This window comes from Acromyrmex echinatior, chromosome 1, assembly GCF_024713525.1.
Source record: "Acromyrmex echinatior isolate Ae372 chromosome 1, ASM2471352v2, whole genome shotgun sequence".
Lineage (NCBI taxonomy): Eukaryota > Metazoa > Arthropoda > Insecta > Hymenoptera > Formicidae > Acromyrmex > Acromyrmex echinatior.
Genome location: NC_141852.1, coordinates 27,578,846 through 27,723,024, shown reverse-complemented (window position 1 = coordinate 27,723,024; position 144,179 = coordinate 27,578,846). Strand labels below are relative to the sequence as shown.

The 144,179-nt window shown below is 31.7% G+C and overlaps 15 protein-coding genes, 2 long non-coding RNA genes and 3 other non-coding genes across 26 annotated transcripts in view; 7 read left to right on the top strand and 13 right to left on the bottom strand.

Moving 5' to 3' along the window:
• The window catches only part of LOC105148175 (major facilitator superfamily domain-containing protein 6), a 4,795-nt gene extending 2,724 nt beyond the window's left edge, over positions 1-2,071 (bottom strand). The window contains exons 1-3 of the mRNA XM_011059734.2: positions 1,872-2,071; positions 1,276-1,428; positions 129-430 (exon numbers count right to left, since the gene is read on the bottom strand). Coding sequence (XP_011058036.1) covers positions 129-430; positions 1,276-1,333 — 360 coding nt within the window. The 5' untranslated portion in view covers positions 1,334-1,428; positions 1,872-2,071. The remainder of the gene's footprint in view (positions 1-128; positions 431-1,275; positions 1,429-1,871) is intronic.
• LOC147911129 (uncharacterized) lies at positions 1,798-2,760 on the top strand. The gene is made up of 2 exons (XR_015545238.1): positions 1,798-1,935; positions 1,990-2,760. It is a non-coding gene; the product is annotated as an uncharacterized LOC147911129 (long non-coding RNA).
• Positions 2,761-3,022: 262 nt separating this feature from the next.
• On the bottom strand, positions 3,023-8,771 carry LOC105148252 (major facilitator superfamily domain-containing protein 6-like). The gene is made up of 9 exons (XM_011059880.2): positions 8,605-8,771; positions 8,009-8,310; positions 7,392-7,731; positions 6,366-6,556; positions 6,136-6,269; positions 5,913-6,025; positions 5,568-5,813; positions 5,201-5,344; positions 3,023-5,120 (listed from the first exon to the last, which is right to left on the bottom strand). Exons 1-9 carry the CDS (start codon positions 8,660-8,662, stop codon positions 5,005-5,007), a joined length of 1,644 nt encoding a protein of 547 aa, XP_011058182.2. The 5' UTR covers positions 8,663-8,771; the 3' UTR covers positions 3,023-5,004.
• A 6,242-nt stretch (positions 8,772-15,013) lies between these two features.
• LOC147911128 (major facilitator superfamily domain-containing protein 6-B-like) lies at positions 15,014-16,157 on the bottom strand. The gene is made up of 2 exons (XM_087404338.1): positions 15,455-16,157; positions 15,014-15,330 (listed from the first exon to the last, which is right to left on the bottom strand). Exons 1-2 carry the CDS (start codon positions 15,534-15,536, stop codon positions 15,014-15,016), a joined length of 399 nt encoding a protein of 132 aa, XP_087260464.1. The 5' UTR covers positions 15,537-16,157.
• Positions 16,158-30,424: 14,267 nt separating this feature from the next.
• On the bottom strand, positions 30,425-42,741 carry LOC105148253 (major facilitator superfamily domain-containing protein 6-like). The gene is given in 10 exon segments (XM_087407646.1): positions 30,425-30,883; positions 30,974-31,126; positions 31,292-31,537; positions 31,699-31,814; positions 31,883-32,019; positions 32,097-32,287; positions 32,431-32,770; positions 33,072-33,373; positions 41,702-41,871; positions 42,033-42,741. Coding segments are annotated over 9 exon segments (1,602 nt in total). The 5' UTR covers positions 41,766-41,871; positions 42,033-42,741; the 3' UTR covers positions 30,425-30,830.
• Positions 36,849-38,826, bottom strand: LOC147911127 (histone-lysine N-methyltransferase SETMAR-like). Its single transcript, XM_087407639.1, has one exon. The coding sequence runs from the start codon at positions 37,730-37,732 to the stop codon at positions 37,106-37,108; it is 627 nt and encodes a 208-aa protein (XP_087263765.1). The 5' UTR covers positions 37,733-38,826; the 3' UTR covers positions 36,849-37,105.
• An 11,760-nt stretch (positions 42,742-54,501) lies between the features above and the next one.
• Tsf3 (Transferrin 3) lies at positions 54,502-66,741 on the top strand. Its single transcript, XM_011059739.2, has 15 exons — positions 54,502-56,230; positions 56,815-56,917; positions 58,044-58,177; positions 58,407-58,534; positions 58,605-58,749; positions 58,937-59,094; positions 59,253-59,374; positions 59,545-59,696; positions 60,133-60,379; positions 60,462-60,610; positions 60,710-60,877; positions 61,109-61,216; positions 61,291-61,421; positions 61,506-61,661; positions 65,235-66,741. The coding sequence occupies exons 1-15, from the start codon at positions 56,119-56,121 to the stop codon at positions 65,418-65,420; spliced, it is 2,199 nt and encodes a 732-aa protein (XP_011058041.1). The 5' UTR covers positions 54,502-56,118; the 3' UTR covers positions 65,421-66,741.
• LOC105148177 (isoaspartyl peptidase/L-asparaginase) lies at positions 61,694-63,740 on the bottom strand. Its single transcript, XM_011059738.2, has 3 exons — positions 63,569-63,740; positions 63,342-63,472; positions 61,694-62,619 (listed from the first exon to the last, which is right to left on the bottom strand). Exons 1-3 carry the CDS (start codon positions 63,738-63,740, stop codon positions 62,125-62,127), a joined length of 798 nt encoding a protein of 265 aa, XP_011058040.2. The 3' UTR covers positions 61,694-62,124.
• On the bottom strand, positions 63,907-72,974 carry LOC105148176 (cytoplasmic dynein 2 intermediate chain 1). Of its 2 annotated transcripts, XM_087404538.1 has the most exons (17): positions 72,810-72,974; positions 71,205-71,960; positions 71,013-71,132; positions 70,760-70,926; positions 70,410-70,560; positions 70,204-70,344; positions 69,988-70,128; positions 69,542-69,853; positions 69,291-69,463; positions 68,987-69,200; positions 68,751-68,902; positions 68,529-68,668; positions 68,383-68,441; positions 68,165-68,319; positions 67,953-68,085; positions 67,720-67,865; positions 63,907-64,043 (listed from the first exon to the last, which is right to left on the bottom strand). In XM_087404538.1, exons 1-16 carry the CDS (start codon positions 72,819-72,821, stop codon positions 67,743-67,745), a joined length of 2,949 nt encoding a protein of 982 aa, XP_087260664.1. In that variant the 5' UTR covers positions 72,822-72,974; the 3' UTR covers positions 63,907-64,043; positions 67,720-67,742. The 2 variants fall into 2 exon arrangements, with proteins under 2 accessions (XP_087260664.1, XP_011058037.2); XM_011059735.2 differs by lacking the exon at positions 63,907-64,043 and having other exon boundaries at positions 66,499-67,865.
• Positions 72,975-75,600: 2,626 nt separating this feature from the next.
• LOC147911126 (uncharacterized) lies at positions 75,601-77,721 on the top strand. The gene is made up of 3 exons (XM_087404209.1): positions 75,601-76,452; positions 76,635-77,006; positions 77,528-77,721. The coding sequence occupies exons 1-3, from the start codon at positions 76,368-76,370 to the stop codon at positions 77,719-77,721; spliced, it is 651 nt and encodes a 216-aa protein (XP_087260335.1). The 5' UTR covers positions 75,601-76,367.
• A 364-nt stretch (positions 77,722-78,085) lies between these two features.
• LOC105148254 (hypothetical protein) lies at positions 78,086-78,875 on the bottom strand. The gene has a single exon (XM_011059882.2). It carries the CDS (start codon positions 78,799-78,801, stop codon positions 78,202-78,204), a length of 600 nt encoding a protein of 199 aa, XP_011058184.2. The 5' UTR covers positions 78,802-78,875; the 3' UTR covers positions 78,086-78,201.
• A 9,796-nt stretch (positions 78,876-88,671) lies between these two features.
• LOC105148179 (uncharacterized) lies at positions 88,672-96,993 on the top strand. 2 transcript variants are annotated; one of them, XM_087415301.1, is made up of 4 exons: positions 88,672-89,796; positions 93,020-93,250; positions 93,592-93,770; positions 95,707-96,993. In XM_087415301.1, exons 1-4 carry the CDS (start codon positions 89,688-89,690, stop codon positions 95,905-95,907), a joined length of 720 nt encoding a protein of 239 aa, XP_087271427.1. In that variant the 5' UTR covers positions 88,672-89,687; the 3' UTR covers positions 95,908-96,993. The 2 variants fall into 2 exon arrangements, with proteins under 2 accessions (XP_087271427.1, XP_011058042.2); XM_011059740.2 differs by having other exon boundaries at positions 88,676-89,796; positions 93,023-93,250.
• Positions 91,173-91,244, top strand: TRNAH-GUG (transfer RNA histidin (anticodon GUG)). The gene has a single exon. It is a non-coding gene; the product is annotated as a tRNA-His (tRNA).
• Positions 92,796-92,868, bottom strand: TRNAR-CCU (transfer RNA arginine (anticodon CCU)). The gene has a single exon. It is a non-coding gene; the product is annotated as a tRNA-Arg (tRNA).
• TRNAM-CAU (transfer RNA methionine (anticodon CAU)) lies at positions 93,386-93,458 on the top strand. The gene has a single exon. It is a non-coding gene; the product is annotated as a tRNA-Met (tRNA).
• Positions 96,994-97,050: 57 nt separating the features above from the next.
• Positions 97,051-108,413, bottom strand: LOC105148255 (uncharacterized). Of its 4 annotated transcripts, none has more exons than XM_011059883.2 (18): positions 107,887-108,413; positions 106,951-107,150; positions 106,697-106,867; positions 106,480-106,616; positions 106,216-106,397; positions 106,004-106,134; positions 105,775-105,894; positions 105,389-105,688; positions 105,205-105,301; positions 104,833-104,905; positions 104,501-104,761; positions 104,246-104,422; positions 103,966-104,115; positions 103,733-103,869; positions 103,300-103,641; positions 101,512-103,222; positions 100,217-100,999; positions 97,051-98,186 (listed from the first exon to the last, which is right to left on the bottom strand). In XM_011059883.2, the coding sequence occupies exons 1-18, from the start codon at positions 108,166-108,168 to the stop codon at positions 97,930-97,932; spliced, it is 5,511 nt and encodes a 1,836-aa protein (XP_011058185.2). In that variant the 5' UTR covers positions 108,169-108,413; the 3' UTR covers positions 97,051-97,929. The 4 variants fall into 4 exon arrangements, with proteins under 4 accessions (XP_011058185.2, XP_087271099.1, XP_087271145.1 ...); XM_087414973.1 differs by having other exon boundaries at positions 103,966-104,085; XM_087415058.1 differs by lacking the exon at positions 97,051-98,186 and adding an exon at positions 98,788-98,960.
• Positions 108,414-111,073: 2,660 nt separating this feature from the next.
• Positions 111,074-118,287, top strand: mor (SWI/SNF- related protein mor). Of its 2 annotated transcripts, none has more exons than XM_087415159.1 (11): positions 111,074-111,843; positions 112,444-112,563; positions 112,671-112,784; positions 112,941-113,305; positions 113,493-113,717; positions 113,800-114,089; positions 114,241-114,550; positions 114,666-115,423; positions 115,536-115,843; positions 115,953-116,430; positions 117,356-118,287. In XM_087415159.1, exons 1-10 carry the CDS (start codon positions 111,727-111,729, stop codon positions 116,421-116,423), a joined length of 3,078 nt encoding a protein of 1,025 aa, XP_087271285.1. In that variant the 5' UTR covers positions 111,074-111,726; the 3' UTR covers positions 116,424-116,430; positions 117,356-118,287. The 2 variants fall into 2 exon arrangements, with proteins under 2 accessions (XP_087271285.1, XP_087271257.1); XM_087415131.1 differs by having other exon boundaries at positions 111,377-111,843; positions 113,797-114,089.
• Positions 116,843-119,604, bottom strand: LOC105148180 (hypothetical protein). Its single transcript, XM_011059741.2, has 4 exons — positions 118,819-119,604; positions 118,281-118,611; positions 117,340-117,545; positions 116,843-117,128 (listed from the first exon to the last, which is right to left on the bottom strand). Exons 1-4 carry the CDS (start codon positions 119,346-119,348, stop codon positions 116,897-116,899), a joined length of 1,299 nt encoding a protein of 432 aa, XP_011058043.1. The 5' UTR covers positions 119,349-119,604; the 3' UTR covers positions 116,843-116,896.
• A 144-nt stretch (positions 119,605-119,748) lies between these two features.
• Positions 119,749-124,036, bottom strand: LOC105148182 (small ribosomal subunit protein mS39). Its single transcript, XM_011059743.2, has 10 exons — positions 123,875-124,036; positions 123,286-123,400; positions 122,996-123,193; positions 122,632-122,879; positions 122,423-122,531; positions 121,611-121,944; positions 121,331-121,536; positions 120,594-120,932; positions 120,046-120,270; positions 119,749-119,964 (listed from the first exon to the last, which is right to left on the bottom strand). Exons 1-10 carry the CDS (start codon positions 123,901-123,903, stop codon positions 119,806-119,808), a joined length of 1,962 nt encoding a protein of 653 aa, XP_011058045.2. The 5' UTR covers positions 123,904-124,036; the 3' UTR covers positions 119,749-119,805.
• Positions 124,037-131,725: 7,689 nt separating this feature from the next.
• On the bottom strand, positions 131,726-137,983 carry LOC147911122 (uncharacterized). The gene is made up of 2 exons (XR_015546374.1): positions 134,627-137,983; positions 131,726-132,701 (listed from the first exon to the last, which is right to left on the bottom strand). It is a non-coding gene; the product is annotated as an uncharacterized LOC147911122 (long non-coding RNA).
• Between the last annotated feature and the right edge of the window lie 6,196 nt (positions 137,984-144,179).

Sequence of the window (144,179 nt, the reverse complement as noted above, 5' to 3'; positions counted from 1 at the left end):
AGCACATTATACAAATATTTTTAAAGATTTAATAAGTACTAACTCACAAATTCTTGTAAGACTCAGTTTTTAAACAATTGTTTTAGAAATTTTATTATTCGAAAAATGTGCAAAAAATTAAAAATTACATAGTCCATATCGCAAGACGGTAAAGATGCGCAGGAAACATTTTGAAACTGATGACCTGATAAGAATGGACCGGGTAAAGCCGGTAAAAAGTACATCAAAATATAGCAACTACTCGTTATGGCAAGTAGCGCTATAAATATTAATTTCCTTTTAGTGCGGAAATAGTCCACAATGAAGCCAAATGTTGGTTTTGCGATAAGAAATAAAATAGGTAAAATTGCTGTGATGCTACCCATAATTAATGGTGAAACTCCGAGTTGCTTGCCGTAAACTGGCAGAAATGGCAAAATAGGACCCATAGCTAAAATAAAAGTAATAATTGTAATGACATTTATGAATTGTACTTACACAGAAAATTTGTGTTAAATTTAATATATTTCATGTATATCCAAAGATTCATTCAAATTTTTGTATTAATTTAGTACAAGATGAATATGTTAGAAAGTATCACAAATGTTATATAAAAAATCTAACATTGGCACAATTTGTAAACATTATGAAAACATTTTTTTTTTTTAAATTAACATTTATGGTATGTTAAATTAACAAGTATTTTATTTATTTATCTTATAATTTTTGCATTTAAAAATACATTAATTTTCTATTATTTGTTCACTTATACAATTACATTATTTTGATAGAGAAATGTTGAATATCAGTTTAACTTGAAATATAGGTATAAATAACATAATTACATTATGTAAAATTAAAACTTGAATATGTTAAAAATTCAATAGAAAAATTTAACAAAGTTTTAAGTGGATCGTCTCTAACAAAAATACAAAATGTTTTTCACTGTGTAATAATACATATTTTTTATTATAAATTGTTAACAATCTATTTTCGTATAGTTAATACTTTCGTATAGTTATTGTAATATATAACTATTGTTTTTTACGTGATAAAGATATAATGTTTCTAGAGAGTACACTTATATAACTGTTTTCTTAAATATAAACCAAGAATATTTTTATTACTTTTTAAATAAGAACCAAAATATATTTTTATCACTTTTAATGACAGTATGTTACAATTATTTTTGTTTATATATTTTTCATAAAATGTATAAAAAATAAACGAGGATCTTAAAAGTGAATAAATTTTTAAAATATGAGATATCTAAGATATTATATATTTTCTACTTACCGGCCATAAAAAAAAAATAATGCGTCTTTATAGGCAATTGTGTATAATTAATTTTCATGATTTATGTTTATAAATATAGGCAGGTATTGATAATCTCAGCAAATTTCGTATTTCACTGCTTTGGCATTTTCGTATGTTCAAATTGGTCACATGCTGCAAATTAATAATGTTAAATTTAATAATAGACTTAAAAATAACACGTAAAAAATATTTTCCAAATGTATACATTACACAATCATGATATACATTCATATAAAACATTATATTTAATATTTTCTCATAAAAGCTATCGTTAGTGCTATACACGCATTTGAATATAAATTATCTCGATCGACTACAATATATCGATAATCTCGAAATATTACTTGCCAAAAATACATTCAAAGTACGAACTTCAAGTATATGATTCCAAAATGGCTACGTCAAGAGTATCATTCGCAAGCTATATTAAAAGTCAATATATGTTTCAAGCAAATTCAAAGGTTTTTAAGAAATTAAGGTACCCGCGACAAGAGTTCTCACTCGTTCACCGTTCATTTCATGGGATTTCGTCACTTATCATTCTCTCGAGCAAGAGAAACCATCGATAAACTCACCGTATATTTAGGCTATCTATAATTTGATGTTAGGTTCTTACTCCAACAATGTTTCGTTTGTAAAGTAAGTCTCTTAATCGTTTGATAGGCTGCATACTCAATGCAGATATGGTTTCAGTGTCGGAGCGACAACACGCGCAACTATGTGTGTATATGTGTGCCGAATTGATGTGTCAGTTTTAGATGTGCAGCTACACTTTCTACACTTACGAGATGAGATACATAAGAATAAGTAGATATTCAGGTTTCGACGGAACAGAAACAAGAAGCTGGAAGACACACGAGGAGAAAGTAGCGAATGCAACTAAAAAGCTGCTGAATATGCTGACCGTACACTGAGGAAAAAATTGTTCATTAGATTAAATTAATTTAATTTATTTTTATTACTTTCAGTGGAATGTATGTATTTAAATATATTATATTTATATAGTTAAACATTTCTCCAATGAAAAAAATAAAGACAAACTAAATTAATTTCATGTGAACATTTTTTTCTCAGTGTACTGCTGTTAACATTAATATATTTTAGCCATTTTTAAATTACCAGCAGATTTTGGCATAGCCTTTAGAATTGAAAGAATATAAAGAATATGTTGGAGCCGAGAGTAAAGTTAATCTTGCATTCATGAAACCGAATCACACTGATTGTTACGCAAAACATTATTTTGATAAAACACTCACAGCTCCAATGTATATGTGACACGCATATGAATCTAATAAATCATTCAATTACCGCATTGTACTTCATCGCAGGGGCGAATTCAGAAATTTCTCAAAATATTTTAGGGGATATTGTCGGATTTGTATGCTATTAAGTTGCAAAGTTTCTCCAATTCATGTATCAACAAAATTAAAAATTACAACATTTAAAAAAATAAAAAAAAGAAAATATCCACAGTTCCCATATCTTTCCATTCTTATTTTTAATTTACAAGAGAAAACGGAAAATAAGAGCCGCAGCATAGACTGTTGCATAACGCTGCATAATACGATCTATAATAGAGCAGTAAATCTTATAAGTCGTAAGAATCTAGGAGTTTATTAAATTAAAAAATATTTATAGCAAAATGTCATGTTACTTTTAATATTTCTGAAATACTTAATCACAATTTTGATATTCCAAAAATATTTTTTAATTTAATAAATATTTTTGGAATATCAAAATTGTGATTAAGTATTTCAGAAATATTAAAAGTAACATGACATTTTGCTATAAATATTTTTAAGAAAGAAGACATCCAAAATGGGGGCCATGGCTCTCATCGTGAATCCGCCCCTGATTTATCGCAAGGAAAATTGATAAGACGAATATTTCACCAAATGTGATGTCTACAATAAAGCAATAAGTTAAGCTGTAAGAATCTAGGAGTTTCTTAAATTAAAAAATATTTTTGGAATATTAAAAGTAATATAACATTTTGCTATAAATATTTTTAAAAAAAGAAAGGCTCTCATGGCCTTCATCGTCCATCCCTGACTTATCGCGAAGAAAATTGATAAGACGAATATTTTACCATTCGTTTCCATACAGCACAGACCTCCAAGGGACATCCCTATGTTTTTTAAACATTTTAAGAATGTTCTTAGGAGTTTCTCGGATAAAGTGTGCTGTAGGGGAACGAATAATAAGATATTTATTATTAACCTTGGATTCATTTGATTTTTGTAGTGTATTGCTTACTAATAAAAATGAAGAAAAATTATCATAAAAAATTACATTGTAATAAAATCAATTTTAACTGTGAATTGATAAAAAAGACCTGAGATTACGAAATCCTGAGATTATATCTGACGATAATATAACATCTTGTACATTGCAGCCTTAGATAATGATGATAACGATAAAATTGTATAAAAATTACATTTCTCGTACTAATTTGACTTGGCGTTATATTCGTTATGAAAAATCATAAATTTACGAATTCTGTATATTAAGCACTACAATACTCCAACCAGAATGATGTTAAAAGACAATATTATATATCATTTTTTTTTTTGGTCTATTAGACATTAATCATTAAAGAAAACGTGACCGTTACCTAAAATTACATATATCATTACCTATATTATTTACTGTTATCTCGATCATTATATAAATAATGCACTTTTATGCCTTGTAAATTCTTTGAGGACACATATATATAGTGTGACACATTTTTAATTCTTAAACCTTTATAATAAAGTTTGATAAAATGTAAATAATAATTTGCCTGTATTGTCAGTTTACCGTTTATCGTTTAGAATTGTCAAATAATTTTAAATTATTATAATAATATCAATAATTCAACTCTCTATATTTTATTCTAAAAGTTGCAACTACAGCTATATGTGATGACATTGACAAAGAATAATTTTACATTAAAAATAATTTTACATTTAAAACGATACCGTTGATAAGAATAAGATAACAATGCACTCCAGAAGTGATGACATTTCCATTAGTCTAGCTTCTATAATTTATATTGAATTGTGCTATGTTTTATATATTATTCTTTATATTATATATTATAATTATGATAAAAAGACTAAAAATCTATATCATTATCAATGATTATCTAATCTAATAGATTATTTGCAATATCAATTTAATATTGTTATCCTTTAAAAGGATCCTATCAAAATGTAATACAAATCATATTTTAATAAAAGTTTGTTTATACAATTGTTTAAAAAATTATCATTAAAAATTTAGTTAAAATAGATCTAAATTTAGATTTAATCCTTTTTTATTCTTCTGTTAATTTAATATATTGAAAATATTGTTCCATTCATCCTTTTATTAATATATATAAGATAAAAATGTTCAGCAATATTTTTTCTTACTATTTATAAAAAAAATAGATTTTTTTTCTTTATATCCCGTTTCATGTAAGACATAAAACAAGCAATGTATGCGTGTGTATATGTGTGTGTGTGTGTGTGTGTGTGTGTGTGTGTGTGTTTATCCTTAATAAATCTTAAATAACCTTCACTACATAAATTGAGTAAAGATTAATATTTATAATATTATGTATAACATGTATATTTTCATATTATTCATATATTTGTAATGTGTGATTTGCATCAAGTTCTTATATCATAACATAATATAGGTACATAAATTATAAAAATTTTTATAATATATTATTATTTATTAAGAAGGTACATATGAAACATGTTTATAAGAAGATACATGTACACACTTTTCATCTATAATATATTCTCTATGCGCATCATCATGTTTCTTCCATTCAACTTTATTTCGTGTATCTGTAACAAAAGGGAAGTTTTCATACTTTCATAGTCAGAAAAAATTACAGTTCAGCAAATCGAATTACTTGATTCCTTACCTGATGTACGTTTTATGTATAAAGTATATAATATAATATAAACTAATGCAGAAAGTATTGCAAGTCCTGAATATACTCTTAGAGTTCTTTGGCCACCAATTTTTCTGAATAAGAAGCCACCTAAGAAACTACCAATCGCATATCCTAAGGATATTGCAACATTATACATAATAAATAGTTAAATTTATAAAAAAATGTATAGATACAGCAAAATCGTAAATATAATTGTTATATAACAAATGTGAAACGATATATATTTATGTATATGTTGGATAGCATTTATATCTGTACTGGAATTCATATTACTTATCCAAACTTTTTTCATTGTGAAATGATTCTTGATATCTATTTACATAACAGAGCGTACCAAGACCATCCTTTGTGCCAGTCGCAATTGCTTGAACAGTAGCTGATGTACCAGGTGGTGATATTATGCTTGCATATGTTACTATTGTTGCATAAAGAAGCGCCAGTGATGGCCCTTGCAAAATAACTTCTATCAAAAGTACGTGCCATGGCGTTGGCACTAGAGATAGCAATGCCATCCTCAACGCATAGCATAAAAAGCAAAATGTAAGTGTGTAATCATATCCAAACTTTTCCAATATTTTGCCTTGAATTCAAAATATTTTGTAGAACAAAATATTTCAATTATATAATAATTGTATAATTTTATGTAATAATATATGAAAGAAAAAAAATTTAACATTACCAGACATAAAGTAGGATATTACTTTGCCGAGCAAACCTGAGGATAATGTTAGACCCTCTATTAATTTAACTTTTTTCATATAACCGGTTGCCATAGCAAGATCTTCTATATACCTAAAAATTAATTACTAAAATATAATGAATCCGATATATAGTTCTATGTTTAATTATATAAAAACTTAACGAATATACAATTATATATTGATAAAAAAAAAAGAATTTACCAAAATAAAAAGTTAACCATGAGACTTTCAAAAATGCCAGCAAACATAGCAGTACATAGAAATATAATAATTGGTACTAATTTTAAAATTGCATATACATTTTTTAATATACTCGGCGATTTTGACAGTGGTAACTGCAAAGAAGATATTACATGATAATCAAAAACATAAAATTAAAAATATTATACTATTGTACTATTATCTTTTTTTCTTCTAAATATATAATATACCTTTAATTTTCTACAACATATTAAATCGATAATAATAAATACGAGCACTAAAATAAACGCTGGTGTATAAGTTTTGTAAACTTTCTGTTGCGACCATAAATCTATTGTTAAACCAGACAGAAGTGACAAAAGAGAAGAACCGATTGTACCCCATAATCGCTGTCTGCCATACCTCATTTGTCCATCTTCACCTGAGAGATTAAACTTTATTGAAACATGTTTTTCTTCTATACATTAGATTATTTATATTAATATATATTATAGAATGTTTGTGATCTGATAGGCAGATACAACGAAATAGAAATTCTACATAAAAAAATAAGTCGAAAATATAAAATAATAATTTTTCATCTCAAGTTTTGTTTTCGAGAAAATCAATATTTAATATTTGCCTGCTGTGATTCTGGCGGAAAAATTTTATGAAAAACTACATAGATTGAGACAAATTCTTAGAAATTCTTAGTTTTTTATAGATATTCGTAGTGGAACGTGAAATGACGTTGTTTGATTGAAAAACCGAGAAATCCTTCGCCCTCAAACAACATATTCTATGTGTCCTATTACGAATATCTATGAAAAACTACGAATTTCTAACTATAAGACAAACAAACCTCACTCTACATCCTATTACAAATATTTAGGAAAAATTAAGAATTTCTAAAATCTTGTCTTAATCTATGTAGGTTTTTGTATTTTTTTGTAAACATTTTTTTTTCGCCAGGGGTGTACACTTAATTTCCGACTTAATGGATCTCGCTGTAGACTATATCTACTTATGTTTGTGTTATTATGTTGAATAATCGAGATTACGATAAAAATAATATATTTACGCACGATAAATTTTATAAATTAATCGAAATGTTGCCCATTCTGTCGAATATACAATTCCGCTCTTTGAAATAAATTTCTATAAAATTTCAAAATATTCTGGTGCTTTAATTTATTAATTTAATTTAATTTATTATGGAATTATTCTTTTAAATTTTAATACATGGAAATATACTATAGACTTATGAAATTATTTACCTAATATGTCGAAGCAAATAACATCACTTGCACTGAGGGATATATGATAACCAATTTCACCCAAAAGCATTAAGATAACAAAACCCCAGAAAGTAGTAGATGTATATAAACATTGATCATCTTCAAAATTATCACAGGTAACGTTGCAATTATAATTCGTTGTTACATTTCTTTGATACAACGATGCTTTATTAACATTTAATAAGCATGTAGTGTCTGATGAAATAATTGCTTCTTTGTTGGGTGCATGAAAAGATAATCGCATGGAAAAATTCATATCCTTGCATATCCAATGACACGTTGTATCTTTCACACCGTTACACAATAATATTGTTGCACGCTTAAAATTAAAGAATAAATAATATTCTTAAATACAGAGTTAAAAATACGTTTTGTGCTAACAGTAATAATTATGTATTATTAAAATTTCAAAACTTCTAACAAGTTAGAAATTTTTTGCTAGAAGTTTTGAAATTTTGAGACACCTTTATATGAAACACCTTTTGATATGTAATAAAAAATTGAATTTTGCAAAAATGAGATTTTTTGTTTTACAAAAAATTAATTTTGTATTTTTTATCAAGAAAACTTACGATTACAAGAAAGTAAAAACTTACATGGTTTGTGTCACAAGGCAGTAAGGAGTTCCAGGAGACATTTTGAAACTCATGATCCGGTAGTATTGGACCGGGTAGAGGCGGTAAAAAATACATTAAAAAGTAACTTGCACCTGTCATGGCGAACAATGCCATAAAAATCGCTTTTCTCCATTCAAGATAATAATCCGCGGTATAGCCGAGTATTAGTTTACCGATAAAGCTTGCAATAGGCACAATCGCGATAATGCTACCCATAATTAATGGTGAAATGCCGAGTTGTTTACCGTAAACAGGCAGGTACCTCGAAATGGCACCTGTAGCTAAAATTTAAAATTTGTAATTATATTCACAGGGGTATTTGATAATGTAATCTATTAAATTAATATGTGTAGGATTTATTTTTGTAGTTATATTAAATACTATAATTATAGTTATTTATATTTTTTTTAACCATAAGATAAATATTTATAATTCTTCTTACAATTTTTTTAAATATGATAAACACATTTATAACTATATATATATCTTCTTTTCTAATTTGTTTCTTAAAAATGATATACAAATATTTTAGAAAATATATTGTATGAGATGTTACATATTTAATGATTACTCACCCGCCATAAAAAAGAAAAAATGCACTTTTATAGGCAATTCAGTGTAATTAATTTTCATTGCTTATATACAAATTTAATCGATCAATAAATTTTATATTTAACGTTCTCTCATAAAAAAATGCACTAAGTTAACACTGCGTTCTGAACTGCAAGTGAAGTGTAACAAGACAATTGTTTTAAGTAATAACGTGCAACAATTTTGTATTATGCAATAATACATTGTAAATAATTATTCTAAAGTAAAGTTTATTACTTCGAAAAATACTACTTTGGAATGCGATAAAAGATATAAAAAGTAATAATTTGCATTATATGGACTCTATAAGTGAAAGCAGTAACATTGATGTATGTATACAAACATATATGTGTACATATGTATATATTAGATCAGGGAAAAAGTTTCTTCATATTTTTTAACTCAAAATTGTATATACAATATTTTTGTTAAAAATGAACGAAATTTAAATTTAAAAAAAGAATTTTAAAGCTTGAAATCTCTACTTTCGAAAGATTACTATATTTTTTGAGTTTCTGTGAGTTTGGTAATTTTTACATTTTAAAAAATTACGAGCTGAAAAAGATGAAAAATTTTTTTTCACTTTGGGGTCTCTTACGTGCTCAAAAAAAAATTACGAAAATTTTCAACTATCTATCGTGAAAACTTGAAGCTTTCCCTACAAAATCATTTTTTTTAACGTTCTTATGATTTTTTGTTCCTAAGTTATTCGCGAGTTAAATAAAGGAGCATTCTGACTTTGATTGCTCATAATTCCAATAAAAATCATCATACCGCAATTTAAAAAACAGATTTTTAAAGTTGAAACTTTGCTCTAGCGAATAATATAATTGTAACGAAAATGTCGCAACAAATGAAAAACTTTTGCAAAAAAATTTTTTTAAATACGTAGAAACTCTTTCCTCGACCTAATATATAAACATTTTTGTTCTTGTTCTTTTTACTAAATTAATATATATCTTTTAATCATATATCTAAGTACTGACACAAGTTGTCAAAATTCGTTGCATTAACAAAGAGAAGAATGAATATAAGCTGCACTTTCTGTAAAGCATAGTACAGGGTTGGCCATATTCGACGGAAAGATGTTTTTTTTTTCAATCATGGGAAACGTCGTTACTCGATCTAACATTTCTGTTAAAAGTTACAGTTGTTGCCAGATCTTTCCGTCGAATATGGCCAACCCTGTACTTATATTTAAAATTTATTAGTTTTTCATATTAAATGTAATAATCCTTATATACCTAAAACTACCATCTAGAATATTATCTAGAATATTAACTATTATCTAAATTATTATTACGTGATGCATTTTTTAGCCTTGTAAACTCTTCTAGGACGCATATACATCATATGACACTATATCATGTACACACACTTTATATTGTCAAACAAAGTTTATGATAAAGTTTGGTGAAATTACATATATATATATATATATATATATATATATATATATATATATTAGGTGTTGGAATTAATTCGTAGCGTTTTTAATGAAAGAATGTTATTTATTTCACATGAGCATTAAAAAATACATTAATGAAAGTACTTCCCATCACTTGTAAAACGCTACGAATTAATTCCAACACCTAATAGATTTATTTTCATATTATCATAAATATATGTATATGTATAGAGATTTGTTTTTATATTATATTAGACTTTATCACATTATTTACAGTTTATTTGTCAAATATTTTAAAATTATTATTATATTAGTAATCAGCTCCAAAATTTATTATAAAAAGTTGTAATTACGGGATATATAATGACATCGACTTTGAATAATTTTACATTCAAAGCGATTCTGTAAGAATAAGATAACGATGCAGAAATAATGATTTTCATTTAGTTTGCACAATTTATTTTAAATTTGTAGTATATATTCTGGTATATTTTTGTATATTTATTAACATTAATTAGATCAGAATCATTGTAATGTATCGATAAAGTGGTTAAAATCGAGATTATTATTACTAATAATTGTTAACATATGAGTTACTAACAGTATCAGTTTAATATTTATATATTATTATTTATAAAAGTATTAAAGGACCCGCCCAAATCTTATGGAAATTAAATTTCGGTCGAATTGCCTGAAAATTTGATATGTTGTAGATCTTATCGTCCTGAAAAATCTCCACGGGCATTATAATGAATCATTTGACCTCTACGAGGCGTTATTTTTCCAAATGGGTTAATATTACAATATCTTATTTTCAATAATGATGCATTTCTACGTTATTATTTGTTCTTTCTGTGTATATTTTTAAGTAAAAAAATTACAAGGATAATATTGACTCAATTGTTTCTCACAAAAAAGCTATAAGGATATCGAGATCGATAACATGAAGAGATTTAAGTCACACTGTGTTGCTTCACGTCTAGGGCGTGAAATTTTTGGCACGATTATGTGACGCATACGAAGAACCGCTGCACGTTTTGTTTATATTGAGTAAACCGTATGCCAGTCGAATTATTGCTATCTCATTTTAATGAACATCCGACTTGTCACGCAGCGAATCTTTGTATGCATCGAGATCGTGGTTGAACTCCTGCGACCTATTCTTCTCAGAGCTACTCTTTAAATCAGTTGTTTTTATAACTATTTATACTATTAGTTCTTATCAGTTAAATACTTCTTTCTTGTAAGAAAATTATATTTTTTTAATAATAAAAATTCATTTTTCTATTGAATCTTGTAATACAAAATTTACAATAATCAAGCATTGTGAGAAGTGAGGAGACTCACAATAATCAAAAGCACTCCGATTTGTGAAAAACAATCAGGTGAATATTATCCTTACAACTTCTTACTTAAAAATATAATAGAAAACATAGAAAGTGCAAATAATGTAGGAATGCACCGTACACGTTGAAAATAAGAAATTGTAGTATTAATCCATTTCGAAAAGTTACGCCTCGTCATCGTTTAAAAGTCAAAACGATTCATTACAGGAATTGTGCCTGTGAAAACTTTTTATCAGGATGACAAGATCTAGAACGTATTAAATTTTCAAGCAATTCGACCGAAATTCCATAAAATTTGTGCGGGGTCCTTTGAAATATAAATATCATATTTTGAAAGTTAGTAGACATAATTGTTAAGTAAAGTTCAATTTTAATGCTATTTTATTCTTCTAAATGATAATATTTAAAAAAGTTCTCAACTAGTTCTTTTTTAAAATATAAGATTAAAATATTTAACAATATATTTTTTCTCATTACAAGAAAAAGTAAGATGATTTATATAAAAATCTGTTTTTACTTAGTGTTTCTGGAAATCGTTGCATATTATGGTTTTTTTAATTAAATACTACTATGTCTAGAATATAAAAAAGCTTTTCATTTTTTTACAATACATTAAAAAGCATTCGAGCTGAAGGAAATCGTGCATATATGGAAAAACTCTTAAAAAACTATCGCGTTACATATTTGCATCTTGCAGAACAGCATAAAGTAAATATGCATATAATTCATTAAAAATATAAATTTATAAAAGTTATAAATTATAAGAAATAAAAAGATTCTTGAAAAATCTTATATATATTTATACTTGTAGCTGAGTATTAATTTACCGATTAAGGTTGTAATAAGTAAAATTGCGATAATGTTATCCATGATTAATGGTGACACCAAGTTTCTTGCAGGTACATATATTGAAATGGCATCCATAGTTAGTAATAAAAGCTACAATTGAATTCACGAAGATATTTAATAATATAATTTATTAAATTATTAATATATTTATATACCTATGACTTATTTTTAATGTTTTTGTAATTATCTTAATCTATATTTTTTGACCGTAATATATATATTGTATTATTTGTAATATAGTTTTTCTTGATAATATGCTTTTGAGACTTTCATGAATATTTTCCCTTCATAGCTTTTTTCTATTATAATTTTTTAAATATTATAAATGTCATTTACAATTATAAATACCGTATATGCATCTTCTTTTTTCTACAATAACGTGTTTTTTAAAAACTACGCTTATTGACATTTTGAAATTAGATATAAGAAATAATATGACATGCCTTGTATTTGATGATTACTCACTTGCCGTAAATAAAAAGTAATGTACCCTTATAAGCAATTCAGTGTAATAAATTTTTATTACATATATGCAAATTTAATAAGTTTAATAAATTTTGTATTTAGTATCCTCTCGTAAAAATGCACTAAGTTAATGATAAGTAGCTCCTTGAGCTACAAATCAAATGTAAAAATGAAATTGTTTGAAGTATTCAAGCAGAAAAATTTGTTTTAACAATTTTGTATTACGCAATGATATATTATTTTAAATTAATATTTCAAAATAAAGTACGTCAGTACTTTACGTGATAAATATTACTTTGAAAGGCGATAAGAGATAAAGAAAGTATCTTATTTAATTTGCAGTTATTATGTATAGATTCTATGTACAAGTAAGAGCAGCAAAACAACAAAGTTGCTCATACACAATTATGCATAAATTTATACATAATTATAAAAACAAAGGTTGTCCAAAAAAATTAAAGCCACTGCTGCCAACTTTTGAGAAACAATTTCCGTATCCCCGAAAAACAATAAAGGTCTTTAATTTTTTTGGACAATCCTCGTATAATTATTGTATATATAAAATTATGCATAATTATGTATGAGCAACTTTTTTTTACATTTTTCCAAATTTGTTTTTCGATAAAATGAACAATGCGAAAATAATCTCTTTATTTATTTTTTATATTTTCACATTACTATTATTATTTCCATTACACTAAAAAATAACTTTACAAAAGATAGAGGTATGAACATGTATGGAAATATTTTATATATTAGGTGTTGGAATTAATTCGTAGCGTTTTTAATGAAAGAATGTTATTTATTTCACATGAGCATTAAAAAATACATTAATGAAAGTACTTCCCATCACTTGTAAAACGCTACGAATTAATTCCAACACCTAATATAATTATACACATTTTTAAATATTTATGTATGTTTATACATATTTATACATATTCATGCATGAAAAATTTGTTATCGGGTATGTAATGGAAATTGTTTAAAATTTTCTTTTAAGTTATGCATATCAAACATGCTAATCGCTACGTAAAGTATGAATTATGATGGAGAAGTTTGTAATAAAGCTTGATAAAATCGCTAATATATATATATATATATATATATATATATATATATATATATATATACATATATATATATATATTTATATATATATATTTATATATATATAAAGGTGATTTGCTTACCAAATGATTTTAAAATATTATTATAATAATAATTTCAGAGTATTCCAAAAAGTTGCGACTACAAAATATACATAGTGACAATGATATTGAATAATTTTAGATTTAAAGCGATATCATCAATAAGAGTTTAATCATCATAAGAGAATAAAATAATGATGTACACTCCATTTTTTATTAATTTAGTTTATATAATTTATTCACATCATATTCAATACATATAAGATATTATGATGATATCAATAAAACAGCAAGCAATCTAACTCACTGTTATCAATTATCATTACGCTTATGAAGTCATAATAAAATAATTATAATGTTAATTTAATTTATCCTATTATTTACGAAAAACATCAAACAATAAAAATCACATTTTAATAAAAACGGTATATAATTGTTAAAAAAGCTGCTATTAGAAGTTGATAATAAAAAATTTAAATTCAATGTTATATTATTCTTCTAAATGTATTATTAGGTGTTGGAATTAATTCGTAGCGTTTTTTAATGAAAGAATGTTATTTATTTCACATGAGCATTAAAAAATACATTAATGAAAGTACTTCCCATCACTTGTAAAACGCTACGAATTAATTCCAACACCTAATAATATATAATGCACAAATTATTTTTTGTCCATTTTTTCTTGATATATAAGATAAAAATGTTTAATAATATTTTTTTTTATACTTTACAAGAAGATTCAAAAAGATTTATATCAAATATCTGCTATATTAGTGCTTCTGTGCATCGTCAAGTTCTCTCCATTTAATATTATTTCGTGTATCTACAATAAAGACAATCTTTTATTCTCTTACATATGTTAATAAGGTATGTTATATATTTTATAAAATATTAAATTATTTAATTCTTTACCTGTTTTATGCTTAAACTGCTTAAAGTAAAACAGATGAAAAACAAAATATATTAACGCAGAAAATGCTGCAAATACTGAAATTATTCTTAGAGTCATTACACCTCCAAATTTTTTAAACAAGACACCACCTATCAAACTGAGAATCCTGGTAACATTTTATACTAATAATAACAACAATAATAATAATTAATGTTAAAATATATATATATATACATATATTATTCTTACAAATTATTTATATATTTAATATTATTTATATATTTATATATTCTTGTAGATAAAATAATACTTGATGAATATAAATCCGTATAATACTGAATAAGAAATTTTACCTAAACCTTCATTCACGCCTTGAACCAGTCCTTGAACAGTACTTGAAGCACCAGGAGGTGTTATTACATTCGCGTACGATGTTCTTGCTGTATAACTGAGTGCATACGATGGTCCCTGCATGAAAAATTCTATAAGAAGAACCCACCACGGTGTTGACGCTAAAGATATTAAGCCCAACCGAAGTGCGTAACATATGAAACAAAATGTAAAGGTATAACCATAACCAAGCTTTTTTAATATTTTTCCTGAAAAATAAAATAATTTCAATATTATATTTATTAAAGAAAAACAATTGAAAATAATTTTATTTCTGCAATAAACATCATATATTTATGAAATTGTAATATAAAAATAAATAATGTGTGTTACCAGATAAAAAGAAGAATATTACTTCACCACTGAAAGCCTGTGCTGCTAAAATAAAACTTTCTATCAATTTCATTCTGTCCATATAATCAGTCGCAATAAAGAGGTCCTCTACATACCTATAAAATTAAGCTACACTATATACAAGCGAAAATCTAATATCGCCGATCAAGATATAAAAGTTTACCACAACAAAAAATTACGCAAGATAGTACTAAGGATGCCGAAAATTCCAGAAAAACACAAAAACATAACGATAGACTTTGATTTCAAAAGTGTAAACACATCCTTCAATATAGTTGTCGATTGTGATTGAAATGGCAGCTATTATAAAAATCTATGATGAGACACAAGAACAAAATTATTGATTGATTTTTTACTTTAAATATACATAAAATTACCTTCAGTTTTATACAACAAATAAAATCGATGCAAGTAAATATGATCATAAGAAGCATTGATGGTATATAATTTTTATAGACTTTATCGTGCGAAAAAAAGTCTATCATATATCCAGATAAACATACAAGAATACCATAACTCACTGCACCATAATCGCTGCTTACCGTATTCCAACCGTTTATCTTGTCCTGAGAAGGGAAACATTATTAAAAATAGTATTGTTTTATATAATATTATTACATAAAAAATATTACGAAAGTTGATTTGTATGATAAATTTTGAGAATTAGATCTAAAGATGTTTATAAAAGTCACGTACCTAATATGGCAAAACAAAATGCATCGCTTATACTGAAGAAAATAAAACTAGTACTTTCGCTAATACACATTAAGACAACAAAACTCCAAAAAATTGCAGATGTGTACAGACATTGATCATCTTTGAAATTGTCACAGATAACGTTACAATTATAATTCGTTAGATTTGCTTCACACAATGATGTCTTATTTATATTTAATAAGCATGTAGTATCTGGTGAAATAGTTGCTTTGTTTTGGTTTGCATGAAAAGACAATTGCGTGGAAAAATTCGTATTCTCACATATCCAATGACACATAGTATCTTTCGTACCATTACACGATGCAATTGCTGATGCATGCTTTAATAAAGAACAAATTATAAATATACGCATATTTTTATAAAACACTAATAAATATAAAGATGAAATTCATTTCATATTTTAGAACATTTAAAAAAATTTTAAAGTTACAAATATTTGCAATATATTTTAAATTTTATGTATAATATGTTTTATAACCCTTAACACTTAGAAATTTTTGGATTATATAAAATAATATAAAAATGAATGCTTAAGATAAAGTTCAAATAATTCTTTATCAAATAATCTCATAAAATTTTTATAAAACTTATCAAAAAAATTACGAAATATATAAAACTTACGTATTTCATATTGCAAAGCGGTAAAGTTGCACAAGATACATTTTGAAAGTGATGGTCTGATAAAATTGGACCCGGCAATGGTGGTAAAAGGAATATTATAATGTAACAGATATTTGTTATGGCAAGCAATGTTGGAAAGATCACTTTTCTCCAAGTTTGAAAATAATCCATGATGAAACCAAATATTGGTTTTACTATTAGAAGTAATATAGGAAAAATTGCATTGATGCTACCAATAATTAATGGTGAAATACCAAGCTGCTTTCCGTAAACTGATAGAAATGGATAAACAGGGGCCGCACCTAAAATAAGAGGAATAATAATTGAATTTATTAACTTAATAGTATAATTTTTAACTGATGAAAATTTATTTTTAATATCTTTTTATTGTAATGCTGTAATTTTATTGTATGTGTTTGTTAGCTAAGCTGAAACTTTGAAGATGAATATCTCCATTTCGGGATCGCTAGGATGTTTTTTTTAACAATATATAGATAAAATTATTTTAAACATAAATCCACTCAAATTTTAAACAAATCTGTAGAAACTCAATTTCTTGGAGAAATATCTTAATACTAAAATTAATAAACGAATAATAAAATTCATACATAATAACAAACGGCTAGATCAAGTCATTGTCAATGTTATTCAAAATGAAAATTACTGTTAGCCGTATATAATATAAAAGTCACACACACCCACACACACCCACACAAACACCCATACACACACCTACACACACATACGCGCGCGCGCGCGCACACACACAACGGTAATCATAGATATATCATTTAAACATCAGTAAAGATTAAAAAAAATTAAAACAATAAAACGCTCTTACTGGCTGCGTTTGAAAATAGGTTTGTTTGAAAATTGACTGGTATTGAGACAAAAGATGAAGCTAGCAGTACTAGAAATTACTAATGCTGCGTTTCGTTTCTCTCGCTGGGAGACCAAAGTAATACTACATAAAATATATCGATTTCAAATAATTTTCTTCTTTGCTATCAGAGTTTAAAGTATTAAGAATTAAAAGAAAACTGTTTTAAAATTAATTTTAGAAGTAATAAAAAAAAGACTTTGATGATTTTATAACATATAAAGTCCGATCTATAATTACATAAACGTAGTTGTAAATGATTGTGAATTAGTGTAAAGCCCGATCTACAATTGCGTTGTAGTTGTAAGAATTGACCACGCTTGAATATGAGGAGAATATCCGACTATTGATGAATTGTTATATTACGGACATTAGTGAATAAAGAAATAACATTAAACGAAACAAGGATCGAATCATCCGATAAATGTAATTGTGATAAGTCTTTGGCTAATTGAAAACTATTTTTAACGTATTCCATTGATTTCTAAAAACACGAATCCAAATTTTTGTGTAAAAAAATTATGTAAGGGACTTCCTATAGATGAAACAATGATGCGTAATGGATTGCCAATTTTGTGTATTTAAGCAATCCGTATGCCTTTGGTAATATAGCATTAATAGAATTAAGGAAATTATACGCACGATCAGTCACAAATTCATGTTGTTTCCAAGTTTTTAACGTGGATTTCAAATCCTTCATAATATTATTTATTGGATTACGCATTTCAACAGTTTATATATATGTATCAGATAATAAAACTGACATTTTATCAATATAGTCAAATTTGTTCATAGCGATAACTACATTGCCTTTATCCGCTCGCGTTAACAATACTTGTGAATTTTTTTGAGAAATTGTTTAGTAGTGTCAAAAGATTCTAAAACCACGTCATCTGTCAGATCTATGTCCTGTGACATTTTTAATATTTTATAAATGTGGGAACACAATCTATTTCTGAATCCATCAGTATTATTAATTTTTAATCTTGTTAAATTGTCTTCGATATGTTTTATAAATTTTAATGTAATAGATTCGACATTGTAAGCAGGAAGACAAAAGTTTTCTCCTAATTGTAATAGGCTTTGAACTGTCGCCGAAAGGTTTATGAATCAGTTATCATTAAGAGATTTAAATTCAAACCTAGTTAGAGCAAAATTTACCGGACTAACTTCATGTATGAGATTGTTAGAAATATTAACATTTTTCGAAACTGTATTTATTTTCAATACGATTATTATTATTCACAGAATTAATACTATTATTGACTGATAGCTGTTTCTGAATTGTGCAGTAATATTTTATACTATCAATCTTGTTTGGGTGATAATAATCAACAATTTCTCTAGTCTATTTAATTTATTAAACTTATCTCTTCTTTCCATAATGTATGTATTTTGTTAAAAGAATAGTGTTGAGAACAAAAGAAATCATTATATATATTGAATGATAATTCTCTAATTATATTTTTTGTGAACTGATTGATACTATATTTCAATCTTTTATGTTGATAAAATGCATCCGATATCTCCAAATTGAGTAACTTAATTGCTAACCTGTTAATTCTTTTTCACCTGTAAATTATTTTTATTATTGTAAAACTTTAATTTGAAAATATTTTTTATATGTAAATGTTTCGGAATTAATCCTCGTATTTTACACAACCATAAAAATTCTATTTTTCTACTCTCATATATTCTCTATTTAAATTGCGATATATCCTATGTGGGGCAGACAAAAAGATTATTAAAAACAAGAATTGATGAATACCGAAACCATATTAATAAGAGTACTACATTGCAGTCATTATAGTACATAGAATTGAGCACAACTATGAATTAGGACAACGTCAGGATTTTTTCGAGGAAAGAAATTATTAATAAGAAATTAATCTCTGAGATAATATTTACTAATAAGCAAAAAAATGGATTAAACCTAAAAAATGATACAGAATTATTGATCTCATTGTATTACAATTTAGTCATTAAAGATTGACATTTTATTGTTTTAAATGTGTCATAGTTAATGTTTATATACAAGGGCAAGTCAATAAGTTTTTAGAAAAACATAGTAAAACACATTTTTATTGATCGATTCATTTTTATTTCTCAACATAGTCTCCTTTCAGCTTTTCTTTTTTAGTCTTGTTTCTCGATACACTTGATCCAACAATTCTGAAACTTTTTCAAGCCGTCGGAATAATATGATTTGTCCAATCCTTCAAAATAAGCCTGTTTCGGCGATGAGTTCCTCTCTGGTGGTGAATCTCTTTCCTCCGAACCATTTCTTCAGGTTTGAAAACAGGAAATAGTCGCAGGGAGCTAAATCTGACGAATATGCTGGAGAAAGCATGGATGGAGAAGCAAGATAGAGGAATTCGTTGAATTTGGTCATCAGCGGGCATGTATGAACCGCATTGTCTTGATGGAAGAGCACTTTCGTCTTCGCCAAATCAGGACGTTTTTTCTTTAAAATGTTGTTGAAACGATCCAATAAGGCTGCGTAGTAATCGCCACTGATCGTTTGCTTCGACGGAAGGTAATCGATATGAATTGCCGCGTGCATCCCAAAAACTGTGGCCATCACTTTTCCAGTCGACTTCACGATCTTCGCCTTCTTCAGAACTGATTCACTCGAAGTCCATCGTTTTGACTGTTCCTTCGTCTCGGGTGTGAAGTAATGGATCCATGTTTCATCCACAGTAATGAATCGACGCAGAAATTCATCTGAATTATGTTGAAACATTGTTTGGAAATCGTCGCGTTTATGATCCACAGTGAGCAAACGCGGCACCCATCTTGCTGATAGCTTTTTCATACCCAATTGTTCGCAAAATTGAAATCACTCTGCCATGTGATATGTCTGTGGCCACAACAAATTCGCGCACTTTCACTCGTCGATCAGTTAAAACAATATCGTGGACTTTATCGATGATTTCTGGCAGCCTCAATTGGAAGTCCCGAACGAGGTGCATCACATGTGGATGTACGACCACGTTTAAATTCATTTTCAATTGTATACAGTTGCAAACGCTGCAGATGTTCTATGAACAATTATCCAACTTGACTTTGATTTCTTTCGGCGTAAAACCTTTCATATGTAGATGTTTGATCACTGCACAAAACTCGTTTTTTTCCATTTTGCAAAAAATATAAAGATTGTTCGCTTTAATCGTCTACAGAAAAAAAAGCACGCGATGAATTCCGCTCAAAATTTGACAATAATCAATTGAAAGATATTACTTGTCAAAAAGTAATGTGACATGATACTGCGTGTGTTCTTTTTATTCTCTCATATTTCTTACTGCAGTTTGACTTTCTCATTGTAATGATATCACTCTCTGTATCCACATTGTATTATAAATCATTAAATATTGATATGTAAGTTTTAATAATTATGACTAAAATAATTTTTATTTCAATTTAAAAATTCTATTACGAATCTTTTATTTTAGTATAACTTTTGAACATGTTTGTATATTCAGTATAACAGACGATATTTGAAGGTTTCAATTAGAGACAATAGAATTTGCGATGTTCGAAGAATGAGTGTTTTACTTATATGTTTGATTAACATCATGGATTGACTTTAAATTTTATATTACACACTGAAAAGTGACCCAATATGAGAAATAAAGCGTCTGTACCACATTTTTAATATATACATTGGACACGAAGAACTGGTGTTCCTCTTATATCTACGTTATGTATTCTTTAATTTATTTAGAGAGCCTTATTTGTACTTTAATTTATTTTATTTTTTCAAATAAAATTAACATTTATTATAATAACTAAAAGTAAAATTTTTAAACGGCTCAATAGGATTAACAATTTAAATATTATGTTAAGGTTATTTTAAAGCGGGAACAATATTCATCAAATACAAAAATTATCGAAACGAATGATTAATTTTTGTATTTGATGAATATATGTATATTGTTTCCGCAAAAAAATATCCAGCGTTTGGCTCTAAACAGTTCTTACTTATAATAATATTTGATTTTATTATAATATATTAGATTAACCTACATTTTACTCATTTATCTTATGATTTACGTTTTAAAACATTTTATTTTTATGCTATTTGTTCTTACTCATTTATTGTGTCATTTTGACATTAAGACTCAATTTCACAATATATATCTAAAGGTTAACTAAGAAATTCATGAATGAATTTCATTGATGAATCTGTTGGCAATCTTTAATTTTTAGGTAACTATATATTGTGAAAATGGGCCTAAGAAATGTTGAACATCAATTTAACCAAAAATCTTTAAATGACATACTTACATTACATTAAATTAACACTCAAATATGTTAAAAAATTTAAAACTGTTAACAAGAACATGAATAAACCATTTTCAACACAAATACACAATGTTTTTTATTGTATATGTTAGTATAGTTTTGATATCTTTAGTATTTTTATATGTAAACTAATTGAGGAATCATATTATGAAAAAGAAAAAAAAATTATATAATTCCATTTTTAAAAGTAAAGGTGACCAGATGATTTTCATATTTTTTTAACGCTTCCATCTAAAGAAAATGACAAGGTAAAATCACTAGATACGAATCAGGCATTAATTCCAGATCACTTTTTATATTTAAATTTTACATATATATATATATATATATATATATATATATATATATAAAATTATATTATTTTTCATTAAATTTATACATATAATTATATATCACAAGATTCTTTAGCATTTATTTTATTTTTTTCAAGTATCAATTAAATTTAATTTATTAGGAGTAAGTAATTACACATTTTATTGATGTCGTTAATTTATAATTAAATGTGCAAGATTAACTAACGTATCTTTACAAATTTATTCAAAGTGTAATATTATAAGAATTGCCTTATAGCTTTTATAGTAGGTATAGTAAATAGCATTAGATTTAATGAAAAAAATCAACGTTATGCTTCAATTGAGATTAAATGTGTCCATGAATGTTGTTTAATATCACTAATATTATAATCACGATACTTTTATTACATAAATTTATTATAAAAATGTTTAAAAACATGTCAAATTTTACAAATGATGCCATTCTGAAAAAATTGATTTGTTTTAAATATCAAAGTAGAATATAAAATAGTATACATGCATGTCTATGTAAAAAGTATTACTATTCATAATTACATTACATTTAATTATTTTTTTATTGCTAAACATTTAATTTTTATAAATTTTTTAAAAATTTTCATTGATTTTTTATTGTCACTAATTTTAAATAAATTTGAATGTGTTAAAATTGCCCACAATTAGACCCTAGAATTAGATAAGGATCATCAATTATAATACAATTTCGTTTTATACATATTTTATGATATATATATATATATATATATATATATATATATATGCGAAAATCATTTTTATTATCCTTACGGGATATAGTAACGCCACCAAAAAAGATAAAGCATTTGATGAATTGATCTGCAATTAGTACATGGGATCTAATTGTGAATAATTGTCATTATCCTTTTTATTTAATTCAAATTAAAATATATGAAACGATAATGAAATGGAATAAAATCATCCATAACGTAATCTTTATGATCAATTAAGATTAATAAATATTTTATTAATTGTTTGATATTGTTCTGAATAAAAAAAAATAATTTTTTTTTAAAGAGTTATCCGCAATTAGTGGTAGTTAGTTAAGAGTTAGCACAACTAGTAGTTTCACCCTAATCAAAAACGTTCCCTTCGAAATTATTTCTTTTATCTAAAACATTTTTTTTGTATCGATAATTTTAGAGAAAATTGTCTATTTAAAATGAAATAGAACACCCTGTTTCTCTCTCTCTCTCTCTCTCTCTCTGCCTCTCTCTCTCTCTCTCTCTCTCTCTCTCTCTCTCTCTCTCTCTGTGCGTGTGTGTGTGTGCGTGTGTGTGTGTGTGTGTGTGTGTGTAAATATATTAAATAAGATGGTTACTTACTTCCTATAAAAAAGAAATAGTGCATCTTTATAAGCAATAATTGTGTATAATTAATATTTATTTTCATGATTTGTAAAGACAAATAGATGCTCAACAAATTTTATATCTTATTACTTTACAATCTTTCTTGTAGAAACGTATTAAATTTTAAATATGCTAAATCCTCAATTATTCTGTAGTAATTAAATATGTAAAAATAATATTGTTCAAAATTATCTGCAACAATTTTACACAAAAATTTTACAAACACATTATGTAATATACATTACATTTATTACATAAAACAAAATATATTCACACTTTATAATGGAATATACAAAAATACTAACTAGATATTAGTAAATGTATATACATTTAATACGCGATCATTCGCGCTGCAACTATTGATATATAGCACTGTAAAAACTCCAAATGAGTTTCTGAAAACTCACATATACATTATAGATTCCAAACAATTATGAACCATTATGTTAACATATGTTAATATATGTTAACAACTGTTAATACCCAGTAAACAGGTTGTGCGCAATTTCGGAATATTTACATAGCATAGGATATGTGAATGTTATAGAACAACACAACGAACTAAAAACGTCAGTGTCTCATTGATGTAAAGTGACTGTAATTGTTACGTATAACCGTACTGTTATTATTTCGATATAGTTATAATATAACATTTACGTAATTTGAATAACATAAATTTTCATTCTCTGAAAACTTTGTAAATATTACTGTGATAATGTTACGTTACTTATATGTAAATGTTATGTGTATATTCCTTTCCTTTTGCGACTTTTTTACGTGAAATATAAATAAAATATGTTGACATTTTGATTTTGATTTAAAAATGACGTAACTATTACAAAACAGTGGAACATCGTTTCGTAATGACTATATAAATGTTTCGGAACAGTATTTATTAGACATAATACATCATAAGTTAATTATAGTAATCATAATGTTCTTCTTTATTTGCATTTTTGAATCTAATAAATAGTACATTTTATAATAACAATATATTTAATTTTTAAATAAAAGTTTACCACAGTTTTATAATGTAAATAAAATAAAAATATAAGTTAATAAATATATATCATATTATACTTACACAATCGTAAGCTTAAATCATCTCTTACAAGCGAGTAAAATACTCCTCTGCATTATCTCGTTGAGCAAAGATAATAAAAAAATTAATAGAAAATAGATGCTGGAGTTCTGTCAAATAAACCATAACTTTTAATATGCGCGCTACATATGTACCCATACAACACAATGACTGTTTGTCAACTTATAGTCGACTTTCTCCAGTCGGCATATGTCGACCCGATAAAAAATTGTTCATACATAAATATGTATAAATAAACACGTATAAATATTCATCATCATAAATATGTATAATTATATATGAAATATGTCTATACATGTTCATACATCTTAGACAGCACAAAATATTAAAAGATAACGAAAAGAGATCTTTTTTAAGTTATCTTTCCGATAAAGCAAAAAAGTGTTTAAAAGATGACAAGAAGACATTGTTTTTAGATTGTCTTTTCAGCAAGATTAAAAGATGTCTATAAAACATCTTTTAGTTTTGTCGAAAATACAATTTAAAAAACATCTTTTTGTCATCTTTCAATGGTTGTCATTTTCGCAAAGCAAAAAGCCGACTAAAAAATATCTTTTCGCATTGTCAAAAAGACAACATGAAAAAGATATCTTTCCATCATTTTGATACTTTTTATCACTTATTCGCGAACAATACGCGAGATTGTCACCACATGGGCGTGATAGAGTTCAGTTTTTGTATTTGAAAATATTATACAATACAGGACAGAATAAAAGATACACCATTATGAGAAATTTTATTGGTGTTCTAATGAACATTAATAAAATATTTTTTGTAATCGGGTCCTCATAGGGGACTATGATGAAACATAATGACTCTTGCACATAGAATATGACATACATTGAAGGTAATGGGACGTATATTGTTGTCAGTCATGCAATTTTATTTCGTATAAAAATTAATTTAGGAATTCGATATTATTAAACGTTATATGTATCAAAATATAAAAACTAAAAGAAGTATTAAAGACGACTAAAAGATATTCAAAAAAATCATCCTTTATTTATCATATGGATAAAACTATAAGATGACTAGCAGTGCGACATTTGTCATTTTTTAGTTATCTTTTCGTTGATTATATTCTTTCACTAAGAGATATCTTTATAACAATTTAGTCGTCTTTTAGTCATCTTTTAGACAACTTTGTACTCTCAACACAAAATACTAAAAGATAACGAAAAGAGGTCTTTTTTAAGTTATCTTTCTGACAAAGCAAAAAGGTGTCAAAAAAATGAACAGACATTGTTTATAGATTGTCTTTTCAGCAAGACCAAAAGATATCTATAAGACATATTTTAATTTTGTCGAAAAGATAACTTAAAAAAGATATCTTTTCGTCATCTTTCTATGGTTATCATTTTCACAAAGCAATAGATCGACTAAAAGATATATTTTCGTATTGCCGAAAAGACAACATGAAAAAGATATGTTTCCTTTATTTTGATATTTTTTATCACTCATTTGCGAGCAGTACGCGAGATCGCCATCAGATGGACGTGATAGAGTTCAGTTTCGTGTTTGAAAATCATTCAGGACAGAATAAAAGGTGCAACAATGTGAGAAATTTTACTTGTGTTCTAATGAAATATTTTTTTTGTAATCGAGTCCCCAAAGGAAACTATGATGAAAGATAATAACTGTTGCACATAGGACACGGCGGGAATATTGGGACATATATTATTGTCATGCAATTTTATTTCGTTTTATGTAAAAATTAATTTAGGAATTCGATGTTATTAAACGTTATATGTATCAAAATATAAAAACTAAAAGAAGTATTAAAGACGACTGAAAGATATCCAAAGAAGTCATCCTTTAGTTATCATATTGATAAGATAGAGATAAGATAATTCAGTTTATTGGCCCACAGTTAGAATACAACCATTTTACATACAGTCACAATCTTGCAGTTGTTCACAATCTACCAATAGATGGCGTTGAAATAACAATATAATTGGACGGAGTAACACAGCTTATGTCTTTACGCTCAAGAATAAAATTACTTAAACCTAATATAGAAAATGATAATTAAAGCTATAGAAATATGTAATAACGGAAAATACATGCTTGAAAGATCTTTTTAACTTAAAAAAAAAAAAGAAAAAACTTATATATCGATCTTGCATTCATTAAAGAATTCATTTCAGTTATAATCTCAATTTCATTCGTTTTTATTCTTTTTAAAATCTCTTTAATGTCAATCAAATTTAATGTTAAAACTAACTGAAACAATCACAGGCGATCAGTTTCGAACGCAATTGACTGCGTTTGAGCCGAGCATTGAAAGACAAACGGCCGCAATACAACGAGAGACACGATAAAGTGATTTTGCAGCATGACAATGCTCGACCGCATGTTGCGAAAGTGGTCAAGACATATTTGGAAACGTTGAATGGAAAGTCCTATCCCACCCGCCGTATTCTCTAGACGTTGCTCCCTCTGACTATCACTTGTTTCGATCAATGGCACATGGCCTGACTGACCAGCACTTCCGGTCTTATGAAGAAATAAAAAATTGGATCGATTCGTGGATCATCTCAAAAGATGATCAGTTTTTTCGACGCGGGATTCGTACGCTGCCCGAAGGATGGGAGAAGTGGCCAGCGGTGGACAATACTTTAAATCATAAATGCATAACCAATTTTTTACAATAAAACTTCAAATTTCGGAAAAAGAACGGCGGAAGCAAAGTTGTACACCTAATATATGCCTATGACATATTTTTAATGTTTTTGTAATTATCTTAAACTATACTTTTTTTGTAATATATATATATATATATATATATATATATATATATATATATACTATTTTATTAATATAGCTTTTCTTGATAATATGCTTTTGAAACTTTCATGAATATCTTCCCTTCATAGCTTTTTTCTTATAATCCTTTAAATATTATAAATGTAATATCATTTATAATTATAAATACCGTATATGACATGCATCTTCTTTTTCTACAATAACGTGTTCTTTAAAAACTACGCTTATTGATATTTTGAAATTAGATATAAGAAATAATATGACATGCCTTGTATTTGATGATTACTCACTTGCCATAAAAAGTAATGTACCCTTATAAGCAATTTAGTGTAATTAATTTTTATTATATATATGCAAATTTAATAAGTTTAATAAATTTAGTATCCTCTCGTAAAAATGCACTAAGTTAATGATGATAATTGTAGCTCTTTGAACTACAAATCAAATGTAAAAATGAAATTGTTTGAAGTATTCAAGCAGAAAAATTTGTTTTAACAATTTTGTATTACGCAATGATATATTATTTTAAATTAATATTTCAAAATAAAGTACGTCAGTACTTTACGTGATAAATATTACTTTGAAAGGCGATAAAAGATATAGAAAGTATCTTATTTAATTTGTAGTTATTATGTATAGATTCTATGTACAAGTAGGAGCAGCAAAACAACAAAGTTGCTCATATACAATTATGTAAAATTTTATACATAATTATACAAAGGTTGTCCAAAAAAATTAAAGCCACTCCTGCCAACTTTTGAGAAACAATTTTCGTGTCCCCGAAAAACAATAAAGATCTTTAATTTTTTTTGCAACCCTCGTATAATTATTGTATATATAAAATATATATTGGGAATACAAATTAGTTCGGTCCGTTTATTAAAAAATGGCTCCGGCTGTTGCGAATGGTTCATAGTAATAGCTGATTTTGGCGTTTTCAGAGAGGTTAATCTGCTAATAATATTCAGTTTATATCGCTTTGAGTTTCATTCACAAAAACCTTGATTTTTACTGTGTTTGAAATGTCGAATTTTGTGTTAACCAAGCAGCATTTGCGGGAGGTTTTAATTTTCTGCTTTAATTGGAAGAAAAGTGCAGCTGAAGCTCATCGAATGCTTGTCGAAGTTTATGGTGACACTGCTCCAACTGATAAATCATGTAGGGAATGGTTTCGACGTTTCAAGGATGGAGATTTCAGCGTTGAAAGACAAGTCTCGCTCTGGATAGCCAAAAAAATTCAAAGACTTAGAGGCATTACTCGAAGAAGATCAGAATCAAACGCAAGAAGAGAATCATTGGGAATAATTCAACAAACCGTTTCTGCACGATTGAGAACCATGGGAATAATTCAAAAACAAGGAAATTGCCTTATGAACTGAAACAGAGAGTTAAAAGGCGATTTTTCACTTGCGAATAGCTGATTTAAAGACAACAAAGAAAAAGTTTTTTGCATCGGATTGTGACTGGAGATGAGAAGTGGATATTCTACGACAACCCCAAGAAGAAAAAATATTACGCTAAGCCCGGTCAATCGTTGCCATCGACCCATCGACAACATCAACACCAAAGCCGAACATTCATGATTCGAAGATCATGCTCTGTGTCTGGTGGGACCAAAGGGTGTTGTTTACTATGAGCTGCTAAAACCTGGCGATTCCATTACGGGCGATCGGTATCGGCTACAATTGATTCATTTGAGCCGTGCATTGTGATAAAAATGGCCGGAATAGCAAAGACATGATAAAGTTATTTTTCTTCATGACAACGCTCGGCCTCATGTCGCAAAAGTCGTAAAAAAATATTTGGAAACGCTCAAATGGGATATTTTACCTCACCCGCCGTATTCTCCGGACATTGCTCCTTCTGATTACTGATTGTTCCGAAGGATGCAGCACGATTTGGCAAGTCACCGGTTCACTTCTCCAAAATTGGATCGCCTCCAAAGACGAGTCGTTTTTTCGAGATGGAATTCGAAAATTGCCTGAGAGATGGGAAAAAGTAGTAGCCAGCGATGGGCAATACTTTAATTAATCATCACAATACTTTAAATAATACTTTAAAAATTGTGTTCATTCATTTTGTTTTGAAATAAATGCATTTTTGAACACAAAAAAACGGACCGAACTAATTTGTACTCCCAATATATATGTGCAACTTTTTTTTACATTTTTCCAAATTTATTTTTCTCTAAAATGAACAATGCGAAAATTATCTCTTTAATTATTTTTTATATTTTCACATTACTATTATTATTTTTATTAGACTAAAAAATAATTTTACAAATGAAAGAGGCACGAATAGATATATTTTATATATAATTATACACATTTATAAATATTTATGTATGTTTATACATATTTATACACATTCATGCATGAAAAATTTCTTACCGGGTGTGGAAATTGTTTAAAATTTTCTTTTAAGTTATGCATATCAAACATGATAATCTACCTAAAGCCATAATTATTTAAATTATCTACGTAAATGATGCAAGTATAAGTTTTACAAAGTCTCCTTGAGGACGCATACATATATACATATATATATATATATATATATATATATATATATATATACATATACATATATATAGTCTGATATATATTTTTAGTTGTTAAAGTGTATGAATTATGATGGAGAAGTTTGCAATAAAGCTTGATAAAATCGTCAATATACAATATAAAGATGATTTGCTTACCAAATGATTTTAAAATATTATTATAATAATAATTTCAGAGTATTCCAAAAAGTTGCGATTACAGAATATATATAGTGACAATGATAAACGAATAATTTTAGATTTAAAGCGATATCATCAATAAGAGTAAAGTAATAATGTACACTCCATTTTTTATTAATTTAGTTTACATAATTTATTCCTTATTCACATCATATTCAATACATATAAGACATTATGATGATATCAAAAAGACAGCAAGCAATCTAACTCACTGTTATCAATTGTTATTACGCTTATGAAGTCGTAATAAAATATTTATAATTAATTTAATTTATCCTATTATTTATGAAAAACATTAAACAATAAAAATTACATTTTCATAAAAACGGTATATAATTGTTAAAAAAGGTGCCATTAAAAGTTGATAATAAAAAATTTAAATTCAATATTATTCTTCTAATGCATTAATATATAATGCATTAATATATAATGCACAAATTATTTTTTATCCATTTATTCTTGATATATAAGATAAAAATGTTTAATAATATTTTTTTTTATACTTTACAAGAAGATTCAAAAAGATTTAATCAATCAATATCTGCTATATTAGTGCTTCTGTGCATCGTCAAGTTCTCTCCATTTAATATTATTTCGTGTTTCTATAATAAAGAAAATCTTTTATTCTCTTACATATGTTAATAAGGTACGTTATATATTTTACAAAAATATTAAATTATTTATTTCTTTACCTGTTTTATGCTTAAACTGCTTAAAGTAAAAAATGTGAAAAACAAAATATATTAACGCAGAAAATGCTGCAAATACTGAAATTATTCTTAGAGTCATTATACCTCCAAATTTTTTAAACAAGACACCACCTATCAAACTGCCAACCGAGAATCCTGGTAACATTTTATACTAATAATAACAACAATAATAATAATTAATGTCAAAATATATATATATACATATATTATTCTTACAAATTATTTATATATTTAGTTTCTCATAGATAAAATAATATTTGATGAATATAAGTACGTATAGTACTGTGTAAGAAATTTTACCTAAACCTTCATTCACGCCTTGAACCAGTCCTTGAACAGTACTTGAAGCACCAATAGGTGTTATTACGTTCGCATACGATATTATTGCTGTATAACTGAGTGCATACGATGGTCCCTGCATGAAAAATTCTATAAGAAGAACCCATCATGGTGTTGTCGCTAAAGATATTAAGCCCAACCGAAGTGCGTAACATACGAAACAAAATGTAAAGGTATAGCCGTAGCCAAGCTTTTTTAATATTTTTCCTGAAAAATAAAATGATTTCAATATTATATTATATTTATTATATTTATTATATTATATTATATATTAAAGAAAAACAATTGAAAACAATTTTAGTTCTGTAATAAACATCGTATATTTATGAAATTGTAATATAAATAATAAAATAATTAATGTGTGTTACCAGATAAAAAGAAGAATATTACTTCGCCACTGAAAGCCTGTGCTGCTAAAATCAAACCTTCTATTAATTTCATTCTATCCATATAATCAGTCGCAATAGAGAGGTCCTCTACATACCTATAAAATTAAGCTACACTATATACAAGCGAAAATCTAATATCGCCGATCAAGATATAAAAGTTTACCACAACAAAAAATTACGCATGATAGTACTAAGGATGCCGAAAAATCCAGAAAAACACAAAAACATAACGATAGATTTTGATTTCAAAAGTGTAAACACATCCTTCAATATGGTTGTCGATTGTGATTGAAATGGCAGCTATTATAAAAATTTATGATGAGACATAAGAACAAAACTATTGATTGATTTTTTATTTTAAATTTACATAAAATTACCTTCAGTTTTATACAACAAATAAAATCGATGCAAGTAAATATGATCACAAGAAGTATTGATGGTATATAATTTTTGTAGACTTTGTCGTGCGAAAAAAAGTCTACCATATATCCAGATAAACATACAACAATACCATAACCCACTGCACCCCATAATCGCTGCTTACCGTATTTCAACCGTTTATCTTGTCCTGAGAAGGGAAATTTATATAATATTATTTTTTATAATATTATTAGTTTTATATAATATTATTACATAAGAAATATTGCAAAAGTTGATTTGTATGGCAAATTTTGAGAATTAGATCTAAAAATGTTTATAAAAATCACTTACCTAATATGGCAAAACAAAATGCATCGCTTATACTGGAGAAAATGAAACTACCACTTTCGCTAATACACATTAAGACAACAAAACTCCAAAAAGTTGCAGATATGTACAGACATTGATCATCTTTGAAATTGTCACAGATAACGTTACAATTATAATTCGTTAGATTTGCTTCACACAATGATGTCTTATTTATATTTAATAAGCATGTAGTATCTGGTGAAATAGTTGCTTTGTTTTGGTGTGCATGAAAAGACAATTGCGTGGAAAAATTCGTATTCTCACATATCCAATGACACATAATATCTTTCGTACCATTACACGATGCAATTGCTGATGCATGCTTTAATAAAGAACAAATTATAAATATACGCATATTTTTATAAAACACTAATAATTATAAAGATGAAATTCATTTCATATTTTAAAACGTTTAAAACATTTTAAAGTTACACATATTTACAATATATTTTAAATTTTATGTATAATATGTTTTGTAACCCTTAACACTTAGAAATTTTTGGATTACATAAAATAATATAAAAATGAATGCTTAAGATAAATTTCAAATAATTCTTTATCAAATAGTCTCATAAAATTTTTATAAAACTTATCAAAAAAATTACGAAATGTATAAAACTTACGTATTTCATATTGCAAAGCGGTAAAGTTGCACAAGATACATTTTGAAAGTGATGGTCTGATAAAATTGGACCCGGCAATGGTGGTAAAAGGAATATTATAATGTAACAGATATTTGATATGGCAAGCAATGTTAGAAAGATCACTTTTCTCCAAGTTTGAAAATAATCCATGATGAAACCAAATATTGGTTTTACTATTAGAAGTAGTATAGGGAAAATTGCATTGATGCTACCAATAATTAATGGTGAAATACCAAGTTGCTTTCCGTAAACTGATAGAAATGGATAAACAGGGGCCGCACCTAAAATAAGAGGAATAATAATTGAATTTATTAACTTAATAGTATAATTTTTAACTGATGAAAATTATTTTTAATATCTTTTTATTGTAATGCTGTAATTTTATTGTATGTGTTTGTTAGCTAAAGTATATATTTATGATATAAATGTTTTTATTATATATTGAACATAATACTGAATCATTTTTTAAAACAAATTAAGTGGCTATGAGTCAAAGCTAAATGTTTAAGATATTTCTCCGATTATAATTGCGCTAGAAAATTAATACAACCTACGAATATACCTCACCGCGCGTGAAACAAGAAAAGAAAAATTTGAGGCAATGTACGCACACTCATAAATGTCCTGTCTGTATGCATGAACACTAATCTGCATTGAAGACAATTGAAATGTGGCAACAACATGTCCATGTCTCGCCGCTCGACGTGCGAGAAGAAGAATTCCATTAAATTACAAATTTTACTACTATTATAATTAAGAAACAGCATCGCTAGGTCTCTCCATTTTTTTTATAAGATTCGTATAATATTTCTACATTACGTATTTATTTTTTTTTTAAATCTGTAGATTTTCGCCGCAAAATATTAAAACATTACTTCGGCAAGGATTGATGTAGGAGTTTACGTATTAAAAGCTGAAACTTTGAAGATGAATATCTCCATTTCGGGATCGCTAGGATGTTTTTTTAACAATATATAGATAAAATTATTTTAAACATAAATCCACTCAAATTTTAAACAAATCTGTAGAAACTCTATTTCTTGGAGAAATATCTTAATACTAAAATTAATAAACGAATAATAAAATTCATACATAATAACAAACGGCTAGATCAAGTCATTGTCAATGTTATTCAACATGATAATTACTGTTAGCCGTATATAATATAAAAGTCACACACACCCACACACACCCACACACACCCACACACACACCTACACACACAACGGTAATCATAGATATTTAAACATCAGTAAAGATTAAAAAAATTTAAAACAATAAAACGCTCTTACTGGCTGCGTTTGAAAATAGGTTTGTTTGAAAATTGACTGGTATTGAGAAAAAAGATGAAGCTAGCAGTACTGGAAATTACTAATGCTGCGTTTCGTTTCTCTCGCTGGGAGACCAAAGTAATACTGCATAAAATATATCGATTTCAAATAACTTTCTTCTTTGCTATCAGAGTTTAAAGTATTAAGAAAAAAAAAAACTATTTTAAAATTAATTTTTAATATTAATATTTTGTAGTAAAAGATGGTCAACCTAAATCTTTCACGAATGCGACTGCATAAAACGTAAGAGTGAACCAATCAGAATTCTATTATGTCTATATCGTTATCCTTTTTTGTCTCGACTTATGAAAATGAATACAAAATGTCCTTTTTATCTTTTATTGTGTTTATTTTATTGGGTCATCTAAAAAGTATCCGCGGTTTTTTGTCACTAGATGTGTTGACCATCAACACCATCTAGTGACAAAAAACCGCGGATACTTTTTAGATGACCCAATATAATATATTATTTGACGAGTTTATTATATTAAGAATATATTATATTACGATATATATTATATTCCTTCTTGCCGGAAATTCTTAATAGCATGAAAAAAAAAACATCCGTTTAGGTTGAATATGTGCTTTTGAAATCGTAATTTCTCATAAGTGAACATTCAGATCCGCAAATACAGATACGAGTCAAAATATATCCATATTTACAACTATACACGTATATAATGAATATCCGCATTTATGAAGAATTACGATTATAAAAGCACATATTCAGCATACTAAAAACATACACGAATGCACGCAGATTCGCGAGCATATTCTCATTTAACATTTATCCGCATTTACGAACACGCACGGATAAGTAATCTTATGTTATTTTGTATATTCAATGGTTTTCAATATATTTAATAACCAAATTCACCGGGACATTAGTGAATAAAGAAATAACATTAAACGAAACAAGGACCGATAAATGTAATTGTGAGAAGTCTTTGGCTAATTGAAAACTATTTTTAACGTATTCCATTGATTTCTAAAAACACGAATTCAAACTTTTGTGTAAAAAAATTATGTAAGGGACTTCCTATAGGTCAAACAATGATGCGTAATGATGGATTGTCACTCTTGTATATTTTTAGCAATCCGTCTATGCCATTGGTAATATATTATAATAATTAGTAGGATTAAGGAAGTTATACTCATGATCAGTCACAAATTCATGTTGTTTCCAAGTTTTTAACGTGGATTTCAAATCCTTCATAATATTATTTATTGGATTACGCATTACAACAGTTTATGTATTTGTGTCAGATAATAAAACTTACATTTTATCAATATAGTCAAATTTGTCCAGCGATAACTACATTGCCTTTATCCGCCCGCGTTAACAATACTTGTGGATTTTTTTGAGAAATTGTTTAGTAGTGTCAAAAGATTCTAAAACCATGTCATCTGTCAGATGTATGTCCTGTGATATTTTTAATATTTTATAGATGTGGGAACACAATCTATTTCTGAATCCATCAGTATTATTAATTTTTAATCTTGTTAAATTGTCTTCGATATGTATTATAAATTTTAACGTAATAGATTTGACTTTGTAAGCAGGAAGACAAAAGTTTTCTCCTAATTGTAATAGGCTTTGGACTGTCGCTAGAAATTCTACACTCGAAAGGTTTATGAATCAGTTATCATTAAGAAATTTAAATTCAAATTTAGTCAGAGCAAAATTTACCGGACTAATTTCATGTACAAGTATGAGATTGTTAGAAACATTAACCGGTTTTTCGAAACTGTATTTATTTTCAATATTATTATTATTCACAGAATTAGTACTATTATTGACTGATAGCTGTTTCTGAACTGTGCAGTAATATTTTATAGTATCAATCTTGTTTGGGTGGTAATAATTAACAATTTCTCTAGCCTATTTAATTTATTAAACTTACGTTTTCTTTCCGTAATATGTATTCTGTTAAAAGAATAGTGTAGAGAACAAAAGAAATCATTATATTGAACGATAATTCTTTAATTATATTTTTTGTGAACTATATTGATACTATATTTCAACCTTCTATATTGATAAAATGCATCCGATATCTCCAAATTGAGTAACTTAATTGCTAACCTGTTACAATTCTTTTTCATCTGTAAATTATTTTTATTATTGTAAAACTTTAGTTTGAAAATACTTTTTATATGTAAATGTTTCGGAATTAATCCTCGTGTTTTACACAACCATAAAAATTCTATTTTTATACCTACTCTCATGTATTCTTTATTTAAATTGCGATGTATCCTATGTGGGGCAGACAAAAAGATTATTAAAAACAAGAATTGGTGAACACCGAAACTATATTAATAAGAATACTACTTTGTAGTCCATCATTACAGTACATAGAATTAAGGACAATCATGAATTGGGACAACGTCAGGATTTTGGACAAGGAAAGAAATTATTAATAAGAAATTAATCACTGAGGTAATATTTATTAATAAGCAAAAAAATAGATTAAACCTATAAAATGATATAGAATTATCGATCTCATTGTATTACAATTTAGTCATTAAAGATTAACATTTTATTGTTTTAAATGGGTCATAATTAATGTTTATATACGAAGGCAAGTCAATAAGTTTTTAGAAAAACATAGTAAAACACATTTTTATTGATCGATTCATTTTTATTTCTCAACATAGTCTCCTTTCAGCTTTTCTTTTTTAGTCTTATTTCTCGATGCACTTGATCCAATGATTCTGCAACTTTTTCAAGCCGTCCGAATAATATGATTTGTCCAACTCTTCAAAATAAGCCTCTGTTTTGGCTATGAATTCCTTTCTGATAGTGAATCTCTTTCCTCCAAACCATTTCTTCAGGTTTGAAAACAGGAAATAGTCGCACGGGATTAAATCTGACGAATATGCTGGATGGGAAAGCAATTCGTAGCAGAATTCATTAAATTTGGCCATCAGTGCCGGGCACGTGTGAACCCGTGCATTGTCTTGATGGAAGAGCACTTTCTTCTTCGCCAAATGGGGACGTTTTTTCTTTAAAATGTTGTTGAAACGGTTCAATAAGGCTGCGTAGTAATCGCCATTGATCGTTTGCTTCGACGAAAGGTAATCGATATGAATTACCGCGTGCATCCCAAAAACTGTGGCCATCACCTTTCTGTTCGACTTCACGGTCTTCGCCTTCTTCAGAGCTGCTTCACTCGGTGAAGTCCATTGTTTTGACTGTTCCTTCGTCTCGGGTGTGAAGTAATGGATCCATGTTTCGTCCACAGTAATAAATCGACGCAGAAATTCATCTGGATTACGTTGAAACATCTCCAAACATTGTTTTGAAATCATCACTCGGTCGCGCTTATGATCCACAGTGAACAAACGCGGCACTCATCTTGCCGATAGCTTTTTCATACCTAATTGTTCGTGCAAAATTGAAATCACTGTGCCATGTGATACGCCTGTGACCTCAACAAGCTCGCGCATTTTCACTCGTCGATCAGTCAAAAAAATATCGTGGACTTTATCGATGATTTCTGGCGTAGCAGCCTCAATTGGACGTCCCGAACGAAGTGCATCACATGTGGATGTACGACCACGTTTAAATTTATTTTCAATTGCATATCATATTGTATACAGTCGCAAACACTGGTGCAGATGTGCTATGAACATTATCCAACTTGGCTTTGATTTCTTTCGGTGTAAAACCTTTCATATGTAGATGTTTGATCATTGCACAAAACTCGTTTTTTTTCATTTTGCAAAAAATACAAAGGTTGTTCGCTTTAATCGTCTAGAGAAATAAAACCACGCGCAATTTCGCTCAAAATTTGACAGTAATTAGCTGAAAGATGCTACTTGTCAAAAAGTAATGTGACATGACACTGCGAGTGCCCTCTGACAGATTTCTAAGAACTTATTGACTTGCCCTCGTATTTACTTCCAATAATTTATGTTTGTAATTTATGTTATTTAATTTAATCATAGAACATTCCTTTTATTTTCTCGTATTTCTTACTGTTTGACTTTCTCATTGTAACGATATCTTTCTCTGTAGCCACATCGTATTATAACAGACAATCGTTAAATATTGATATGTAAGTTTTAATAATTATGACTAAAATAATTTTTATTTCAATTTATTAAATTCTATTACGAATCTTTTATTTTAAAATAACTTTTTGAACATGTTATGTTTGTATATTCACTATAACAGACGACATTTGAAGGTTTCAATTAGAGACAATAAATTTTGCGATGTTCGAAGAATGAGTGTTTTACTTATATATTTGATTAACATCATGGATTGACTTTAAATTTTATATTACACACTGAAAAGGGACCCAATACGAGAAATAAAGCGTTTGTATCACATTTTTAATATATACATTGGACACGAAGAACCGGTGTTCCTCCTATATCTACGTTATTTATTCTTTAATTTATTTAGAGAGTCTTATTTGTACTTTAATTTATTTTATTTTTTCAAATAAAATTAACATTTATTATAATAACTAAAAGTAAAATTTTTAAACGGCTCAATAGGATTAACAATTTAAATATTATGATATGCTTATTTTAAAAACCAAACGCTGGGTATTTTTAGCGGAAACAATATTCATCAAATACAAAAATTAGTTATACGTTTCAACTTTTAATATGATCATCCTTAGTGATATCATAATATTATATAAATATCGATAATATAAATTTAAAAATTATAAATAATATATAATAAATAATAATAAATAATAAATAAAAATAATAAATGATAAAGATATTCTCTATAAATTAATACGCTCTCCACAGTATCACACGCAATAAAAGGTGATTCCTTACGATAATATATGCAGTTGTGTGAGATATGTAGATGCAAGGATGTACTGGCAAATTCATGATATTTCTGACATCATTTTCTTATTATAAATTATGTCTGAACAGCGTACTGTAATATAGTATATTGTTAAAGTTATATAAAAATTATATCTGACGTTAATAATCAGATTACATGCTTTACTTGCATTCTCACACAATTTCGACATAATAAATTATATATTACATATTCTTTGTTATAAGAATCAGAGCTGAATATGTGTTATTTTTCTCCTCGAACGTCAATACAATAATAAAATTCTATACAATCATTAATCTAAAGGCAAAACACATACATATACGCCAATAATAATATTCACGTGGGGAAAAAGAGATCCAGTTGATACTGGGGAGGTAGATACGTGTCAGAGAGACTGTTAACTAACTTCTAAGTTCCTCTGTTTATTAATACCGTTGTTCTGTTTCGAGATCGAAACGCTTGACTAATTTTTTTATCTGATGAATATATGTATATTTTTTCCGCAAAAAAATATCCAGCGTTTGGCTCTAAACAGTTCTTACTTATAATAATATTTGAATTTATTATAATATATTAGATTAACATACATTTTATTCACTTATCTTATGATTTACGTTTTAAAACATTTTATTTTTATGTTATTTGTTCTTACTCATTTATTGTGTCATTTTGGCATTAAGACCCAATTTCACAATATATATCTAAAGATTAAAGGATTAACTAAGAAATTCATGAATGAATTTCATTGATGAATCTGTTGGCAATCTTTAATTTTTACGTAACTGTATATTGTGAAAATGAGCCTAAGAAATGCTGAACATCAATTTAACAAAAAATCTTTAAATGACATACTTACATTACATTAAATTAACACTCAAATATGTTAAAAAATTTAAAACAAACTGTTAACAAGAATGTAAATAAACCATTTTCAACACAAATACACAATGTTTTTTACTGTATATGTTAGTATAGTTTTGATTTCTTTAGTATTTTTATATGTATAATTAAGAACCATATTATGGAAAAGAAAAAAAAATTATATAATTCCATTTTTAAAAATAAAGGTGGCCATATGATCTTCATATCTTTTTAACGTTTCCATCTAAAGAAAATGAGAGTAAAATTACTAAATATGGATCAGGCATTAATTCCAGATCACTTTTTATATTTAAATTTTATATATATATATATATATATATATATATATATAATTATATTATTTTTCATTAAATGTGTACATATAATTATATATCACAAGATTCTTTAGCATTTGTTTTATTTCTTACAAGTATCAATTAAATTAAATTTATTAGGAGTAACGTTACACATTTTATTGATGTCGTTAATTTATAATTAAATGTGCAAGATTAACTAACGTATCTTTACAAATTTATTCAAAATGTAATATTATAAGAATTGCCTTATAGCTTTTATAGTAGATATAGTAAATAGCATTAGATTTAATGAAAAAAATCAACGTTATGCTCCAATTGAGATTAAATGTGTTCATGAATGTTGTTTAATCACTAATATTATTATCACGATACTTTTATTATATAAATTTATTATAAAAATGTTTAAAAACATGTCAAATTTTACAAATGATGCCATTCTGAAAAAATTGATTTGTTTTAAATATCAAAGTAGAATATAAAATAGTATACATGCATATCTATATGTAAAAAGTATTACTATTCATAATTTAATTATTTTTTTATTGCTAAACATTTAATTTTTATAAATTTTTTAAAAATTTTCATTGATTTTTTATTGTCACTAATTTTAAATAAATTTGAATATGTTAAAATTGCCCACAATTAGACCCTAGAACTAGATAAGGATCATCAATTATAATATAATTTCGTTTTATATATATTTTATGATATATATATATATATATATATATATATGCGCAAATCATTTTTATTATCCTTACGGGATATAGTAACGTCATCAAAAAAGATAAAGCATTTGATGAATTGATCTGCAATTAGTACATGGGATCTAATTGTGAATAATTGTCATTATCCTTTTTATTTAATTCAAATTAAAATATATGAAACGATAATGAAATGGAATAAAATCATCCATAACGTAATCTTTATGATCAATTAAGATTAATAAATATTTTATTAATTGTTTGATATTGTTCTGAATAAAAAAAAATAATTTTTTTTTAAAGAGTTATCCGCAATTAGTGGTAGTTAGTTAAGAGTTAGCACAACTAATAGTTTCACCCTAATCAAAAACGTTCCCTTCGAAATTATTTCTTTTATCTAAAACATTTTTTTTGTATCGATAATTTTAGAGAAAATTGTCTATTTAAAATAAAATAGAACACCCTGTCTCTCTCTCTGCCCCCCCCCCTCTCTCTCTCTCTCTCTGTGCGTGCGTGCGCGCGCGCGCGCGCGCGCGCGTGTGTGTGTGTGTGTGTAAATATATTAAATAAGATGGTTACTTACTTCCCATAAAAAAGAAATAGTGCATCTTTATAAGTAATTGTGTATAATTAATATTTATTTTCATGATTTGTAAAGACAAATAGATGCTCAACAAATTTTATATCTTATTACTTTGCAATCTTTCTTGTAGAAACGTATTAAATTTTAAATATGCTAAATCTTCAATTATTCTGCAACAATTAAATATGTAAAAATAATATTGTTCAAAATTATCTGCAACAATTTTACACAAAATTTTTTACAAACACATTATGCAATAGTACATTATTTATTCGGTTACATAAAACAAAATATATTCACACTTTATAATGGAATATACAAAAATACTAACTAGATATTAGTAAATGTATATACATTTAATACGCGATCATTCGCACTGTAACTGTTGATATATAGCACCCTAAAAATTCCAAATGAATTTTTGAAAACTCACATACATATTATAGATTCCAAACAATTATGAACCATTATGTTAACATATGTTAATATATGTTAGCACCCAGTAAACAGGCTGTGCGCAATTTCAGAATATTTACATAGCATAGGATATGTAAATGTTATAGAACAGCACAACAAACTAAAAACGTAGGTATATCATTGATGTAAAGTGGCTATAATTGTTACGTATAACCGTACTGTTACTATTTCGATGCATAGTTAACGTATTATTTACGTAATTTGAATAACATAAATTTTCATTCTCTGAAAACTTTGTAAATGTTACTATGATAATGTTACGTTATTTATGTAAATATTATATATATATTCCTTTCCTTTTCCGACTTTGTTACATGAAATATAAATAAAATATGTTGACATTTTGATTTTGATTTAAAAATGACGTAACTATTACAAAACAGTGAAACATCATTTCGTAATGACTGTATAAATGTTTCGGAACGGTATTTATTGGGCATAATACATCATAAGTTAATTATAGTAATCATAATGTTCTTCTTTTTTGCATTTATGAATCTAATAAATAGTACATTTTATAATAACAATATATTTAATTTTTAAATAAAGTTTGTCACATTTTTGTAATGTAAATAAAATAAAAATATAAGTTAATAAATATATAACATATTATACTTACATAATCGTAAACTTAAATCATCTCTTACGAGCAAGTAAAATTCTTACTCCTCTGCATTATCTCGTTGTGCAAAGATAATAAAAAAATTAATAAAAAATAGATGTTGGAGTTCTGTCGAATAAACCATAACTTTTAATGTGCGCGCTACATATGTACCCATACAACACGAGTGATAACTATTCGTCGACTTATAGTCGACTTTCTCCAGTCGACATATGTCGACCCGGTAAAAAATTTTTCATACATAAATATGTATAAATAAGTAAAATAAGTAAGTAGTATAAATAAGTAAACGTACATATAAACACGCATAAATATTCATCATCATAAATGTATGTATAATTATATATGAAATATGTCTATACATGTTCATATATCCTAGACAGCATAAAAATATTAAAAGATAACGAAAAGAGATCTTTTTTAAGTTTCTTTCCGATAAAGCAAAAAAGTGTTTAAAAGATGACAAGAAGACATTGTTTTTAGATTGTCTTTTCAGCAAGATTAAAAGATGTCTATAAAACATCTTTTAGTTTTGTCGAAAATACAATTTAAAAAACATCTTTTTGTCATCTTTCAATGGTTGTCATTTTCAAAGCAAATGACTAAAAAATATCTTTTCGAATTGTCAAAAAGACAACATGAAAAAGATATCTTTCTGTTATTTTGATACTTTTTATCACTCATTTGCGAGCAGTACGTGAGATCGCCATCAGATGGACGTGATAGAGTTCAGTTTCGTGTTTGAAAATCATTCAGGACAGAATAAAAGGTGCAACAATGTGAGAAATTTTACTTGTGTTCTAATGAAATATTTTTTTTGTAATCGAGTCCCCAAAGGAAACTATGATGAAAGATAATAACTGTTGCACATAGGACACGGCGGGAATATTGGGACATATATTATTGTCATACAATTTTATTTCGTTTTGTGTAAAAATTAATTTAGGAATTCGATGTTATTAAACGTTATGTATCAAAATATAAAAATTAATATATATTGATATATATATGTATCAAAATATAAAAATTAAAAGAAGTAAAGACGCCTGAAAGATATCCAAAGAAAGTCATCTTTTAGTTATCATATTGATAAGATAGAGATAAGATAATTCAGTTTATTGGCCCACAGTTAGAATACAGCCATTTTACAATCACAGTCTTGCAGTTACCAATAGATGGCATTGAAATAACAAAATAACTAGACGGAGTAACACAGCTTATGATGTCTTTGCGTTCAAGAATAAAATTACTTAAACCTAATATAGAAAACGATAATTAAAGCTATAGAATGTAATAAATACATGCTTGAAAGATCTTTTTAACTTAAAAAAAAATAGAAAAAACTTATATATCGATTTTGCATTCATTAAAGAATTCATTTCACTTATAATCTCAATTTCATTCGTTTTTATTCTTTTTAAAATCTCTTTAATGTCAATCGGAGCTTTTATATTCAACTTATTAAACTTATCTAATATATTCTTTCTTTCTTTAGTAAATTTATTGTGAACTCATAAGATATGGTTCCTGTTTTCGATGAGACCACAAGAATATTTATCGCTATCGGTTATCTTAAATCTATTAAGCTAGATTTCAAAAAATTATGGCCACAACGAAGGCGATTGATAGTTACAATAGCTTTCCTGTTTAGATTACTGGAAACAAACCACAGTTTACCTGATTGAAAATAATATAGTTGAAAATACTCAGTGCCTTTATAAAAAACATTAGCTCTATATTTCAAGAAATCTTCATTATTCTTATTTCATTGGGTTTTAAAAATATTAGTAATATCCGAAAATAAGGTATCTCCACCCTCAGCAAATCACCTTCAGAGACGATCCTTTTGACTAACACGTCCGCATTTTCGTTTCCCTTGAATATTACGATGAGCTGAATTGTATAGATAAGACTATAAGATGACTAATGCGACATTTGTCGTTTTTAGTTATCTTTTTGTATATTCTTTCACTAAAAGATATTTTTATAATAATTTAATTTTTTAGTCATCTTTTAGACGACTTTATCTCTGGATTTATACATATTCATGCATGAAAAATTTTTTACTGGATAGTTACAAACATTTTTCTCTCAGTGTACTATATAGTATAATATTCAGAAGGTATAGTTGGAACATAGCCATATTATTTAAGATTTAAGTAATACCTGCAAGAAAGGTATGATTGGAATAATCATGCTAAGAGTTAAAAACTGATAATATTGTATTTATTTTATGATTTATTAGTTTAGTAGACGTATTTAGAATTAGAATAATACACGTTTTTTCTTTAAAATTGTGATTTCAGTGTTATCATCAAAGTTTGATTATCAGCAGGAATGATAACTGCAAAAAAATTGTAATTTTTCTGCAATATATAGGATATTATAACTTTACAAGTATGCACATTTATTTATGGAACATTTATGTAATAAAAAATCATGAATTTAATAATGTATGAGTCAAATATTTATGTTAATAATAACAAATTTATATCAATTGTCGATAATGTCAGCGTTCTTCAATTACCTCCAGACCCTTGGGACCCTTTTTATACTGCCGAAAATTTGCCCAGGGTTGACGGTCTTTAATAGTATCTCGTTGCTAACTATGTATAATTATTGTAATTAAAAAGTTGCACAGATGGAAAAAAGGAATTAATTGTAAGTTAAGTTACAGTTTTAAAAAAGTATAGGAAAAAGATACAGGAAAAAAGTAACTGTAACAGTAATTAATTACTTCCAAACCCATTAGTCGTATTATTCATATTACTCATCTGAAAACTTAAAGCCTTGCTGTATCGTCCTATTGTTGGGAATTAAAAACTTGTAAAATAAGTAAAACTTGACCTTTCAAAAGATCAATCAATATTATCAATGCTTTGACGCATTTAAAATGCAACATACACTACGCAAAAAAAATTAGGGGAGTACTTTAAAATCTACAAATTTCGTTGATTTTAAGATCTTAATATCTCGGCTTCCAGAAATCGCAGGACATTGTTCCTTAGCGCGTTTTAAAGAGTAAAGCCTCTATTTTAAAATGGCTTAAGTGAAATTTTTCGTTCTATTAAACTGATTTTTTGAAAACCAAAAGCAGTGTAAGAGTCTTAAAAATGTCATTGCAGCCTTCCATGGACAAAACAATGACGAGGCGAAAAACGTCATTACATCAGTTTTGAAGGTGGTTGTGAAATGTGGATGGATGAATAAGTGTATGCGTGCACTACTCAATAAGAGGTATTTATATTCCCGCCCCTTCGGCGAATCATCTCAGTCTATTCCTCATATACATCTACTGATATTATACATCACTGATACATACATTAATACATCTATTGATTTCATTTTAAGAAATTTCCTGCCAAATCTTTTGGAGAATTTTTTCAAGTTCTGCGAGCATCGTTAGCTGCCTTGAATAACCTCTCAACCGACGACCCATCAAATCTCAAACGTGTTCAATAGATCCGGACTTACTGCTGGATAATCGAGAACCGTGATATCGTGATCTTGTAGAATTTTGCGCAGCGTTATCCTGCATAATTTCCATACAGGATAAAAAAACACAGGATGAAAAAACTAAGAATTTCTACGGCAAATCTCATTCTATGTCCCACTATGAATATCAATGAAGAAATTAAGAATTTCTAAGATCTTGTTTTAATTTATGTAAATAGTTTTTATGTACTTTTTCATAAAAATTTTTTTTTGCTTAAAATATCGCACAAAATAACGCCGTGGCTTGTGCATGATGCATTTGAAAAAAAAAACACGATCATGAGCATGAGTCATTTGTTCAAATCAAATTGGACGCGTTCTATTCGAAGTATATGTATGGCTAAACTGACCATACTTAAGAGACACAGACACGTAAAGCTGCGATAGGCATATATGTATATATAGAGAGCTTTCCAACAAGCGACCCTGTGCAACACAGTGATCACTCCATCTATGTTTAACATTGATGAACAACAAGAATGCAACAATTCACCATGCGTATTGGGCGCGTTCGGGGAATCACTATTCGCGTTATGGATGCAAACGCTATCAACGTTGTTCGGAGCCAATAGCGCGATAGCGTTAGTAAACTCCATGAACGATCCTAGCGTAGCATTAGTAGCGTTTAACCAGAGAGATTTAATATTCGTCGACGTTAAGTTAATGTAGAGGATTCTGTTTTCAATCACCGTCCAAACTTTTCTCTGTAATTTAAATTTTTAGGATTTTGTAAAGTATATTACAGAAACTTTGAACTTTCCCTAGAGGGGCTCCATTCATATTTGTTACCGTAACTTCTATTAAAATGCATATTCAATTAATTTTTTTTTTCAATCGATGGAAAATTGATTAAGGAATGTTTAAAAGTTGATAGAATTAAAGAACTTCGAGATATATAGATTCAAAAAAAATTTAGAAAGTTGCGTTGGAGTCTCGGAGACCTCAATGTGTACAGCTAGGGTTAAACTATTGTAATTAATTTGTCTTCAATATTTTTAGACTGTCATAACATGTGATCCTTAATTAAAAAGAGTTTATATATTATAAAAACTTATATCACAATGTCAATTTTAATAAATGTATATTAAATGTAAAGATAAGTGCAAAAATAAATTTTTATGTTTTAAATTCTGCTTTAAATTTAAATTGTTTTTATGGTCTGTGTATGCAGGAACTACCATATGTATTTAATGATTATTTACTTGCAAAAAAAAAGAAATAATGCGCCTTTATATACAGTTGCGTGTAATTAATTTTCATGATTTATGTTTAGATTAAAACAAATCGTACTATCTTTAAATTTTGTATCCCGCTATCTCTCTCTATAGAAACATACTGAATTAAGGGCCTTAGCAGATTGGCTAACTTATAATTTTATATTCTATTTTCACATTGTAAAATTCGTTTTTAAGTTGTTTTATTTAGAAACAATATTTTATATAGAAACAAGCAAAAATATATGCATTATAGATTTTTACCTTTACTCCTTTGTCATCTAAACAAATCATGTTTTTATCAGTATTAACAAAATACAATATTAAGTTTCTGAGAAATAAAAGGATATTACGTTAAAAGATTTATTATGTCCCCACCGACAATTTTCTTCTACAAAATTACGTAAAGATTACAATTTTTCTACACAAGTTAAGAGTCTTACGCGGGATCGCAATAAATTATGTAATGTGTGTAGATAATAAATCTTGTCATAATTACAGAAACTACTTCTGTAAATATGATAGATTAGAAATAAGCTTAACAAAGCGTATGTATTGTATAACCCAATATCACACTTTAAGAAATATAATAAAGTTAATCTGCTATTTAAAAAAATATTTTGATTGACTGTAAATATAAATAATTAATAACAAACATAGTGAGTCAATCTAATTGGCAAACAATCTAATTTTTTTTTATTGACATTCTTAGAATCCGAAAAGGATTGAAATAGGTCGAAAATTTTTAATCCATTTTAATTTATTTGAATCCAAATTCTTGATCCATGCGTAAAAAGGAATTAAATGTGGTAAAATTGAATCATTTTTCTATTCATATACAGTAATAGAATATGATTCTTTTTTATAGATTTAGATGGATTCAAATGAATTCAAATAGATTCACTTTTTATGAATTCAAATAGATTCAAATTGTATGTTAATCAATATATAAAATTAATTCAGTTTCATATTACTAAAATAAGTATTATTATAGATTCTTTTTAGCTAAAGTTTTTGTACGGTTCATCTTTTTTTCTTTTCCCTCCACATTGCCCGGGTTCATAGGTCGATTTGAAGTTGATTGATTTTTAGACCATTTGATTTGATAATTGCTAAATTTTCTGAAAAGAAGATCGATTTTATCGATGCATCGTTGATAAAACGTCAATCATCTCGATGCAACATTGCTAAAACGTCGATTTTTTTCAAAGATCAATAGAAAATGTCTTCTTCTTAGTTTTGTCATGTCCGAGCGTGATGACTTCTTTCATATGCCAGTGTGTACAATTATACACAGTTCATATGGGACTTACAGTTTAACGTCGATTTTGAATGACGAAGTTTTTGTTTAGAGAAGTGTTCTTGGCAAGGATACTCTCGGATTGCCGATGGGTTCCTTCCGAGAGGAGAACGAGTGTATGAAAATATTTTGGTTTCGAATCCGGGATCTCATAGCAGACTAATGCATTGTTTACTCTGCCACACTCGCTCTCAATATAGAAAACGAAATGTCTCAATAGAAAATGTAGTTGATATCAAATCAAATGAAAAATCAATCAATAACAATTTCATTTCGACTTATGAACCATGGAGAGAAAAAAAGAAAGGATGAATCGTGCAAAAAGTTTAACTAAAAAGAAGGGGCCTATTGATTAGCACATATCATATTTTAAAAGATACACACGATAAAATTATAATAAAAAAAAAGTTTCTCCCTAAATTAAGGAATAATTTTTATGATGTTCTCAAATAGTCATTCATCCTGAAGCTGTATCCTCCAGTTCGCGTGTTTGATTCTTGCAATCGTACGAAACGATGCTACTTCGATGATCCACGAATTTTGAATTTTATAATGTATAACTGTGACATACCTAGTCAATAGATATTGTCGAAAAGGTAGTTCATGTATAGTTAAAACATATTTTTATAAATGCCATGATACACTGCTTCTACTCAATCTTATACTAAAACAATGGTTATATTTGACACTATATAGTATCAACTTGACAATATAGTGTCACGATATAGCGTCAAATTTAATTATCGTTTTGGTAAAAAATAATTTATTTAGTAGGAGCAGTGGCGACTAACATTAGATTAAATTTGACTCTAGATAGATTTAACAGTATAGAAGTTGGAGAGAAAAGCGAAGAAGTGAATAAAGACTGGAATAAAAACTAAAAAGCAAAAGGTAGTATAAAAGAAGGGCAAAGAGCCAATGACGTATATAAAAAAATTATAATTTAGATAATCAAACTTAATACAAAAACAATTAAAATACAATAAAATAAAACAAACGTTTCAACTCCAATTGAGTCATTTTCAATGCCATCATACAGTAATATAAATGTCGTTCTAAATTAAAAATTCGTACATAATCTTACAATATTCTTACAATTCCTTAACAAAAATTTCTTTCTTCTTTCTCTGTAATACGCTGTGAGTCATTTTTATCAAGAATTAACAAAGTCATAAGAAAGTTCTGGAAAAGTAACCGTAAACAAAAAGAATTAATATTAATCAGATAAAAATTAAAAATATGATGATATATCTTAGTAAATCTGTTAAGAGTCCCATAATACACAACGAGAAAAAAATGTAAAATGTAGTCCATTTCGTGGTACAATAAAAAATTATTATTATTATTATTATTTATTAAGTTTGCTTATCTAAATTATAATTTTTTTATATACGTCATTGGCTCTTTGCCCTTCTTTTATACTACCTTTTGCTTATTAGTACAGAGCCTTTTTTATTACTTTTAATAAAAACTAAAGTCTGTAAAATAAAATTATATAAGTAGTAAAACATAAAGAATAAGTTAAGATAGAACAATGGAAGTAGTAATTAGTAAGTTAATTATAGGAAATAAATAAGCGGAAAGAATAAGATAAGATATAAGTAAAATAGGTACGTGAGTAAGGTATGGATGGATAAGTAAGGATAAGAGAAATTGTAAATGTCCTTTCTTGGCTATTGTATGTTGAAGTGTAATAAATTAAAAGTTCTCGTGCGCACGCCCAGATAGCACATAATATGCTAATATTTTATTTTTATACTAAATGTACTGTCATCATATCGAAGAAACTGAAAACTTTATAATATGACGTCTCAGTAAAATATTATTTTTTGTATATTGTCAAAATTAAATATAAGATTAAATATATAGAGAAAAGTTATCCCCCTATCTAAATTATGAGATAGATTAATATTAAATAACGTTTCTACTGAACTAATAAACGCTATCTATTAGTTGTTCCACCATGAATTTATTACTCTTGGATTAAAAACTATTTAGTGGAAAGTTCATTGTTAGATTATGCCTGTAGTCGTTGCAAAAAAAGATTTTAGAATTTGGATGTCTTCAAGTTTCGTTGAAATAAACCTTTAAATTTTTTCTGTTTATTAAGTAAAAATATTTGGTAATAAATTGTTCATATAATGATAGAGTAAGATCGTACTAATAGAAAAATATGGGATATGTTGAATTGCTTGATTATAGACGTTAGATTTGATGATCGTAAAACCGCAGAGTGGAAATGGTAATATCCAGAGTATTTCTAATATGAAATAACCTATGCTCCTATGTCATGAAAATCGTGGCTGAAGTATAAATGTTATTGTACAATAATAAAAAGGATAGTCGGAATGAACATTGAGTAGCTATTTCTGCGATGGTTCCAACTACCTGAAGACGAGTCTTATAGGTACAATGCATCGTCTAATACTCATATCAATACATTTTACGCGCGCACTGGCTGTGTTTGTATTTTAGAAACATTAAATAAAATTTTTGAATTGCAATACTGATATACTTTGCGTTTTATTATCGATTTCTCGGGACATTTCATATTAGGAGCACAATTTTTTGACTTTGCGATTTGCTCACTTTTTATATTTCTTTAACTTATAAAAAAAGTAAAATTTAAATTAAATTTCACATAACATTATCTTAAAGCTTATTAAATTATTTTTAAAATGATCTATTATTTTTTTAAATTCTGACCATAGATTTTTAGCATTTACCCAAAATAAATTCGGCCTCTCATAATAGGAGCCTTTCCTCTATTAAGTAACTAAATTTCAATTTTAATAAAAAAAATGTACTATTATTATATCGAGCATAGCTAAAACGTCTCTAAAATATTCTTGCGTTATCTCTCATGTATATTTATAATTCATTTTCAGAATAAATAATTAATGTCGAACAGAACACCAATACTACCTTAGCTACCTGCATTAGTGATAATCTAACCTCTATTTTGCTACTTACGACAGCTCTCCTATCGGATCGAAATCTATGCCGGAACTCGAAATTCTTTCGCGTAATACTATCTCTAAAAAAATTATTGCATTATTTGACTGATATTCATCATTCTTTCATTTTACGATCGTCTTGAGTAATGCTTGAGTAATCTTAAAATGCTAAGACAGTTCTGTGATTGAAAGTCATGAAGAACCACGTCTTATCCGCAGCGGATGCATCTCGGTTCAAGTACTGTTTTTATTTGAACATTTATGCCGAAAAATGGTGCCGATCACCACTTTACGGTTCCTGCACACTAGACATGAAAACACCTGCCGCGCAGCAAAATGTAACGCCATAGCTAATAACCTTACAGCTTCTAACATGTTCACTAATCTAACCTAATTAATTTTAAATTTAATATACAAAAATGCTGGACAAAAATATTGACACAGAGGATGTTATATTATAAAATAAAAATATTTTCAAAGATTTAATTCTCCGAAAATACTATTTCATAGTAGTAATCGCGTGCCAAAACTTCGTTCAGCATTGATACGCAAGCATGTGCACGAGGCTGTGTATATGTACGTGTGTGTATGTGCATGCATATATGATATACTAGAGATATCGCTATGATACACGCAAATACTATAGAGATGTACTGAAGATATATTGAAGACATACTGATACATACATCTCAGAATAACTATATATCGATAACGATATATCGCTAGAAGCTCCCTGCGAAAGTCTATGGGATATGAAAGTACGGATACAGATTCTGAAGAAATACTATGTACATCACAGACATATCTCAAATATCTTGACGACGTATTCAACATATGTTTGCGATATTTTTCTAACGTTGTTAGAATGTAGATGGCTGTCTGGCTATTGTCAAATTTAACCATTGTTTTAGTAAAAAATAATGACACATTTAGTAGCAGCAATGACGACTCACGTTAGGTTAAATTTAACTATATATATTTAACAGTGTATTTATAAATGCTCTGGTACAATAGATTTCTTAATTTAAATCTAAATAGTCATTAACTTATTAAAATTAATATCTCGCTTCGCGGGGAATAGATGCGTTTTTTTCTGCAAGATTCTTTCGTTTCGTATCAAAACGCGTCTAATGAGCATTTTATCAATATTAAAATTAAGGTCATCACCGTGTAGGGTTTACTTCCAAAAATATAGAACTATTTTCGTGCATTGTTGAAATAAGAAATTTTGTTTCAATTTTGTATCACGAATTAAAATTTGTAACTCAAGAAATTGTTTTTCAATAAAAAAAAATAAGACTCACTTTCTTTCAATTTCATATAATTGACAAAAATGAGCTTGAAACTCTTAAACTTACATTGGATTGAAAAAAATAGGAATTACGTCATTTCAATCCTTGTTATTGTTTAAAATGGATGACTTATTTTTTTCATAAAACTTGTTTTTGATTGAAAGAAATAGGAATCCCATGTCATGTATTAAAATGGATTTAAACAATATACTTATGCATGAATTGAGATGTATTTTAAAAAATCAAGAATTTGGATTGAGCAATGATCAAACGAATCTATTTCAATTAAAGAAAGGATGGAGGAGAGAGAGGGAGAGAGAGAGACAGAAAGAGAGAAAATGAAGTATATAATATTACTATGTAGAGCAAAAATTTTTTTTCGTTTTGTTTATTGTCTCACGGTTAAATATTACATTTTATAATAAATAGTCTTATCTTTTTTATACGACGTTTAACATTTAAAAATGCTTGTATAATATTCTTAGAGAATGAACTACATTCTAAATAAATATTCTCTCTACTAATATCGCGCTCCAATTGTAATATATACAAGATACAATATGTAATATATAATATATATAATTATTTTATATTATTATACAAATATTATATTCGTAAATTTTAACTCTTCCCAGAAGATCATTACAACGGATGAATCTGCAAATAAAGCGCATCTGTGCGCAGACAAAAATTTAAATACCGACAATGATAAAATCTTATCACATTGCACAGCTAATTGTGATTCATTCGTGAAACTGTTATCATTTTACCGCCTACCAATGTTATATAATCAATTTGTTAGACACAGCAACATCTACTAATATACAATAATATTTGTAACTAATTTACATTAATAATAATTAATACTATATTAATACAAAGAAAAAGAACGCACAAGAGCGATAAAAACTGTAATTGCGGCTTTATTAATGAGTATGACTCATTTACACGTGTACGTGAACCGTTTCTATTGAATATATTGAAGTAAATTATTCAGTTAAAAAGATACACGAGAGAAGATAAAGTGAATAAATTATACTTCTATTATGAACGAATTGATTATCAAGCATGAAGCGAAACTTTTTTCTATGAAAATTTCTTTGATACACTATCTTTCTTTAACGATTGAGATATACATCGATATTAGCGAACATTCGAAATTAATCATAAAATAATGTAATTATAATGTAATTATAAAATAATAATGTAATTATAAAATAAATCATTTTAATACTCATAAATTCAATTTCATATCTTCTTTAACAACGTGATAACGAGAAATGCGCTACACACTGTTCCAGTCATTAATTATTGAAGCAGCGTTATCTAAAAAAAACATTTAGAATCCGTATATCTAAAGAAGACATTACAAGAAGTTAAAAGCTCTGAGAAAGAAGCTGGTCTCAAAAAATAGGAAACAAAAATCCACAGAATTTTGCGAAAATATGATTTTAATACGCGACTTGAATAATTCTTCAGCAACATTTCTCATTTTATAAAAATCTCCTCGGAATATTTCTCCTATTAGAACAGCGAATAATTCCATCTTATTGTTAGTTTCTCTCTTTCTTTCCTTTTCAACATGATTCGCCGTCGCTTTCGTAACGCATCACACGTATTACGCAGAAGTTTCTCGTTATTGTCTTGATCTCTTTCCTCTCTCTCTCTCTCTCTCTCTCTCTCTCTCTCTCTCTCTCTCTCTCTCTCTCTCTCTTTCTCTCCCACCAGATTTAATCATTCCAGCTCCCCGCATACTTGGACTTTCCTGACCGATCAGCGCCGGGTATCATCAGCTACTCGTGATACATGCCGCTGGACAGTTAGAAACTTCGATCGTCTGCTTCGTTCGGGATTCGTGGGCCTTCATGTTCAGTGCGGTTATTTTATACTCGCGATTGCGTGTCAGATGATATTTTCAACCGCGAGTTCTCGCGATCTTCTCACGGGCATATTCTCAGCAGAACACGCCGCTCTCGCGTTCGTCTGCCTACGGAACGCCGTAGATAAACAAGAAGAGCGAAAAAGAATCTCAGTGTAAAAGCACACGATGGAAGAGTTGAAAGATCGAACGCGAGTCAGCATTTTTCAAGATTGGAGTAACAGGAGAAATGGGCCTTTGTGAATTTAAGCATTTTAATCTGAAAATTTTCGAAGTGATTCAACTATTCAAGAGATCGACGATACTTGAGAATTTACCGAGGAAAATATATTTCAAAACTTATTGTTAGACGTGAACAATTTCAAATTGGAGAGAAATTAACTTTCGTTTTTAATTATAATCAGTTGTGAATTATATGTGAATTCAGTGATATAAGCGATCTGGACGGTTCTACAAAAAAAGGCATTCCTTGCGTCGGCAAAAAGTCTCAAGGACGGAAAGCGAAAGTGTGCGGTTCTACCTAGGCATCTACTATATTTTGGCACCGACAACATTTCAGCAGAAACGCGTGCTCCAAACACAAAAGCATGCATTGTTGTCCTATTCGTTTCGCGAAAATTATACACGTCGATATTGATTGAAAAATCGATACTTTTTGGATAACAAATTATATCTCGACTTAATTCGATTTTTACGTAACAAGAAAAAATACATATTTACGCTGAGAGAGAATACTTTATTTTACATATACGTATCGTGAGCACATCTATTGTTTATCTTAAGAAAGATGATCGTTTGAAACATATTATTGTCGGCGATTAGATATCACGTGGAAGAGTGTATCTAAAAATGAACGTTATTATTCCATATTAGTCCTTCTTATTGTTAGATATATTTTATTGACATATTGAAAGATATCTCAACTCTTTGAAAATAATGCGAAAACTTTTTGCGCGTAAGACATTAAATTAAGTGAATAATTATTTATTGTAATTATATATAACGTTTAGAATACAAGCGGCTTCACTTGGTCCAGCAAAATATAACTCAGTGATAACTGTATCATATTATTGTTCTTTGATAACAGTGATCATATCAAATAATCATGAGAGTGCGGTGGCGCTAATTGGAAAATCTTTTTTTTGGGAAATTCTGTTAAACAGACGATTTTATTCAAAAGGATGATAGCAGAGCGAAGATCGATCATGGATTTTCGTATAATTTGTTGGTTCATTTTCTCTCTTGTCACAGCTTTCGTAAATAGTTACGAATATGTCAGTGCTGCTAACAAGTGTAAGTAAAACGGAAATTGCGAAATTAGTATTCTTGTTATCACAGTGAGGACTGCGAAATATGTCATATTTCGAAATTTTGTCCAAGTAAATTAATCCATAGATGGCAAATAAATATTATTAATAAGAAAATTTTTATTATGGAAAAAAAAATAATTCTTCATTTCGCGATTAAACCGCTAAACTGTATATTTACTAATAACATACAAGTTTTATCGTAAAAGGTAATTGCAAGGTTGCTGTGTATGCAGCTTGTGTGTGTGTTTTATGATTAATTATTGTTTTATTATTTTTGCGTACTTCTTGCCAGGCAAGCATCTGAAATACGTTTACATCTATTGAAAAATTTATAAAATTGAACTCCTCTGTATCAATAATATATTTTTCTCCAATATCATTATAATAATCAACAATATAATAACAATAAATTGTTTCTTTACATAAACGTTAACAAATTTGTTTTTGAACGTGTAAAAAAAGATAAACAATACATATATAATAATCAATATAAAATACGTATTCTCAAAAATATTTCTTGTCTATTAAAAAAAATCCTGTATACAAAATATAAAATCAATGTTTTAGGGTCACTGTGCTTAGTCGATAGTGTACATACTACGTCAAGAATTCTTTCACTCTGCCCGAAATTGGCTAAGAGTCCGATAGAATGTGTTATAGAAACTGATAGGCAAGTATGACACATAATGACACGATAAAATTTTCTACGATGGAAGTTTTTTTAATATTCTTAATATTTGGAAACTTTTGTTTCTTTTTTTGTTCTAAACAAGTTAAAAGATTACATTTCGTAATAATATATTATAACAATAGACGTGTTATGAGTTATAAGATTATTTTGAGACGAAAATTCTAATCCCAAAATGTCAAGGTTGTAATAATTTTTTAATCGTTTAAAGTTAGCGAATTATACCGCCTAAAATTTGTTCGAGTATGATATGTCGCAAAATGTTAAAAATGAAAGCTAATTATTGCCTCTTGTAAATATCAATATAAATATATTATGTATGCAAAGATACAATTACTGACATTGCTAATTATTGATATTTCTTATGTTAAAAAATATTTTCCCTCGGTATTAAGATTTTCGTCTCAAAATAATCTCTGAAATTTTCCCTTAAGCATTCCTTGTTCCTATCTTTACGGGACATTCTGTATATGTATATACATCATTATATGAGTCATTTAGAAAATTAACTTGGCGCCAATTGTAGATATCAAATCTTTTATACGATTGATACATATCATTAAAGTTAAATAACAAAAATAGTACCATTTGGTTTTTTTTGTTTTTTTTAATATGATAGAATTTAACTTGGCTAGTTAGGATTGTAGCATTTAGGTTTTAATTTTTAATTTGGTAAAATAATTTTTTTCGAGGAGTAATGATTTTTGTCAAAGAATTAAAGCTGCTATTATTTGGTTGGAATTTGGAATAAGAAGAAGACTTTCAATAAAAATATATCTTTGAAAAAGAAGAATTAAAATTATTACTTGGGTTGGAATAATAAAAAGATATGCAACGTGTAAAATCACTTAGGTTTTACTCGAGAAGCACATATAATATATTTTTGCTATTTTTAGCACCTTTTTTTATCTTATACATAAAATATATATGCGTATGTGTACATAAAACGTGAATCATTTGGAAAATAATTTTCTATTACTAAAAAATTCGTTGAAAATATGGCTTTTTCAGAAAGACCGATTTGATTGCAAAACTTGCAAATTGGTCAATTTTCCAAATGCGAGTGTATTAGAAAATATATTTCTTATATTAAAGTAATTCTTTATAGATTCGGCTGTTTACGTCGAGTAGCCAATGGTGATGTCGATATCACTGTATTGGAGCCAGAAGAACTTGTGGCGATAAGAAACTACAAACTATACAGTGTACTAGTCACGAATGAATTAAGACTCTTCTCAGATGGTAATTATTAAGATAAAAAATTACGAGAAGCACATAAAGTGCCTGAACTTTGTCGATATAAATTTCAATTTAAATTTCAATCACTAATTTTTGGACAAATTTAAATTGTAACTATTTAAGAAATTTATTTATTTCAAATCAATTATTGTAAATAATCGGGACCGATGATATCAAAAAATTAACTACATTAAAATTACAATGATCTCAAATGACACATTCTTTTTTTTAGAGGACCATCGGTTTAAGGTAGTCGCCATAGCACACAAAAATGTGCAACGCATATGGAATGTCAAGGGAAAACGATTGTGTCATCCCGGTTTAGATACAGTCGATGATTGGACTAAAATTTTCTCAATGGTTGGTGAACTCTTTTTTTGTATCAACATTCTTTGGAATCGTGTTTATCTGTCGATCTCTCATATTTCAGTACTTTGAGAATCTGATAATTAAAAAAGAATGCGACGCAAATATGACGCTGTTCGAGAACAGAGTGCATGCTCTGTCCAACTACTTCGAAACGGCTTGCATCGCTGGCCCTTGGTCGGCAGACACAGCATTTGATTATCAATTGAGTATGTATTCAGTTACAAACATATGCGAATACAAACATTCCATTTTAAATGCGTGTGCATATTTAGATTTATTTATAATCATTATATAATTTATATTTATACAATATAATTTATACAACATGTAACGAAAGTTTTCATTTCATCGTGTACGAATAAGTGTCGGAAAAATCCTTATTATCATTCGCAGAATCGAGATATAGGAATCTCTGCGCCGCTTGCGAGAAACCAGCTAGCTGTTACAACACCGACAAATATTATGGACGGGAAGGTGCTCTGTTGTGCCTCACCGATGGCATAGGCGACGTTGCCTGGGTCAGATTAGGAGACGCTCGCGTACACTTTAAGGTAACTAACAAGTCAACTTACAGACAATGCAATTGCAATGTCTTTGAGAGAGGTGAGCTCAGAAAGAACCGATCTCGTTCTAAGTTATTCTAAAAAGTTATCATTTAAATGGATTGCAATGCAACTCGCGGTACTAACATCTAACGTACTTGGCACAGACACAGATGATCGATGTGCAAGATTACAAATTTCTATGTCCGGACGGCACCACGAGATCGCTAAACTTTGAGGAACCCTGCATCTGGATATCTAAACCATGGCCGGTCATTGTAGCTAGACCGTAAGTGTTCTCTCTAAGTTCTTTGGAATGAGATTCACCATTAAGAATTAATGAAGTTTTACGTCGCTCCTTCATGAAATAACTTCATATTTTAATTTTTTTTAACATACGATTTATGTATTATAGAAATTATGTATTGAAATATTTTAAAAAGTTTTCCTTTTCTTCAGATCGAATGCTGAGAATATCGCCCATATGATGAATTCGATGATGAACAGAACGTTCAGTTGGGAATCCAGTGTCTTACAGTTGATGGAGAACTATTACATTACCTCTACTGATGTGAAAGATTTGCAAACGCCCGATGATTACTTACATCGATGTAATGTATATACAACATGGTTATTTATCTTTGACTTTTTGTAACAAGTAATTTGTTAAAATATTGTATATAATCTATTATTTGTTAATCACTGAACAACTACATAATTATCAATTTCATAAACTTTCCTCGCACTTGATAACGTTTATTATAACTATATAATTTGTTAAATAGAGTTTTTCGAACCGCATAAACATTTTAATGTATGCAATTTGTTAATCTCTATTTATCAAAAATCTGTTAATAATTTAATTATTAATTATTAATTTAATTGTTAGCTAAGACTTTCACTTGAGACAGTGAAAAAACTTTAATTAAAATTAGAATCAATATATAAAAGTTCCTTATAAAAAAAATCTTCTAGAAATGTTTATGAATATAATATGATAAATAATATATTTCGTTTGTTTCAACAATGTGGATGTTCTGATCAAAGATCCAAACTTCTTGAGCGCTAACGTTCGAACGGGTTGTTTACCATCAAGAGACGTACGTTGGTGTCTGGTATCTAATCTCGAAAAGCGTAAGTGCAGCTGGCTAAGAGTCGCTTCTATCGTTTATGGCGTGGAACCGTTGATCTCCTGCCTTCAAGAAACTAGTAGAGAAGCATGCGTAGAGGCCGTCCGGGAAGGAAGAATGGACATTTTTTTGGCGCGGCCTGAAGAGCTTCTCGGAAACAAAATGTAAATACCTAAATATTAGCGGACCAATGTAAACATGATAAATAAAAATTGAAAATATTTTTTCACATCGTTTCTCTCGCAGAATGGGTTTGAAGCCTATTATCCACGCGATGGTGCACAGCCGGCAAGAATTGAATAGGATTGCGGCGGTTGTCAAGAGGAATTCCAGATTCAGAGTTATAAAGGATCTTAAAGGTGCCAAGGCGGCCTTCACGGGCTACAGAAGCGTCGGTGCGATTATATAAATGGGATATAATTTCGTATTTCGCAGTTTCAGTTACCCCAGAATTGTTTTTAATCCATTTCGCCGTTATGGTCTCTTGGTCCCAGGTTGGAACGCTTTTGTAACGTTAATGAGGAACGAGTCGAACGGAAATTGGGACTGTTCGGATGCGCAGGCTATTTCAAAATTCTTCAAAGATAGCTGTGTCCTCGGATGGAATAATAAAAATAATGGCAACGAGCTCCCGGCTAATTTACATTCGTTATGCAAGGAAGGTAAGATATAGAGAACACATACAGTCTCACATACACACACAATTATAAACATGTGCAATGCGCTCGTAAATGAACTATAATCATAAAGATATGGATGCATTGCATAAGTAAATATATATAATAGACCGTTTAAACTCTCACGACTCGTTAAGAACAATATATAGAAGAGAGACATAAAACACGTTATGATTAATGAGTTGATGGATAATCAAAATTGCAATCTCGTTACAGGTGCGGAATATGCTGATGACGATCTAAGTACTTTTAATTACTTGGCTTCCGGTGTCGTCGACGTTGCCTTCGTCAATTTAAAAGTCATAGAAAACAAAACGGAAGCTGGTGAGTTGAGTCGATTAATTGTTTCGATTAACTATCTTTATTATAGTTTTATCTAATACCTTCTAATATCACAGGTGATTTTTATTACGAGAGAATTGATAATAAGAATATAAATCGTTTGCCTAAGTACAGAGTATTAGGTCCGACTTTGGCGGAAGCTATAAAAAGAGTTCCGTATTTGCTCGCTTGGGCGCCTCTCGGATCGGTATAACTATTTCCTCTTCAACGTATGATTTAGCTAATATTAGATGTTCTTATTGCAAATATGAATTTTTTTTTGTCTTGGCAGATAATGGCACACGAGAATATCACGGATCTAAGACGCCAAGAAATTTATACAATGCTAATTGAAATGGATAAGATATTTGGAAGAAAATTCAATGGACAAGCACCCACATTCTTATTATACGGGCCTTACGAGGATAATCATGGTGTTATCTTTCCTGTAAGTTGAGTACGGATTAATTTTATTTCACGAAAAAAAATTTATGTAACTCTAATACATGTTAGATCATCAAATTAATTATACTAATTATATTGAATGATCAAGCTGGTTGTTCGATGTCAAAACTTTTTCAGCAATGTCATTATGTTTGAGCGTCCTACATAATTATTTTGATGGTTTAGCATAATTATTTTCTAGTTAACTAAAGTTTTAGATACTTCAGCAAAACTGTTTTTTTTTTCCATATAGTAAAAACATTGTCGTAAAAAAATCAGATTAGATTATTCCAAATTGAATCAGTAAAGTTCACTCTGTATATAACAGAAAGGAAGAAAAAAGGAATTATGTGCTGGATATTAAAGATGCAAATAAATATTGAGATGCAATTGATTTATTTTAGTTAGAGAGTTTATTGCAGCTCTGACTAAAATCTAACGATTCTCTGGTGAATCGCGCATTTGATCTAATTTGAATCTTCACACATGCAGTCTAACGGTCGCTCGACGACATCGATTTTTTCTGAGAAAATCTCGTTCCTCGCGCATCCGTAATACACATAGCCTTTGACGCAATACGCCCAAGGAAAATGTGCGCACTTAAAGGATACTGATGGTATTCCTTTGTCAGTCAACGCGATTACACCTATGTCGGATTCCGATGGAAATGATCCTTCGGTTTTTTTTTCCAAGTCTTTTAACACGTCAGCAACCACTTCGTCGATCGACATCGCCTTTCGCCGCAGTCGTCGTAAGATCTTCTGGGCTGGCGCGTATTTATAAATAGTTTTATCGCAACCCGAAACAGACACACAGCCCCATTTATTAGCGTAAATACCGCAACCGATCGCTGTTCCAGTCGCACTCACGATTCCATGCAGCTTTCCTGGTTCTCCAGCTGTCGAGGTTCCGCTAGCCAGACGTTTTTTCCGATCATATGCCACTGCTCCAACCGCGCCAAGCTAAAGTAATTTTCTTTAAAAGTCTCATAAAATGTTCGTGCGGTAATCACAATAAAAAAATATTTTAATTACCTAAAATATTCAGAGCAAAAATATATTAGATCCATAAAGAAAAAAAAAGAGAGAAAAAAAGATTTAGATTTTGACGAAAGACACTTTTTTCTTCTATCTCTTTATCTCTCTTCCACAAATTATAGGCTTGTCAGACTAGTAAAAACATAAAAACATAAGCTATAATGTATAAAATTTTACATTATATGTATATAAGAGTTATTACAGATACGAGTTTGTATTTAAAATATCTGAAAATTTAGGAAATTTTATGGCGTTTTCTCTTGGGATACATTGAGTGCAGTCTCGCACAGCACCAGTTGTGTATAAGCGCAACTTAGCTACATTACACTAGAGTGATGCACACCATGGTGTACATTACATCATTATTACACTAAAACCCTGTTCCCACTTGACTTCCCTTTTTAAATTTTAAATGTCACACTGACTCTACATGTCCCTTTGAGACAGTGTAGCAAAATCTCACTTCGTGCATAAAATTTGCACTACACCGTAGCCACGGAAACATGATACACTGTCCGAGTGTTGCACTAGTGAGCAATAATGCAGCCAAGAGAAAACGCTATTAGATAAATCAAAAAAAATTTGAAAATTATACTTTTGTTTGAATATTCCATTATGTAATTCGCCATTATGATAAATTTATTAACCTGTATAAAATCAGGTGCAATTTCCAAGGATTTGTCTATCTCAGCGACTTTGAGAGCACTTTCCTCCTTGTCTCTTTCAATTACACATTCCGGTATGCATTCTTTTTTATTGGATTGTTTGTCCCCATCGTCTAAAAGCTCTCTTTCTTGTATCTTGTGCTTCTTATGTTCATCAGTCGCGATTAATATTTTTAAAATTATAGTTCGTTTTTTTCTCTATCCTTTACCGTTATTTCCTTCTTCGTGCAAGGATGTCTTCGAATCGGACATAACGATCAATTGGCCAGGTGACAAAGTAGGAATGCCTGATTCCATACTAAACTTTTGCGCTCCAGCTTCGACTATCAATACATGTTCCGTTTGCTGCAAGACCATTTTGGCTACGAGAGTGTAAAGCATTGAAATTTAAGCAGGTGATAAATAAACATAATCATTTCTTTGATGTAAGCGATTTGCTAAGAAAGACAGACCTAATGTTATAGGATGTGCTATATTACGAACGGCACCCACACAACCTACGCGAAGATCATTCGTCATTATCGCGGCATCCATCACGACCTCTCCATTGACATCCAAGGAGCCTCCGTATGCACAGTTAAAGTATTTTTTGCTCTCCATGTGACAAATTGCACGTTCAACCGCATCCAGCGAATAGCATCCTTTAGTTAGATCGTGATACGCCGCTATTGCGGCTTTCTTTACCTAATTCATCATAAATATTCAATCACCATTTTCATTTCTAAACAATATTTGTATTACTTTAAATACGAAACGCCACTACGTTTAAAATGTTGAATTAATTCATTTAAGTATAAAATGTTGAACTAATTCATTTAAATATAAAATGTTGAATTAATTCATTTAAATATATTATGTATATTTAAATGAATTAATTTCAGAAATGATAATTGTGTGCCGATATGGTTGTCGGACTTTCAATGCAATCAATCTGAAATATTAATAATCCCCTCAAATTTTCCAAATTTAATCTCAAAAAACTGTAATAAACTTACTCTCGGCCGAGGCAATATTTTTCGCAATAAGATTATTACAGTTTTTTAAGATTAAATTGGGGGATTATTAATATTTCAGATTGATTGCATTGAGAAAGTTCGACAACCAATTATCGGCATGCAATTATAATTTCTGAAATTAATTTATTTAAATGAATATACATAATAGTTCAACGTCTTAATATTCAGACCGTAGTGGCGTTGCATATTTAAAATAATGTATCTAACATAAACGGTCTTATTTCCAATCTTGTTAATATTTTTATTGTTTCTACAAAAAATCTTTTCCTAATTTTCTCAAACGGCATAATCTTAAAGTATTAAAAAAGTGCCATCTAAATAATACTGAAGTAATGGTCTGTATTATAGACTTTTTTGGGGCTATGCAAAGTTGTTTTCCTAGAATCTTATGTTGTTTAAAGTGTATAATGTGAATAGTGAATAATTTAACCTCATCAAGCATAAATTTCCGTGCGTATTGAGGTATTCTCCCAGCACCTCCATGAACAATGATAACCGGATTTACTCCCTTTTTCTTCTTTTTCTTGATTCGAGCCTCGGCACCGATTCTGGCCAAGATTTTACTGATCCAGGCGCAATAATCGCACATTATATCAGTAACGTGTGTTTCAGGATTTTCATTGCCTTTTAACATCTTTCTTTGCAAAAATCTAAAGCGTCCGTCGAACGAAAACCAAATACTGGTGAATTTTACTCGAATTGGGATTACGCGAAAGTGTCACATATGTGTCATTCTCGTATAAAAAATTATGACGATGTTATTTTATTTTTTCGATAGTAAAATATACAACGTTAACGTATAATAAGTAAATACGATTGCATTTGAGTACGATAATAAATATGAATTTTCTTATCGCAGGATGGCACAAGCTACTTACAGCTACACGGTCATCAGACATTAAAGGGACGCAGTTACGACCAAATTGTAGAAGAATTTGTGAAACAAGAAATTTGCAATGCTGCTAATGCATGGATTTCTTGTCCAGAGATTCTTTTCCCATACATGATTATAATCTTCGCTCTAAACAGATTATTGAACTGCTGACGATGGATAGATAGATTACGCTCTCTATACAATGCCATATAAATAGGGTAGTTCATTATTGGTGACGTAATATAATTTCGCATAAAAAGATGAATTTTTTTTCAAGCAGTTTTACTTTCGAGAAAATCAAATTTAAAGATTGGATAATTAAGTAATTAGTAACAAGTTAATTAAGTTTGCCGTACATCGAAAGATAATTAAATATCAATTACTATGAAAAATGTAAAAATTCTTATAAAAAATGTAACTTTTCAATTTAACAATTTTAACATATATGCTTTAAATATTTGTCTACGTTATTATGAATAATAATTTACATGAATAATTTTTTAAAGTATTGTGTAGAATATATTGTATTTACATATATTTATATTTCTTTGTATACATTTATATTATGTATATATACATGCATGATATGTATATATATACATAATATAATATATACATATGTGTATACATTACGTATATGTATACATATAGGCCTATATTCAAAATGCGCTTATAACGATGTTAGAGCGCTTATATACTATACTATGGTTGCGTTCAGTAGAGAACGTTTATTTTGCAACTATTGGATGTTTTCTTCGCGCTAATTGGATTATATTTTTAGATCTAGAAAAATGATCCTATCTCAGCAGACAATCATAAACGGTTACAAAACTGTTGTGTCCTGCTGAACGCAGCCATTATTTTACGTTACGCATATTAGAGAATTTTAGAAATAAAAACACATTTCTGAATATAGGCTATAATACATACATATACGTATGTACATATTATTTTAATTTATATATGTATCCTCGTTCAACACTTTAATAATTTTTTATTTCTTTAACTAGAATATTTAATTTTTGTTATTTGTGTAACTGTTATTTAAAAATGATTGTGTAAAAAGATAATTTGAAAATTATTCAAGCTTAATGATAGAAATAATTGTTTAATAATAATAACGACTACTTAATAAAAATTGTTTAACAGATCTCGAAAATTATTATTGAAGTAGTTGAACAATTATATCAAACATATTGAAGTAGAATGAATGATGTTGAATAATTACTGCAGTTATTAAACAAACCAATTCTTTTATGAAAATTTTTTCTACATTTATTTTTAAAATAAAATCATATCATCTCAATTACATTATCAATAATGGATTACCTACATAAAAAAGCTCGATATCAAATCGGCTAGGCTATATATAAAATTCGATGTATATTTCAACTGTATAATCTTATCATTTATCCTTATTTATATATGTTTTATACGATATACTATATAAATGTATGTATAAATATGTTATGAATACTATTTTTTTTCTACATCTATTGGTACTTTTTTCCCTGGACGGAATATTGTGTATTATTACATTGTAGAAAGATACAAATAAGTGCACAAAAAAATCTCGTTTTATATATAATAAGATATATAAAATTATAACAATTCAAATGTACTTGATTGCACATTGGAAAAATTCAATATTATTCAAAGTTATCAAAGACAATTACTATTAAATATTATCTTGAAAATCTTACAAATTACAATTTCGGAATAACGTAAAATTCTTTATCTCTCGTTAATTGAGAGCACGAATTTCAACTTGTGTGTCTAATAAGGGAACGATTGGAACTGTCCCTCCGATTGTAATGAGCTTTGGATATAGAGCATGAAAAAATACTATACCCATATTTTTTGTTTAAGTTTATCTCGAGGTTTAGGAGATGAACATCCCGTCAAAAATAATGGATTGTATCATTTTTCTTAAATATCTTTTAAACTACGAGGTATACCTAAAACTTAGTTTTAAAAGTTGTATAGTTTTTTATGCTCTGTATAACGGCATAAAAGACATGTTGCAAAAATCAATTTTACAAATTGTTATAAACATATTAAAAATTGATTTTTGCAACATGTCTTTTATGTAAAATTTTTATATAACTTTTATATAAAATATTTTTGGATATACCTCGTGGTTTAAAAGATATTTAAGAAAAACGATACAATCCATTATTTTTGAAGGATTGTTTCATCTTCTAAACCTCGAGATAAGCACAAACAAAAAAATATGAGTCTAATATTTTTTCATGCTCTACAACATATCCAAAGTTCATAAAAATCAATTGAGGAATTCCAATCATTCCCTTGTAAATATTACTTTCTGTGACTAGCATCTTAATTATCTATTGCAATAATTGCAAGTGCACATATACACTGGAAGTATAAAATCTGTGAATCTTTCTATATCCAATTCTCGAAAATAACAATATAATTCTAAACAAATTATTAATGCCTGTATTCTCACTTTATTAATATATATATTTTCCTCTATGATATTGAAACGTATCGCGAAAATATGTCTAGTTCTTGTAAAAATTCCTCTTTCTTTGAGTAATAGAAATCTTTCTTCAGTTTATGTATTTCTATGTTACCAGATTCCATGCCAATAGCCTAAAAAAATATATATTTAAATTAATTTATAACATAGAAAAATCTCTTTCGAGTTTAAGATGTTAACTTTTTAACTTTTAAACTTACCAGATATTGATTCGTCATATCTTGATCTATTATGCAAGGGGATAGCTGCATGCTGCTTATCTTTCCCCACTTTCCCATAGGTAATATATGTATAGGGCAGATATCACTCTTACTCAAATCCCATACATGAATTCTGTTAAATTTATAAGTTTCGTAATTGCTCCATCTTATTTTATTTGCAATTTTATTCATTTTATGAAAGGTGTACTTACCGAGAACTATTATCCAGAATATATACAGTCAACGGTTTCGTTTTCGACCATTGCAATGCTTTAATCTCGTCCGAATACTGTTCGTTTTTCAATTGTACGATCGGTCTCTCTATATTTAAATAATGAAGTCGAATTGTTCCGTCGTTACAGCCAACCTGATGAAAATCAAATTAAGATAAGAATAAAGCTTTTAAAATAAACGATGAAAGAAGTCTTACCCAGAAAAAGGATTGACCAAAAGGACAAACATCAATGCAAGTTGAAGTACCGCATTTACCTGTAATATTTAATTGAAATAAATTTGATGTTACACACAATACACGTTTGATACATACATCGAAGTAACAATATTATTTTCACTCACTTATCTCAGCTGGTTTGTATGTTAATGGATTAGTTCTATTACCAATATAAGTAGCATGCAAGACATCAGTATTGTTAGTTGCAATATAAATATTGTTTGTGTTTGCACTGTCTACATGCATATCGACAAACATGTTCATTCTAAAAGAAAATCGAGCAGTTAGAGGAATCTCAGACATGTACTGAGCTTTCCAAAAACACGTCTCAAATCTATTTTATTTACATTTCTGAGTCTTTCTTCATCAAAAACATTTTCTGATTCTTTACGAGTCTTATGTTACCCCAGTGAGAAAGCCCTAAATCATCTATATTCATACCCATGTTATGCAAAATACTCCATATTATGAGGCAACCATCTTCATCTAAACTACATATCTATTAAAGCAATTTAAAAATAATCGTGGATTAGTAGAGTTAAATTTTAACAGATCAGTATCAATACTGTAATATAATGACAACCTGAATAGGAATAAACTTGTTGCTCCTTTCTTTAGCATAAGTAGTTTCGATCTTAGACAGTACGCGTATCGCAATAACTTGCGATGTATGTGCATCTAACTCTGCCGTTGTCGTGTAAGTAGGCGTTCTGATCACCCATTCTAACTCGTTAGCTTTATCTGTAATCTTCTGATGCCACATCTCATCCTCCTTAAGGTCCCAAAGACTCAACGATCTATTTCAATATTTTATATTTCAATACTTTATATTTTTAAATTGTTGCAAAAACTATGAAAGAGATTTAAAGAAAACTCCAGTTGCATACCCATCCTCGAGTCCGGCAAATACTGTGTTGCAATTCGTTAAGTGAAAGCAACAAGCCGTAATAGGGCATTGCGAATAGAATAATTTCTTCGGCATCGAAGGTTCGGAAATATTCCAAACGCATCCGATACAACAATCAGTGATGTAATCCTGTTTACTTATAGTTTCTAATTCCTATTCAATACATAACAAATTAATTACGTTTTATTTTGAACTAATTAATAATAATTAAATAGTATAGCAGCCACGTACCTCTTCCACAGGAACGTGAATGGTGAGCAGAACTTTATTTAAAACATTCGAATAATGTATAATCTTAACTGATCTAGTAGCTAAGAATGTTACTGTATCTACAGAGAGCTTCACGAAACCATCACTGAACGCTAAGTCGCCCACATCATTTTGAAAAACGGTGCCACCATGTTCTCTCTCTTCCAACAACGATAATACAACCGCGCCCGCGCGATTAAGAAAATCGTTTAATCGCAATACATCGTACGATGGTCGTGACAAAAAATTTGTATCGTCTATTTCGTCCAAATCGTTTCCGATGCCTATTTGCTCCTGCAAATTTTTAGAACGTTCAGAATTATACTTATATATATATACGATATCTAAAGACACGGTAATGTTTCGGCGCTAAGACATGGCGCGAAACACTGCCGTGCTTTTATAGACAATAATGTTGTAACTATTACCATTTTAAATAAATTTATATCTCGTTTATCATGCAATTCTTTTCTACAAGTTACAGGAAATTGCGTCCACTTGTTCTTACAAGATACTTCATCCGTTTGTATCTCAATGTCCATATTGTCGTCGCCGGTTTGGGTAAACACCTATAGAAAACAGTATACAATATTCAATTGATCACGGTATAATTATCATAAAATGTTATATATATAATAACATACTTGTTGCGTATTTAATTTCCCGTAGTTTCTTATGAATTCATCATAAGGTATAGGATTGCATTCTAATAATGACCATTCCATAAAGTCTAGCTTTATCATTTCCAACAATTCTTCGCCTCTACTTTTTATCTTTCGCGAGTTCTGCAAAAGATAAAGGAATTTAGATATATGTATTTAATATTATGGTATGTTCTTATGTAAATTACCTCTTCACGGTGATTCTCTTTTGATTTACGAAAATCGATAAATGGTACTTGCGACAGCGGCGGAGATCTAGTAAAATCCCCAGAACGGCTATCCTCGAAGCCTTCATCAGTGGACGACGGCAAAGATTTATTTTCCATCGGTCTATCGTCACTGCTCCAAATAAATATGAACACATTAAATTAATCATATATTTTACTTTATTCTTTTTAAAATAAAACACTTTAGAGAAAAGCAAATAAAAATGTAACAATTATAGATAACAAGAAATGTGCAAGTATAATCAAGTATAATAATAAGTTTACAAGTATTCATTTATTCATCTTGATACTTGATCTTAGTTATCACAAACCTAAACGTTTTACCAACTGGCTCTCTTAATTCAGGTAACGGCGATGTATTGGATTGCGTTAAAAGCATAGATTCTACCCGTGCTGCCCGTTTTTTCGCTTCTGCTAGATCGTAATGTCCTGAATCAAGCATATGTTCCTCTTCGACTTTTGTGTGTTCCGTGCTTTTCTACAAAAATCATTTTTATAAAATTATGCATTTCGACATAGAGAATAAATATTTATATAGAATAAGTATTCAGTGAGTGATAATACCTTCTCTCGGAGACGCAATTCGATCGGTTCTAAATGAGAACTGCTTCCACTGCTATCTGATTTTTCACTAATCGAGGGAGTATCGCTGTCAGTACATTCTTGAAAGTCCGATTCATAATCCTGAAAAACAACACAAAGTAATATAATTATCATATATATCTTCATTAAAATTTTTCCTCCTTTTTTTCTTACCTCAAAATCATCTTCATAATCGTAGTCCACCTCATTCAAGTCTGCTTGTATATCAGAATGGCTATCTGTTAAAATATCTTTTTTCTGTTCTTTTTCTACGATATCTGGTCTCCTTATAGCACTGTGTAGCATTCTTATCTCGCTTGGACTTAACGTCCTGGATTTCCTACGTTCTCTGGACAACATTCGTTGCTTAGTTCGATTAGGTGCAGAGTGATCTTGCAATTTTTCTTTATCCTTTGATGCTCGAATTGCAATCTTTTCGTTAGATTTAATATTGAGCTGGTTTGTAGTCGATTTTGGCATATATATCGTACTCTGACCTCTCTTCTCTGAATATCCCACTTGTTCTCTGGATTTCCTCTTTTTAACTGTATTGTCATCGCTTGATTTTGTAACATTTTCAGGTCTTATTTTAGAAGTTGTACTTTTCTTCATTAATGAATGACTAGACGAAGTATTAAGTGGACTAGATTTCGATGTTGAGGATACTTGTTTGACAGTCTTAACTTGAGAAGATCCGGCGGATGACTTGATAGTATTTCTAATCAGTTGTGTCCTTGTCAAGGAATTCTGCAACAATTTGGATCCTCTATCTCCATCTCCTCTGTGCTCAATAGTTTGAGATTTCCTTGGAAAATTAGGATCTGATTTTTTCGATGTATCCGTATTGTTTTCGTTACTGGATGACGTTTTTGGTTTTGACCGGACACGTGTCTTGACTTCATCTTTAGATCCAATTTTTTTAGTTGCTCCCTAAAGAGAAATAAATTGATATTGGAATAAAATAGAATTTTTTATACACATAATAATTAGTTTATATACTGAAGAAGACCTGAAACAAGAGTCGAAACGTATATTAGCTTAATAAAGTTTCAATTATATCATACACTATTTTCTTGTGTTGGCTCATATTGGCATACATATTATTAGATTTACACTTTTAGGATTTTTTCTATTACTATTACTTTTATATAATTTTTTATTTTACAAACATCATATATTTGATAACAATAGTTTAATTATTAAGTTAAAAATAAATACATTTAATATTTTAATATTAAATATAATATTAAATAGTAATAATAAGAGATAACTTTATATTACTTAACACTTTAAAAAATCAGATACTTAAAAATGAACCAATCAAAGTAACATTTAAAAATGAAAAATTTTTTCATTTTTAATTTAAGCATTATTATGTGTGTACGTTACATACTCTTAGAGAGTGAAATAAATTGTACAAGTAATATTAAAATTTCTAGAATCAATTCTTATAAATAAAACACGATTAGATTGAGTCATGTCCATGCCTTCTGTATAATTAATAAAGAATACGCGCACAAAAAATATCTTTTTTATAATAAATTATATGGAATCAATACTCTCTCTTTCTCTATTATGTCTATTATCATAATCTTTACATAGCTTCGCGAAAAATGTCAATAATTTCGAGGTTGACGTAAGTGAAGTAGCTTGACAAATTCACGCGTCAGTTAATACAAACAATAGGGAATGCAATTCGCAGGTGTACATTTCTGTATCTAGAATGTAATACGCGACACGATAATCGAACTAATACGTTAAAACTGTTAAAACACTCACTTTATTGGACATTATACCGCTAATTGATCGGCGTTGACAGTTACAGTCGATCCTAAGGCAACCATGATGTAAACTAATACGACCTATGGTGGAAGGGGTATTATCCCTTCCACTATTATCTCGTGTGCTATCTACTACGTCACGCTCGTGCTCGATTTTGTGATATCTCAGGTTGTAAATTTTCAGCGATCAGTAATGGAATTCTTTTGCAAATTGATTTTGAAATTAATTTTATTGATACCAAACCCGAACAAATCCGAAATGTCGACTTCTTGAAGAATGCATTTGATCAGCAGATATCAAATGAAATTGAGATATTTCTGGAAAATAATATTAGCGATTTCGGCTGGGATACACTTAGTGCACATAAAGTTGTCATGGACAATTGTCGTGAAAATGTATTAATAGATTAAATCGTACAATCCCCAATATATTTTATTGTACTGTCAATAAAACATGTTTTGATAATTTTCATTTCGTTTTTATACTCATAGTGAATTCGGCTGGAATATACCGACCATACATTTCAAGTATCGGTACAACTGATGTGTTCGGTTGGTTGAATGGTGCGGTTCCTCGCCAGTGTCACATATTCGTCTGTACTTGATATATCTCACAAGTGGTACACAAAATGACAAATGAGACGCAGTAACCAATGAACACATTAGGAGCTGTAAGCTTATTGGCTACTGCATCACATTTTGCCGCGCGGCAAACGTTTCTGAGTCCAATGTGTAGGAGCCAAAAGGGTACTTTCCAACAAGGACACAGTTAAGGATTCAGCAAGGACACAGTCAAGGATTCATTGTAGAATCAGTAATCAGTTTACAGCGAGTTTAAGATTAGGAACATAAATCCCTAATATCGAATTCATATTAAATATTAAACATTTATTAATTTAATATTTACGTTTTTATTATGTATTTATATATTTACTTATACTACTCGAAAACGAAGCCATCGCAATAAAATTTGTATAAATTATCACAATACACATTATTCTTCTTCTTCGTTAATGGTTGGCCTTGGTTCTTGTGATCGGGATAAACGTGACCAATTGTATCCCAAAAAAAAAAGTGAAAATCGATCACCTCAAACCGGATAGATTTCTCGAAAATGTTGCAAACAGTCGAAAATGGCGAATGGAGGTTTTGGAAACTTCTTAATTTTTTTAATACTAGAATCACCTGACATAGCATATTCACATTTAAATAATATAAGATTATAATATACTATCTTTCTTTAATTCTTCTTATTTTAAGAAATTTTATATATTCAGATACTGGGGCGGGATATAATCCCTCATTTACATCTAATACTTTCTACAGGGGCCCCTCAATTGACTTGACTATTTTTCGGTCAAACCAATGCATCATTTTAAAACTACTCTTCAAACACTGGGCGTCTGCGACCATGATACGCGACCAGTATTATAGATCGGTAATGAGGTTCGCATTTCGTGAATTTCGAAATTTGCCTGACAAAATATACACTACCGCGATGGTAAGAATGCACCAGTGCATTCGTTGTTCTCAACCGAAATCGCTATAAGTTACTTTTGATGGTATAAAATGATACTAACAAAAGGTAAATCATAAAAAACTTAAAAAGAAAATTAATCTCTTTCATTATTATACATATTATTTAATTATTAATTAATATATAAAATTGTTTCTACGATAAATTACGGTAAAGCAAGTATGAGAAGCACGTTTTGCTGAGTTTTAAATTGTTGCAAACATCTTTTTTAGAAACTTTATTTCTGAGAACGCTGACATATAGTAATCTATTAGACCATTTTTTAGCTCTACCATTTTGTGCTTTCAGTTGACAATAAGAGTGATTTCTGTTCTACCAACCGCAGTTATTTTTTCTAGTTACCGTGTGCGATTGAAAATTTCTCTTTTACCGACCATGATGAAATATAAAATATAAACAAACGAAGAAAGAATAATATTCTTTTGATTATAGACCTAGTTTACATCGTGTACATGATATAGTACTAACTAGTAACTTTCTATTAAGGGAATCCTAAAGTCTTCTGTTTTACCGATTAAATCATGTAATTTTTGTATAATAAATACTTTTTTCCTCTTTCATTCGAAAATTCTTTTCCAGGATTAAAGTATATGCATTAATACATGTCTGGGAAATAAAGTAATGCCGAGAATGATAAAAAATTTCAAAATTATTTTTTATCATTTCTTAATTTATAACATGGCGTCTCAGCTATCAAGTCGTGACAATATTTGCTTGATATGAAACCTTTTCGTATGAAATAGTAATTCCCAGACACGTAGTGTGAATTTACACGAACAATGTCGAGTTCTTAGAATTAAACTTAGATGCTTTATCGCGACGAATTTGTTATATGAAAATTAACGCGAATGTGCGACTGCGTATATCATAGGTTGCATGAAATATTGATGTGGTAGTATATAAATGTCGATGCACGACATTTATACACACACACACACACACACACACACACACACACACACACACACACACACACACACACACACACATGTTACACACCAACGTTACTTTGATTTTAAGTGAGGTTAAAACTTTGAAACTCTCTCTGTCTATCTCTTTTTTAAGCTTTAAAATGAGACAGAGAGAGTTTTAAATATCACTTAAAGTTAAAGTAACGTCGATGCAACCAGGCCTTATCTATATAATAACTAAAGGATGACTTCTTTGAATATCTTTTAGTCGTCTTTAATACTTCTTTTAGTTTTTATATTTTGATTGTTCATTAGAACACGAGTAAAATTTCTCGCAATGCTCATTTTTTATTCTATCCTATATGATTTTCAAACACGAGAAACTGAACACCATCACGTCCATCTCGTGGCGATCTCGCGTACTGCTCGCGAATGAATGATAAAAAGTACCAAAACAGAAAGATATATTTTTCATGTTATCTTTTCGACAATACGAAAATATATCTTTTAGTCGACCTATTGCTTTGCGAAAATGATAACTATAGAAAAATGACCATAGAAAAGATGTTAATGATGACTATAGATAAAGATGCTTTTTTAAGTTGTTAATTAATTTTTTTTAAGTTGTCTTCTTGACAAAACTAAAATATGTCTCATCTTTTGGTCTTGCTGAAAAGCCAATCTAAAAACAATGTCTTTTCGTCATCTTTTAGACACCTTTTCGCTTTGTCGGAAAGACAATTTAAAAAAGATCTCTTTTCATTATCTTTTAATATTTTGTACTGTCTGGAATGTATATGTTTCAACGTATCGCTGAAATTAAAATCATTCAATAGAAAGTTACTAGTATCCGTATCAAGTGCACGATGTAAACTAAGCCATAATAATTCTCTATCTACACTTTCATTTTTTTTCTCTTTTCTCGCCATGTCCTCACATATTTATATAAATAGAAAGTGAATGCAGAACAGAGATAAAACAAAATACTATTTCACGACTGAATGACTGTTTCATGCAACTATAAAATTTTGGTCTTCCTTCTGCAGTTTTTATATACAAACTGATTTCTAATTTATGACACTGTCGCGTATTAATTTTAAACTGTGCCATGGCCAAAGATCGGGAACTTTTTCATCCAAAAAGCATACGCCGACATCGCATTACGTTTAACCGTGCATACAGGTCAGCCATACGTTAATCAGTTGTTGACACGAAAATATTAGATTGATCAAAAAGTTTATTCGTTTCTTTCCTACGAGACTTATACTAAGACTAGATAACTGATCGTGCAACAATTATGCTACAGCATTAATTAAGCAGCTGTGAAATAAAATGATGTACAGAGTTGTAAAACAAAAATTAACTTAATTTATTGTAATTTGCATTATTCTCTTAATTAGGTCACCCGTCTCGAAGCGACATTATGAAAAGGAATATTTCCCCCGACAAGACATCGAAAAAGCGACAGTATTCGATTTGGTGTACAAATATCTGGACAAATGCGCCAACCAGAACATAAACGGGAGACAGCAAAACTGTGCGTGTAACAAATTCAATAAGCGACACGCGAGAAAGAAAGACATTCATAGATATGACTTGGCGACAATTCATACAAATCTCGACGAAGAAATTGCTGGTGACGATGGCGAGCGATCTCGAGCACGCACAAATAAAAATATCCTTAAAAGAGCATCTATAAGCTCGTCGAAAGAATGTATCGCCGATTATACAAAAGCTGTTCGCGATGGTACATAAAAATCCCGGTAAAAATAAAAATTGCAGCGTAAGTCGAATGTAATGGGAGAGTAACAAAAGCGTAAACGAAACTTCTAAGAGGCAAAAATTGAAACATCAAAAGAAGCGTAAATGTTTCATTGTTCCAATTTTCGCCTTCTAGAAGTTTCGTTTACTCTCTTCAGTTACTCTCCCATTATATCCGATTTACGCTCCGATTTTGATTTTCATCAGAGAATTCATTTTAATTTTCAGCAATTGAATCTAGCTTGGTATTAAAAAAAAAACATAAATTTGTAGAATTATTACAAACAGAATATAGTCATTAAAATGACGTTAAATTACACCAAAATGGTTACTAAAAGTCACTTTTCAATCAGTAATAATTAATTTTAACGTTATTTTGATATTATCGTAACTTGTTCTGCTTATGAAATAAAATTTGTCAGAATTTTCGAGAAGAAGAAAAGAAGAGATAAGTATAGAAACAAATAAAACATAAATTAATCGTTATCGTTTGATTCCTTTCTTTAGAACGAAGACGTGCAAGATTGTATATACGAGAAGCACTTATATATGGTTTACAATCCGGATTGTTAATCCCAATCGATTTACGGAAGAACATGCTGCGCGTTTCACGAAAGATAGGAGTTCTATTAAAAAATGCGAAAAAAGACAATGAAGATCCATCGAATATTGCGACTAGCGGTACTGAGTATTCTGTGTAAAATTGACAGATCGTAATAAATTCAATTATCAAAAGACATGATTCGTGATATTTACAATGCTATTTCTATACTTTAAATTATTTATTAAATATAAATAAATAAATAAAAATGAAAAAATGTAAATAATAAAACCAGTAATAGAAAAGAGATTATATTTTTATATTTCTGTTAATTTTAATTTAAAACTTAACAGGCACGTATATGTATATATTTTCCTTATAAATGCAACAAACTTTGTGTTAAACAGAAAAAATTTTTATATTGAACAAAAAAATTTACACAAGACTTTTTATTTCAAAATCTAATATGTTAAAAATTGTTTAGAAGAACAGAATCTTACAAGTAGAATCGCAAATATATATTAATTTTATTTTCCTGCAGTAACTAATGAAAGTAATTATCAAGATAAAGAAGTAATAATCACATTCATTTTCTCGAGCTTAAAAATGTATTTATACAATCCTAAATTTTCAACTCGCGTTATCGCCCTCCCCGTCGTTCACATTCTTCACGACATCGTCGGATCCACTTTCTCAGTTCTTGCTCGCGTGCCGCGGTTCTTCTGTGAGGAACTCGTACCCTCAATTCATCGTATATACTATCCTCTGTATCTTCGTCCTCTTCGCCATCTTTTATTCCTTCTTCTATATCTTCTTCGGCGTCATTGCGACGACGTCTGTTCCTGATAACGCGAGGACGATCAGGAGATCGGATCCTTGAAAGTTTATCTCGAGTGACAACTTCGGCATTACAAGCGCAATCCATATCCTCCTTTTTCATCGTAGTCTCATCTTTCTCATCTGCGTGTTCCACTCTTTGATCTTCCACTCGCGCTTTTTTCACATTTCTAGCTGGATCTGACGAAGAAATCCGTAAGATTTTTTTAAAAGGTCCGGGAATCGGTTCCGCATAATTGTCACGTTGCTCCATCTTGATATTACGTTGTCGATAATCTTGGATATCCGAAACATCGGCATCAAACTCTATGATGCGATCTTTGCAATCCAAGGAACAGCCATTCCGCTTTATTGGTCTAACAACGGGGCCGGCCAAGTGATACTCGTTGTTCAATAATTCCATGACAAATCTATTACGATGTTGTGATTGTTATTGATTTACAGTAAACAGTGAAAAATATTTTAAAGAAATTGAGTGGTAAGAAAAAATACCTGTATCATCAATTTATTAACAAGCTATTATTTCTAAAACTAAGAAAGCATACTATTTATTAGAACATCAAGGAAAAAAAGAAGAAAAAATATCAAATCTATTTAGAGCTGTCTTTATTTTATTATTTAATATTTATTTATGTATAATGTGTTGAAAACGTAATTCTTTAGCATTTTGGCCACAGTTTTACGGGTCAAGTGAATATCTGTCATCTTCTATTGCAGTTTTACAATCGTATCTTTCAAACGTTAGAATTGTGTATATTATATAATACAGCACCATATGAGTCTGCTCTACATAATTAGCACCGAAATATCGGTCGATAGATGAACAGCCTGGTAACAAGATAAGTCGCGCAATAACAGTGGAAAATATTGCCTTGAAAAAAACATGATTGTGTCTTTCCATAATCGAGAGAAAGACAAAAATATCGTTTGTTAAACTGTATAACATACATATTTTAGAAACAGTCCCTAGTGAAAATTTTTCTCATAATTTTTATACAAATTGAAACATTTTTCAGAAATATTCAGAAATATTCGGAAAGTTTATATCTTCTCTCAGAACTTCTCATAGTGAATTCTGAAATATTCTGAAATTTCTCATCCCATAATTTGTAAAAATATTTTTAAATTTTTTAGATTTTATAACATTTCATCAGAAATTATACTTACAAAAATCTTAAAAATCTTGCGATATTTCATAATTAATGTATATGAAAAATTCTGAGAAAAAAATGTAGATTTTTTGAGAAGTGTATTCTAATTCGCATAAAAAATGTGAGAAAGTTATGAAATTACAGAGAAATTCTGAAAAATTATATAAAAAATTCTGAGAAAAATTTTCTCCAAAGATATGTTATAAAGTATAACATAACACAATATATACGTATATGTACACGTTATTCCCTAATAGAAATCCAATTTAATACTGAAAAATAGTAATATTAATTACTTAGTTTAAGTATTAACAATATTGTCGTTATAATAAGTAATAATTAATTATTACCCTTCACACCAAAGGATTAAATTTATCTATATAGGTATAGTTTAATGCAATGTAAAATAATAAATATAGAAAATGTGCACACGTAATTTCATATGAGGTATACATTTCACCCGATCCATTTGACCTTCGACGAAGCGACGCCGGGAACTAACCCTTGAGAACAGACCTGTCTCAGCGCGGTCCGCACCTGAGCATAAAGGTCGCCATTGTAGCGATAATGCGACCGGATGTAGTCGGTGATCTCCTCGGCGCTGGACGTGGACGGCTGGTCCACGTCGCGCTGCAGCAAACGCATTGCTTCCATCACGCGCAACGAGAACCTCAACGAAGTCTCCACGCCGCATTTGCACTGCCGGGGTATTTGTGACGAAAGAAATTTTCTGTCTCTTGAGTCTTCAGCCTCCTTTGTTGTAATCGAATATAATAGACAGTCACGATTAATGTGATTCAATTTAACGTCAAAATTGTAACGACATACATTAAGCTATTTCATGGAATATCTATAATAACCTATATTTGACAGTATAATATTTTACTGATATACAAAAAATATAGATTTGACTTGTGATATAATTTTTTTATATAACGTGAGATCTCGTTGGCTAATACTTAAAAAACGAGCGATTAAACTAATAACTTGTATTATTAGACGAATAAAAGATACTCTTTGCGCGTAACTTACTTTCTTAGGCGTATCATCTAATTTCTTGCAACTTCCTGGACAAGTTTCATCTCGTATCGCACCGAAATCATTTTCCTGATCTTCATTAAGAATTTCATCAACTATCGCATTGACTTTTTTTTCTATTTGTCTAGCATTCATCTTATTGTCAATTTAATCTATTCGAAAGGTTAGTGGAAAATATCATTAAGACATGTATGTATGTGTCTAAAACTGAGCATTCTGAAGTTTCAGAAGAGAAAACTCTTTCAAGAATCGCATAGACAAGTTTTTAATTTATTGATTATAATCAGTCACATTATGTGCAAATACAACTTTTTACTGCGTAAAAGCTACATTTATGTATAATGCGATTGATGAATCAATGAATTAAAAAACTCGCCTTATCTCATAACGTGAAAACACATCATTCTTAATATATTAAATATTATAACGCTATTAAATATTATACGATAATATTAATGTATAATATAAGTGTGCGTTTTTTTTCAGATGTCTATACTACTTCAGCTCGAGCGTTAAACTGAAGATCCATAGTGAAGACTGTGGAAAATTGAACGTATGATCAGACTATCGAACGAGGATGACAAGTAGAGTTTCGGCAACCATTGCAGGAAGGATTCGTTTGATTCGTTGTCTATACCGATTTAAAGTGGAAAAGATGGATAGGAACTCTGAATCAACTACGTACACGTATCAACATTATAACATGTTTAGCATCGAGTATTACGTACATTGTTCCTACGACGATACATTATCATTGTTTTCGCCGCGATAAAGGCTGCATCGCATGGTTCGCGGAAGAACTTGGACAATTAGCACATAGTGTAATCCATAATTTCGGCTAACGTGGCAGATTTTACGCGAGATAACTGGGAAAAATTCAACAACGCTACGACAACGTATGCGAGAAATCGTTCGATCCAGAAACCCTGCACATTCAAACTGCAATATAAAGGGTGTTTTTTTAAGCCCGATAGATTTTTTTAAGCCCGATAGAACTTAAAATTGTAAAAACTAACACAAAAATTAAATTATAATCAAAAAATTTTTTTTAGTCGAAAGATCAATGCATGGCATTAACATTTGAAAATGATTTCGGGCATATGGCCACCGCGGCTGTTTAATTTAATTTTTTGTTTTATTTTTTACAATTTCAAGTTCTATCGGGCTTAAAAAAACATCCTTTAAATTAGAAGGATTCGCGTTGCATATCTATGTTTCACAATTTATCTAGCTACATCTCCGGATAATATTGAACACAGTCTTCGTAATGTGATCTTGCGGCTAACTATTCTTCTTTTATCACTATTTTATATACTGAAGAGGACCCGAAGCGAGAGTCGGAACGTTTACCACTTTTGATTAATAAAGATTCGATTGTATCACATACCGATATCCTGTGTTGGCCCACATTTATACATCACATTTATACATCATTAAATTTAATCCTTGGGCCTTCGTTATTACTTCTGTTTAATATAATATTGTATAATACAACATCATTTATTATAAATATTTAATATAAATTATACATTTAATAATTTGATACTTGCTTTGTAAAACGCACAAAAAATTGAAAATTCCAATTTTGAAAGCGATCTTTATGCTCAGATTTTTCTCTGTGATGTTAATTTTGAAAGATTTTGATAAAGCTAGGAGTTTAATAAAGCTTCCTCGCTAGGACTCGCGGTCCCTGTATCGATTCGCAATCGAAATAACGCCACGAGAAGGTGCTACGGTCAAGGGGCGTAAATAGGGTGTATAGAGAAAAAAGTAGGAGGAGCAGCCGACCTGGCGTAGGAGTACCAGGAGTGCATACGTGAAATATTAATAAGCGGGCAGTCGGTGAACGTGACTGCGCTGTACGCGGAAGTGCTTTTGCACGTTATCAGTATATTCCTCTGCTTTCTCGATTAGATGCTATAGGTACTCATGCTGTGTACAAATTACAAATCGCCATTCCGCGGACATGAATGCAATAGACACTTATATACACGATAGATTCGATAATTATAAAATTATATACGCTATCACGCTATTTTTACTTTAATAACATCGCAATTTCTTCTCCCTCCCCCCCCCCCTCATGCTTTGGGATTTTATGAAAAGATTCCATTCATGCCCCCATCAATCCGTGTGTGATGTTGAAAATATCTGAAAAAAATTTCTTTATCCTCAAATTTTAAAATAAGATATATTCTCGTATTTTATCATGAATTAATATACTATTACAAACATACATTGTAGTATTATTTTTTATCGTTTTTTAATCTCACAGAGATTGCAGTAATTGTTACGAAATAAATTAGAGATTGGGAAGAAAATAATTGAGAGGAAAATAATTTTTCAGCTTCCGATTTGTCTAAATATGACCATTATTAAAACCCATTACACACGCAGTTAATAATACTTAATTGTATTGTTAAAAAAAAAGTTTACAAATTGTACCCTTCAATCTTCCTTGCAATAACAGCCATTATTATAGCTCGGGAAACAACTCGCGATAAAAATAAGATTACGCGGGCGAAGCGCAGGTGAATCGAGAGAAGAGGTGAGACTCGCGCGGCGCGAATCGGACTTGGCAGGCATCACGCTCCACTTTTTCCTCGACGGAGGGACGACGAGGCGCTGGTGTGAGCGATTCCGCTTGTTGTTTCGCGCCATTTCCGATAAGAACGTAGCCGGGCCGGCCAAGAATTACCTGGACGAGTGCGCGGAAGGATAAGAATAACGGTGCTGACGGGGTAAGCCGCAATTTGCCAACGGCCTGGGAACTGAAGGGCTGTGGATGGCTTGCCGTGCTCCAACGGGGGCAAATAGTCTAAATGAAAAAGACCCCTGGTGCCCCTCTTGTAGGTACAACCTGCGTTACTTGAAGCACGTCGTGCTTTCGATAAAAAAAAAATAAGAACTGGCTGGATCTCTTTTTTATTCGCCAATTACCTCTTCTCAGCGACGATTTATCAATCCGCACTTAATTACAATGTAGATGCTCTTATCTGAATAATGATCCTTTCTCGATAATTTAAACTTCGAACTCTAAGGCTTGCAGTATTAATAGTTGGCTCTTACATTTAAGACTTAGAGTCCTAAGTACAATCCTAAGATGTTGTCAGCCAATCACAGAGCTGTATTAGCACTTTACATTATTACTTAAGACTATCTTAAAATAAGAATCGATCGTAAATATTGGCCTATAAGCCGTTTCTTTCTTCGATGGCAGGTAACACGTTGAACGCGGGCATTGAAGTCTACTTGCGAATCTTTGTATTAACTTAATGCCGCTATATTCTGATTGGACATGTGCAATTAATAAAGGAACAATATGAAAAGAAAACGAAAAAGACTTATATATATATATATATATATAAAATATACATAGATAAATGAATAATCTTTTCGCGATCAATTAAACTACGTCTGTCCAATAACTTTTCGAAAATTAAACGCCGAATTATAATTAAACAAATCGTACCGTACCGTAGATACTTTGATGAATTTTTCCGCCGAAACACCGCTAATTAGTTAAGTCCTGATAACGATTCTGCGGTTCTGAGTGGGCGCGGAACGAGCGCGAGATTATAAATACCCGGCGGAGTCGCAAAAGTAAGAAAAGTTTAATCAGGACTTGGAGGAAGAGAGGGAGGGCCAAAGAGGGAAAGAAGAAGGGAAAGGAAGGGAAGGGAAGGGAAGGGAAGCGTCCTCGTGACGACTTGATGAGATAACTTTGCCCAAGTTGTGAAACAACGGGCGTCACGATACGTGACTTCGTGCGAGGGTGAAAGGAGAATCCGTGCTCCCTATATCGCGTATTAGGGTGAGGGGGTGAAGGCGGAATGAGACTAAGGGGCCAGACACGCGACCACCTTGGATACCGCCCTGTCCTGTTCCTGAGGTGTACGACGACGATCACGTATACGAGGTATACGGCACGTTTACGATGCGTGAGAGATGACTTCCTTCCGTTTCGTGCGAGGAAACGGAGCGCATTTTTGCGTGCGAAAATGCCTGTAAACTCTTCAGCGTTGCAGGTACGGGGTGCTAACAACAGTCCACGTGACATTTCGTGTAAATAAGTTTCGGCAATATTATCGCGAGCATTTAACACGAAATGTATCGATGTAAGAGCATTAAAATAAATAGGACTGCTCTTGCACACACACACACACACACACACACACACACACACACACACACACACACACATATATAATTCTTCGAGATACAATGTTATGTCCCGAGGAGAAGAGTGCACTCACTTGAATGCAAACAATCTATGCGAAATACAAAAAATCATCTGACTCACAAGTCCTTAATGTACGTACAAAGGACATTTGCACGTACGTCGTGAGCCGTCCGAGGGACGTCGATTAGACCGATTACCGTCGGGGTCGTCGGGGGTGGGTTCGGGGATGCGTTCGCCAGTTCGCCGGCTCATCACGTGACGTGATGTCACGTTACCTGGTGGTCGCCGACAGGTGTTCAGGTTCGCACGAGGTTCGTCCGATCGCGAGCAAGGACTAGGCGCGGAAATACGGCCCGTTATCGGTACAAATTCAGCTACATAATGGTAATGATCAGTACATCCGAGCAGCGGACAACAAGAAGCGCGCTCGTAATAACAATGTTCTCGAGATCGATCTCTTCACGGAAGGAATGTTTCATAAAAACAGTCTTTCTCCAAATAAAAAAGATGGGAACGCCTTTCCGTGACGTCTACAATGATACTCGATTAGACGTCTGAAGACAGAAAAACGCGGAAAGATCTTGGGATGTCTCTTTGAAGGGATATAAATGCAGATTCCAAAATATAAATAAAAGGGATAAATCGCGTCTCGTAAAGTACAAAAGATTTTATATATATATATATATATATATATATATATATATATATACGGAACGGACGGAAGCGACGTACGTTAGTTGAACGCGCGTTTAATTTCTCTCGCAGCGCACGCTGAACTCGCTTGAGAGGGACATACGATTGTTTCGAAGGCGCCTGTAATTGCGGCGCCGTGGGATCACGACCACGTGGCACCGGTCCTTCGCCCTTCGCCTCGCCCTTTCCTTCCCCGCGTCCACCTGCGGCTCGTCGTTCCCTTCCGCAGTAAATTAGATATTACGATACTAAATGACGTTATTTAACCCGCGACCGTGCGTGCCCTACCACCGGGAGTTGAATTGTGCGGGTCTATGACATTGTTGCGCGAGCAACGCGCAGGTGTACGTACATACAACAAAGTCGCTCGCGATCATCGCGATCTTCACGATTGCATTTAGATCTTCATGATTCCCATTTAAACACACGATCGCCCATGATTCGACACTGATGAAAAAGATAGAAAAATTCAACCGACACGTGACACTTTAAAGCTTAATCTGTATGATACTCTTTACTATTTTTTTTTATTTTCACTCTTGTCTTTTTCTCTCCTTTTTGACCATTTCGTTTTGCAATCATTCCGATTTCTTGTCTCTTCTGAAGGTCTTTCTGAACTTTAATCTTTGATAATAAAAAAAATAGAGGAGCAGGATAAGAGACAGAAAAACAAGAATAGAAAGCAAGAAACACACAGGAAGCAAAGAGTACATTGTAGATTAAGTTCAAAACACGTTTGAAAAGAAACTGAGGGGGGGGGGAGGAAGCATTTTTATAATTATTCTTTGCGACTCTCTTAGACTCTTCTCAATGTTATCCAGATAAACGCTATCGGACAGTATAACGCACGTGGTAAACGATCGCGAAGGTTAAAAGGACACGGAATACGATCGCGAGGCAAAGGTAATCGATCTCTTGACCGTTAATCGCGGGCTAGAGGATAATTACAGGACGGGCGAGTTGCAACATTAATGAGAACGAGGATAAGAGAGGGACGGGGGAGGGGAGCGATCTAGTACAGCACGCGCCGCCAACTAATTTACTTCATAATAATTACCAGCGGTGCATTAAACATTCGTACGTAGATAATGTGAAAGTGTCAGGTGTTGACTGTCCCAGAGGCAACATTAGAAGGCAAACGTAGCGTACGTTAGCTACGTGGTGGATCTATTGCGAGACCGCGTTGAGGCGCGCGTGTATAACATGCTTCTCCGCCTCGCATGTGTAAGACTCGCACCTGCATCGCCGCCCGAGGTCTCCCAGAAGGACGGCACCTAGGGAAGAAGATCGTATAATTTCTCTGAAAATAGAGCAGCCGAAGAATCGCGTTAACTCGCCCGCCCCCGCGTGCGAAAGTTTCCTGAATTTCCGTACCGATTCGATCAAACTTGCCACGAGATTCGACCTCGCGCGATCTCTCGTGATTTTTCCTCATATTTTTGAAAGTCCGCGTTACTTCTGAACGATTCGGAGAAAGAAGATACTTTTCTATCACTTGCAGTATTTTGTTTCTTTCGTACTATACTCCTGATTCTCTAAATTTTAAGCTTATCGTTAATCAACGAGTGCAGTGTTTTTTAAAATAGTCTTTTTAGCACTTTTTTTTTTATTTCTTTTCTGTCTCTATTTCCTATTTTTATCTTATCATTACCATTCGCTTTATATTCCCTCTTTTTAAAAGATTTACTTTACGACAAACTGATTTCTTCCTTACTTCCCTGATGAAAATTTTTCTCATAATTTTTATACAAATTGGAACATTTTTCAGAAATATTCAAAAATATTTAGAAAGTTTACATTTTCTCTCAGAACTTCTCATACAAGTGAATTCTGAAATATTCTGAAATTTTTCATAATTTTTAAAAAGTATTTTTTAATTTTTTAGATTTTGTAACATTTCATCAGAAATTATATTTACGAAAAATCTTAAAAATCTTACGATATTTCGTAATTAACATATATGAACAATTCTGAAAAAAGATGTAGATTTTCTGAGAAATGTTCCAATTTGTATAAAAAATGTGAGAAAGTTAGAAAATTATAGGGAAATTCTAAAAAATTATATGAAAAGTTCTGAGAAAAATTTTCATCAGGGAGGGAGGCTTATCTTTCTTTTATATTAAATATGCGAACGATACAAAATATGAGTACGATGAAAAATAAATGATGAATGATTTTAAAAATTATGCATGTCATATAAGAATTACAGATCGAGGTCGTGTAAGATATGTATATGTGATAAGCAACGGCGATCAGTCATCGCGAGGCCGCGACGTATTGTCGAGCGATGAACCACGCGAATCGCAGATAATACAGGCATAATGATTGGAAGATCAGAATCTCTCCGGTTACCTGAAATTGCGGTACTGGTCGTTATTCTTTCGCGACAATGAATACTTTATATTGCGCTATAGCCTATATTATTCCTTCATTATGGGCTAAATGGTGTAATCTGTAAAATCAGTTTTGAATATACAATAGTTTTACATTAAAAATAAATTCTACAGTAAAATAATTTCTGAACCTGATTATTCGATATCTGAAAAAAGAGAGAACACTTTTTCTTCCTTCGCTTATTTAACACACGAAAAGAATTTGCTGAAGTATGTTTAAAAATTTAGCTAAATACAAATCTGAAAATAATGGATGAGTTTTTGTTGGCTCAATTTTGTTGGACCATAAAAATAATTATGTAGAACATTTAATCGTTGATAACAATAAATGCTACAAAAAATGTTAACATTCTAGCAACCAGTTTGTGTACCCATATAATTACTTTTGATGATTCAATAAAATGATTTTTAGATCCGTAGTATAATCTAGGTAAATTTTTAAATACTTTTCGAAACCGTTCTTTCCATGTACACGAGTTAATTTGTAACATAATTGTGACTTATGTGTATATAAAATTATATGTATAAAATAAATATTATTTAAAATTCGATTCGAATAAATTATATTTAAAACACAAAACCTTGCAAATTACAGTTACACATTAACTCTATTAACTCTCGACACTTCATAATGTCTCTGAAGATAACGTGTGATTTACAACAGCACAATAAATAATAATGCATTAATATCCATTAGTATCGAAGAGCACAAGAACGTATAGATCTCGAGGGTTATCTACGTGCGTCCTTTCGCATATCGTGACCTATTATGTGCCGCGGATTGCAGATTGGCCTCGCGATAAGAAAGAGGTACAGTGATAAGAAAGAGGTACGGTGAGAAGAAAGAGGGGTGAGTATACCGCGATTGGTTAGAGGATTCCGCGCCCGCGTTTTACCTTGTCCAACGACCGACGATCATATCAACGGCGGCAACGAATCAACCGACGGCATAATAACGCGCATGCACTTGGAGGCGGGGTGTTCGATCACCTTCAACGAATTGAGTGGCCCCCGGTGCTTCGTGACCGCGATGTTGCAATACATGATGTGACGTGGCGCGTTATCGCACTTGATGTAGCCGAGTATCCAATAGCCAGGGCGAAACTGTTAATCCGACTGTCGCAGGTAGTTCGTTACGGGAGATCGAGGCTTTCTCTCGTGAGAAAGCTCGAATCTTTGCGGAATCGTTATCTTTGAACTTTGAATGATTTCGATTAATTCTTAGTATGATCGAGTTTTGCTCGAGACATGACGAGTGATTCATAAACATTGGGAAGATATAAAGAAAATGCCGATTTTCAAATCCTTTGATGACAAGATTATTCAACATCTTTATCATCGTGTGAAATGCGTGAATAGTGAAAAAAAAAATCAGATTATAATATCAAAGAAAATTCTGCATCAACGAAGAGTTTAATATATTATGTAAAACATTGGATTTAAATTTTTCTATTTTGACATTATTTAACATCTTCATATATTTTGTAACTTTGTTTGCATAAAAAGCGCGCGTAAGAGAAGTGAAATATGTCATAAAACACAACAAGAAAATAAGTACATGTTTTCAAGAAGAGATTTTTGCACCGTAATCAAGCATGGTTCATTGAACGGAACGTTTCGCTTCCAAGAAAGATGTAATTGTCGGCAACTGCGGAACAAGTTATGTTTAAAGGGACTCTTAAAGTTTGGCTGATTTTTTTAAAGACCGTTCACTTATGTACCAACTTAGATCGTAACGCTTGTATTTCTCTCGACAATTAAGAGTAAATTATTGGACAATCGGAGAGGTGCGTAAAATCCACCTCGCGCATTGAGAGATACTTTTCGAGAAATGAGTTCGCACTCTCATGCGAGGACATTGTGCACCGGAAACGCAATCTCTGGCGCATTCTCGGCGCTCCATCTCCTGCGGAGTTACAGCCTATTTGCTCCGAACTCAGGTGCGTAAATCCTAAAGTTATAACGTAAGAAGACCAGGTGAATACCAATTTCAAAAAGTGCGCAGTCATTCAAAGTAATAATGATATTTGTGACCAATCAGGAATTGGTCTCGAATTTTATAAGCCAAATTTTATTGTCTCAAATTTTACAAGCCAATATAAAACTATTAAAAATTAGACACTAATCAGAAACTTGTCCTAAATCATATTCAATTGTTATCAAGCGCAATATTACACCTGGTGTTCTCATATCATACGAAGTTTATCATATGAAGTTTCCTTAATTATAATTAGAGAAAAGATAGATGGAGAAATATGTTTTGAAAACTTACATGGCTGCGTTCAGCAGAATATTTGTTTTGCAACTGTTGAAAATTTTCTTTGCTGAGATAGAACTATTTTTCTATAGAGAAATAGTTCTATCTCAGTAAAATAAACATTCTGCTGAACGCGGCCAATCTTCATCGCGGATTTTTCAGTTGTTCTAGAACACTCTGAAATTAAACATTTCTTTTATATTCTTTTATCTTTGAAAAAGTGTTTGGGATGTAACGTACGATGTTATTTTTTATTTGCCAAAGATAATACTTATAAACTGAATTCATTATTACTTTATCTTTGATATTTCGAAAATTTCCCGCGTAAATACACCGGCAGAAAAATGTACTAAATTTTAATAAATATCTATTTAACAATGCCAATTAAATATTTATTAAATGTAAACACATATTTATTTAGTACGGGATCATTAATTTAATTTAACTATTATTATTTTTTATTTAGCAAATATTAATTTATTCCCAGCAAACGAGAATGGATTGAAATGAATTGAAATAGATTCAGATTTGTAGAAATATTGATTCACGAATATTAAAATGAATGCTTTTCAATCCTGAATGCATTTTTATTCATTTATAGGAATTGCATGGAACATATCTCTCTGCCTTTCAATCTAAAAATAATATTAGCTTTTTCTGCACAACAAAACAATTGTGAATACTGTTCAATTCAAAATTTTGAATAGAAAATGCAGTTTTTCAATCCAATTGCATCCAATTGAATCTAATTGAATCCAATTGAATCCAATTAAATCCAAAAAAAGTATTTGCTATTTAAAATACGCATTCGGATAGAAAAAAAAATTTCAATCCATTTTAATACATTTTAATCTTATTTACTAGGTTTGTGCTTCATATTTTTGCGTCAAAATGTTATATTAAATAAATATAGAGATAAATTTAAATATGTCATTTAAATATCATTAAATATATCTTTTATTTATCACTTGCTGGCTTTCGTTATGCACAAGTAAGCAAGTTGACCGATATCTGAATTGATCTGTGATACTTTCCAAGCTTCTCTTAATTCCTCCAGTAGCCGTGATCGTCTAGTGGTTAGGACCCTACGTTGTGGCCGTAGTAACCCAGGTTCGAATCCTGGTCACGGCAATGTGAAAACATTGTCACGGTGGAGGTTTCTTTTTTTTACACAAATTTTATTTCTTATATTTTTTTATTAATATCCATATCTATTAAAACAGTTATGTTAATAAATAACGTATTATTATATTAAACTTAACAATTTCTCGGAATAATAAATTCAACATCAATACTTATTAAGCAATTTATTACGGAATTCGTGCAAAATGTCAAAAATAATTATAATTTAAAATTATATTTTAATATTAATTATAATTTAATTTAATTTAATAATTATTATAAATTATTGTTACAAATTATTATAATTTTTATTATGATAGTTTTTAAAATAATCATCAATCTCATAATTCATATTACAAGCAATTATTATTTATTATTTTATGCAAAATATCAGAAATAATTATAATTTAATTTAAATTAATAATAAACATTTTTCGAAATTATTATTACACAATGATAAGTTTAAAAATATCCGTTTATAGTTCATATCACAAACAATACTATTATTTATTTATTTGCATCTTTGTTAAAAAAATAATGAGAAACGAATCGTTCGTCTCATTAAATCTGTTTGACTTTTGCGAGCACATATTCTCGTTATGTCGGTTGTTATGAACGGTTGTCTTATTCGTAGCATCGTCATTATGTCGGTGTTTTCTTTTCTAAAATTGTAACTGCCGCTTGAATAGTTAACGTCCGAGAAATTTTACGGTTTGACTTAACAGCCGCGGCAATTCGCGCGAACGTTAACGTTTGCACAGTTTCGCACGAACCAACGAGTCGTTGTATTATCATCACGACATTTCGGGACCCCAATATTTCATCGTCGGTAGCATGCACGTAGCGCGCGATAACTGGACGAGGTAAAAGTTTCAGCTCTGGCAAAGTATCCAAATGTCAAATAAATCTTGCATCGATCAAGCGACCGAACAAACTGCGTTTCACATGCAGTTAATTAATCGTGCAGGAGAAAAAGGAGGGAAAGAGACGAGTGTTTGTTACAGTTTATAACCTACATTATCAATAACTAATTTGTACAAAAAGTTGTAAATTAAACAAGAAATTAATGAGGTGTTACATATGTAAGAAAAGATACGTATGATATTTATTTCATTGTATTTTTAATAAAATTAAATAATAACACTATAAGAATTTCTAAAGAAATGCCACTTCTTTCTTAATTTTTCCACAGTTTGTATCAACGATACGCACAATATTATACATATATTGTATTAAGACTACAGTACAGATTTTTACATAAAGTTGCATAACGAATAAGACACAAGATATAAAAGAATCAATCATACAGTATAAATCATAAAATAAAGGACTCTGATTAATTGATTTTCTGATATCTTATACCTTATGCGTTATGCAGTATTATGCAAAAATCTGCTGCGATCTTTATGGTTTCTATACAAAAATTCGACCAATCAGAATATAAAAAGAATAATCGACTGTGATTGATGAATTTTTTACGACTTAAGACTTTTAAAGCTTAGATGATAGCTTATTTACAAAAGTTCATTATTTTAAAAGGAATAAAAAAAAATATAAATATACCCCTGGTGGGACTCGAACCCACAATCCCCGGTTTAGGAGACCGATGCCTTATCCATTAGGCCACAGGGGCGGTCGGTGGAAACGTCTTTAAATCACATAAAGCTCTATCTAATAATTTAATTTTTTTTTAATTTTATAATACAAGATTAACAAAATGTAATCGATCTAACGCAAAATATCTTTGAGTTAATAGTATAATATAAAATTACCATTTTTATTAGCAGATCTGTGCAGATACGAAGCATATCCATCTCGAGATTATAGCTTCGTCGAGCCGGATATTCTATCAAGTTCTGTGCCAACGGATTCCTCATCCTCACCGTTAACGTCTCCACCGTTATCAGCGACGTTCTCGCTCCCAGGAACTTTGCTTCAACCACCCTTTCTAACAGCAATGCCACCCTTGATGCAATCGCTGAGCGTGCCTCAAACCCTCTCGACTTCCTCCACAGGTAAACTGGAATTTCTCTGATTTTCATTTTTTAACATTTAATCCTTTTTATATGCGATCTTTCGATCGCACTTTTAATACTATCTGTACGGAAGCGCTGTACACTTAAGCATTGATTGATATGCCACAGACAAGTGCCTCGGTAGCGCAGTAGGCAGCGCGTAAGTCTCATAATCTTAAGGTCGTGAGTTCGATCCTCACCCGGGGCATATTTTTTTTCTTTTTTTTTATATACAAATGCACTAGTCACATTACGTTCCTTGATAACATACAAAAAAATAATACATATATTTTATAAAATATATATTTTTAAAATAATACATATATCGATGGCCAAAACAGGTGCTATGAGCCGTCACTTCGTTACTACAAATGGCATAGCCGCTCTTCATAGAAGACCTAGAAGCGAGAAGAAACCAATCCCGGACGATCAGAAGGATGAGAAATATTACGAGAGACGTAAACGAAATAATCAGGCGGCGAAAAAATCACGAGACGCCCGCAAAATCAGGGAAGACCACGTAAGAACGCATGACTTTGAGACTCGACTTCAATCTAACTGTGATTATAATACATATATAATTCTATCGACGGAAATGTCCGTGTTACAATTTCGAGCTACGTAGCTCAATCTTCCTTTTCGAACAAAAAAATATATTAGGTATACAACTTTGCTTCCGCCGTTTTTCTATGTATGGCTTTAGCGGTAAGTGGTGATCGAAATAAATAGATCATAGACGTCATAAACTTGGGCATCTCTCAACATAGCCCTAGAAACATTAATCGATTTGTGTCTGCATCATAAAGTTATTCTCGATTGAAAATGTCAGTTTACGAGTCAAATTCTCATCACTTGCGGGAGGTTTTAATTTTCTACTTCAATATGAAGAAATCTGCGGCTGAGGCTCATCGAATGCTCTCAAATACTTATGATGAGGCCGCTATTAGTGAAAGAACGTGTCGTGAGTGGTTTCAACGCTTCGGTGATTTTGTTGACGTCGAAGATCGGCATAGTGGTGAAAGAGAGAAGGTTTTCGAAGATGCAGAATTGGAGGCATTACTTGATCAAGACTCGTATCAAAATCAAGAAGAATTGGCACGATCATTGGGAGTGACTCAACAAGCCATTTCAAAACACCTTAAAGTCATGGGAATGATTCAGAAGCAAAGAAATTGGGTGCCGTACGAGTTGAAGCCGAGAGATGTTGAATGGCGTTTGTTTGCTTGAACAGCTGCTTGGAAGGCAAAGACGGAAGGGATTTCTGCATCGCATTGTGACTGCGAAAATGGGCGAAAAATGGGTTCATTACGATAACCCCAAGCGCAAAAAATCATGGGGAGTTTCCGGCTTCTATCCATGCTTCTACGTCGACGGCCAAACCGAATATTCACGGCTCCAAGGTCATGCTCTGTATTTGGTGGGACCAGCTCGGCGTAGTGTATTATGAGCTGTTAAAACCGACTGAAATCACAGGCGATCAGTATCGAACGCAATTGATGCGTTTGAGCCGAGCATTGAAAGAACGGTCGCAATACAATGAGAGACACGATAAAGTGATTTTGCAGCATGCTCGATCCCATATTGCGAAAGTGGTCAAGATATACTTGGAAACGTTGAAATGGGAAGTCCTACCCCACCCGCCGTATTCTCCAGACGTTGCTCCCTCTGACTATTACTTGTTTCGATCAATGGCACACGGCTGACCAGCACTTCCGGTCTTATGAAGAAGTAAAAAATTGGATCGATTCGTGGATCGCCTCAAAAGATGACCAGTTTTTTCGACGCGGGATTCGTACGCTGCCCGAAAGATGGGAGAAAGTAGCCAGCGGTGGACAATACTTTGAATCATAAATGATAACCAGTTATAAGGTATAACCAGTTTTTTACAATAAAGCCTCGAATTTCGGAAAAAAATGGCGGAAGCAAAGTTGTACACCTAATATAATGATGTAATTAACTGTTAATTGATTAATAAAATACTTGACAATTAAATAATCACCGATTTTATTCTCAAATTTCGATACAGCGCACGATGTAAACTAAATTCAACATTGACAAGAAGCAAAGCATCATCATAATGTCATTAAGATGACGTCATCGAAATGGCTTTAAAATGATTAATGCCAGCATCTGCCAATGTTATAGTTTAATTTTAATCTTGTTATAATTCAACTAAACCTTTATCTTTTTCCAATGCCCATTTCTACTACTGTAGATAAATTTTAATCTTGGTTTATAACTTACTTTTTATTTTTTTTAATTCTAAGAATTAGAAAAGGATATAGAATAAATTAAACCGAGATTAAAATTAATCTACATTGGTACATAGAAACGAGCATAAAAATCACTTTTCAATTAGTCACGATTCATTTTAATGTCATTTACAATATTTGATGTTATCGTAACTTACGTTATTCTGCTTGGAGTTTTTAATTCGTGTATCTATATTTTCGCAGATTGCATTAAGGGCGACGATGTTGGAGCACGAGAATGCAATCTTAAAGGCGCAGATAGTGACTCTTCGAGAGGAGGCACAATCGTTACGGCACATGTTGATCAAGCAACATACCCCAGCGATACAATCGATCGAACGATCGCTTTCGTCGATGACACCTGTGACACTCTCTCCTCCGCACACCGCAAGCCTAGATTGTTAATTTCTGAAGATTTCTTCGAAAAGCGTGTACGAATATACTTAAATATAGAAAACTCAATCCATGCAATTTACACAGACACGTTCACATAGTAACTTCTACAGCAAAAAGTTGCACAAAAGTTACAGCAACACTGCTGCAATATTACATGTTGCAGCAATGTTGCAAAGATTTTGCAGTGATATTGCTGTAAATTCTGTACTGTATGGGAAAAAATACGCGCGAAAATAATCTTTATTACGTCTTTATTCGTAACGATCGATTTTTATAAAGTAAAACAATTCGGAAAATATCCCGTATTGTTAAATATATTTCTCTTTCTCTGTGTTATGCAAATAACAGAAGAATCCGAAGAGATTTAATTCAGAGATTTTATTATTTATTATTGTTGAAATTATAATCAATTTTAAGTGTAATTATATATAATTGTTGCTTAAATGCTAATAAACAGAGATGGTTCAAGATATATAAACGGAAACTGATGTGTTTTTTTTATACAAATTAATCATCCCAAAAGTCAATTATTAATATCTCGCGAAAAAAGAGTAATTCTCCATGAAATTGTCAATTACTCGATTAAAAAAATTTACTATTGAGACATCTAGCGGCATACCGCTAAAAAATAAAACACTTTAAAATTTGTAATCAACAATCGGTATATACTTAAAAGATAATTATAAAGAAATTATAATCCTTTTTATATATACAAATACTTAAAAAAAAAACATTGATATTACATTTTAAAAATAAGAAGATGGAAAAGTTGGATAAAAATATTTAAATAAGGTATATCTATAATATGTGTGTGCATTTTTGCAAAGTAGATACGCTGTTTGTGAAGTTTTTTTTCAAAATGTCTCATTTAATTAATAACAACATTCCTAATTCAAGTTCTTTCTGTATAAATTATTTTACTTTTTTTTATAAGAAAAATTAGAGACAATAAGGACATGATAAATAATGTGTGGCAGTGATTTATAATTTATATATATGTATGTATACATAATACATATATACGTATATGCACACGTATATATGTATGTGTTGATATTGATTCTCTTTTCGTTTTGTGTGTGTGTGTGTGTGTGTGTGTGTGGTGTGTGTGTGTGTGTGTATGTATAGGGAATTTATATACACTAAAAAGAATTAGATTGTCGCCCCACATGCCTATCTTATTTACCGTATAAAAAGTACTTTAATTACAATACAATAAGAAACATTGCGACGTACATTTGTTGAATTATGTATATATAAACCTTCTCGGTGTGCGTCTCTATGCTAATTTAACTATTTATACGAATACAGGCTACTCCTACAAGGAGAATGTAAATACAAAGACACATAAAGATGATACATAGACGTTCTAAGTAGATAGAAACGCGCAACTATTTTTATTTAAAGAAAAAAAAACAGAAAAAAAAGGAAGAGAGAACAATGTATACGTCCAACTATCTATTATCACGCACATCTACGTGTGTGTATTCGCGTCGAGTGACGCAAAGTCTCTAATTTTCACCGATGCGAGACTTTGCAAAGCTGCAAACACAGCATGTATCTTCTCGTGACACTTTTTAACGACACTGTCGCGTTTAACTTTACAATCATACTTATTCCTAAAGTGTCGGCGAGATCAAATTTTTACAAATGCCATTGACCTCGTCTAGAACGATGCTTTGAACGACATCTCGCGAAAGAAACTTATCGTTCGCAAAGAAAACTTATATCTCTAATTACAATTAACGATATACATATACAATGACACCATCTGATCGTTATACGGCCATGCCGTCGTCGTTCAGAGTTCCTACTCCGTTCCTTCACTCTCATACGCTAACATTTAAATATTCATCTAGGAAGGCATTACATACTTGTTTTTCTGTAAAAACCCAGAATCGATGACGATAACAATGTCGACAAAGACACGAATCGTTCGCAATGCAATTGCGTTCTAGACCGCGCGTCGATTCATTGAAAATGGCAGTAATCGTGGATGGTAACGCAGGATTATTCAAATCATTATACAAATCAATTGGCCGCTATTACAGCAGCCGCCGCCGCCGCCGCCGCTGCTGCTGTCGACGACGACGACGTTGACGAGGATGACGACGAGGACGACGATGATTTCTTCTTCAGCACGATATCCTTGATATTGAGATTGACTTTCTCCTTGTGCAGTGGCGGTACTGATTGCAGACAGAATCGCTTGAAGGCCTCCAGCTCGCGCTCATCATCGTCCATTTCCTCGTCGTTCTCGAGGTCTATATCTTTGGGCGTGAATACCTCTGTAAAAGACACGCTCTAAATACTGGATACACCGACAGCCCGCCTGCGAGTGCGACAATAATTGGCAAAATCTGCTGTGCATTACTTCTCTTTCTCTTGTCTACTGTGTGGGTAGAAGTATAAAGAGATGAGAAAAAAGGGCGACAACAATGTCAACGTGTGTTTAACGTCTTGGATATCGTCCAGACAATGTCGAGGCACTCGTCACGCATATTCGTGGAGAACATAAAATCAACGAAATATCCATGTTGGATTTGCGAACGCTTCTCGATGACGACAACCCACATGAACAATAGTACTCTATTAGAATCGTTATGCTTCATTACCAATATAGTTGTTAATATTCGTTTTATTTTTCCTAACTTTCATCATCGTTGTCATTAAGATATTACTCAAAAATGTTTTAAGAAAACTGTCCTGAGAGTTCGTCTTTGTCTTCTCTTTTCTTATAAGACAGTGAAGTAACTTTAATATAATATCGTACAGAAAGAAAAAAAGAAGAAAAAAAAATAAAGGAAAGATAATGAGTGTGACTACCCATACTTGTACAGCATTTTAGGAAACGTCTAATCCGATAAAGGGGAAAAGAGAGTATAACATTGAAAAAAAGTAGCTCGCTCTTTTATTTAATATTATTAGTAGATTTAAAAAACATCATATACTATATCACATTCATGTATCTATCATCACAATAAGACGACTCCTATATTGTCAATATAGATCTAGTCGAGTAATTTGTCCATTAATTTTCATCGGTCGCGTTAAAATTGAGACTGAAAAAGATATAATAAAAATATCGGATATGATTTTATACCAGTATTTTTCGGTTTTATCTATTTATATATATATTTATAAACATTATATATATATATATATACATATATATATATATATATATAAATAAAATATATAAATACAAATATAGGATATAAATATATATATATAATATAAATATATATATTTTATAATACATTTTGTTATATCATTTTATACGATAAAACTAACTCAATATAAATATCAATACAATGTATGTACTAATATACAGATAATTTTTCAGTGTAATACGTTATTATTATATAATACTGATATAATATAATTCTATGCTCATCCAATAAATTGTAGTAAATTCTCTCTATCATTATTTAAAAAAGATATATAATAATATTTAAATAAATTCGGAATTTTTTGATTATTATATATTCTAATAATCCAGTATAATTACAAGTTTCTAATTGCAGTTTTATCAAAATAAAAATGCGATATACACAGTATTACCGTTGGCACTATTTTCAGAATTCAATTTCTAATTTAAAATAATCTTGTATTGTGTATGAATTTTCTCCCGTCCCCTATCTTCCATTATCATACATTCGTTCATCTTTATTGTATTTGCACGACGCCTTTATCGAGACGGCACTGCCTCACGTTCTGCGTTTAAATGGGAAAAAAAATAAAAATCGCAAAAATTCATGTCTACATCCAGATACAATTAATTACTCTTTAAAAAAAGAGCAAAGTAATTTGGATCGTTGGAATGAATCTTGTGGATCTGAAAAAAATTAAAGAAAGAAAATCTCACTGACCATTTGACTTCTTTTTTTCCTACAGCGATCTTCTCAAGAAATCAAATCTCTTCCTCTACTTTCCATTCTCTTTTCCTTCTTTCATTCGCGAATACTTGATATCTCAAAAAATTTTTATAATAACCTAGCAGACGACATAGTATCCTAACGTAGGGCAGTGCTCTCTCTCTTGACGCTCTCTTGATGCTCTCTCTGGCACGAAGTGAAAGAAACAAAATCATTTATATAGTGCGATGAACCTACAAGCGTCCAAAGGAGATACGTATGGGTAGTTTCCTTCATAAAAGAAAGAAACGAGGATTTAGCCGCTGCGAACGTGAGAAACAACCCGGGGAGGATGCGTGCTGTGTAATGTATTTGTGTAATGTATAACGTGTGTTAAAGAAAATAAACAAAATGAAAGAAGCAGATTTACATGTTAAAGTCTGATTATTGTTGTTTCTCACCAACGAGGTCCAAGTCATCTCCGCACTGTCCCGTGCCGCTTCCGCGTTTTTTCTTTTTCTTGCTCTTGCCACTGCTTCCGCCGCCATTGGCCAAAGTAGCGTTTATTGCCACTTCTTTCACCGCCGTACACTTCGCTGATGCCTGTCGCGCGTCCTCCATACTCGTTGCCTCGGGTCTCACCTTCGTCAGGGTGACGCTGGTACCCTTGAGATTGATGCCGTTCTCTGGTATCGGTTGGCCATTTGTCATCTGGCTGATCTGGATATTGGCGAGCTCGGACAAGGATGACGTGCAATCTGACTGCGCGCTCAATCGACTGCGCAATTCCGCCAGGCTCGATGATATGACACCGTTGGCATGTTTCACGCTCAGCTGACCGCAATCATTCGTTGTCGTTCTACCCGTCGATGACGACGATAAATCGCCCTTGACTATGTAATCTGGCTTAGGTGGTGACGTCAAGCCCGCATTGATCGCCTGTTGCAGAGCCGGACTTCGGATCGTCACCATGCCGTTCTCCGAAACTTTAATGATCGCAGCCTGCTGTGTCGGTGGCACTTTCATCGGTCCAAACGATGGATTCCTGATAGTCACCATGTTAGTTCCGGGATTGTGCAGTATCCTCGCCGGTTCGTCGATCATGTGATCATTCACGAACGCGTCGTTGTTTTGCACCGGCGACGAAACCGCAGTGTTGCCCGAAGTATTGGCCGAATTCTTATTTTTCTTCTTTTTCTTTTTACCGGTAGTAATATTTTGAGGCTGCGAATCTTTCGATGAATCTATATAGAGAAAATAAATTAAATTTGTATAAAATATTGATGAAAATAACATAAACCTTGAAAATATAAACTAATGTAAACATTGACTAAAAGACGAACATTTTATATTGGGGGAAAAAACATTTAGAGATTTATAATCTTTAAAGATCCTTCCAATGATTAATAAATAATATTTTAATTTTTTAAAGAATTCCATTAGCTCTTCATAAAGCAAGAACGTGGTTGTTTTTATTATACAAGTTGCCTGCAAAATAGAATAAAAGCTTTAATCAATTAAAAAAAATCATGCAATTACAATAAAAAGATCTAATCACAATTGTGTTTATTTTCTAAAATCATTGCATGAATAAAATATACATTTACTTTCCTGAATTGAAGACTTTAATATATTAAAAATTAAATATCGCATATTAAAATAAAAACTTAAATTCTCTTATCCACAGCAAAATATTAAGTTCGTAAACCGATCTTGCATGTGCTTCTTTTATTTATCTACACTAATTACAGCCTACCTTTCTCGTTGACTTTCGGTAATAGATCTTGCTTGAGCTTGCCCGTGTCTACCACTATGACGTTTCCACCACCCTGCGAACTTGCGTAACTCGACTGAACACCGCTCATCGGCGCGGCGATAATGGTAGTTTGCTTAGGCGGATTCACTGGTTTTGGCAAAGGAGCCGTTTTGATTGGAAGTGGTTTTGGCGGAGCGTCGACCTTCGTAATTGTGATGCCCGGTGGTAACTTAAGATTTTCGATGTTGATTTTGGAATTTGGCCCAATATCTTTAAATTGGCTACTAAGCGATGGCGAACTAACTCGTTCGGAACACGTACTTTGGACTTCCGTGGGTACACGTTGCTTATTTATGATAGTTTGATTCGTTTTATTTACATTATTTTTTTGAGAATCACTCTTATTTGATATTCTTGAATCATTCTTATTATTCGCATTATTATTATTATTTTTATTGCTCTTATTGGTGTTCGACTGCAGATTTTTATCTTGCTGTTGTTGTTTCTTTGCTTTTTTACTAATCATGGATTCGTTTATAACCTGATTTTGCTGCTGCTTCTGCGACACTGGCGTCTGAGGTGGAGTACTCGCTTTATTCTGCTTTTTGTTGCTAGCGTTTTGTTGATTTTTACTTTTATTCACTATATTTTGTTGCTGCAATACATTTTCCTTGTTCTCCGTATTTTTTTTATCTTTCTTCGATTTGGAATTTTTGCCTTCATTGACATTTTGCTGTTGAATTTTCTTCTCGTCTGCCTGTTTATTATTTTTCGATTTCTCGTTATTTACCTGTTGCTTCAAATTCTTACCGTCATTGGCTTTAATTTGAGTCTGCTGCTTCGAATTATTCGATTGCTGTAATTTATTTCCCTGTTGCAAGGGATTATTGCTGTTAATCGCCTTGACTTTTTTCTTTTTTCCGTTGTTACTTTGATTTTGTTCTTGTTCCGACTTGTGAGAAGGTTCTTTAGTCTGTCCATTCACTAACGTAAATAGAACCTTATCCTCAGCTGGAGTTTGGCCTTTTAAAGTGATCGTAACTGTGGGTTCAGCGTTGTTCGAATTTATCTCTCTCCTAATAGTAACTATTTGTGGTTGAGATTCTGTATGTGTCGTACTTTCAGTTTCTTTTGCCTTCGCTTCTTCCAGTTTCTTCATTTCCTTCTTTAATTTTTTCCTTTCCTTCTTCGTTAATTTTTTGTCGAGTAAATTGACGTCCGATAACTTATTGGCATTATTCGAATTGTTTTTTGTAACATTATTAATACTTGCTGATAGCTTGCTGCCTTTATTGCTATCAACTTTCGCGTTACTCTTATTCCCTTGGGTAGAATTCATATTTCGTACTTCACACTTTTCTGTACTATTAATACTATTAATCTTATTTTTTGCGTTTGAATTTGCAGACATTGCCTTTGTCTTGTTACTCAAACTAATAATACTATTACTACCACAGTTATTACTATTATTGCTACAAACTTCTTGCTTATCCTTTTTTCTATTGTTTAATGGTTTTATCGTAGGTAAAGATACTGATGACGATGTTGGCAAAATGGAAACCTCAGGTAAATTACATTGAGGCAATAGTCTTTGAGGTACAGGTTTTTGAGGATCGACAACAGTAATCGTCACCTCCGGTGTCTTTTTTTGTAATTCTATTAACTTTTGTCTCTCTGCCTCTTGTCTGTCCTTTTTCAATTTTTCTTCAAGCTGTCGAAAGAATTAACATTAGTTAACATTATATAAAATTATATACGAAATATAGCATAATTCGTTCTTAAACAAACCTTTCGTTGTTTCTGTCTCGCTTTCTTTTCAGCCTTCTTGTTGTCTTTCTTTCCGCTTTGATTACCTTCGATAAACTCTAATAACTCCTCTAAATCTCGCTGATCTCGTTGATCATACTGGGTCGTGGACGTCGTCGAAATTGGAGTATTTGATCTGAGAATCGAATTTGTCATGGTTTTGGATTCAGAGTTAGCATTAGGAATCGATGATTCCGATGGACTTTTTTGTGGACTACATCCAGCTGCAACAGTCTTACACTTTTTCGCTTTTTTCTTCGTCAGAAGTTGTCGCAGTCGTTCCCGCATTTCCTTATAATTTCGACTCACTGGCGCAACCGACGGCTAGAAATAATAAATACACTTATCAATAGTCACCACTCTCCAAATCGAATAAACGTCTCTCCACGAGATTTTTTTTAAATATCTAACTCACCATTCCGTGACCAAAGACTTCACAGTAGCAACAGTCGCAATGTCTTATATTAGCATCTCTCTGTGCGGAACTACTCGTAGAACATGAATCTCCCTGACTACTCCCTGAATCCGAACAATCACCGTCTCCTGAACTCACTGAAACAAATACAAGATTAAAATGTAACGTATAACGCCCAAATGAGAAATATAACTTTGACAGATATACACAATATATATCCGTTGTTTACTAACAATCGTTACATGACATTCTCTTGATATGTTCGACGTTGGCTTGCTTGTGACACGCATGCGGTGTATGATTAAGTGGACGAAGTCTAGGGTGGGAACACGGACCTGTATTTTTCGTCAAATCTGGAAGCAGTCCGTGCGAATGAGTGTTACCTATGATTGCGTGAAGAAAAGATGTACATGTATGAAGGTGTACATAATGAATATGGCAAAAATGTGAAAAAGAGATTGATGACGACATGATGAAGATACAACGGAGGAATTACTCGCTACTTATACCTACCCTGATGCATGGTGTGATTGTGAGTTTGTGTTGTAGAATGCCTCATTTGAGTTTGAGCAGGTTGTGTGGCAGCAGTCTTTACAACAGGTTTCTCACTTGGTTCTGGATTAGTTTTTACGATAGAAGTCGGTGATGTGGCTTTGGGACGACCATTCGCTACGACCGTTTCAGGTATGGCTATTTTCAAAAACATTATATCATTTAATAAGCTAAATAATAAGTGAAAATCCAATAAAAATCTTTTACATCACTTACATTTAGGCAAGCAAGGACATATATCCCACTTGCGTCTTGAATTCAACAGACAAGGACAGGGCGGACTTTCTAAAATTTCTTTTTTTCTTTCCGTTATTTCTTGCGCGTGTTGATAAACACACAGACAAGGTTCCGTCTCAGGCGTCTTTGAGCCGATATACTTATGCAAAGTGTCACGCACGCCCGATTCTTTCTTTTTTTTGTCCTCATCATTTAAATTATCTATTTTCTTTTTAACTTGCGTACAACTTGTGGGTATTTCTAAAAATGCATGTTATTTTTTTATTTCTCTGAGACATCTCTGTCATTATTAATTTATTTTATTTGCTCACCTAGAAATCCATTACTAAGGGATGGAAGAGAATTTATCTCGTCCCTCTCGGCATTTTCGTCTTTATATGTATCCTATAAAAAAATAATCAGTATAAATTACTTTCAGAAATTTTAGACAAAGTATAATCATAAGGTTATACATAACAATAATTTTTATTTGATTTAAAAGTGTTCAGACTCGTATTAGAAGTACTAAATTAGAAGTATTAAATAAATAATATATTTTTACTTTTTCTAATAAAACCTATTAATTTATTTTTACTTTTTTTTTTTAATATATTTACAAAAAGAATATTAAAGAATTAAAAACTCAAAAAGATGAAACAATAATCGTTAATAAATTAATGTATGATTTGAAATAATTTCTTTACCGTATGACTTATTCCAGTTTCATTGCACGTATAACATTCGCATTCTTTTCTATTTTCAAGCCCATTTTCCATATCGCCTGAGTCGTCATTGTGAGTTCTGTAACAAGTCAGAATTATTGATATTTATGATCACACAAATAAATAAAAATCGAAGTATGACTCTTTACATATCTATATGACATACCTTACTGATCTAATGGCATATTGCGCCAACTGACACGTTGCACGTGTGTAATCGTAGCAATTAGAATCGCCTTGTCCAGCGGCGTCTACTTCAGTGGCAGTTAATGCCCCGGCTATATCCGCTAATTTTTGATGTTGAGCTTTATTCCAATCATCTAACAATATTTGAACTATCTCTATGCTGGATGGCATAGCTATAGAATCTGAGCTAAAATCTAATACTGGACTTAAAGGTGGACTATCGCTTCCAGATGTATGTGCAATGAGCGATGAAAATTGTCCATGGATCTCTTGCATTTCACTAAAAAATTTGTTGCAATAGATTAGTGAAAATCATCGGAAAAGAAATTTGTTAGTTTTTTAGTATGTATGCACTATGTATCTTACTTTCCGATATCAGATGTTTTGTTTAACATACTGCGCTCCATAAATTTACGTGTTGCTGTGAACAATTCCCAAGCTTCTCTAATTTGTCTAAGCCTTGTCATACGAACGGCTTGTTCTGCACTAAAATCATATTTTGTTTAAACAATTCTATTTTTCGATCTTTTTATTATCCAATTCTATCAAGATGTTGGAAATAATGACGTAAATAGTATAATGTTCTTCAACTTACTTATATTTATCCATCCATGGCTCTGTCTCAGGCCATAAATTACCGATTCTCGTCATTTCGTCATCGAAAGATAAATATCTATGAACGAGAGTTTGGTATTTGGAGCCTTTCAATGGTAGAAGTTTTCTCAACTAAAAATGCAAACGTGCACGTTTAGCTTTACCAAGTCGCAAACGCCATGGATGTTTCTTCAGTAAAACAGAATATTTTACCTGGCCAATAAACGTAGGTAAATTGTTTTGCACTAAAGCGTCATTATATACATAAATCTGATATAACTTTTTGATAAAGCAGTCCCACGTCAAATTGAAGTTGAGGCACTTTTTTAATGGTTTTACTAATTCAGAAATTATAATCGCTGTCGATACGAGAGCATCATAGTCATTCAAGAGACCTGTATTGTAAAGAGAAATCCAGATAAACTTTACATCTATCGTGATATTTTGAAATTTATGTTTACAAAAAGTAGTACTAACCAGTAAGAAAAATTTCAGCTAAATTCACGCTACGATCGTGTAGAAGAGCAAACAAACGAATTTTTACTTCTATCACAAACTCTTGCGCTTGGCTCACTAATCTCATGAAAAGTTGATGAGAATCTCTTTTACATAATCTATAATGAAAGAAACTATTACATAACAATTCACGTAACAATAATGGTGCAAAGAATTTCAATATGTAAAAATTTCTTACTGAATAACAGTATTGTGCATATCGTTAGTGAATTTGCCACGATGAGATTGTGGAGAGTTATATGTATGAGTTTCTAAAGCAACGTTAAAATCAGTACGTATGTACTGCCGTAATTCTGTCCATAGATTTTGGAAATTCATAGCCTTTTGCAGCTCCTCTCTGAACATGTCTCTGCACATACATAAGATACTTTCAATTAATGTCACATTCTTGCTTCTCTCACTTCTTCTTGAGATTCTGATTGGTGACTTTACCGTTTAGCTTTGTAGTCAGCTGTATTATCACAGGAGCACGACTCTTTCCCGAGACGTGACTGACTATCCATAGCTGTTGCAGAGGAGTACAGCTTGGCAAGTGCATCGGTGCTTACTAAAGACGACTTACGACGATCTTCATCAGCCGCTCTTGCACCTCTAATAAACGCATCAATCACACGCTGATCAGTCGTCCCACACTATAAAGAAAGTATTTAATGGAGTAAACTTATTTATGCAATATAATCTGTATCCGCAAGAAAGCAGTGTGAAAGTTGACCATTTAATTAGTAATATCAATCAAGATCCTTGTTAACAGTATAAATATTAAAAAATTATTATTAAGAATTTTTACTCTAAAGAGATTAGGTCTCTCTATCTATGTCTATTCATGTCTGAAGTATTATTATGTATAATAGATTGTTGTAAAAACAATTTAATAATATGAAATATTTATTGTTACATAAATAAGATACTTGTCTTTGTTAGTAATATAATTATTTTATTTTGTCAACTGTGTCATTTAAATTTCTTTCAAAGTACTAATTGATACATTATTCAGAGTCTGCTAAGATATTAATTCCAACTATTCAGAATTCATGAATCAACTAATTCAGAATAACTGACAAGGAAATAACATGAACATTTGTTTTCGTGTGGATAATATATCACCTATGTACATGTATAATATTAAAATTATATCAACAGATAACATATTAAATTCTTGAAAAGGAAAATTTTCACAGCTGACTGAGTTTGCAATAAAATTTTTTACTTCAAGAAGGTAACAATTCTCTTTTGACAGAGATTTCAGGTTACAACACGCGAGCGCGTCGGTCTTTAAATTATAAAGATTATTTTATTGAAATTAAATCGCTCGATCACATCGCCGACCACATTCGGTTCACGCAAAACGTCAGAACGAGGACAACGTACCCCAGTGGGATCATAGTCCGCGACCGCGGGGAACACGCGGGCGTCCCCATTCTCGTGGTCGCTCGGTGTATCCGTGTCCCGGCACGTCCAGGCGGAATCGGTGCAGCTGTCGACGGCGATGACGTCGTTGCAGTGCCGTTTCATCACCGTCGCTGTCGAACCGCCGTCGTCACTCATCACTTCGATTATGTCCCTTTTCCCAGTGATGGTGGCGACGGTGGTGGTGGCGGTGGTGGTGGTGCTCTTTTCGAGTCGACCGTCCTCGCCGTCGCTGCCGCTCATGACAGCGCCACTACGCCCGTTTCAGTGTCACACCGATGCACCGTGTTCCAGGCAACGGCCACGGAATCGATGCGAAACTGTATCACGGCCTTTACCCGGAACCGCGTAAACACCACAGGTCACGCATTCGGATTTGTTCGGACGTTCAGAGGTTCGAAATTCGGACTCGACACTTGCAACCCCTCTCAATATGGCGTCTCGCGTGCGACCAGCAACGACCAGTTCAGTCCGCGCAACCGCGCATCGACCGACATAGTGGCGCAACATCACGGAGCGCTTCAAACATTATCTCCGCTATTATTATCAGTTGATACAGCAAATCGCTTCTGTACTCTATATTTTTCCTTTTCTTTCTCGAGATTCTCAATTAGGGTCACGGCACACGAAAAAATTTAAGTAGCGTTAAAAAAAATCAACGTGTTGGATTAACTGCAGCTGCTTATATAGAATGCGTTTCGATATTCACTGCCAGTATTGAAAATCTATAGTCCATGTAACGTATACTGTATAATTTCTAGCACTGATAGTGAATATCGGAAGCACCCGAAGCAATATTAAAATTATTAGGTGTTGGAATTAATTCGTAGCGTTTTACAAGTGATGGGAAGTACTTTCATTAATGTATTTTTTAATGCTCATGTGAAATAAATAACATTCTTTCATTAAAAAACGCTACGAATTAATTCCAACACCTAATATATTAATATAATTAACAAATTATAATATTATTAATAATTAATATAATTAATATATCTCCATGTACAAATATACAGATTTAAATTATTATATATACAAATATATAAATAATATATGCATAATAATACATATATTGTATTATATACAACACAAAATTATATTATTTATATTAATTGTTATATTTTTTATTATTTAACATTTTTCCATTTGTTGTTTAGAACGAAAAAAAATTTGAACAAAAACAATACGAAGCATTTATCCAAAATGAATGTAAAAAAATAATCTATAAATATTTAAATCTCAAAGGAAAATAATTACGAATAAAATATTCTTGTTTCCTTTGTGCATTACACCGTCAGCTTGGTAACACAGTGAAGCTATCTCATTCTTTTTTCTTCCGTTCTTTTTCTCTCGCGCACAGAATTGCAAATTATACAATAATTATCGACATTTTGACACAATGCGCGCGAACGAGTTCAATGTACAATAGCGAGCAATCAAATTTGTATTTATTCAATAACATTGGACCTTCTTTAGCTAGGAAGACACTATTTAAAAATTTCGTTAATAATGATAAAAATTAATTGTACGAAAGAAAGAAATCGCATAAATATCATAATTATATCGATTGTACGTAAGCGAAAGTGATAAGAAAGTATAATTGATGTTAAATAAAAACGTGTATTATTTTTTACGTATTTATATTTTATATTTTATAATACTTAAAAGAAAAAATTGCGATACAAATCGATCCGGCGTTCCATGTATCTCGACGTGACATAAAAACGAGCGAAGAAACGAGCTTGTAATTAAAAATAGGCTTGGTTTCTCTCAAGGTTAGCCAGCGTTTCTCGCTCCGTCGGAGTTATTTCTCTTGAGCAACGAACGGATCGATCGTAACCGTCGTTCTCTTATTGGACGCGTTCAAGCCGACAAAACGGCTAGTAAGCATATTTGCCGAACGAACGAGCATGATGGATTTTTCATTGGTTCTTTCTTGTGGATCCAACCAATCATGTTTAATTGCTCGGCGACTTAGCTGCCTTATCAATTTGAACTCTTCTATTGTGGTTTAAGGCCATCACACGCACAAATATTTTTATCGTAAGGCCGCAAGCAAATCGGGCAATCATAATCAAAAATTTTAAAACATGAGATCGCAATTTTGATTATGATTTGCTTGAGACCTTACGATTACGATTACAATTTTTATATATGTAATGGCCTTTATACGTCGCGCTGCAAATGGCAGTCATAAACAGTGTCCCGTCGCAAAAATGGATGTATTCGGATTGATGTATTCTTCTAGATCGAACGATTTGATTGGATAATTCTAGAAAAATAAACCAATAACAGCGAGTGCTCATTCGATTGTTGAGTCCACCAGACGCAGTCAATGATGTGTTCAACAGACTCAATTGTTACGGACATATATATATATATATATATATATATATATATATATATGTATATATGTATATATGTATAAATATATATTTACTATTTAATTCTAAGAACTCAGAACTCACAGTCGACTTAAAGTCTTTGTGCTGTTAGGGTTGTATCTAGCCTGTCCGAGGTTTAGCACCATGGACACAATTTTACATTATGATTGAAATAAAACCAATTGTCAATCTGTAATTGTCAATCCGTAGTTTGATAGCATTTTCCATTGGGAAAACTATAGTTTGATATGAATTTAGTGTAAATCGGTTTTAACTTGGTTGATAAATAATTTGATCCATTTAATGTTATCAGAACTATAAAGAATATATTATAAATTATTTATTAATACTAATAATTTGTAAATTAATTTACGTTTAACTACACTCAGAGTGCACTAATGTTGCACTAGTTTTTCCAATAAAAAATGTTGAGCCGTAGTACTAGCAATTGCGCGATTGTGATTGGTGATTACTTTTCAATCAATCAGAGCAAAGCAATTGTTTTAATTGCAGTAATTATCAATCACAATTAAGGGCTGGTTAACCATCTTCGATTAATTTAAAAAGAGAAAAAGTGAACAACGCAAGAAGTTGAGTTAAAAAGAACAGATCTTGTTTTATTCAACATATAGATAAGAAATTAAATTAAAACTAATTATAACTAACACAGTCAGAAATTTGGTTTTAAGCGATTAAATTAATCACTGAGATATATATTATATATATTATATATATTATATAGATATATATTAAGTTGGAGTTTGATCAAAATTACTCTAAAGAGTCACAAGTCACGACATACAAAAAAACATAACCAAGCGATTCAACCAATCAACCGAAAGTTCAAAATGATCTTACGTTTTCAATAATTCTGGAGTGTGATTAATCGATTCACTTATTGTTCGAGCACATTTGACTTGGGCTGTTCACATTTTCTCATATGCTGTTATCCTAAAATCCTCTTATTTTGGAAAATTCGATTAGTTTAGAATGCATCGCGCATCAGCTCATCTTATGTCTCTCATGTATATTGTATGTATTGTATATCTATACCTAATAGCGGCTAAGTTCACGTCGGTTGGACCGATTATATATACTCACACGGCAGCCATGTTTTAGAACGCATCTACCAACCATCGCGTCACGCGAATCAAGTCATTGTCCGATATTTATTCAAATTTGCATTTGTAAAATAGGTGTTGCGATATTGTAGAATCATTGCGCGTCTGTTAGTAGAATTTCGCCGTACATAATTAATATCGCACACTACTGTTTTATCATCGATAACGTGTTTTTCGCTGCGATGGACGTGCGCCCAGTGCATTCACAGCCAACTTCAGAGGCGTGTCATGTTTGCGCTCGGTGCGTTGCATCGTGATCGAAATCGTCGCGTTTCGTCGTCGGGATTCTATGAAAAATGCTGTCGCTAGGCCCGAAAAAGGACGGCGGACCTAACGCCAAATTCTTCGAAGCGCCAGAAGTTCTTACCCAGCTTGATGGTGTTAAGCAGTGGCTGCTCAAGAACTGCAAGAAGGTATGCTCGTTTGTGCGAACATGGATACCACCCGGCGTCATAAACTCATTGCGGTACCTTCGTGCGGCTTTGCTTTCTCTTTCGCGACACGTATTATCGCTGATCGCAGTTTTTCATGTCAATAATCTATATTTTTTAGAGATAAAATCCTTGAGAAAATAAATTTTATCAAGATTCTCGAAAAATGTCCTAATATATTTTATAGCACTGACGCGGACGTGAAAATCATCCTGATGACTACATATTTGTAAAATTTATTACTGTTTATAACTGTTTATTTATCGCTTATTGCTGTATGTAAGCATATGTATGTACAGTAAAAGTATGTATAAAATCAGTATATATATTTCTTAATAGATAAATAGATCAATTCAATTTATTACTTTCACTATACATATATATATATATACACATATACATACATATATATATAAAATTTTTAGAGAAAAGTAATAAATGAGAACTCAACAAAATGTACACTGGATGATAAAAGAATAGTATTTACATATAAATTTTTGTATTATTAATTTTTAGTATTACATTATATGAGTAATTTCATAATTTTCATAATTTCATAATTTTATTTATGATTTCTTATAGTATGTACAAACGGATCCGCCCACTAATAAGAGCTTAGCCACGTTGCTGGTACAGATTCTGCAATTTCAGGAGGATAATCTTGGCAAAAATGTATCAAAGCCACCTATGACTAGACTTCCAGTATGTAAAATATATGTATTATGTAACTAATAAAACATTGATAAAACATAAAACATAAATAACATTGTTATATCTGAATTAATTATTGACGAGTTTAATTTTTGCAGATGAAATGCTTCCTAGATTTTAAGCCTGGTGGTGGTGTGTGTCACATATTAGCTACTGCTTATCGTTTTAAACAGGAGCAAGGATGGAGGCGTTTTGATTTTCCTGGTGGAAAAGTAATTGTTTAATACTTATTCTATATATATATATATATATATATATATATATATCTTGCAAAGAAATATCTTTTTTTATGTATAATATTGATATTCTTGTCTATAAAAGTTGCATAAACAAGTATTTCATTGATTAATCAATTATTATTATTACAGTCAGGGTCCCGTATGGATCGTACAGTGGATATGCTAATGGCGGCGGAACGTGCTTTAATACAGAATAGATGTATGACTGTACCAAGTATTTTCGTGAGACCGGATGTTGACAAAAATACAGCTGCAAAAGTAAAAGATGTAGTTAGAAAGCATCAGGGTACTGTCGTGGAGAATGAGACAGATGCTACACACATTATCTATCCTCCAGTAGATCCGATGGAAGAGGAATACGCACGACCTTGTATGAGACGCGAACGATCGGTTCTAATTCATTGGTACTACTTTCCAGACAGCTATGATTCCTGGTCAACACTGGATCTTCCATGGGACTATCCCGAAGGAACTTATACAAACACAAATTCAAGGTGCTTAAATATTCATAATCTTTTAATGTAAATATTATAATTGGTGGAAATTAATAATTCAAATTAATTGATATCGTTTATCAGTATAATGTGTTGAAAGCGTTGTTGACAAAATATTTCTACTTATGTATTTAATTCATATGTAAATGTTAAATTAATATATTAAATAAATGTAATCTTTTTCTAGATCAATGTATAAAGTATCGGCTACATGGGCGTTAGATTTGGATCAATATAATGAATGGATGAACGAAGAAGATTATGAGGTAGATGATAATGGTCAGAAAAGAGTACACAAATACAGGCTTTCGGTGGAAGATTTGATGGCACAACCGTCTCATCCACCACCTGCGAAGAAACCTAAGAGGAAACGATCGCCCAGCCCACCTCCAAAACTCGGCAAACGTAAGAGGTATGGACATCTCTGATAGTAAATTCAAATTATACACAGAACTTTGCTTATCTTCGAATTTGTACGTTATCGTTTTTAGTAGCAGAGCACCGTCAGGTATCCAAAGTGCTTCCTCCGCATCATCAGCAACGGTTCCGAAGAAATCGCGCGGCGGTGAAGAAGAGGAAGATTTGACTCAGGGAATGGAGGATCCGCCCGCTGAACCCCGTATTGTCGAGGTGGTTGCTACGCCCACGAATCCACCAATCACAGGTCAGGGTAATGCAACAACGGGTAACTCCACATTGGCATCTACTGGTAGTAAAAAGCAAGACAGCGAGCTTCAACCTCTTAAATCTGGCAACTTGACCGATCTTGATGAACAAATGGAAGGTATACAAAGAAATTTAGATAATGAAACTTGGATCAGTAATGTAATATCATAACGCGATAAACATATTTAACGTCAGATCAATAATTAAAAAAATTTTCAAGTTAAATGTTAATTTAATAAATCCTGAATTAAAAGCTGTCGATATCGTAGGAGACAAAGGAAGCTCTCAAGGTGGTCAAGATAGAGAAGAAAGAGACACTAGTAAAGAAAGAGGTGAAGGTGGCAAAGGTGATGAACCGGAAGATAATGTGACGGAACAAACGCATCATATCGTTGTTCCTAGCTACTCTGCCTGGTTTGATTATAATTCGATTCATACTATAGAGAAGCGGGCTCTATCAGAATTCTTTAACGGTAAAAATAAATCCAAGACTCCGGAAATTTATCTTGCTTATCGGAATTTTATGATCGATACCTATCGATTAAATCCAACTGAATATATTACATCGACCGCGTGCAGGTAATACATGTAATATATTTAATTTACATTTAATAATGTATGTAAAATTATAATTTTTGTTAAATATAAAAATAAAAAAGATGGTTTCCTTTTATGTATGAAAGCATTTTTACAGGCGGAATTTAGCCGGAGATGTATGCGCGATTATGCGTGTGCACGCATTTTTAGAGCAATGGGGACTCATTAACTATCAGGTAGACGCAGAATCCAGACCGACACCAATGGGACCTCCACCAACATCACATTTCCACGTTCTGTCGGACACGCCATCCGGTTTGGCACCAGTCAATCCGAATCCGCCGAAAACACCACAACCATCCGCTGCGAAGATGTTGCTCGACTTGGAGAAAAAACCGAATATAACGGGTGCCCTAGGTACAGAAGAAAAGGCTTCGGCGGGCGCAATGGCAAACTTCGGTCTGAAAATCGACCAGTATTCGAGGAAACCGGCAGTACTGAAGAACAAGCAAGCGGCAGGTGCCACGCGTGATTGGACAGAACAGGAAACACTTCTACTATTGGAAGGATTAGAATTGCACAAGGACGACTGGAACAAAGTATGCGAACATGTGGGTTCGAGAACGCAAGACGAGTGTATCTTGCATTTCTTACGTTTACCTATAGAGGATCCATATCTGGAAGAAGGCGGGCCCGAAGGATTGGGTCCTTTGGCTTACCAACCCGTACCATTCTCGAAAGCTGGTAATCCTGTTATGAGTACAGTCGCCTTCCTTGCGTCAGTCGTGGACCCTAGAGTAGCCGCGAGCGCAGCAAAGGCAGCTATGGAAGAATTTGCCGCAATAAAGGATCAAGTACCAGCTGCTTTATTGGATCAGCATTTAAGAAACGTTCAAGCTAGTGCCAGTTCCGACGGTAATTCTTCTAACTATATTATAAATTAGAAATTTATAACTTAATTTTAAGGTAATGCACACATAATAATTGTTAAGTAGATAATAAATATCAATTCTTCATTTTTATATAGGTAAATATGATCCATCGGCTGGTTTGGCACAATCGGGCATCGCTGGTACAGGACCACCTGAACCACCTGACGATACATCAGCTTCTACCGCGACCCCGTCCGTACCGGCGGGTGCGGCTAGCTCTCCTCATTCCACAGCTCCTACTCCTGAAAAGAAAGAAGATCAAGATAAATCTAAAGACGCTATGGATGTTGAACCATCTCAGATAGAAGTCACCAAGAAAGAGGACGAAACAAAAGAGGGCGAAGAGGATACAAAGTCCATCACTGATCCAGAAGCTGCTGAAGCAAAAGAAAAGAAGGATAAAGTAGATATCACAGTGACATGAATTAATTTGCACGTTATAAAAAAGAAAATATCAAAATTTTTAAATAAGTGATAAAATACCATGGGTTTAAACTTAATTTTTTTTACAGGTTGTAAGAGACGCTCAGCTTCAATCTGCAGCGGCGGCAGCGTTAGCGGCTGCGGCTGTTAAGGCCAAACATTTAGCAGCTGTGGAGGAACGTAAAATCAAGTCATTGGTCGCGTTATTAGTCGAGACGCAAATGAAAAAGCTAGAAATCAAGCTGCGTCACTTCGAGGAATTGGAAACTACGATGGAACGTGAACGCGAGGGTCTTGAGTATCAACGGCAGCAACTCATCACCGAGCGACAGCAGTTCCATCTCGAGCAGTTGAAGGCAGCCGAATTCAGGGCGCGACAGCAGGCCCACCAACGATTGGCTCAAGAACAACAGCAACAACAGCAACAGCAACAGCAACAAAATCAACAACATCCACCATGGCAACCGCCCGGTGCACAGCAGCAGCAGCAACAACCGCCAAGTCCGCAGGCTCAACCGCAACAACAGCCACCACCGCACACGCCTCCGCAGCAGACATAACTCTTTCGTGAGTTTAAATCTTTAAATATGTAGTAGTTAAATAAATCAAAAACTTTTACAAATTATATAATACATTATTAATGTTGTTTCTTCAATCTTCCTCGTTTTTTCGTTTTTATTTGTTTTTTTATTTATTTGTTTTTTTATTCATCTCCAAATTTAATTTCCACGATTACATATACAAAATAATTTATGCGCGATTTCGAAACATTTTCGTGCCTTTAGAGAGGAATAAATAGTTTGCAGAAGTTTCTTTATATATATTTTTAATTTCTATTACGTATTCAATATGGGAATCGTATGTGGGAAGAAATTATCTTCACAACTATGTAAAAAAAAGGAAGATTTCTCGCGGAACGAAATCACCTTTTTTTTCATGTAACAACATTACGAGAGTTGTAAAAGACTTACACACTTGATAAATATTATACATATTATTAAATACATCATTGTCAATCAATGTGAAATCTTATCTACAAAGCTTCGTTATCTATCAATTCCAATACTAAATCAGTCATGAGTCGGGCACATTCGGCGCCTCCGGGTGGTGGTGTTCCTGCAGTATTATGTTTTTCCTCGCTAGTTTCCGTGTTACTTGTTTCATACAGATTCGGTGCTTCGTCACTGGCACATGTACTAATCGGTAAAATGTCCAACGCCAATCCCAATCCGAAACGTCCACATCTCCTCATCTCTTCTTTTAATCTAGAATCGTTAAATAGACAACAATATTAAAAAGGTAGTCAAACTATCTTATATTTTTAAACTTACAACATATCCGTTTTTCAAAAAAAAAAATTGATATTAGATTTGTATATAAGCTTTTCGATTAAATAATAAATTACTTATAAAGTGTAAGCAATGAATTTATTATAGTTTTGTTATACACATGATTGAATCTCGACGATTTACTTACAATTCCCACATGATAGATGGATCTTTTGGCGGCTGTTCTGGATTTAGGATGCACAAGAAGGACATCAGATGAGAATGATAGTGCTGGAGAAGCTGTGTCATGTAAGCCCGCCTAACAACACCACTCGTGCAGCAGTATAGCAAGTTCGCAAGATCAAGAGCGAGTGAACCGACCCGCGTCAGTTGAAAATCAACTAGATAAACGGCCTGCAGAAGCACAGTATTAAAAATCAAGTCTAGAAGGTTTCGCAGTGAGACGCATTTCACATTCGTGACAGCTAACATTGTCAATCTCGAATGTGATTTATAGATCGTAATGAGGGATAAATATTCTTGCATCATATTTATTTGCATGTTTTAAATGGTCGTCTGAATTTGTCCAATGATTTTGCCCAATGGATAAAAAACTTAAATGATTGAAAAAGAATTAAGTACGAATATGTCAATTGTTGTATATTATACATTTTTCGGATTTTTTTTAACTTTCGGGCATTATGTGTTTTACAAATAGATAATTAAAGATAATTAAATATCGATTTTTCTAAAAGTCGACGTTTATTATCTTTAATTGTCTATTTATTTATCTTAATTAGATGTAATTATACATAATGCAAGAATCTTTATGACCGGCTACATGAATCTAGGTGTGATCACTTTCATTGAGCCGGAGTCTTTTTAATAAGATCGCAAATGGAAGAAACATTTAAATCATATAAGAATCTTATAAATTTATATAATAAAAATGTATGGAACAACAAAAGAGAGTGGTTTCTCGTTTCGTTATTTCACGTAAATGATCTGAAAAAAAAAAAGATGATTATCACCATTTGACGGTAATCATCTTTTACTGAATACATGCGACCTTTTATTGTAGATATTATCAGACATGCAATGTGTATTGCGCTTTTCTAATTTACTTTTCTTACAAAATAAAATATTTACCTCTGTATCTGAGCTTGGTTCATCCTGAAAGAGGAAATTATTAGTCCAACAATCACCATGACAAAATACGGAGAGAGGTCCTTGCGCGGAGACGAGTTCGCTCATAGTGCGAAAAAATACGTCTTCGTTTAGGAAAGCTTGCAACTTTGTCATTACTTCCTGTCTTCTATAGTCCATGTGCGAAGGAAGTGCTTCAGACACCATCATGATGGCATTATTTACGGCAACGCGATAATACTGACGGTACCAATCTTCGTTATCTCGTCGAAATAACGTTTCTTTTATAGCTCGATCATGTTCTGAATTCGTTAAATTCGCGAATTCTTCTGGCCTTTAAAAAGTAACATTTTTTTACATTAAAACCAAAGAGGATACCGAAATAAAGTACATATATAAAAAAGGACATTTCTTTTTATCATATTTTCAATGATTCTTAAATATTTTACATAGAAGTCTACTTCTAGAAAAACTTGATAAATTGTTTCGAATTATTCAGAATATTTATTATATCTACATTTAATTAATCGAACATATTTACCTGGATTCTTTTAATGTCAAGCTAAGCGCATGAAAGCCTGCTAGAGCCTTCAACACATGCTCTAAATTCTCCACTTTTAATCCTTTCCGTCTGTCTGCCATTTTAAAACCTCTCTGTCTCAAATCTTCCATGGCAATAAGATTGGTTCTAGCAGCATATATCTTGGGTACTCCGCTGAATACTCTTCTATTGTTCGATTGCAGCCTATTCAGCGCGGGCCATACATATTTATAAAACACGACTTCATTCCTGAACAGTAACTCGCTTTTAAATGCCTCACGACGTTTCTTGGATTCCGGCAATATCTTGTAAATGATAGCACACTCATAATTAATGTATTCGTCGTTTTTTAACAATTTGCGCCCCTTTGCCCGAATCCGATACAACATCGAAGTATAGTTATCTCCTCGTCCCGATCCTGGTTCTTCTTCCAAACTATCAATCTCTACGTTAGGCTCATCTTCGGTAATTAATTCACGGATATCATCAAGCATGAGTCTATTGCTACTATCGCCGCTGTTATCCATCATCCTTACGGATCTGGCCGATCTTTACGACAATGATTCCGATATCTTTTTGATTTTTTCGAATGGAATCGACTTTAACATCCTATACTTCACGATAGATCAGAGTTGTACCGACTGACTCAGGAAATGGGTATTTGAGCGACTGGAGCGATTGGAGGGTTGCTGTCTCCCACCGTTACTGACTTAATTCATTAATGATTTACGCCCCCCAACTTTAAAAGACAAGGACATTGATACATGTCAATCATATGTCTCATCGTTTAAATTCCCCGCTTGATTCTTCAAAACGTGGCGCGGGTTCGTCGCGCGATATATGGAATAACGATAATAGAAAACTTTCTTTCAAATTAATATTACAGTTTTGTACAATAAAGGAGAATATTATATAAATAATACATAAATATTCTCAAAAAGGTTTCTATATTTTCTATATTTTATAATACAGACTTTATTTCGAAGACTAATTCTCATCAGAGATCTGTAATTGGAGAACATCGATACCTACTAAACTAGTCAATATATTTTTCTGATTGGGGGTAAGGGATACAGTTTTGTATAACTTTTCAACCATTTCCCCGGCTCCTTCTAAACTATGGAAAGTGACGTACTCCAAAAGTGTCTAGAAGCAAATTGCAAGGATATTATAATAAAACAATTGATAAGAATGTAAGAAAGTAAAAAAAAATGTATATATACTTACGAAAATTACCGGCACATATGCTTGTGCTAAACACAGTTCGAATATTTCGTTTATATGCTTTGTTGTAATGGTTTGACCATTCTTAATCAAGTTTGGTGAACGAACTAATAACGATATAATTTCTATCGTTTTAGTAAAATTATTTCCACGTAGCAACAACAGTATAATATTGCCCATTATTGTGTTAGATACCAAGACGTGTTGTAGCCTTTTAGAATTTTGAGTCTGTGTTTTTAAAAAAGACAATCATATATATTATTTTAATATATTTGATGTGATTTGAATATATTTGATTTGATCATAAAAATAAGATAATAATTTGAAACTTAAATTTCAATAGATTCCCGATTTAATTTGAAAAGAACTTGGTGTTTCTTCTTCCTCAATCATAATACATAATTCGGAAGATATTAATATTATATATGGACAAATATATGAAGTCTCAAAGACTTCTAAATTTATCATAGAATCTATTATTAAATTATGAAATATTCTAATAAATAATACAAATTATGAAATATTCTATAATTAAAAATGATTTTAATTACTTGTATATGATCCCAGATAATCACTGCCATCTCTGTGAATTGCGCATTTAATGGAGAATCAGACACAGGTTTACAATGTACGCTCATCAAGTGCAATATGTTCTCCAATAACTCTTCCCTGTTCAGATGACCGAACATGATCATGTGCGACCACAGTTTTGGTATATATTGCGTGGCAGTCTGCGCGGGATGTAATTTAAGAGCTTCTAATATAGCACTCATCACGGCAGGTTCCGGTATAGTCACATGCGGTACAAGTTTGCTGTAGAGCTTGAAGAATGTCTCAAATTCTTCCGTTGCCAAAATTAATTCCAAATACATTCGGTAATAGATATGTTCCTAAGGAAAGATATAAGCATAATATAAATGCTTAATATAAATACATAATTATCGATCATTAGCATAATTTTAAGAATAGCTGCAGACTACATAATATAATGTAATGAAAAAATTCAGGTTTTTTTATTTTAAAAAATTACTTTAAATATGTTAACTCTCGATAAACATCATAAATCCTATCTAAATGATGCTATTAAAATATCCACTGAAAGAGTCTACTAAAATATCCTCTTAAGAGATTTTATATATAAAAAGAATGATATTAATTTCACTCTTCATGTATAATTTTCATATTTTATTACAAGAAAACAAGATTTATTAATTACAAGAAAACAAGATTAGCTCATGGCATGTGTTTTCTAGATAGATGCTATGTGTTGAGGATTTAAGAAACTTACTCTTATATTGTTATTGATAAACTTGTAATTTTCACCGGTAAGAAGAAGCTCATTCACCATTTCACCTGCTTGACGATCACAGAACTGCTGGGACGCCATTTCCATTGCGGTAACGAAGAAATTTAAATCTTTCTCATTTTGAATAGTAATGGTTTCATTCTTCAAAGACGTCAAAATTTTTATAAAGCTGTTATATGACATATCACCTGTTTCAGTGAATAAACTCGTAAATATTCATGAATATAATGTATCTTTGCAATGTAAGAGAATATATAATTACCGAATCTATTTAAAATTTTCAGCAGATAATAATATGTAGTTAACGACGGCTTCAGTTTGAATTTTGTAATATCAGCGAGTATCTTGCGTGTAAAATCTAGAGCTACTTGATTGGTTTTTAAAGTAGTTGCTATATTAAGAGCGGCATTAAAGGTATGTATGTTTGGAGTGATTCCGTTTATAATCATTGCTCTATAAATATCAGTTACTGATGATTTTAATTTAAAATCCTCTCCTTGCATTGGTATTAATGATATCATAGCATTGTATCCATCAACAGATAACGATATATTTTTTCTTTGACTTTCATCATAAAAGTGCCAAGCCTTGTCCGGCTAAAAGATTATATTGGGTCATTTAAAAAGTATTCGCGGTTTTTTTCATTCAAAAATTGAACAAAAAACCGCGGATACTTTTTAAATGATCTAATATCAAATTTTTGTTGAAATTTATAATAATAAAGCTCTAAGATGTAAAATAAGAAAAAGGCAAATTAGAATCAAAAGTGTATAGTCGACAGCAAATAGATTAAATAATTTAACTAATTTATTCACTGATTGAGCGTAATTCTGATTTTAATCGTTTACATCTGCTGAAGAGAGTCCTAATTTTGAATCAAAACGTACATTTATTGTAAAATTATCCAATCATCAGATAGACTTTAATTTTCCTTTTTTCTTCTTTTTGTCGTGTTATTATATTTCAAATATCCCTTTTAAGAAGCAGCGAGTTACTTTTTAAATTCTTTTTAATTAATAGTTGTTAATTAATAGTAATTAATTAATAAGTTACACTTATGAAGAGTTATCTTACACTGAAACATTTAGCCAAACCACATATCATCGCGGTGTACGCAGCAGCTGCTATTTTGGGTTCTTGTTCCTTCAGAAATTCGAATAGTACATTGATTTGTGAGTAATTTCTGTAAACCACGATAAAATATAAAGTATTATTTTAAGAGTAAAGAAAATACATATTCATCGGCAAAGGAAAGAAAACGTATATTCAATTTTCATACTCACTGCCAAGCATTCTTTTTACGTTTTTGATCGATTTTAAACCAACGAGTCTCTAGCCATTCGTCGGTTCGTTCATTATTGTAAAAACATAACAATTCCAAGAGTGCCTGTTTCGTTGGTATTGTCATCTCACCTTTTAATAGATCGTATATCGTGATACAGTTAACAACATTACCATTTGATATTTCATATAATAATGTTTCCTCTGTTACTTTACTTTCTTCGGTATAAATGGGAAGTGGTACAAATGCCTGCAAAACACACAAATAATATGATATAACATGTTAACTAAATATTAATAAAAAACATTATTGATATTATATGAACGAGCAAACAAAAAGGATTTAATTTATGTTTGATTGATGACCTTAATTTCAGGATCTGCTACTTTATGCTGAAATAAATCGTGATGTTCCTCACGAACCCACATTGCAGTTTTCCTTCCAGACTCTTTTGCTAAAGCGTATGAACGATTATGCGCGCTTGATTGAGGTATCAAGTAAGGGTCATCATGAAACTTATAATGTGGCGCCGTATAATCTCTGGATATCGTACTTTCCAAAGCCTATAAAACAAATTGAATGACACATTTGTAGAAGCATCATTCAAACAAATTTACTTTCACTTTCAGATGTTTAAAAGAATAATTTTATTTACCTTCAAGATATCTGTTGGACCTCGTTCTATCCTGTTTGGAATTTGAATGTCTGAGAATGAGGCTGACGTTGTGGTTGTTGACTGCAATCGTACAATCAACTCCTGGTACAATTTCCTATAAATATTCCAAATATGAATAAAATTATTGACTTACTATACTCAATCACCATTAACCACATGTTTCACATGTATCTTTTAGGGGACAGTCAAAATTTCAACAATTAAAGTTTTCCTCTGTATAAAAAGAAAACAATATAATATGTGAGTTCAAAAACATTTAGAAAGTAAAGATATAAAACAATGTTTCCGACTTTTCACAACTAATTTAGTAGGAGAAAATTGGTACTGGTATGAAAGACCTATGGTACAGATGAGTGGAAAACAATGATGCAAGACAGAAGATTAAGTATCCTTTTAGAACTGTTTTTAAAAACAAATGTATATTCTTAAATAAGTGTTTCGAGTACTCTCATCGTATATCATATGTATAACAAAGTTTCACTTAAACAATTATTTAACAATTTCACTTAAAAAAGTAATTGATCTAGGTATGTGAACAAAATTAAATGAATTATAGTTCATTACATACCCACGAACAATTTTTGATAAAGAATTCATGATGCTAATTGTAAAGACAAAGGAAATTATTAATTCTTTTTCTGTATCTTTTTCTTACAATCTTCACAGTCACGAGTTTAAGGTTAGATTATTGGAGTAAGATCAGGTTAGGGTTAAATGCGACATTGCATGATCGATGTAACGATCAAATGAACTTTCTGATAAATCAACAACGATTCTAATTGTGTTTCTTTCCCCACATATGTGAAACAATAATTTTATCCTGATTAACAAAATAATATAAATTTGCTCAATTCAACTCTGATTTCTAAATGATCATATTTTGATTTAAATTATCCAAAAGATCAACAAATGATATATAAAGTATTTAGACGTCTCAAAATTAATATTGAAATATTCGAAATTAATATCAATAAACAGCTTCTCAGTCAGTTGAGTCTGTCGAAAACAAATTTTGTCAAACGCTGCTACAAATTTTTTCATCAAAAAGACATCAATATTTCATGCAAATTCTGTTATATTATATATTCAGTATCAACAAATTGGTAGCAAATATACAACAAAATCTGCTAACCAAATTATCGACAAAAACCAGCTTACTGACAACCTAACAGTAAATTAACAATCGACCTTTGCTTGGTTTCTATCGATGGAAAGGATTCTTACACTATATATGGTTTTTCCTGATAATTTGCTCTCACTTAAACTTTATCAGCAAGCTGCGAGAAAATAATTACTTAGCTATAATTTGCTGACATTTTTTATTCAATTTTTCAATAATTTATTAATAATTTTCAGGAAAATTATTAACATTTTACTAACTGGATTCAAATAATATATATATATATATGCTTTGTCTGCTGAATGCAGCCATTGGTTCATATTATGGATTCAAATCATTTTCATATTTTTTGCTGGAATACATATTTCTATTCATTCACATATTTCTTAATTTTTAAGAATAAGTCTTACTTCATTTTTTATTCAAATTAAATTTTATTTTTATATTTAAACACATATAATTATATAAGCATATGAATGCATATAAATGTAATATAATATTTTGTACGTATATTTTTTGTATGTATACAAAACGCTATTGCAAAAACTAATTTCTACTACGCTCATAGCAATCACTCAATTACGGTACAATTCTAGTGGCGGCAGATCATGACTTGTAGAATATATTGTGATCGAGCCAAAAATGAATTTTTTTTTAATCTATTACAAGCAAAAAAAGATTCCTTTAAATTAACTTGAATTTAACTCTGAAAAGAAGTACTTTTATGGAGTCCTTTGTTAATTGTCGGAAAGGAGTTTTTTTTTTAAGTTCATTTCGAACAAATTATGCTAATTCATAAAGGAATCAAGAAAATAAATTTTTTTCGAGTTTAATTGAATCATTTGTGCTATCTGGGCGTGAGTCGCGGAAATGAGCCTATTATACCCAACTAGAACATAGAAATCATGAGGACATCATGATCTCATTCGTCACTTATAAGTCAATTTTTACGTATCAAATGACGACGTCATGATGACGTTTTGTGATATCATTTTGACTTAATTATGACTCCGTGTTCTATTTGGGTAGTTATAGAATCGGATTATAGGGGATTGAAGGGGAATTTTTTAAACACTAATAGGCCGATATGTATAAGTCGATATATATATAAGTCGATTCTTGTATATAGTTTAATGTTAAGACAGCATTACATTTATACATATTTAAAACATATTTACAATAATTGGTAACTAACGATATGGTTTCTCAAGCAGAACAACAAGTCATGACAACGTCAAAATGATATTAAGATAAATCGGAAATGATTGAAAAATGATTTTTAATGATCATTTTGAAGTCATTTTGGCATCATTTTGATATCCTAATGACTTGTTGTTCTGCTTGGGTTTGGCTCGCCGCAGTGCGAGATCTGTGGATCCCAGTTCGATCCCGCCATTCGGATTCGGCGTTAAACTATAGGTTCCTTCGAGTGTTGACAAACTCTAAAGAGTAAGAATGCAACTACCTATCAAATACAAAAACATACTATCAAATAAAAAAATATTTACACACTACATGTGGACACTGCTTTCATGAAGATTGTTTGTTACAGTCGCTCGAAAGGTAAACATGATTTAAGTCAGCCATTGTAACAATCCTTCATGAAAGATTTAAATGTCTGCATGGGATATGAAAATTTTTTTTGATATTATTGTATATCGAGTAGTTGCATTCTTACGCACTTTTTAGATCATTTAACAGATAGAAGGACTCTTCATATACAAAATAAATAACAATAAATAAAGGGCAAAGTAAGAATCAAACACATTTTAAAATTGTAACACAATTAAATAGAATATATTACAAATAAAGAAAAATAAAAATTAAAACAAGTTTAAAACACAAATATTACAAGTTTCGGCTACCGGATTGAGCCCTCTTCAGACATTTACATTTCACGAAAATCGCTGTACAAAATAATTTAATTGTGTTACAATTTTAAAATGTGTTTGACTCTTACTTGACTCTTTAGAGTTTTGTTACAGCACTCGAGGGAACCTACAGTTTTTAATGCCGATCGAATCCGAATGGCGAAAAATCCACGTATTCGGAGCGTGGGATCAAACCTGGAGGATCCATAGATCGCGAATCAATGAGTGTCGAGCCATTTGGCGCTCCAAAACCATATCGTATTAATTACCAATTACTGTTTTAAATATGTACAAATATATATGCTTAAAATTAAATTAAATACAAGAATCGACTATTATATAAATAACATTAGTATTTAAAAAAGAATTCCCCTTCAATCTCCTATATTTTGATTCTGTAACTAAGCCCATTTTCGCAACTCACACCTAGATAGCATAACTGATCCATTTAAACTCGAAAAACGTACATTTTCTCGACTTCTTTACGAATTAACATAATTTGTTGGAAAAGAATTTAAAAAGAATTTCTTTCCGACAATTAACAAAAAAAAAGAACTCGATAAAAGTACTTCTTACAGAGTTAAATTGAAATTAATTTAAAGAAATCCTTTTTTTGTTTGTAATGGATTCGAAAAGAAAATTTTTGGCCACAATATATTTGTATACAATTATTCCCGCTACAAGTCATGATTTGCCGCCACTAGAACTGTAGTTGTATGATTGCTATGAGAGTAACAGAAATTAGTTTTTGCAATAGCGTTTTTGTATATATATATATATTTGCATGTACATAGTTATATAATTTAATTTTATCCAAATAAGTATTTAAAAAAAGACAAGTTTCAATATTCTTGTTGAAAACGTCAAGAAATGAATTAATAAAAATATCGATAAAATTCTCTCCGTTAACGAATCGTAATCTTCAATTTCTTTTAATTCTCAAAGAGAGGAAGCTTTTTAAGAAGAGAAATCTGAAAAAAACACACAGATTCCAGTACATTTATCGCGTTAATTCGTTGCTGCCTGCAACATAATAGAAAATGAGAATATAATCAATACGTCTCTATAATGCATCAACTGCATGAGTGCATGCACGCCACGCACTACGTGATGTTAATTCCACCTGGCCTGTAATGCATTTACAAGTATCGACGCGAATCAACCCCGGCTGGCTTACGTTAATCTCTCGTAGTGCAATGAGACATCTGGTCGGTTGCCTATCCGCAGGCTTTGGCCTCTTCGTAACGGAAATGTGTAACACATAATGTGCACAAGGTGTCCCTGCACTTTTTGCCATGTAGTGATTTTAATTATAAGGACGATTTCGATCAAACTCGAATCATCAATTGAATCAATGATTAATTTGTAAAGTAATTATTTGTCTTACGTAATAATTTCATTAATTTGAATAAAGCTATTAAATTTTAAGCAAATGTTTTAATTCATCGATTAATCAATCGCATTGCAAATGCAACTTTGCTTCGTAAAAGCTTTTATTTGATTTTTGGGAAGAAAGATTAGAGATGATAAATTATACATATAGAAAGTTAATTTGCTAGAAGCAGTTGGTTGAATTTATCTGATCATCAGAGTTTGTGTTTTGCTTTTTTAAATGCTTTTGTATTTTACAAAATTGTATACAAAATTGTAAATAAAATCTTATATATTTTGACATAATTAAATCATCCATGGATCTTAGTACGTACAGAACGTACTCGTATTATCGTCTCTTTGATGTATTTGGACTATATATAATATACAATCGCAGAATCAAATGCCGATTCTGGCATATACTATATTATATATAGTAGATATATGTAATATATAATACATGTAATATAATACATATAATATATATAATATATGTACAGTCCGCATCAAAATCGCGATACGATTTCATGTATGTACTAAGGGATCATCTCGGTTTGTATAAGTTAGTGAAAATCCTCGATTTCAGTAAAAATTGACAGCATAAGATTAAAATTAAAAAAAAAAGCAAAATCATATAGATCGTAGATTCTAAGAAATTTGATATTATAGTGCATGGTAAAAGTTCTCGAACGGCTATATATTAAAAAATATTGATTTATTTAAAAAATGTTTGAAACAAAAGTAATAGGGTTTTAAGAAAATTATCGGATGATAATTTGACTTTGAAATGATCTTGGAAAGTGTTTTTAAGGTCAACACAAAAATTATAAACGGAACTTTATTTTTCCTAGCATATTTTTATAGCTGACATCGAGATGTTTCAGAATACTGTTTACAAATCTTTTCTTCATAAGAGAACATTAAATTTCTTGGAACCTACGATCTATACGGGCTCGCCTTTTTTCTTAATTTACATCTTATACATTCAACTTTTACTGATATCAAGATTTTTCACTAACTTGTTGTACAAATCGAGATTGTCCCTTATAAGATCCACATAGGTGATTTAATTATGTCAGAATATTTAAGATAAAATTTTATTTACAATTTTGTATATCGTGTAAAATACAAAAGCATTAAAAAAGCAAAACACATACATATACGTGTATATACCTATAAATATATGCATATTAAAAACAAACATATACCAGATTAAATTATCCAAACAGACAAACGTATACCAAGTAATTAAAATGAAATGATAAATAAGAAAGTCTAAAAACTGACGCGAATTTAAGATCTTCCGAAATAGGTCTAAGACGTTTTCAAGACGTTCGGTATACTTGCGAGAGTTTAATACGCTACAATGACATGAAAATTAGTTCTGATATAAAAAAAATTAAATCCTGCTACATAATATTAGAATGCCCGATGACCCACTTATAAGCATGCTTGTTCGGAATAGTGCGTCATCGGCAAACGCATTGTTCCTTCGTTTTAGCAACAGCTGGCCTCACCACCGTCACCACTACCATCGCCATCATCACCGCCACCACCATCACCACCACCACCACCACCACCACCACCATCACCACCACCACCACCATCACCACTATCACCATTATTGCCACCATCAGGCAGAGGGTACATCTTGCACCCTTCTCCATTAAATAGCTCAAGGTATCATCCTCTCCTTGGTTTTTAACGACGATGTAGGTACGAGTCGCTCTCGGGCAGCTGCTCTCCTCTCTCGAGGAAAAGGAACGTATGGACAGAAAGAGAGAGAGAGAGAGAGAGAGAGAGAGAGAGAGAGAGAGAGGAAGAATAGTAGATAGAGATTCGTTTCTTTCAACGAATTTATTTGTTTAGCATATGAATGGTGCGCGAGAACGCGCGTTCACGGTTGCGCACGGTGAACCCTTTGGCATATTACAAAGAATTCAATAAAGTTCGTAAGGAAGGCCCGGAGGGAACCAGTCTCAGGCTGGAGGCCGGAGAGAACGGGAGACGAGAGACACAGAGGAAAAGACAGAAAGAGAAAATGTGTAAACGAGAGCCAGAGAGCGAGAGAGAACTACCTCTTCTCCGTGAGAACGCGCATGCTGTACCTTATTCTGGGCCCAATGCACATCAACGGGTAGCAAAAAGAAACCTTTTTTTTTCAGGTAGCCAGATATGAATTCGCTCGACAAACTTTTGACACAGTATTTCGTCTCATACGATATTTTAGAATATTTACATTTTACATTTTCATATATTTCGGTTGATGATTTTAATATTATTCCAATTTTATTATTGCAAAATTATGGCTTATTATAAAAATATCTTGAATGATATAAATGAAGAAAATAAGAAAGTAAAAGTGAGAAAGAAAAATATTTTTTTACACGATAAGCGATTCTTCGGTGATTTATAAAAACGTACAAGTAACCAACAAAAAAAAAATTATAGTGATATATAAACCCCAGATAAAAGAAATAACATCTAGATATTTTATTTCTTTTATATCACTTCAATTTTATTTCAACTCACGTGTGTTATCACATTTTAAATTCTGTTTCCCGATTGGATAACATAAAAATAAAGCGAATAAACGTAAAGTGTGATCAAACCTACTTGTTGAAACATCACGCAAGATTAATTAATTTAATCGATCTTAGTTGCTCCGAAATTTTTAAATTCATTATCGCACGTGTGGTATATTTCGAACGATATTTCGCGATAGATACAGCGCGTAAAAATGTACTTTGGTTCCCTTTTATTTGAGCTCAACTAGAGCTCTGTGTTAGAAAACGGGAGAAGCGTGAAGCGCGTGCATGCGTGCACGCGTGTACGCGTGCACGCGTACGCATACAGGCATGCACGCGGGCGGTGGGGCGGATGAGAAGCCAGGTGTTTTATTTCAAACCGTGGGACTCTCCTTAAAGAGAGGGATGCTTTTGCGCGTCGCGTACACGCGCTTCACGCTTACACGTCTCGTCCCGTTTGCAGGCATTTGCAGGAGCGAGACGGAGAAGGCATCAGGACGAATGAAAAACAGGATTCGCGTCCCTCCACGTTTCTACGGGCAGCCCTCACTACTTTTATTGTGTTTCCTTGTTCGATCGAACGTAACGTTACCCTCCCGCCCCTCTCCGCGCTTCTCGGCCGCCCCTCGTCCTTTGATAGCGGGTTTTCCCTCTTCCTTTTTTTTCCGCCGTTTTCTTTGTGCGCCTCCGCGCCATCCAGAAAGAATTGTGAAACACGCTTTGCGTCCACGGGGGTACGTTTTACACGTGGTAACTCTACACACGTGGAGGAAGATGGAGGAGCGAGGAATAGGAGGTAGCGAGAGAGAGAGAGAGAGAGAGGAGAGTTAGGAGCTATGCAAAAAGAAGAAATACACTGTGTGTCCATAGAGCGCACATCTCTTCTTCTTTCGAAAGCAGGAAACCCGAATCCAAATCCCTGGGAGTTTGCAAATTTGGGGCCCGCGGTAAGTTGGAGATCCTGTCAGGGAGAAATCCGTTTCCCCTGCCCTTTCTACCTTTCCTTTTTCCCTTCTTCCTTCCTATATCGTGCGAACGTTTTGGATGGAACGGTTACGTGAGCGCCGTGCCACACAAAAGGATGCACGGCTCTCTCTCTCTCTCTCTCTCTTTCTACCCTTCCTTCCTTCCAAATTCGTGCGCGATCGTTAATAACCGCGCCTCGCAAGGTGGCGGAAACGCTGTCATCTACCTCGCTCCCGAATCGGCCGGAAATGCGCGGGAACGCCGAGCAACATCCTGGAGAAAGAATGCTTTCTCTCGAAGAACTGCACGCAACGCGATACGACGTATATATTATTCGTGAAATGTATAAATTACGAAACTGTTACATTTCCCTCGACAACGCTAATTTTTGCGAGTAGCTTTTCTAAAGATCTGTATTTAATTTTTTCTCTTCGATTTAAAAATCATCGAGATATTCGAATTTATTTATATATAAAATTAATTTGTTTAAAGGTCATATGAAGGAAAATTGGAAGAGATTATAGGAAGATGGTCAACGATTTCGAATTCGAGACATTGCACGTGATTTTACTGAACCTTTATTATTGTTTCCCATTTTTGCAACATTTTTATTTTTACAAAATTTTACAAAAAGTTTTTCATTGCTTTTATATACATATATATGATCTTGTAGTTTACAAAAATAAAATAAATAAATTGAAATACTTGTGTAGTTAATGTAAGATAATAATAATACACAACATTTGGAAAGCTACAGTTGGAAAGTTAAAATTTTATAAATATATGACAACAATAAGAATCAATAAGATATCTTGTGCATTAATACGTTACATAATATTACATAATACGAAATCTCTTGAAATCTATAAATAAAATGAAGCTAACTTTAATTTACAAACCGACACCCAGGATTTTCTGGTGCTGTGAATTAAATAAAAAAAACCATCGAGATCTGGTTTCACCGGATACACATTTCTATAAAGCTCCTTATCGGAAATCGGGCCACATGTCGATATATCGAGCAGATCCAGCAGGCCGGGAAGAGTGCAATTTGATTTTAACTATTCACAAATATTGCCTTCAACCCCGCCTGCCCGATCCTCGAAAATCTCCACCTCGAACGGCTATTCTCTGAGGAGGCAAATTCCTTCGAAATAGCGTTCTCTCCCACTCTTCCTCTCTCTCTCCTTTTTCCACCTGTCCGTCGTCGGTCTCCCTTTGTTTCGCTCCTCGACGAGATACAATGCATCCCGATAGGCCGGGACTAGTGCAATATTGAAATATATATTTCCGTTGAATATTGACACATATCTCGACCTATCTTCTATGCAACATGTTAGCGTCGCTCGCCTGCCGGGACGCCGACGAATCGGCCGAATCAACGACGATATATACTTTTCGACTCGACGGTAGTCATTCCGCTCCAATTTGCGATGCAGGATCGTGCGAGTCGAAGCCCAGGGCCGAACCCGTTGAAGGGCCCCGCGGGCCAGGCGGCGACTCTCGTTCTTAGATCACGTGGGCTTTTTTCATCGAAAGCTGTAAAGAGAACAAGATGTGATTTTCAAGTGAGTTCTCTTTAACCGAGTTTTGTAATAAAATTGTCAAAAATGCATGAGAGATCGTAATTTATAAAGTCGGTTTAAAATAAATTAATTTATTTATTAAGTTGACAAAATAATAGCACGAACATTATGAAGAAAAAATAGATTTTAAATTAAAATTAAAACAAGAGATTACGAAAATTACTTTTAACGAATAAATTAAAATAACATCAAAGATTCGGAAATAGAGTACACGAGCAAGAGTTATTTAAATTTTAAATTACTTGAATTGAATTAAAACACTACCTTGCCGTCAAATCTCTCGGATGATGAACTTGCGAGTAAAAAATTTGCAAATCGAGGAATCGAGCAACGCAGTTGATCGAGTTAACAAATTCAGGGTCGACGATTCCGTGAATTTATTTTGCAAAAAATACAATTCCCAAAAGCTGCTCGGACGAGATGTACGCGAACCAACTTCGCGACGAATTTTCTGCTTCAGTGATCACCGCCGGAAATCGCGCGGCAAATTCCGTCGGTTTCGCGATACGAGCAATTCGTTGGAATCACGCGAGATTACGCACGCCGCGTCGCGTCGCGTAACACGCGTTCGCCCATTGATGGGGGCGAGAAATGCGTGAGCGCCGCGTGCGTGTTCCCTCCTTCTCTCTTATTCTCTCTCTCTCTCTCTCTCGCTCACTCACTCCCTATCTTCTTTCTCTCGCTCGCTTAGATGCACGGGGGGGCTTCTCCGACGTGGCCTTGGCGGTCAGTCTCCAAATCGGAGAGCCTCTAACATCTAGGGTCTCTACTTCGAATCACAAATCGTAGCCCGAGGTCGCTTCTCGTGGACCATAGGTCGTTCACGAACGCTCCACATTGCCGATCCTCAAAATAGGGCCTCTCGCTGAGAAATAGGGACCCGCCGGAATTTCTGTGAAACGAGAAACCGGGGTTTCTGGGCACGCTACTCGTGTACGCATACGCAGACACACACACACACACACACACATCGCGCGCGCGCGCAAGCACGTACACGCACGCATGCACGCACAAAGAGACAACACCATGCGCACATGAACGGGCACGAGAATTTCGTTTATTCCGAAAGTAGCACGAAACTTGAAAAGCAACCGATTCGAAATGCTAACCGAGAAACAAACAAGTTTACGCGATCTGCACCTCTTTCTTCTTGTTTTAAAGCTCCTCGTAATAATGACGTAATATCCTCGAAACTCGACTTCCGACGCCACCGGTCTCGGCAATGGTGAGCGGAGACGAACGCAGCGCGCAGATATTCGCGCGTAAATATACTATTGTTTATCGCCCGCGCGTTTCTCATTTCTCCGTAACTCGTAACTCGAGCTCTATCAAGGCGCTCGGTGCGTGCTGGTGCGTGCGTAACGCAGTGTCTCGCGCTATATACCCGTCGAGGTTTTTTGGCGAAGGACGCCGGTACGATCGAAAATCTCCCGCGAAAAAGGATTGCTCTTTCGAGAACTCTCTCTTTCTCTCTCTCTCTCTCTCGTAATTTTCTCCGGCACGATATCGATCTATCCTCGATCCCGCAAGGTCGAAAGCAGTCGCGAGAAACGAAAATAAAAACGAAGCGACGCGCGTCACTAAACAACAATGAAAACAATCGCAAGAAACAATGTCCCTCTCGCGACCTGTATCTTTCGGCCGTTAACTTTGAACTTTGAATCTTTCGTCGCGCGATCCCGTTTCGCGAATCCGCTTCTACTATCTCGAGACAATAAGAATCTTCCAATGTACTTTCTCAATCATCATTAAGACAGTAAGAATCTCGATATATCTCGTCATTTTATCCCTATGTTTCCCGCTAGCACAATCTTTCAATGAGATAAACCTTGAGACTCTTACCTTACCTTAGCGTCGACTCAATCTTACTTATCTTACCCAAAGCTAGCAGCGAGGAAGGTGGACGAAGGCGTTCTCGATCTCGTGCTTCCTCTTCCCGGCGAAATCCCGCGCTGGTCACAATCGGCGTGCAAGACGAAGTAGACGCCCGCCGTGACGTCGATCATCGCCGTGTCGGCTGTGTCGGCCGTGTCAATCCGCCGTGACGCGGCTTTCGATCCTCGCACAATGCCCCTTCTTCTTCATCATCATCATCCTCTTCGAATGTTCCTCGGCAGTCGGCACGTGACGCGCCGGCGGCTGGGTGGCGCGCTCGATCGAGGTGCGTGATGCGTCACACGCAGGAAATAAATCGGACGCGTCGTTAGTCGTTAGATCGTCCATCACTCGCGATAGATCACACTCCTTTTCTCTTTCTTCTTTTATTATTTGAGTCTTTTTTTTTTTCTTCGATCTTTTTCAACGGCGATCTTCTTTAGGGAGGATCTCCTTTCCGTAGTCTTCCTAGTCATCCACTGCACAACACTGACTGATTTCGACTAAGGAGAATAGGAATGCACGCGCTACGAGAGAGGACGAACAAGGATTCGACGAGGATCGAAACGGAAAGGAAGACTTCTCTTCGGGAGATGAAGAGTCAATCAACCGACTGCGACGAGGTCCTCGAGCAAACTGCGGCCACGGCCAGGTGTCCCGCCTCCTTTATTCGTTTTGGGCCCCAAGTAGTGGGGGACCCGGGCTTATTCTTATTTAACAGCAACACGAGAGTAGTAGCAGCAGCAGCAGCAGCAGCAGCGACGGCGACGACGACGACGACGACGATGGCAATGCACAACGCGACTCAACGGCACGGCCCCGAACGCCGAAGAGAACCTCCCTCTTGCTTGCTTCCTTTTCGTCCCTTTTCCGAGGCCCTCTTCTCTCTTCCTCCCTCCCTCCCTCCCTCTCTCGATCCCTTCCTTGGCCTGCCTACCTCTTCCTTTTCTCGCTTTCTTGTCCTCGGCGTCCCTTGTGCATCAGGGCGTCTCTTTCCCTACCGCTCTCTCTCTCTCTCTCTCTCTCTCTCTTCCTCTCCCCGTCCCCCTCCCTCCGTTTTTCCTTTTTTTAGTTTCTCCAATCATTATTCCAATCACACGTCCGGAGCCCGCCAAAATTGTATCAGCTGTCCTCTGGATTTTGCCTACGGCTGACGGCTCCTTTCAGCGATGTTTCGTGTGACGCCCCTCGTCCTTCTTCCGTCCAGGTCCACCGTCCAGGTACCGTCCAGGTTGCTCTTCCAGATAGGTAGGCAACCGGCGACCAATCGGAGACCGGGGGATCACAGCCTGATCGCACGTCGGGACCTGGGGGAGAAATCCCGCCATTCGGCGGAAGGGGAGGGGAAAGAGGAACGATTAAAATTAACGCTTGACGATTATACACGCGCGCGATGACGGTTTGCGCTTCGCTCGCCGTGTGTGATTTACGACGATGTGACAGATATCCGCCGCGTGGTAGAACCGTACAGAACGAGATCGGCTTCTTGCTTCGTCCTGCTCGAGCTAACTGTCTCCCTGTCTTCCTTGTTTCTTCCGATCGAGTCCTTCCCATCGATTGCGATGAAAAGCGTTCCTAACGGAGCACAGGATTAAGCGTGATTTATCGGAGCGGAAACTTTGGAAAAATCACACGAATGATCGATGTACCTATGTTCTTGTAAGATTCAACTTGCACAAAGACGTTAACGAACATAAAGCTCGCCTTGCTGTTAGGTAATCCGTAATTCGACTCAAATCTCAGGATGGAATTTACAATGTTATATGTACCTGTGTATATTTTAACGTACATTTTTAGGTATTTATATCCTAAAATTCTTCAAATTATTATATACGCATATAGGCATATATAATAGAATAAAGAAAGGAATTTTATTTTAAATTCTGATTCGAATTATGGATCTAAAAAGAATAAGTCTGAAATATTTGATCCGAATTAATTGTCTGTTAATTTTTTTTATAAATATTATGTATAGATAATTAAAAAAATATATCTAAATTTATATTAAAAATACGAAACGAAATTCGTACAGTGTTTTGATCTCGCTCAATAATAACGGTATAAGCGGGCAACTGAATGTCAGGCAACGAATGTTATGTCTGCCTACATTGTTGGAAATGTTCTAAATAAATTAAATTTCATTAAATTTTAAGTTACACAATTTGAATTTGACTTCATGACATTACATTAAATTTAATTTTAAGTATCTATAACTAAAAAGTATATTTGTGTACATACATATAAAATTTAATGTATTTTTCATGAAAATTTATGAAATTTTATGTACTTTTCATAAAATTTTATTTTATAAGTACATTAAATTTCCCAAATTTAATATACACGTTCATTTCATTTAACTTACTACTGTAACTTAATTTTCAGTTTAATCATTCGTTACTTTTAATTTCGTTCATAACCACGAGCTTCATTTATATAATAATATAATAATATTATATGAAAAGGAAGCTCGTGGTTATATTTTTAATATCGTAATATTTATAAAGATTTGTTCTTTAAACTTATACCGTGGATCACCTTACATCGTCGATCACCTCGAAAAATATTTGTGTGTTTTTCGGTAAATTTCTTTTCATTTTCTTTTCATCGTTCAATACCGATTTGTCCTCTTCGTTATAGTGTTTTATAAATAATGCGTTGTAATCCGCAGGACAACGATTGCCTCGTCATCTCGCTAAGGTGTTTAGCCCTGTTTACTCAGTAATTTTACGCATCGTGGAACGTACACATGCTCGTTTTGTTCACCAGTATTTGATTATGCACCTACAAATATATGTAAATAAGATGGCCACTTTGCGCAATGTAAGCACACGAAAATTGCGCATGCTTTTTTAAAAGACATCGTACGATAAGTTTATAAATTGATTCGACAATTACGATCGACAATTCAAAATAATTAGTTGCAAAATACAGTATTGTAGACAGCATTATATTAGACTATATAATATAATAATAAAATATATTTCTAGATTTTAATCCCATCTTTATAAACAAATTCAGTTAAAATTTTTCACGTATTAATTATATTAAAATTGTAATTTTGATGTTTAATCCTTCTGTTAATACATATATAATTTTTTTCGAAAATTAATAATTAGAAAGATCGAAAACGAGCAACGTTTATTGTATTTTTAAAAATAAACTAGTTTATTGTATACATATAAGAATTAAATTAGTTTTTTATCTATAAATTAATCCGAAACATTTCGTGTTTTTTGACCTTTCTAGTTATTAATTTTTATTTAGCAATCTCGAGCTACATATTTTACTAGTATCTTAAATTTAATTTGTTTTCATTAAATCTTCACTACAATATTCACTATATTTTACAAAGCTTTCACTAAAAATGTAAAAATAAAAACAAAATAAAATTTATGCAAAAAAGTATTCTTTATTGTTTGAAGAATTTTTGAGGCGTCATAACGAAATTGTTATCACAAAAAAATCAAAATTTTTTACTGTTTCAAATTCAATATACAGATATCCATGCATTGACGGAAAGGTCAATTTATGTAGTTCGGAGTTTTTTGTCAACGAATAAAAAGATTTACGTGAAACTCTTGGAATGATCGATTCTTCTCGATCGATTCTGGATACACCTTGTATAAAAATTGAATTACATAGCAAGAGAATTTTAATCTGACCATTAATGCCGAAATGATTGATCGTCAGATTGTAAATTGACAAAATAATAAGCAAGATCTGGAAGAATGACATTTCAATCGGGCGTTGCATTGCATTGCGAGACGACGCGATTGTACCGATCTCAAACAGTTCGGTCGCTTTGTCGGTCCCGCGGTATCACCTGGAACAGCTGAAACTTACGTTCACCACGTGTTCGCGTCATTAAGAACGTAGGCTTCACTTTGTAACAGGTTGGACGCTCCTCTCAATATTATTAGCAGCACGCTTCTCGTTGTTGGCATATCATCTTTGCGCTGTCCCCATCCCCATGTGATGAATTTCATAAACTATATACTTTTTAAATCTTTATCTTCCTATCGCCTTTCTACAAACTCTCCTCTACTCGCTTCATTTTTTTTTTTTATTTTTTTCTATCACGCGACACAGCCGGCTTCGACGCGAAATACCTCAAATCCGTCAAAAGAGCATGATTCGTTGTAAAAATACATAACCCGCTGGTATTATTCTTCGATCAGACGTGTCTCGATGCGTCTCCTTATTCCCTTTTCTAGCACGGACGGAGTGAGGAGGTGGAGGAGAAGGAGACAAGGGATGAGATAGAGAAAGAAATCGCTCGATCAGCTGCGACGCGAATGTTTATCGACACGAAGTGTAATCGTCGCACAGCGATTTCCTTTGTATCCCGAACTCCCGCGCTCGTTCAGCCGCGCGAGGCAAAGGGGCGAGGGAGGTGTTAGGGGGGAGGGGGAAGGGGGAGGGGAAAGGGAGAAAGAAAAATCGAGGAAAGGGATGATTGAGAACCACTTGTAGGAGGACAGCTGCGCTCTGCGAGCGCATCTGCTGTCGGTTGCGCGGGCACGCGCTCACATATATATATATATACTTATACTTACGCTCGTGAGTTGTGCTCTGTGAGTGCCCACGCCGGTGCGTGCGATGAGAAAATGCATACCTCTTTCCTCCTCCGCCTCATTCTCTACGTAGAGATGTAAAAATACCGTTCAAATTCAATTTTACAATTACTTACGGTAAAATGCTAATTTATTAGTAATTTTGGTTATATTTATTGTCTTTATAGTGTTATGTATCGTACAAATAGGCTGTATTTCCTTACTTATGTATAAAATAAAACAATATTCCTAATAGGAATCGTTGTTTGAATAACGGTTATTAAATAATGGTTATTGACGAAATCTAAACATATAATTTAATTGTAACAAAATGTATCTGTATGACACATAGACTCATGCTTAAGTGTGTGGCTTATTTGTCGCAGGTTGTTGACTGATACTGTTGATCGTGATGTCGTAAACGGATGTATATCAATTGTCTACATCATTAATTAGTTAATTAAAAATAATATAATCTCATTGGCGAAGTAGTGAAAAATTACTAGAAACAGACCGATGTGAGTGATGTGCGCCACTCTCGTCATAAATCGTCTCTGATTTATCATCCCTGCCTTAAACGTTGTCGGTTGTTGGTTGTTCTAATTACTTATTACATCAATATATGGTATCAACATGAAAATTTTAGTTAATAAAACGTTTTTAACTTCCCTGATGAAAATAAAAATCGGAGCGTAAATCGGATGTAATGAGAGAGTAACAGAAGCATAAACGAAACTTTTAGAAGGCGAAAATTGAAACATCGAAACATGAATGAAAATGTGAAAAAAGTGTAAATGCTTCTTTTACATTTCATTGTTTCAATTTTCGCCTTCTAGAAGTTTTGTTCACGCTTCTGTTACTCTTCCATTACATTCGATTTACGCTCCGATTTTTATTTTCATAATTTTCAAATTACTTTATTTTCTTAATTTTTTTAAATTACTATTTTACCAACCTTAAAAAATTACCGAGTAATTTACTGTAATTTATCGTAAGTTATTGTCAAATTAGGTCATTTTTTCATCTTTATCTCTACCACTTTCTTTTCGCCACTCTTTTTCTCACCATATTTCCATGTCTCTTTTTCCGTTTTTCTTCCTTCTTCGATTGCCCGCACAATCTCTTTTCCTGTCTCTTTTCTTCCTCTCTATCTCTCTCTCTCTCTCTCTCTCCCCCTCTCTCTCTCTTTTTCTAAGGATATCGTTTTCTTCTTCGAAACTCGACGGATTGCAACAGTCGCTCTAATACGAATTGCAATCCGTCGAGTTTCGTTGCAATCATCTTACCTCGAGATTATCAAGCTTTTTTGTCTGTTTAAAATGTCTTTAATCTATAATTAATCGCGTTAATTAATCCTTCTGCAGTCATATCTTCTCCCTCTGTCTAAATTTCTTTTACTCAGCCCAACTTTTTTTTTACTGCGATTCTAGACTTCTAAAAAAATATGGCCAAATTCAGAGTTAGTTTTTCAACATTTCAATTACATTACTAAATTATAGCCTAGGCTTTTAACACACTCAAATAGTAAAATCTTATTTAATAAAAATTGAAATTTGAGCAAAAAAGTGAAGGTGCAATTTGAGAGGGAAATTTCGCTCACGCCAAGAAAAAAACTCAAATTGCAGACAGAGAATTAATAATTATTTTTTCATATTTTATATATCTTCGATATAAGGGAACGATATATTTTTATACGTTCGAAGGAATTTTGCAGGAGGTGCATCACTTTTCGAATTTATTGCATCAACATGTCCACCTTTTTTCGTAGAGTACTTTGAAATTACATAACTATATTGAATCGCATTATGCTTGTATGAATCATCATTGTATCTCATTCTATCGACCTTACATGAAAGTGAAGTGGCTTACGCCCTAAAACGTCACATAAACTATTCTCTATTCTATTCGGTGCCATTTTGCTTTTAAACTGCGTCCTAAATCGTCTCCACTTCTTCCTCTGCACGCTTTCTACCCCCTCCCTTTATTCTCTCTCTCTCTCTCTCTCTCTCTCTCTCTCTCTCTCTCTCTCACTCTTTCTAAGCCCGGTGGAGGTTGACCGCTCCAGCGTGGTTTCCGTACATATCTTATACTCCACGTGTGCTATTCCACCATGTGTATCACTCTCTGCATTCGGAGGGTTGACGAAGCCCGTTCTTTCGTCATCCCTCTTACCGGAGGAACTGGTACCTCGTCCATCTAGAAAGAAGAAAGACCCAGGCTCGTTTATGATGTATAAACCGTTGCTGCACTATCTTTTTCCTCTCTCTCCCCTATTCGCACAAACACCCTTCGATATACAGGGAGACTCGTAACTAGCTTACAAAGTTCAAGGGCATGGTGCTCATTCGAATCTCTTTATGAAAAGATATCGAAACGCTGACAGTTTTAGACCTGCCACCAATAGTGTACGAAGATTTGACGAAATTCGATATTTTAAACGAAATTTATTTCGGCAGAATTTTATATCTACTTTTAACCGACGAGATATATGATTGAAAGATCACAACGAATAATAAATTTGATATATATTCTTCCTTAAGAAACCTACAATTTTACCATTTTTCTACAATTTAATTTTAATAAAACTATATATTTTAAAAGATAGCATTGTGTATTCATAAATATTGCATCATCCTTGAATCCGTCTCCAACAGAATCCGGCGGATGTAGCCGAGCTAATGCATGCCGTTTTTCTACCTAACTATTTCATATATACTCCAAGGGATTTCTAAAGGAAAGAATTTGTTGAAGATGCCGACAATTTTACCGAACTTTCCAAAACCTGGGTGGTATTTGAAAGAAATATTTAAGATAACGTCCTAAAAGAATCCATACGAGAAAACATTTTACAAAGAAGATTTTAAGAATTAAACGCTTGGGCATATATTGTTATTTTATAATTTTTAACAATTAGTGTGTGTATTAACGATTAATTATTTTATTTTTACTTTAAACAATTAAATATATTGTAGGATAATATTGAGTCAATAAGAATATTTAAGTGAATCAATTTCCAAATTACAATTTTAGCTTAAAAGTGAAAATGTCTTAAACGTGCAGATTTAAAAACTTAAATCCGACATCCGACGACTGTTAACCGTCCCTGAAAATTTCAACGGTCGAATATCCGAGCAGAAACGACGGAACGATGGGGTCTCAAGCTTAAAATACCTATCTTTTCTTCCCAAAAAAACTGTTTCCTTTTTCCGTTTCGAAAGGTTCGTTTCGTCGATTGCGAATCACCCTGTATATTGCAGGCCTGCTGCAACGTGGCTTATGTAGGACTTTGTGCATCGCGCCTGTCGGCGGTACGGACGGTACGAATGTGGTGTGGCGACGTAGCTGCAGCTTGCCAGCCAGCCGGTACATAACACCGGTACCACCGAAAATTTCCTTTGTCCCTATTTTATTTGTGTCCGTGGACTTTTCATCATCAAAGCAGCACTCACGATTCTGCCGAGAAAATTTCAGATTTCAGCTCTATCGCTCTTTATATCTTCTGTCTGCTTGTCTGCTTCTCTCCCTCTCCGGAGATCTTCTCATTTTCCTCGCATTTTTTTCACTCACGATCATTTTGCCGCTTATCAACCTGAATCGAGCTGTTGCTTTTCTTAAAATTTAAATTGAATCGGAGACAATTTTTCTTTTTACAAAAATAATATGATATTAACAATTCTCGAGTCTTCAATCGTTAAGAATGAAGAGAAATCTAGAGAATTTCGTGGATTCAATTTTAAAGATCCGAATATGAGAGATAGAAATGTTATTTCAAGCGGATATAGTGGTATCATTTGAAGCGGATCTTTTCTTTTCTTATTATTACATTAATCTTACAATTGAGAAGATGGATGGAATAAAGGCCTAATTACAAAATCTTGATTTTATTAAAATAACTTGCTACTTTTTTATTACACAAATGAATATAGTATCAAATGAATTTATTAATGTCTTTAAGAAGTTACATGTTAGAATATTTTTCTATTACGATCAATATTATATAAAAAAGCTAATCTCTGGAAGAAAAGCCTATGTAGAATTGTGCCTTTATTCTGTCCATTCCCTCAATTAGAAAAGATTCGAGAATATTCGTGTCAATTAGTAATAAAAAGTAAAGCTTCCGCTCTCTTCGAAAAAAAAAACTGTTATAACACCAAAATGAAAAAATAAAATTCAAGTGGTATTATCTTTAATTTCTACACGATAATACCTAAGAGGTACGTATCTTTCTATTTCCATTGAAGAGTTTTTTTTATCTTAAGAGACCAAGAGACAGCTTTAATTATTCTTCAAATAATTATTATATCATTCGCGTAAATTACACATGTATTTCAATATAAAGAAATTTACTATGTACATTTGTCGAATATAAAAATTCTTTCTATACTGAAAAAAATTTACTAATAATAGATCTTAATTCATATTTCTTTGAATAGCATTAAAGCAAATTATAATGGTTTTTCTATCAAATAAATATATGTTTTAGTAAATATTTGTTTAAAATTGTATTCAAATAGATATTTATTAAAATTTAATATTTTTTCGATCCTTCAAAAATTACAATTTATTTGTTCAAAATTTATTTTTACAATTTATTTACAATTTATTTATGATTATTTCTTTGCGTAAGTATAATCGATTAGCAATGCACCTCAATATAGGAAAAAATAGAGAAACTGTAGGTATGTCTTAGAGTTAGAATAGAAATCTAAGAATAAAAGTGAAGGCAATGGTTCTTTTTTGTCGGTTCGTTTCCTCAATGGAGATGGAGAGACAATAGTAGAAAAGTAGCCCTGTGGAATTTACATGCTCATTGAGAAATTCTTTTTCCCTTTTTCGCAAAAAGGATCATGGTCAGGCATGAATCTTCATCTTTTTGTATTATACTGCGATGGTTATGTTATACACAATGTCGAAAATATTCGATCTTTTCTTTCCGTTGTCCAGTCATCCATTCGTCTATTCATTTTAACTTCATTCTGAAAAAATATTTAATGTTGAAATAG

What these genes read in the sequence shown, in the direction of transcription:
- LOC105148252 (XM_011059880.2), bottom strand. Translation starts at nt 8,662, where the DNA reads ATGAAAATTAATTACACTGAATTGCCTATAAAAGTGCATTTTTTCTTT. An exon ending in ATGGTTAACTTTTTATTTTG is followed by an intron (nt 6,026 to 6,135) that starts GTAAATTCTTTT and finishes ATTAATTTTTAG; the next exon opens with GTATATAGAAGATCTTGCTA. An exon ending in AATATCCTACTTTATGTCTG is followed by an intron (nt 5,814 to 5,912) that starts GTAATGTTAAAT and finishes TTTGAATTCAAG; the next exon opens with GCAAAATATTGGAAAAGTTT.
- LOC147911128 (XM_087404338.1), bottom strand. Translation starts at nt 15,536, where the DNA reads ATGGACAGAATGAAATTGATAGAAAGTTTTATTTTAGCAGCACAGGCT. An exon ending in AATATTCTTCTTTTTATCTG is followed by an intron (nt 15,331 to 15,454) that starts GTAACACACATT and finishes TTTATTTTTCAG; the next exon opens with GAAAAATATTAAAAAAGCTT.
- LOC147911127 (XM_087407639.1), bottom strand. Translation starts at nt 37,732, where the DNA reads ATGATTTCAAAACAATGTTTGGAGATGTTTCAACGTAATCCAGATGAA.
- Tsf3 (XM_011059739.2), top strand. Translation starts at nt 56,119, where the DNA reads ATGATAGCAGAGCGAAGATCGATCATGGATTTTCGTATAATTTGTTGG. An exon ending in AGCATTTGATTATCAATTGA is followed by an intron (nt 58,750 to 58,936) that starts GTATGTATTCAG and finishes TATCATTCGCAG; the next exon opens with AATCGAGATATAGGAATCTC. An exon ending in CGATGATTACTTACATCGAT is followed by an intron (nt 59,697 to 60,132) that starts GTAATGTATATA and finishes TTCTGATCAAAG; the next exon opens with ATCCAAACTTCTTGAGCGCT.
- LOC105148177 (XM_011059738.2), bottom strand. Translation starts at nt 63,740, where the DNA reads ATGCTTTACACTCTCGTAGCCAAAATGGTCTTGCAGCAAACGGAACAT. An exon ending in GCACGAAGAAGGAAATAACG is followed by an intron (nt 63,473 to 63,568) that starts GTAAAGGATAGA and finishes GAGAGCTTTTAG; the next exon opens with ACGATGGGGACAAACAATCC. An exon ending in TTGCACCTGATTTTATACAG is followed by an intron (nt 62,620 to 63,341) that starts GTTAATAAATTT and finishes AAATTACTTTAG; the next exon opens with CTTGGCGCGGTTGGAGCAGT.
- LOC105148176 (XM_087404538.1), bottom strand. An exon ending in GGAAATTAAATACGCAACAA is followed by an intron (nt 70,129 to 70,203) that starts GTATGTTATTAT and finishes TGTTTTCTATAG; the next exon opens with GTGTTTACCCAAACCGGCGA. An exon ending in ATTCTGGATAATAGTTCTCG is followed by an intron (nt 68,086 to 68,164) that starts GTAAGTACACCT and finishes TAAATTTAACAG; the next exon opens with AATTCATGTATGGGATTTGA.
- LOC147911126 (XM_087404209.1), top strand. Translation starts at nt 76,368, where the DNA reads ATGGCCAAAGATCGGGAACTTTTTCATCCAAAAAGCATACGCCGACAT. An exon ending in TGCATACAGGTCAGCCATAC is followed by an intron (nt 76,453 to 76,634) that starts GTTAATCAGTTG and finishes CTTAATTTATTG; the next exon opens with TAATTTGCATTATTCTCTTA. An exon ending in TACAAAAGCTGTTCGCGATG is followed by an intron (nt 77,007 to 77,527) that starts GTACATAAAAAT and finishes TCCTTTCTTTAG; the next exon opens with AACGAAGACGTGCAAGATTG.
- LOC105148254 (XM_011059882.2), bottom strand. Translation starts at nt 78,801, where the DNA reads ATGGAATTATTGAACAACGAGTATCACTTGGCCGGCCCCGTTGTTAGA.
- LOC105148179 (XM_087415301.1), top strand. Translation starts at nt 89,688, where the DNA reads ATGAGTTCGCACTCTCATGCGAGGACATTGTGCACCGGAAACGCAATC. An exon ending in CCTCTCGACTTCCTCCACAG is followed by an intron (nt 93,251 to 93,591) that starts GTAAACTGGAAT and finishes TGGCCAAAACAG; the next exon opens with GTGCTATGAGCCGTCACTTC. An exon ending in GCAAAATCAGGGAAGACCAC is followed by an intron (nt 93,771 to 95,706) that starts GTAAGAACGCAT and finishes ATATTTTCGCAG; the next exon opens with ATTGCATTAAGGGCGACGAT.
- LOC105148255 (XM_011059883.2), bottom strand. Translation starts at nt 108,168, where the DNA reads ATGAGCGGCAGCGACGGCGAGGACGGTCGACTCGAAAAGAGCACCACC. An exon ending in ATGTCCTTGCTTGCCTAAAT is followed by an intron (nt 104,423 to 104,500) that starts GTAAGTGATGTA and finishes TTTTGAAAATAG; the next exon opens with CCATACCTGAAACGGTCGTA. An exon ending in AAGTCTTTGGTCACGGAATG is followed by an intron (nt 103,642 to 103,732) that starts GTGAGTTAGATA and finishes TATTATTTCTAG; the next exon opens with CCGTCGGTTGCGCCAGTGAG.
- mor (XM_087415131.1), top strand. Translation starts at nt 111,727, where the DNA reads ATGCTGTCGCTAGGCCCGAAAAAGGACGGCGGACCTAACGCCAAATTC. An exon ending in TATACAAACACAAATTCAAG is followed by an intron (nt 113,306 to 113,492) that starts GTGCTTAAATAT and finishes ATCTTTTTCTAG; the next exon opens with ATCAATGTATAAAGTATCGG. An exon ending in ATTACATCGACCGCGTGCAG is followed by an intron (nt 114,551 to 114,665) that starts GTAATACATGTA and finishes GCATTTTTACAG; the next exon opens with GCGGAATTTAGCCGGAGATG.
- LOC105148180 (XM_011059741.2), bottom strand. Translation starts at nt 119,348, where the DNA reads ATGATGGATAACAGCGGCGATAGTAGCAATAGACTCATGCTTGATGAT. An exon ending in TTGACATTAAAAGAATCCAG is followed by an intron (nt 118,612 to 118,818) that starts GTAAATATGTTC and finishes TACTTTTTAAAG; the next exon opens with GCCAGAAGAATTCGCGAATT. An exon ending in CCATCTATCATGTGGGAATT is followed by an intron (nt 117,129 to 117,339) that starts GTAAGTAAATCG and finishes TAACGATTCTAG; the next exon opens with ATTAAAAGAAGAGATGAGGA.
- LOC105148182 (XM_011059743.2), bottom strand. Translation starts at nt 123,903, where the DNA reads ATGAATTCTTTATCAAAAATTGTTCGTGG. An exon ending in TAGCAGATCCTGAAATTAAG is followed by an intron (nt 122,880 to 122,995) that starts GTCATCAATCAA and finishes TGTGTTTTGCAG; the next exon opens with GCATTTGTACCACTTCCCAT. An exon ending in CGTAAAAAGAATGCTTGGCA is followed by an intron (nt 122,532 to 122,631) that starts GTGAGTATGAAA and finishes CGTGGTTTACAG; the next exon opens with AAATTACTCACAAATCAATG.